We start from the raw sequence: 101,571 nt of genomic DNA, 5'->3' as shown, positions 1-101,571 counted from the left end.
GGTCCCACCCCTGCTGCCCAGCACACTGCGCTGGTTTTGGGGATGGCACCTGCCCTCGGGCTTCTCCATGGCTCCAGCTCCTTGCCAAACACTCTCTGATGTTTTTCCCTGGATTCATTGCTCTTTCCCCATCCCACACTCCCAGGTAGCCCAGCCTGACACAGGAAAGCCACTGGTCAAAAACCAGCCACTGTTTGCTGGGAAGGCCAGGCTCAGCCAGCTGGGGCTGAGAACTGGCCCCATTTCTCCCAGCTTAAATCTGAGGATCCAAGCAGGCTTTCAGGTGGTTCACAGTGCCTCTGCTTAGGCCTCCTGGTCACCCATGGTGGGACTGCTCCTTTTTCCTTACAGGGAAGTGACCACCTCATCTTCCCAGCCCACATCCCCTTTTTTATCTCTGCCACATTTGTCACTGCCCTGTAACCACCATGTCCTGCCTGGGCTTCCCATCCTGTCCCCAGCTCTGCCACCCCAGCCCTTGTTGTAAAAGCATTTTAGGCTCCATGTGCTCCCAGGTCTTCTGCAGGGATGTCACCGCTCCTTCCTCACCCCTCCGCCCACTCCAGGAGGAGACAGAGCAGCCAGCAGTCAGTTATAGCTTCTGGCAGGCTCCAGCTAATCCTCTTGGAAGAGTTTCACCAGCCTCCTCTCCCCAAACTCCTCAGGGGCTCTCTGGTTACTTCCCAAATACCTCCACGCACTGGGCTGCGCAGCCAAAGCCTCCAAGGCTGGGACACCAGTGTGAGGTTGTCAGGACAACACCAGCAGCCACCCAAGGCACAGGTGTCACGCTGCATCTCCAGTTCCATGATCTCATGCTGCATTTTCCAGGCAGTCCCTGCCTCTCTGAGCAGAGCTGCTCACTGTTTCCCCTCCGCTCCTGCTCTCTCATGCACAGCCCCGGGGCTCTCCGTGCTCGCCTGTTATTTCGAGCTGGTGTTGAGCACAGACTTGTTTCTTTGCAGATGCTCTTGGGAACAGGAAAAAAAAAAAAAAAAAAATAGCAGAAAAAGCCTAAGGCTTGGTGGATACCTCCCTGCACAGCCCCTCCTCTCCCAAGCAGATACTATTGCATCTGGACTGCGAGGAACAGAGGCGAGAGAGCCAGAGCTGCTGGGGACCAGCCAAGGCTCAGCTCTCCAGAGCACCAGTCCTCTCTGGGCTCTCAAAATAACATTGGGTAGGAGCAACTGGTTGGGTGGAGGCCACCCAGATGAGCAGAGCTGTAGGGCATTGCCTTCTGGGGTTCACCAGCAGCTCCCCATCCCTTTGCCACAGATCCTGCCCCGGTGATCCAAGCCACCAGGCATCCACCCCTCTGAATGAGCCCCCTGTTCTCGGGGTCATCACAGCAGAAACCTGATCTCCCCTGCCAGGCAGCAGCTCCCAGGGCCCGGGGCAGTGAGAATCTGCCTCTGCTCACCCCAAGTGCTGCGGGTATTTGATCAGTCCCAGTGTTTTGACATGGTTTGCAGTCGGGTACGCTCGTCCTCAGCCTGTGAACTCAGACGTGTCAGTCAGGCAGGCACATTCAGCCTCCACACCGCTGTCTAGGAGGTCTGCAGCTGACAAGATAACCTTTTCATGACCACCAGTTGCCACTTAGAGGAATGGAGAGGAGAATTTGGTCTGATCTCCAACAAGATAAGAAGCTGGTATTCACCTTTTTGCACCTGAAGAGCGTCCAACCCTTTTCTTGCCTTTCCGCCGTTTTATAAAGAGGGTTTTTGTGCCTTTTTCAAATAAATTTTCCATGCAGATGACCAGCAGTGGAATAAAAGACTTAGCAAATCCAAGTAACAGCTTTGGACAGCTGGTGTTACCTGGGATCTTGCTCACAGACCTACCAGAAAGCCAAGGCACTGGTCCTCATGTGCCCTATCATGTGTCCCAAAACGAGTGTTTTCTAATGATGGGTGACATTTAGTGCCCAGAAGAGTGTCAGTGTAGGTATCAAACATCTGGCAAGTTATTTCACTCTGGAAAGGCGACAGGAACAACCAAAGCTTTGGCATTTTTACACACACGAAAAAAGAAACGAAGCCAGAATTTGTCACCTTTCCTGTCCAGTTCCAGGAGAGGACCCTGCCTATGGGTTCCTTGGGATGTCAGAGAGATGACCCATGGGTGTGGGCACATGAGAAACTCTCCTGCAGGTTCTTCTCCCCTAGGAGATGCCCAGATCACACCAGAAAGCAGCCCCCAGACAGCCAGGGCAGCAGGAGGCTGCTGAGGTGGCCCTGACCTGGGTTTCCCACGTGGGTGTGTCCCCTCTGCACCAGGATCTTTGCTGGGTTTGGGGGCTCCTCCTGCCCACACCCAGCTGGCAGGAGCCAGCACACTGCTGACTGCAGCTCCATGCTGATTCAGCCCACCCAGAGTAAGGCATGGCTCCAACCCTTCACCTGGAGGTGGTTTTCCTAGACAGCAGGGTCACATCCTTCCAGGAAGGTTCCCTGCTTCGGCTCCTCTGTCTGTGGACACTACAAGACTCCAACAAATACCTAAAAACACCACCAAGACTCAAACACCCAGCTGCAAACCCAGCCAGCGTTGGCCAATGCCATTTTGATTTTCACTCCAAGCTCCTGAGCCCTCCATTCACAAAGAGCAAGTTAATTAACATAAAATCACTCAGAGCTGGCTGCCTATCACTATCATCTAATCAGTGTCCTCAACTGACAAGTAATCTCTGACTTGATCTCTCCTTGGCCACCGAGCAGTGCCTGAACAGAGGCAGCTTTGTTTGGAGTCACTGGAGACACAAAGGTCAGCTCCCAGCCCGCTCCTGGCATTGCCCTTGCCTTGGGGAGCAAGGTGGAACCTGTTCTCAGTCAGACCTGGCTCTTTTCTTCCTGCCTCTGACAAGAAGGTATCATCTGACCCAGGGACAGCAGAGAGTGGGCTCAGCCCCACAGGAGGGCACCCAGGGGGACAAACCAAGGGACAGCTGACAATCCACCTCACCTGCCGTGCAGGGACTCCACCACCTGCAGAAGATAAGGCCCAGCCAGTTCTGCTGTGGCAGCATCCATCCACACCCTGAAATAAGGAGCAGGAGGATATGAGATCCAGATGACAGGAGGACCCACATCTGCTGCTCCATGGCAAGATTGCAAACTGGGCTCATGTTCGGGCTGTGTCGAGCACAGGGCCAACTGGCAGAGGAACAGCTTTAAAACCATCAATTCTCCTGATTTTGCTGGGCAAAAATCCGCCCTCATCCATAATTCTGATCGTTTCCCAAAATGACATGCTCCATATAATAATTTTATACACATACCCACATCTGCATCAAGAGACTGTTATTACAGGGTGTCATTATGCTTTTGCATGATTTTAAAAGTAGGTAACCAGTCTGTATGACATGAGGGTTTTTATTTGGGGGAAGCAATTTAGCAAGTGTAAATTGGCAGTTGGGCTGAAGAAAAACCAGGCTGAGGCACCTGAGGATTTCTCAAACAGGAAATAGCTGTGGGTGGGGAAGATAAACCTTTTATCCTTAAAACATTATTTAAAGATGACATTTTAAGAAGTACCCAAGTGAGAGGACTTTTTGAGGCACTTTTAATAACCATTAAGGGGAACTTATTTGTAAGCTTGGTTGGTGTTAACCCAGCCATTGCCTAGAGCTGATTCTATAAATTGTGCTGGTTTCATGGGCCACAGCAGTTCCTGCCACCAGCCAAGTATTTCTCCAATTCCACCAAGCCTGGTGTTAAGAGAAACCTCAAGCCATAATTTCCCCAACTTGTCCACCACAAGACAAGTCCAACCCTTTTCCCTGCTGCTGTCTTGAAACAGAGCAAAACCCCAAACCAACCCAGGCAATCCAGGCTGCTCTTGGGCTGCTTTTTACAACTTGGAAAATAAAAATGACAAGTTTTCTTCTTGCAGTCACACCACTTTAGATTTTTTTTTTTTCCAGGTTGGACTTAGAAAACATTTTCTAACACAGGAGCTGCAGAGCAGGGACTGATGATGGGCAGGAAGGAGCACACCTTGTTTTGCACAACTCAGAAAATGAGCTGTGGATCCCCATTTGCTGGCATACTTATGGAACCTCTGTGTGTCTGGGAGCTGTGAGAAGAACAATTCCTCTTGGGAAACACCCACCCATACCTTTAGGGCAGTCCTACCATGGAGTTGCTCATGGTCCTACCATGAAGGGCTGGGGTTCATGGAGTGCTAGTCCAGGTGAGAGTTTGGTGAAGATCTCCAGCCAGCCCCTCTCTCACCTGGGGTGGGAGCCAGGGACAGCTGTCTCACCTTCCAGACCCACCAGCCTCTGTCTGCTGGCCACACAGGATTCTCCAAGGGCCAGTTTAGTCCCAGACCACAGAATATCATGAGGCCCCAGCACAGGATGCCCAGAGAGGCTGTGGATGCCCCAGCCCTGGAAGTCTTCAAGGCCAGGTTGGATAGAGCTTGGAGCAACCTGGGATAGTGGAAGGTGTCCCTGCCCATGGCAGGGGGCTGGAGCTGGATGGTCTTTGAAGCCCCTTCCAACCCACACTGTGATGGGGTCTATGATTCTGTGAATATTTGATATTGAAAACCCATTAATTTAACATTAACCCATTAAGCAAAAGCTTCTCACTACACCCTACCCAAGACTTGCTGCCCTTTGGAGACAACTCCAACCTTCCAACCCTTCCCTCTCCCAGCCAAGAGGACACAACCACGCAAGAAAGAAAACACCACGCTGGGTTTTTTTTCTTTAACAGAGATTTTTTTTTTTTTTTTTTGTCTTTCAGATTTCATCTCGGTGCGTGATTTCCCACCAGGACAGCCATCTCCAGACCCTGCTACATTCAGTGTCAGAGGGACAGCAGGCACCAGCCAGTGTTTCCAGCCTCACAGCCACCCGCACGGCTTTAGGGGCTGTCTCTTCCACCGTTTGTGAACAGCAGCACAAAAGGACACAACGCATGAAAACGAGAGTGGGGATGAGGTGAGGGCCAGCTGAAGGCTCGACCCCAAGGAGAACTTTCCCCAGGTTTTCCCACGGGGCTGGCAGGGATGGAGCCAAAGCAGGCAGGGCTGTCCCTGCTTCCCCTGAGGGGTGGGGACTTGGGCTGCAGCGTTTCCCAGTGCCAGCACACCAGCTCACACCGGCCTAGCACCCAAATTTGAGGATATTATGGGATGGGGTTGCTGGTGGAGGCCCTGCTGGGGAAGGACAAGTGACGTGGAGAAGCATGGCTGAGCCCTGATGGGGTGGGATGTCCACCAGCTCCAGCACGCCCACCCCACACCCACCTCCTGGGCACGTCCAGCAGTGGGGACAGGACCTGGCCACCACGCTGCCCCCATCAACCTGCTGGCAAAAAGCAGCTTTCTGGACCCAGCCCTGCTCTGTGTTTCAACTGCACCTCAAAACCAGTGGGGCAACCTGAGAACACCAAAAGTAACCAACCCCAAAACCCAAACCTATCGCCTGAAATGAACTGATGCTCCTTCCCTGCCACTGGGCTTTTGCAACCTAAACATAACGCTTATAAAAAGTAAAATTATTTCCTCTTATAACTTAAGTGCATTGAGTATTTCCTTAAATATGGTTCACACTGAAAATAAAGTTACTTTTGCTGTACAGTAAATTTCTGATAGACTTAGAAATAAACTTCTTTCTGTTGATACAATCTGGCAGGCGCGGCCGTGCAGCGCAGCACTCCCAGCCACACGGCTCTGCACGCACACACACACACACATCCACACACACAGCCCCATCCTCGGGGACAGGGACAATGTCAGGGGTTTCTAGCTTTCTATACTCGCATGGGAACATCTATCTTTAAAGTCCCTACGTTTAAGCAGCGGGCACTCAAACCGACTGAGGAACAGATGGGAAAAAACCAAACCCTGCAGCAGCCTTTTCCCCTCGTGTTTCCTTCCCCAGAGCGCTGTCAGCTTTTCAGATTCAAAGCCCAGCTGATGCTGCAGGCTTTCCCCACGAAGATCAGCAGTTTGCTCTTTCCAGAGCTGGGATGCAGCGCTGGGATGCTCCTACAGGAGAACCCCCCCTCCCCGTGCTGAACAGAGAAACCCGTGTCCCTGTTTGAAATTTGAAAACCCACCAGCCAGCTGCAAAAACCACTCCTGTCCCTAATCCTAGGCTCCTAAGAGAAACATGAAACTATGCAACCCATAACTTAACTCGCTCCTTGGGAATCCCAAGCTACAACATTATTTGACGGCATCCCGGCAGCGCCGCTCCCCTCCCTCCCTCCCGACCCTCCAGGCTGCGCTCAGGAGGTGAAGTAGGAGTTCTGCATGGAGTACAGGTGGTCGATGGGGTTTCCCACTCGTGCCTGAAGCGGCCCTGCATCTGCTGTGCCGAGGAAGCAGTCCCCCAGGTTGCTCAGTGAGGTATCGTCGCTGTCCAGGTCGTGGAAGAGGGGCTCAGCACCTTGGGAAGCAAGGAAAGGACACGAGAGGGTCAGAGCCTGACTGTGCCTGGTACCCCAGCTTTTGTAGTAATGCCTCAGGATGGTAGCTTTCATACTTTTCAAATCCTGTACATTATTAGTGCATGACTCTAAACTCCATATACAGCGTTAGTTAACTCTTTTCACAATTTGGTCAGACAAAATGATCCCTCTAGCCCTGAAACTCAATGATACCTTACTGCCTCAGGCCCTGAAAAGTATCAACAGAAGTGAATTATGGGGGAGCAAACTGGGGGTACATGACTTCATCACCTGAAGCTCTAATTGGAGGATTAACCCCTGATATGTAAATGGACCAAATTTATAATTGTCTGAAAAACTTGTGACCATTATCCATTTTGAGTACAGCCCCTTGGGAAGGCTTCATCTGCCTTTAATATACCTGAAGGCCCTTCATTAAATATATTCAGTCTTAACTTTTTCATGAATCCTTTTAACTTTGTTCTGTTTCTCAGTAACACGAGCTCTTTAGGGGTGAGGAGACCCCAGCACAACGCAGCATCCCTTGGAAGCAGAGGAGGCAGGGGGAGCATCCCCAGCCCTACCGTAGGGGTGCATGTGGTCTCCGGGCATCTGGGGCGGGGTGAGCCCTTGCCGGAAGGGGTCGGAGCCGTAGACACTCTGCTCCATGCCCAGCAGCTGCTGGGGCGGGGCCAGGGCCGTGTAAGGGTTCAGCATCCCCTCCAGCCCCGTGCTGCCCCCGCCGTTCGTCTGGGCTGCAAGAGAAGATCCAGATAGATAAGGCATTGCTGATGGGTTTGTTTTTTTTTTTTTTTTTTTTTGGGTGGATGAGCTCTGCTGGGAAGCCTGGAGAGGGCTGGGAAATGGGGAAACCCAAATGGTGAGGGGGGTACCTGAGCTCAGGCGCTGTGTGTTCTGCTGGTCCTGCTGCTGCTGCTGCTGCCTCCTGGCGAGCTTCTTCATCTGGGAGAGAAGAAAAAACAAAGAATGAAATCATCCCCTGGGCAAAGCCAGGAGGGAGGAGAGCCCCAGCAGTGGATGCTGGCAGCACTGGACCCACCTTTGCTCGCTGGTTCTGGAACCAGACCTGCACCACACGCACACTCAGCCCCGTCTCTGCCGCCAGCGTCTCCCGCACCTGGGACACAAGAGCGACAGCGGCGTCTCTCAGCCCACTCAGCGTGTCAGCAAGGGTCACATCAGCCAGCCCAAGCAGGGCTCAGCACCCAGGACATCCCCAGAGCTGAGGGATGGGCCCTGCTCCCCGTACCTTCCTGCAGGGCTTGGAGGAGACCTCGAAGGATGCCTTGAACGCCCTCCGCTGCTGCGTGGTCAGGATGGTGCGTGGCCTCTTGGGCCGTTTGTGATCCTTCCCGTCCTCAGAGCCCTTCCCCGAGGCCTGGCCCAGCTTGCAGATGCTGTCCTCATCATCACTTTTGCCTGAGGATGAAAAAAAAGCAGGTCCTGCTGCCCCATGACAGCTCAGAGAGCGGGGGAGAGCTACTGCCATTTGAAGTCTGTGACTGCTCAGCCAGCAGATGTGCTTTTGGGTTCTTCTATTCCCCAACTGAGCAGCTGCAATGTGAAACCCTGGGACAGCTGATTTTCCCTCCACCAGAGCCAGATCTCTGCCTGCTTCACAGTAATTTCCAGCCAGGCCACAGCTGGGGACACATCTGGACAGAGACACACATCCACGTGAGGGGCCAGCAGTTGTCAAGGACCATTGTGCCCCTGGGGCTGTCCCCCTGCCCAGCTGGGGACAGAGATTGGGTCCCAGTGCCCAGGCAGACCAGGCTGGGGGAGGTCAGGGTGATGGGTGAGCAGGGATGCCCAGAGAGGGCAACATGTTAGTCAAGAACCCCTCACTGATCTGCTCTACCATGGAGGGCAACTCCCTTCAGAGGACAGATTTTTATTCATTCACTGTGATGTGCTGCTCCACTGCATTGCCAGGAATGAGGAAAGACAGGAGCAGATCTCCAGGGTGAGGGGAGGCAAAGATCCCAGTGGAGCAGCAAGAATTACTGCAAGAATTACCAGTTACCTCTCCACACTACTGAGCTCTCTCCTGGGTACCAGCCAACACAGAGACCTTCCCTGTTAGCAGGTTGAGAGGGATGGGACAGGGAGAGCTTTTCATGCTGGCAGCCCCCAAAAACAGCCAGGGGCTGAGTCTGTCCCCCAGGAATCAGAGCTTGAGCTCCTTTCTTACTCATGGCACATGCATGGCATTCCCACAGCAGCAGGAAAGACAAACTGCTGCTTCCTTGCATGTCCCAGCCCCAGGGATGCCACACTGGAGGAGGTGTGAGAACCCCAGAGAGGGGATGGCCAAGCTGTGCAGCCTCTGATGGCTGCTGGGGCTGAGCAGTGGCTGCTGTCTCCTTCTCCTCCTGCTCTACCAAGCTGCTGAATGCTGGAGGAGTTTAATTTTGATGGAAAGGTAGAGATTTTGACAAATTGTGCGGGAAGGAATGTCAACTGGTGCCTGAACCCGGGCATGAGGTCAGCACCCCACTCCCCTCCAGCCCAGGAGGGCAGAGACACAGGCTCCTGGGCTCCATCAAGTCCACGATGCTCAAAACCCACTCCAAGGGGAAAACCCTCTCCTAGCAGCCTCTCCAAGCCCTCCCCCCGCCAACACCTGCTCCCCAAATCCCTCCCAGTGTCAAAGGGAAAGAAGGAAAAGTGAAGCCGGATTTGGCGGGGTATTACTTTTAATTAACTCTCCCTTTCAAGCCTTTCCCCACCGAGGAGGGGGGAGAAATTAATGAGTGTCTGGGGCTGCCCCTGACGTCACCTGGGAAGGATGGATATTGTGCGGCGTGCCCTCGCTCCGACCTGCCGGGCACACATCCCGCCGCCGGGGCCGGGACATTCCTCGCTCAGGAGGATTTAGGGAGAGCAGGAACGTTAGGACGCTTTTAATTGGAAAGCAGGGTCCTCTTTCAGAGGGGCTTGTTTACTCAGGCTGGGCGGGGGAGGCTCGGGGGAGGCAGTAATTGAAGCGAGGGTTTGGGAGATTACAGACAACATATGGCTCGCTTTTTATCTGCGCTTTCTCATAAAGTGGCCCTTGGTGTGCGGCGGCTGGGGGAGGGAGGGAGGGAGGGAGGGAGAGAGGGTGGGGGGCTTCAAAGCAGCCAGGGGGGACAGGGGAGAGGCTGGAGGAGCTCATCACACCCTGCTGGTGGAGGGCATCCGGGTGTGGTGGGGAGAGGGGACACCACCCTGCAGCGAGCATCCACAGGGGATGTGCACCTGGGCTGCTCATTGTCCCCAGAGCCATGCAGCATCCCCAGACAAACCTGGGAGGCACCAAAAGCAGACAGGGATGGCGGTGGGGCCGAGCCATGGGTCTGTGGGGAGATGCCATGGGCCAGGACCCCCCGGTCAGAGGCTGCCAGGCCAAGGCAGGGGCTTTGGGTTAGGTTTCTGATCAGCCAAGGGGTTGCCTTGCCCTTTTGACTCCCACGCTGGCCCTTCACATCCCTCAGGTCTCAGCTGGAGTTTCCACCAAAATAAGTCTTTCCCCTGGAGGTTTTTGCTAAGCTGAAGCTCTTGGTTTGGCTGGGGCTGCTGGCAGCAGGGCTGGACCACAGGCTGATGAGCCACTGGGGAGGAAAAGCTCCCCAGCCTTTCCCCAACTGCCCTTTTCCCCCACTAGGAACAAACCCAAACCATTGTGGCTGATTCGCTTTCTCTCCTGCATGACATCTCCTCATTGGTTCCTATTTTAACTGAAAAGGGTTTGTACATCCCAGAGGAAAAAATAGTAATTCTTCAATCAGTTAAGGACTTTCCCAGGGCTAAGGGAAGAGCCAGTGCCCTCCTGCCTCTCCAGCTCCTCCAGCACTGCACCATCACCCACCAGCTCCCCCCAGCCACCCCCTCTCATGGATTCACTCTGATTTTCAAACATCACCAGCATTAACTGCAAAAAGGACTTTTTTGTCCTGAGCAAGCAGGGTTGCAGAGCTCACACAGAACCCACAAAGGCAGTGCTGCAAGACTAGGTGGGATTTTGCTGCAGAGGAGCACAATATTAAAGAGAAATACAGGTTTTGGGCAATTTTTGCTCCATATCTATGAAAACCATTTATCCCATCCCTTCACAAATCTTCTCCCAGCTACAGCACTCCAGTGACAGAGAGCACCAGGCTTTGTCCTGTCCATGCTTCACACCTTAGCAACATACTCCTTATCTTGATTTCTACTTTTTTTCAAACCCAGGGCTTTGCTCCAGCAGGGAAAAGACTTGGCCTCCTCACTGTTGCTGGCAGAGCAGAGAATTTCAAAGGTAAATCCTCTCCCTCCACAAAGCAGAGTTTCCCCAGAAAGGGATTTTAAGGGGAACTGAGAGACTGGTGAGGAGCAGGGCTCTGTGGGGATGGTGTTATCAAGAGGATTTCAGTTAGTAGATCATCAGATCATTTCCACCCTCCCAGTCCCCAGTGCTGGGCTTTCTTACTAAATTTGTCTTCCTGGGAAACATTTGGGTTCAATTTGCACTGACTGTATTTGAATGCTGCTCTGATGCTCTGGGCAACCTCATCTCTGCCACCTCTCCTGCAGCCCCCATGGGCTCTGCAGTGTCCCAGCAGCGTCCCCATGATGGTTCTGGCCATCTGCTGGGGACACAAGGTTTGCAGACTCCCTGCTGCCAGCTCGTGCCTCAGCTTCCCCTGGTTATTAAAAGGGGTGACTACAGCAGAAGCAGCTCACTTCTTGTTCTCAGCCTTTCCAGGGTGCCAGGCAGGGACAGTGAGGCACAGGGAGGGACAAAGGTGGTTAGTGGCCAGCTGTCCGGGATGGTCCTCAGAGCATCCCTGCATCCCCTCACTGCTGAGTCCCTGCTCGAGCCCTCACCACCAGCACAGCCCAGCTGGAGCACCCAGCGCTGCTCTACAGAGCTCACCCCAAAGCTCACCCCAAAGCTCACCCCAGCCGCGCCTGGGAGCGGGGCCGGCCGGGGAATTCCCTTACCGGAATCCGACAGAGCCGGGCTCACCAAGCTCAGCAGCTCCCGCTCCTTCTCGTAGTCGCCCTTGCAGAGCAGCTGGCCCTCCTTGAGCACGAACTCGTCGCCCTTCTGCAGGCGCCGCTCGCAGACGCAGCAGCAGAAGCAGCGCAGGTGGTAGACGCTCTTCTGGGCGCGCATCACCAGCTCGCTGGGCGCCACGGCCTCCAGGCAGCCCGCACACTTCACTGCAAACAGCCTGCAGGGCAGAGAGCACGGCTGGCACGTCCAGGGGACAAGGGACACGGCCGCTGTGTCACCCCCGGGTGCGCTGAGGGGGTGGGGGCAACGCTGCGCCCAGGATGCTGCCACTGCTGCACTCAGCAATGGGGGCATGCTGCTTTGGGTGAACTTTGCAGTTTGGGGCTTACCAGGAATGTGGTCAAGTGAGGAAGACCCCATATGTTCCAGGTGATAAAAAAAAGGTATCAAGCTCAACAGCCCAGGTACCATCACCACCACAAGACAGCATCACTTCCACACGCCAACTCCACTTGTCACCTCCCTCCAGCTCATGCCTACACCCAAGGAGATGCTGAGACAGCAGTGGGATCAGGGAGCTCATCTGTGCCTCTCCACAATCACCTGCAGAAAGCATTCCCACCATCCCTCACCCACAAACCACCCCTATCCCCACTTGCAAACACGTCAGGAATGTCTAATACATCACAAAATTCTCCAAGGCAGCAAATCTGGGGTTAAGGCCGGTGCCAGACTGAAGACTTGATGTGTCAAAAGGAAAAGGAAAAGCTCAGCTTGTTCCTTGACATTGATGTGACAGAGTCTGAGGCATACCTAATTAAACTGCTCCCAGGTTTCAAGGCTCTGGCTTTACACTTAAAAGCCAATAATAATAACAACAGCAATAACACTTTGGGTTGGAACAGAGCTTTTCCCTCTCCCACTTCAAATGTCCTTACTGAGAATGATCAATGATTTACAGATGGGGGAAACTGAGGTGAGAAGAGCAGAAGTGGCAGCATCAGAGGACTTGGAGGCACCTGGAATTAACCTTAGGGCCAGATATCTTCAGTAAATGACCAACAGAGATGTTTGAAGGTAGCAAACCACACCCAGATATTTGAGTTCTTGGCTTGGACATCATACAGAAAAAAACCCACTGTTTACCCAGTCTTGTCTGAAATATCTGTGGGAACTGGACATTATTATTCCCCTGTCTTGGTGACTTTGGCCCCGAAAGAGAAGTCAAAAGTCAGCACACATCCTGCAGAGGTTACCTCCGAGCTTTCAATCCCTTTTTTTTTTTTTTTTCTGTTAAAAAATCCCACATAGGAAATGTGCTGAATCAGCCCCGTTCTGACAAGCAGAGGAGCAGATATATGCCAAACCCCCACGGGAAAACCATCAGAAAATGGGGATCTGTTGGAAAAGTGCCTGCTCCTCCCAGGTCTTCCCCAAACACTGTTGGCAATCACGAGGGTCTGGACTCTCCCCATGCCAGCCAGATCCTGGGCAGGCTCAGCAAAAGGTGGCATTCCCAAAGAAGCAGGAAAGGGGTGTTATAAAGCTATATTTTCACCACAGAAAGTGGGAAATCATCAAATAAAATGCAAAGGTTAGGGAGTTTATAATTCCCCATATTGCCATTAGGAGCTTTTATTTTTCTACATTCAGCTTTAATTCCCCAAGTTTACCTACAACTGCCAGTCCCCTAAGATGTATTTCCAACATCCCTATGACTGCCCTGGGAAGAGAGGGATGTGTATTCCCTTGAAAGGGTCATTTTTTTTCCTTGTTCCAGCTCACACATAACACTGGCTGGCGTTAATATTTCTGTAGTTGCTTCATCTTTAATTATGTCTCTTTTATGTCAAAGTGGGGGCTATCTGTATTCATCTGACAACACATTCTCATCCTGTTTAAATGATGTTTAAGCCCTACCTGTTGGGATTACCAACTGCTCTCAGTAATAAAATATTGATAAGGTATTCCACTGCTGCCATCTAATCTCCAGGAATAAATGTGCCCAAAATTTGTTTCCGAGGCACTTATTAGAGAGACACAAACCTTTGCCAACCAGGCACAGCAGCACCAGCCCAGCAGTGGATGTTTCCAAGCCCAAAGGGTGTAGGTGTGAGATTTAGATAACTGGCTGCCTGATGTCAGACACTTAAAGCCATTTTTAGGCTGCTGAATAAATGACTTTATTCCCAAAGCAGCTCCCACTGAGGGATGCTGTTCAGTCCAGGTGTCCCTCACTGCCCAGTGCAGGACTCCCCCATCCCTGGGCAACCTGAGCTGCAGGGAAATCTCCATAAAACCTCTTCCACAGTATGAAACCATAAAGAACTCCTTATAAACAATAAACTGAGACCTCAGGCACTAAAAGGTCACAGGCAGAGAAAACACGGATCTGCCACAGGTAGTAATGGAGAGAGAGCAAAGGGTCTTGTTGGTGACCCACCTCCCTTGAGACCAGACTGTGCCAGCTACTCTACAGGGACTGGGAAACAACATCTTGCACGGATAACCCCTCACACAGGAAACCCCACACGTGGGTAAACCCACTCAGGGATGCTGCCCTTTGGGATAACCCCACAAAGGTACAACCTGCACAGACATCCCAGCTGGAACTCCCCTGCTCAGCCTGAGATGGGGCTGAAGGAAAATTCTCCTTCTAGCTCTAGCAATTAATTTAACATTTTAGCCTGAGTGAGACACAGCAGCCTGGATCCAGAGAGGTTTTCCTCTATCTCTGGGACCTTCAGCTCCATGCCCAGCTCTCTCCTGCTTCACTTATGGCATCCTGGGCATGCTTTAGTTCTCAGAAGAGACCTCTTTCCCCCTCCAAAACCTGAGGTTCCAAAGCTGAGTCAGGCCTGGGTTTGTTTAGGCAGGTGAGAAGCTGGCCAGGGCACCAGACAGGGAGACATGGGGATGCTTGGTGGAGAACCAGACTGCCACCAGCAGCTCAGTAAACACCTCACTGAAGCACTGACAGCGAGTATTTGTAAATAAAACCAACACAACTTAGCAGGAGCTGGAACAAAAAGATAGTGATGTGTGCTATTTTCATAGCCTTTTGTGTCTGATCTTAAAAAATATTCTTGTTTCGATTAATTTGTTTTTTGGGGTTTTTTTTTTTAAAGTTTAGGTCTCTTTTTGAAATGACAACCTGCAGTTTTGGAGCAGAAAGGGGCTGACGGTGGCTTTCAGGAAAATCTTGAAGCAGAATATTTGGGTGCTTCTGGGGGCATTAGGCACATCCCTGAGGATGCAGCCCCACTTCTCCACGCCATTCCTCCTTCCCAACAAAGCATCCCAGACCTCCCTTTTGGCGTTTCCCGTCACCGAAACCTAAAAATACCGACGCAGGGCCGAAGGCAGCTCGGGGATGCTGCATGCCGTGTCCCTCCCGACGGCTGGGGTGCTGTTCCCCCCTCTCCCGGGAGGGGACAGGCTGCAGGAGCCCTGATTGACGGGCGCTTCCCGGCTGCTGTCTGTCTGTCTGCGTGCCCCGCATGCAAACGCGGCCCCGCCGAGCCCCCGGGGCAGCGCCGATATTAACTGGTGACGGACTAACCTCGAGCTGATTTGGGGAGGTGAGGAGCTCTGCTCCCCTCCCTGCCTGCAGTGGGGATGTGTGAGAGGGGCAGGGGCAGCCCCTGAGTGACCCTGCACTGGGATGATGCGTTTTCCAGCACCCCATGCTCTTCCTCATCATGGCTCAGCAGCCTGAGCAGAGCCTGACCAACCCATCAGGAGGTGCTGGGAGCCCCTCAAAGCCATCCCCAAATGATGAATCCCACCACAGCCATGACCCTGGCGTGGGGATGAGCCAAAGGCCACGAGTGCAAGCAATGAGCCACAGGGAGTGAGGACACAGGATTGAGTTGCCTTGGCACTTGGGTCATCTTCTCACTCACTGCACGAGGGGACATCAGCACTGGGTCCTTGGGAGGATGGCAGTGGAAAAATGCCACTTGCTGTCAACCCTGCACCCGTGGCTTGGGAACGAGCCACTGCCCTGCTGCTGCTGGGCTCACACCCCCGTCCCTGCTCCAGCCCCAAAGGAGGAGGCAGAGGGCATGGAGCATGGCCAGGCAGGGAGGGGGATGGTGACACTGGGGGTATCCCCCAGCTGCAGCCATGGGGCACCATGTGGATCCTCGGAGAGAGGTGCTGACACCACGGGAGCAGCTTGGAAAGGCTTGGAAAGTCCATCTCAGAGCCATGGAGAGCAGGCTGGGGATGGGAAGCACAACCCAGAGGGCACCTCCAAACCCACCCTGCGCCTCCAGGCTCCCAAGCTGATGGAGGAAAGCGCCAGCAGCCGCACTCACTTCCCTCCCTGTGCACCCCAAGCCTCAGGGAGCTCTCCAGTGGGACAGAGGAGGGATGTTTTCCCCGGGGCTCTTCTCCTGACCCTTCCCGGTCTCCCAGCTCCCTCCCCCCCGAGGCGGGCAAGTGTTCGCTTTACTGCCTGGCAACGGGGCCGGGGCTAAGCTTGCTAAAATATGAGTGTTTTTTGGCTGGAGTACCAGAAGGCTGCAGTCCTACAGAGAGAAAAAAATTGAGCACTCCATGCCATGGCTCCAGAAAGGGGGAGAATTAGGTTTCACACCGAGCAGGCTGGACCATGGCATTCTTTAGTTAATGCTTAACAAACGCCCAAACAAAAGCAGCCAACTTCACTGCATGTTTGTAAAATGTATTCTCAGCAGATTCAGGTTTATTGGAGAATTCGCTCGCTCTGCAGCAAGTGGCGTTTTCCTTTTTTTTTTTTTTTCTCCTCCTTTAATTTCCCTTCTCCTCCCTCCCCCCCCAGCTCAAGCCCTTCTCATTCCTGCTGCCTGAATGCGTCTTCCAACACTTTGAGGGGACATGGCAACCAGGCTGAAATGGGCTTATTTCACCCCAGGGGCTGACATGAGCTTGCCTCCACAGCCCTGGGGTGCAAGTTCTCCCCAGGGTTCAGCTGAGCTGCTGCTGCCAGCAGGGAACAGGGAGTCCAAAAAGCCAAGATTCGGCCTCTGGCAGATTCACCCCTGAGCGCTTGGCTCTCTCCGACAGGCCAGGAGAGCGAGGAAGGGAGGTGAAGCCTGAGACTCCTATTTTTGGCCTCTCTTCACCTCACACAGCTCTCTCAGGGTCCTAACCCAGTGGTTCTACCCCACCCAGCATCTCACTTTGCCATGAATTCTCGGAGAGTCCATCATGGCAGAGGATGCCACTAAGCACAGCTTGCTCTCGAAGGCTGAGGTGTGGAGGAGGGGGCAGCCCCAAACAGGGACCCAGAGGCTTTGAGGAGGTTAAATTATGGGGTCCATGCATGGGTATTCTGCAGGAGCATCCCTGAAGGATCTTCTGCTCTCATGCAAGTACCTGGGCAGGTCCCATGTCCCCCCTGACAGGACCTGGTCCCACAGAAGAGGACACCAGTGATGAGGGACACCATGGGGAGCTGGTGGCTGAGAGGAAAGTGGGGGCAGCAGAGGAGAGGGGGTTGATGCTGGGCTGTTCAACCCTCCTTCTGCTACATGGGAACCATCTGAGCTTTCCCAGGAAAGGGCACCTTCGCCCCTGACTCCTGGATGGGGTCCAGAAGTGGTCACTTAACACCTCCTGGACCCTCCAGAGACCACGGCGTGACACGCAGGGGCACTGCTACAATGATGGGGTTAAGTAAACAGACAAGCAAAGCCTTCCCAGCCAGCAGCCGCTGCCAAAACACACCAGCAGCCCTCAAGCCTTCCCTGCATCCAAGTAAAAGGTCGAGCAAGTGAGTATCTTCCAAGGCTGTTTTGTGTTTCTGCATTTCTGATCACAGACACACTACTAAGACTTTCACCAACAAGGTCCTACAGCAGCTGGCGGCTCTGTCTCCCCTCCAGGAGCCTGACAAAAATCCTCTGCTTGCTTGCAGGAGTGGCCAGAAAGTGATCTCCTGGGCAAGGCCAGAAGGCCAAGACTAAAATGCTGATTTTTTCCTCCCCATTTCCCTAAAGGCCAGCTCTTTTTGTGTCCCCCCACCCTCAATAACAGTGTGTAGCATCAGACAGGGGGTTGATCCCATCCCAGCACTGATGAAGCAGCAGGTTTTAGAGGAAAGGACACAGGTAGGAGGGGGAGAGGCACACACACCACCACATCCAAACCCAAATGCCATCCCAGTGAAGCCAACCCAAGGATCCATCCCACCCAGCAGCTCTGCATCCAAGCGATGCATCTCCCACCAAGCTGAATTCTGAGCAGCGACCCCCCCCATCCCCCCCATGCCCCCAAGAAAACAAGGATAATTGAAAAACCACAATATCACTAGTCAAATTTAATATTGAGAGTGAGTGAGCGGGAGCCAGAGGTCAGAATTAATTACACCCCACCATATTTCAGCACGCTGCCGCAGCTCCGTGTCCTTTCCTTGGGGAGCAGTGCTTCCACAGAGAGGTCGACAGACATTATTAGAAAGGACTGATTTAAACGTACCCCCAGGAGCTTTTCAGCTTGTCTCTTCAGAGCCTTTGTTTGTACTGAGATTAATGGAGAGGCAAATGATGGAAAAGCAAAGTCACCAGGAGCAAGAGGATGTGCCATTGCTGCCGCCACCACCCCGATTTGGCTGGCTTTGTGAGCGGGGCAGGAATGACCAGGAGAGAAGGAAATGCTGCTCATGTCATTCATTTTGTGGATAAAAATGTGAAGATCTTGAAAACTGTTCCTTTTTTTGTTTGTTTTCCAAGAAAAAGATATCCTGGCTAAAACCTCCTGCAGGCTGGCTTTCCTACCCCCTTGGGGATTTTACACACACGCTGGTTTTGACGTGCTGTACCACCATGGGGGAAGGAGCTATTTTCATTCTGCTCCAGATTAATGTACTCCCCTTGCAAGTCATTATATTTGTTTCTGATTTTTTTTAAATCTTCTGTGATGGCAATTAATACAGGCACAAACCAAAAGTAAGCCTTTCTATTTTCCATTTAAAAAAAACAAAACCAACGAACAAACCAAAAACAAAACCAAAGGAAAGGAAAGATAAAGCATTCAGATCAAAAAGAGAAATCTCATTCCTTGGGCACTTCCAATACTTCACTGGTTTGAACCCTGAACAACCTGATCCATACCCAAGTGAGCCCTGCTCCAAGCAGAAGAAGGATGGAGAAGATTTCCAGTCCTTTCCAGCTCCAACTCCTTTGTGACGCCATAAATTCACCTCCACCTCTTACCAACAGGTTCAAAAAGGGATCAGGCAAATCCAGGGGACTGAGTTCAACATCTGCCTGGACCCACAAATCCAACCTCATCTTCAGGACCCCCCAAATCCCTGACTGCCCAGGGCAGCGTGGGCTCCCCTGGCCTGGTGAGGCTTCCCTTGAGCATCACCCACCGAGGCCAGAGCGGGTGATGCTCTAGGAGCTGCTCTCCAGTCTCCTAGGCTACAATCAAGGCTTGCCTTTTCCTTTATTAAACAGAAAACCCACGTTCCCCCCAAGGACTCTGCGAGCATCCAGGGATGGGGCTGCAGGAGCCGCCGGTTCCCAGGCGCTTAAAATTCACGGGGTGTTTGCGCCGACGTGCCGACGCGGCAAATTCTCATTAGGAGGCGGCCAATATCCTGTGGAGCTTCCCGGTGCTCCGGTGGCCATAAAAATCGCTGGGCTGTATAAAAGCCAAACAGAGCAAAGCCAGTCGGACACAGGGAGCAGCTGCTTCGGAGCAGCTCGGCAAACACAGAGCGGCGGGAGCGCGCCCGGCGGGGAGATAGCGCTCTGCCGCCCGGGTTATTTCTTGCCTTATCTCTCATTTCCCTCAGCCTCACACAGGGTTTTGCATAAATATCACCTGCGTGTGTTGTTGGCATGGGGTTGAGGGGTTGTTTCTGGCTTTTTTTTTTTTTTCCCCCTCAGCAGCGTTCCCACAATGGGAAGCAGCTGTTGTGGCTGCTCCGGAGCGAAAGCTGCGCTCGCATCGAGGTATCTCAGAAGAGGCATCCTTCATACACAGCTCCGTGCACTAGAGAGCACTATAACATGTGTTTCCACGAAAGTTTGTGAGCTACTCGGCTGAACAGGCGTGCTGGAAATGCCAGAGGAATATGCTCTGGAATGAATGGAAATATTCATCTAAAAAACATTAAATTTAAGCCATCCTTTTTTCCCCCACCCCTCTCCTAGCTCTGCTGAGCTCCTGTAGCTGCTCTCTCCTGTTGTGTGCTCTCAGGATGGGGTTTTGGGAGTAACAAATGTTTGAGGTGTTTTCCAGCCTCGTAGCACTTGAGACAGGGATGAGATAACAGATGATGGTACACAGGGGGGATTTCATGCCGTCAGTGGTCTGGGGAGGCAGAGGCAGAGCCAGTCCAGCCATGGGCAGCGCTCATCCTCTGTGATCCCTGCTCTCAAATGACACCTCAGACATAGAAAACCAGAGCTCTGCCTTTTGTGGGCCTGAGCATCAGCTTCTGGGAGGTACAAACCATCCTAGAGGGGCTCAGTCTTACAATAAGAAGGGTAAAACCTCAGGAAAATTTGACTATTAAGAGTTCAAAATCTGCCTGAGCTTCTCTTGAGCTTTTTCCTCTTCAGTCTGAGGAAGTTCACATTTTTTAGCCAATGTTCTCTTGAAAATTCAGTATTACAGCAATGCAAATCCAAACAGCTTTTTGATTTCTGTGTAGTGAATGCATTCCCAGGTGATTCCAGAAGCCCCCAAAAAGGCTCTAACTGATTCCAGTAAATGACAAGAGGTCTCAGATCCTGACCCAGAGGGTTCAATATCCATCATAGGGGCAAGATGCTCAAAAGGCTCCAAAGTGGCCTAAAAATGCTCAGCACTGGAACTGGCCAAGAGCTTCCCCATAAAATAATTTTTCTTTGTTCTCCTTGCTCTATTTTATATATATGTGTGTGTATATATATATATACATGCAAACATAAGTGCATGAGGTATTTCTTCCTGAAAAATCTTAGCTTTACGCAGAGATTTTTAAATCCAGCCACGAGCCTAAGTTCAAGTCACACTGTGGGGCTGTGCCCAGGGATGCTGAGCCATCTGCCAAAGAGAGACTCGGGCGCTTTGCTCCATCCAGCCAAAGCCCTGGCTGGATGCCATCTCACCACTCCCTACCCAAAACCTTTTTCTAGAGCTTTCTGATCTAAAAACATATATTTTCTTATATATATATATATATATAATTTTTTTTTCCCCTTAACCATTTGGATTTTCACACCAAGGAACACTGAGGCACCGAAATGTCCTTCCAGGCAGGAACTATTGATGCTCTTTCCCACACACCCCTCACACCCCACAGCACCCACAACCCTCCCCAGTGCATCCTCATCACTGAGGCACCAGAAAAGGCTGAGCAAGGACGTGGCAGCAAAGAGCACAGACCCCTACAAGAGGAGACAAGGGTGCAGGGACACCCCTGTCCCCTGTGCCAGCACTGGGTTTATGCCACAGTCACTGCTGCAAGGGTACAGGGACAGTGCCCAGCTTGCCAGGCTACCTGAGACAGGTCCCAGTGCTGTCAAGGCAGCAGGATGAGCTTTTGATGAATTAGATGGCAAAAGCAAACATGCTTTCTCCAGGAAACAGGTTCCTGCCACTCGTCTGCTCAGGGTTATCTCAGCATCAGGGGCAGCAGCCCTTCCCGGCAGCCCCGGGCGGCCATGGAGGCAGGATATTACTTTGTTGCTTATTCATTTTATTGCTTCTCCTTTCTAAATATTTGCTTGGCAGGGAAAGGATTCCCTTTACACCGTATCTGTTTTTACAGGTCAATTGAATTTCTGGTGCTCTCAATCCCTCTTTCCCTCCAATTGCATTTGCAAAACAAATATTGATTGTACCAATTAGCTGCGAACCCCTCGCAGAAGATATCCCGACGCCTTCGTTTGGGAGAAGGCTCTCCCAGAAAGTGCCAGTGGGATCTGAGCTCCAAATTCCACCCACAGCAACCAGAAATGTGTCCAGGTAGGAGGTCAGATCTGACCAACTTGTGATTCTTGTCGAATCATATCGTTTAAATGAAAAAAAATTAAAGGTTTTGCCTCAAAACGTCTCCAGGGTTTGCCTGTGCAGCGCTGGGCTTTTCTGAGCTGCAGAAGGCACATCCAACCCAAGCACCTCGCCACACTTCATCACACTGATCTCACTGCTCCAGGTTTCATCTGTGACTTCCTCAAAGGTTTTGTAAAAATCCACAACTGCCACTGGGAGAAAGGAAAGACACCTCGGTGCATGAAACAGCGTTAAAACCTTGCTGGGTTTCACCCTGATGAAGTCTAAACAAATGTAAAGAGAACAAATGAGGTGACTGGTGCAAGGCACAGTGGGGATCCTTCACCCTTTGGTGACTGCCACCTTCTGGGACAGGGCACTGGCTGGGATGGTGATGCCAGCCCCAGTGTCACTCCAGCAGGAGCTGTGACACAGCCCCACAGCTCCCAACCCACCAGTGGCCACTTGCAAAGCGTTCAGAGCACACTGTTAAATGTGTCCTGCCTGTGTCAAAAGTCACAGCCCAAGGCAAAGGAGCAGGGGGTGCAGGAAGAGTGGCAAGGGGAGCTGATGGATGAGCCATGGAGATGGGACATGGATCAGCCAGCCTGTCTGCAGGAGAGGGGATCAGAGCAGGAGAGAAGCTGGGATGGAGGAATCCATCCCAGTGAGGATTCCCAGGCTGTTAGGGATGCCCAGCCTCCAAAAAGCCTCTTTTCCCAGGTCCCACCCTCAAAACAACGCCGCAAATCCCACAAATCAGGGAGAGTTCCATCCCTCTCCACATCCCCTGCAGCCCAGGGAAGGCAGATTGCCCAGCCAGTGTGCAGGACTGGCCAAGCACCAGGGAGAAGTGCTTTTTCCCCCAAAAAAACAGGGATACTTTTTTCTCCACATTTCTCTGAGTCACAGCTGGGTGAGTTCAGGTTCCCACTGCAGCACTGGGATAAAATGAGGCAAGAACACAGAGCAGTGTCCCCCATCAGAGCCAGACCAGGGTACAGATCCTGGTACCCATGGGGGGGTCAGGTCACTCCAGCAAGCTGGGCTAAGGCCAGGACAGAGCTGTGGATGTGTAAGGTGCTGACACACAAATATGAGCCAATCCATCTGATGACAGCATGCACACATCCAGCGTCCCGGGGTGGAGGGTGGGAAGCAGATGCCTGGTTAGAGAAAGGAGGGACCAGCCACAAACCACTCATGCTCCTCTGCAGCTTGGACTGCTTGTTTGGCTCTGTGTTTTGGGGCCAGGCCCTTCTCTCCAGTTTAAAGCCCAAAACTGAATTGAGCCCAAAATCTCACTGAGTCATCCTGGAGCTGGTTCTGCCACCATGCTGTTCCATCCCAACATGAAGCCAATGTTCCCCTTTGTGGCTACAAGGAACTCAGAGAGAGAGAGGAAGCAGCTCCCAGTGCTGCCAGCTCCCATCTGAAATGGGTGACAGTGGGTGCTGTAGGACCTGTGCTCACAGCTTGGAATTGGGTGAGAATCCCACCTTTTCACTCTTCCCCAGATAACACCTCCCATTTTAAATGGGAATGGGAGCTCTCAGGCTGGCAAGTCCCACAAGCTTGGAAACAGCAAAAAGCTTGGTATTCACCCTCAATCCACGTCAAACGACACAATGGGAAAACCAAGGTCAGGAGCAGTAATTTGTTTTGCCAGCCTGTCTCCTGGACACACAGAGCAGAGGCAGCCTGGATCCCCCTCCCTCGTGTGCCCCATTCCCCCTGGGTGGCATCCCTAAGAAGATGCCACCATGCCACCTCCCAGCCTTGCTGAACCCTCTAAAGGTCAGCACCGAAGGCATGTCCACCACATATGGTTATCAGTTCTCCGTGGGTCCATCCATCCCTCCACCACAGCTGGGTGAACAATTCACAGCGCATAAATTCATCTAGCAGATCTCAGCCCACGTGCTGTTTGCTAACAGTCTGTGGAGAGGCTATATTTTATCCCTTTGGGTTTCTTGGCCAGCATTCAAGCTCCTGACCCTGATTTATTCGCAATCGGTCAAGAGCCGCATTTCATCTCCATAGGCCACGTCTGCACAGAGCTATTCGGAGCACGTGGCTCCACGGCCCACAGCAGAGCCAGGACACCTCTGCACACGGCAGCCCCAGCTCTCTGCAGCACCTCCAAGAGGCGAGCAGGGGTTTTGTGTTCCAAAACAGGCGCTGCGGGGGCAATCCCTGCCTGCAGACCATGGAACGCACCGTGCCTCTCGCCATGAGAGCTCCAGATGCCGGCCCGGGCTGGCTCCCCGCCTGCCCTCAGCCCCTCTCCCCATCTCCTTGCCCACCTCTCTGCCTATTTATAGCCATGGAAGACCTTTGCACAGTGCCCGAGCAGCCAGAGGCTTGAGTGTATAGGCGGGATGGCAAATGCCACCCTTCCACTTTCCAAAATCCTTCCCCTTCTGCCTCCCAAGGGAGCACCCACGGAGAGTCGTGACCCTGCCTTTGGGACAAAACCTTGGGACCAGCTAGAAGGTGTCTCTCAGAGCTGCACCATCACCAGCCTGGCTGTGAGAGGTTTATAGAGCACCCTATGCTGGGTCTCAGCAAGTCCTTCCTAGGGGAACGATCTCACTCACACACGTGAGCATTCCTCTGTGAAACCAAACCAAGGTGATGGGAGAGGTACAGAGGAATCCACAGCATTCAGGGAAAAACAGTGAAGCACCAGGGTTAGTACTGTGAAGGATCAGGGTTAGCATCAGCCCTATCTGACATCTTCATTGGCAATTGCAATTAGGGACTAATTAGCATGTTAATAACACTCGTAGAAGATAATAAACTGGAGAGGATGGAAGGGAGCAAGGCAATCTGAAGGGGACCCCAGAGAGATTAAAAAAAAAAACAACAAAGGAAATTCAGCTTGGAAAAATTCAGCTTCTGCAGTTCAGGGAAAAAACATCCGGAGCAGATGCTGCAGGAGGAGGAGGAGGGAGGCGGGAGCAGGGAAGCAGAAAGAGGCTCGGTGTGGGAGCACAAGGGGAGGCAGCCCCCTGCTTCCCTGCGAGCCAGGGCAGCCTGCATGGCTTCACCAGGCAGTGGGAGAAGGAGCAGCACCTGATGCTGGCAGAGCATCCTGCTGGGGCGGGCTTTTCCTGCAGGAAAAAATAATATTCCCAGTAGAACCGCGGCAGACTTTGCCTGGAGCTGTTTCCCCTCACACACCTTGCAAGCCCCACTGCACAAACATCTCCCCTCCTGGCTCCCAGGTGGATTGGTCACACAGGGAAGGTGAGAGGTGGCAGAGCTGTCACCTTCCCCCGTGTGGGCAAGGCAGGGGGACCCATGCTATGAAAAGAGACCCCCACACCCCAGCTGGACATGGCAGCAATTCCTCTCCTCCCCTGCAGAGCCTCACAGTGCCTCCAGCTCTCAGTGCACAGCCTCTCTTGACCAGCATGATGTGCCAGATGCCCCTGCTGTCTGTCAGGCTGAAGCCCCCCTTGTTTCCTCCATCACAAACCCCCAGATCCACCAGTGAAAACTGCCCCATAACTGATGGGACATGGGATGCAGGGTGGACCCTGAGGGTGGGACACCTTGGTGATTCCAGTCCTGGCATCACTGCCAGCCTACACTTAACAGTGAAATGCATAGAACTGTTTTCTTGTTGAGAAAATCCTATAATTAAATTGTCCAAAGTGAGGTAACCAGAGTGCCTTTCTTACAGGGATCCTCGTGGACCTGCACCTCCTGGCACAAACCCTGTGGATGCAAAACCAGGCAGGATGCAAGCACTCCTAAGAAGGGGAGGATGGTGGGGTGGCAGCCTCTCTCACACTGCTCTGGGTGTCCCAGGAGACACACAGCAAACTGCATGAAGCACCCCTCCAGCAGCAATCCCAGCCTCTCCATCCTCCTGGCAGGAGGGACTTTGTCCATCCCCAGATGCAGAGAGTGAAGAGGAGAGCTCAGACAGTCTTGCCTGATCTCTGCACCAGTAGCTCCTTGTGCCAAACACAAAGCAGCAGCCAGCAGGACTGCAGGAAAACCCCCTTCATCCTGAGACACTCCTCTGCCTCTCAGCTGGAGCCCTACAGCACCAAACTCCCCAGCTGGGCATCCTTGGGAGTCCCTGTCTCCTCTCCCAGTGCCTGACAATCCAGGCAGGCTGACCAGGACCTGAGTCACTGTCACTTGTCCCCACCACAAGGAAGGTCACACCAGCCGTGTGTCACCCCGGATGTCTGAGCACTCCAGCCCTTCCCTGGAGCACTTGGAGGGTTTAAAAGCACAACCAGTTCAAAGGAAAGCCTGAATTCTAACCCACCAGGACCGGTGCTTCAGCATGCAAGAGCTCTGGGTTGTGCAGCTGCCCCACACTGGGAAGGGGCAAGAGTTTTATTGCCCAAAGGGGAACTCAAGTGGTTCCTGATGCTCGAGTGCTTGGAGGCAGGCAGGGAGGAGGGGAGAAGCTTTTCCATGATTTGTGGGCTGCTCTCAGGCTGTCCCTGCTGCCAGGTCTTGGGCAATTTGATGACTTTTGTTGCAAACTGGAAGAACAGGAGACATGTGTGAAGGAGGAAACTTGCATTCCTCTAGCCTAAGAAATCCCTTCTCACTTTCCCCCAAATCACACATACACCCAATCCCAGCCTCTCTGGGCTGGCTTGGACACCAGCTCCCCTCCCACACCCAGATGACCTACTCATCCAGAAATGGCCAGGGCCTGCGGCTGGGGCGTTATCCTCCTCTCCTTCCCTCCCCATGTCCTGCCTGCACAGCCCTGCTGACAGCCAGGGCAGCCAGGGGAACCCTTCACCTTCCCCTGCTGAGCCAATTAAGGGAAAACACCAGATAAAGAACAGCCTCTCCCAGCAGCACCAGTGCAAAGGGGTCCCCAAGCCCCCAAACTCACCCCAGCCCCTCCACAAGCTGCATGCCAAGCACCTCCACACCTCCTCCTCCTCCTCCAGAGATGTCTCCAGTGGCTTGCAAACATGGATGCTGTATTCCTCTGACCCTATTCCCAGAAAACAATCCACACCTGGCACTCTCTGCCCCTAGGAATGGTGATCCCCAAAGCCAGGCAGGGATGTGCCTCACAGCGGTGTGCGTGGTCTGTGCCTGGATTTCTACAGCATCTCCCCTCCTCAGGTGACTCCTGGGTCCCTGGGTCCCCTCTGTGGGATGCAGAGGTGGGAAAGGACTCACACAGAGCTGGATACAGAGGTGACATCACCACCTCAGGCCCTGTACAGGCAGGCAGAAAGCCAAAGCCAGCCTCAGTCCCTGTGAACCCTGCAGGGAAGGAAGGCACCAGGAGGAAAACCATCTGAGCACGGACACAGCCCAAACCAAAGCCACACAGAGCCCTTGGGTAGGGAACCAGCCGCTGACAGATCCTCCCTGCTCATTTCCAGAGGGTTTCCACTGAAGCTAATGCTGTCACCTGCTCAACACCTGCTGGGCTGATGCCTCCTGGGGTGGCCAATGTCAAGAGTGACCTGTGTGCTGCCAGCACGGAAAGGTCCCTCCAAACACCTCCTGAGAGGAAGAAAGGAAGGGACTGCTTCCACAACAGCCTTGTGACCATCACCAGGTAATTCCCACCTCTAACTACATACCACAGAACACAATTTTAATCACTGATTAAAAACCTGCCCCCAGTGGAAAACCCAGTCCCTCAGGGCCAGCCCTGGGGAGCTCCTCACTGGTGAAAAGGTGAAGCTGGGACCTCCCAGGAAAAGTGTGGGGAGAAGCCCAGCAGAGCTGGGTTAAGCAAGACCCTGCAATCTGGCCACGGGGCGTTCGCCTCTGCAATCTTGGCTTTGCAACGGGTTCACAGGTCCATTTAACAAAGTGAGACAGAAAATTGGACACCAACGCCTGCTCAGTGCAGGGAGAGCCACCCTGCTCCAAGCCCATCTCACAGGGGCCTCCTGGATTTCCTTTAAATGGAGAATGAAGACAAACCCCAAGCTCAGACCCAGACCAAACACAACCCCACACGTGCCCAAGAAGAAAGACCAGCAGTAGAAGTGGAGTGCAATCCTCACAGAGACTTCTCCATCCCCTTTTCCACACCCAGCTGAACACAGGGCTTCCCGCCTGGGGTGGGACTCTTCTGGGCAAGAGGAGAAAAAGCTCCGGGGTGGATCCTGCCATTTCCTATTCCAGGAAGGCCAGAACCCCTTTGAACTCTGTCCTTCTGCTGGAGAGAGTGAAATGCAAAAACACACACCCCACTGCTGATTTAGACTCACACCTTCCCCAGTGTAAAGCGCTGGCATCCTGAAAACATCACGGAGCCCTGCGTGTGCCAGGCAATTCCACAGCACAGGGACAAGTGGGGCGGGATCTGCTGCAGCAACACTAGCAGGCAGATGAAGATCAGCCACAAGATTTGCTCTTTCAAGCCCCAGTGCCTTGCCCCAGGCAGCCAGCAAGACTATTATTAGGACTCGAGGCAGCCTGGCCTCTGACTGCTCTCCCTGCTGCCCCATGGAAGGATGTGCAATTCCCACCACGGTACCCTCATTGCATAGATATTGGATTTGGGAAATACTTTTTTTTTTTTTTTTTTTTTGTGCTGCAGGCAAAACAGCTCCTTTCCCACACCTGCCCTTTCAAAGGAGAGCAGTTTAACACTGTTTGCAGAGCTAAAAAAAAAAAAAAAAACCCAAAAAACCCAACTAACTATTGGCATCCCTAAAGCTGGCCCAGCCCCATCCCTCTGGAGCAGGGAGAGCTGAGAAGAGCACAGCAGAGGAGGCAGTGAGCAAATGAAAGGCATTGCTGGAAGGGGGAGGCAGCAAACAGCCCCACACGCCAGCATCTCCCTGTGAAATAGCTCAGCAGCCCCATCCCTGAGCTGGGGAGCTGGCAAGGAGGGGCTGGGCTCCCCCCAAAAATCTGCAAACAGCTTCAGGACTGCTCATGGCAGGAGAGGAGAGACGGATTGTACACCAGGGCAGGTTGTGAAAGCGAGACAGGCAGCGCCTCCCTTGCTCTAGCAGTTAAATATCTTTGTGAAGCATCTCCCTGAGCTGGGGTGAGCCCAGCAGAAGCACAGGACCACCCAAGACACCCCCACAAAAGGCTGCAAGGCACCCCAGGCTGCTGCAGTGGGTGCTGGCACCCTTAGGCATCCTTGACCCAGCACCACCAGCCCCATCCCAGGCTGCTCCTCCAGCAACCTGCAGCTTTACAATGCACCTTTGGACCTAACAGGACCCCATTTTTCTCCCCAGTGTCACATGTGGAACAAACCCTCCCATAATCTCATTTTCCAGGTTGTAAACTCACTCATCAGTGGCTAAGGACACGTGGGGGCCTCCTCTCACCACGCTGCTCTGATGATCTCAAGGCCCTCGATGGGGAATCATGCCCAGTTTCTGCAAACTATGATCTAACCTAATTCCCTCCATCCCATTACTTCAGGATTTACAACACACAACCTCCCTTGAAATGGTTTCTGGTAAATTCTTTGAAAGCTCTTCTGGTCCTCACATCATCGTCAGGGTCAGCCAGGCATTAATGGCAAAGCATTTACACGCCAGGTAACTCCTTCCCCAGCAAGAGACTTTGCTTATGCTTTTTAAATTCAGGAAGCAATTAATAGTTGCCACAAAAGCAACCAGTGCTTGTCTTGGGTGAGGGCCATAAAGGCCTGACTTGCCCTGGGGAATTCTGATGCCTCCATCTCAGCAGGCACCTTCCACCAGCGTGGGGGTTGCAAAGGGAAATCCTTAACCATCAGATGGACACCTGATGCTGGGAAATCTTCATGCTCACCTGAAGAGCTGGGACTCCTGAGCCAGCTCAAGGTGACCATTTCAGGGAACAGCACTGCCAGAATCCAAGTCAAACAAACACAAGACCTGAGCATCCTCTGGCTTTTTTCCTCTCTAGGCAAGGGTGTCAATGAACTCCCTGACTTTGGGATGTGCAGCTTCAAAAGCCAAAAGGTCACAGATAATGCTGTGGATGAAGCTAGAATATCAGCAGAATCTGTGGATCTGACAGAAAGGTGGAAATCTTTGGTCCCTGGAGCTCAGCATCCTCTGCTCATACTCTGCTCACCCAGTCCCTGGAGTCCAAAAAAGTCTATTCACACCAAAAAAAACTGCTCCCCAGAGCCCAGCATTCTCTGATCACACTGAAAACCCAGTCCTTGGAGCCCAGCACCTTCCACCTACACCAAAAACCCTGCTCCCCAGATCCCAGCAGGCTCTACTTACACAGAAAAACCCCCAAACTCTGCTCCCCAGAGTCCAGCATGTTCCACTGACACCAAAAAAAACATCCCTCGAGCTCAGCATCCTCCACTCATGCTGAACAACTGCAACACCTGGAAAGCAGAGGCAGAGGAATCCACACCACAGTGCTTCCTCCCTCCTGGCCAGCACAGATGTCTCTCAGGAGAGAGGATCCACTCGCTGCCTCCCACTAAAAACATCAGTGGCTGTGGAGATCCCCAGGCTTTAGGAGACATCCCTTTCCATGCTGGCCCCCTCACAGCCATCAGAAAACAATGATTTCCAGGCTCACCCCTCTGCACTAGACTTCAACCAGCTGCAGACAGGCCCGTGCATATCCTCTTCCTAATCCTTCATGCACAATCCCTAGACAGTCCCTGGCTTTTATTATTTTCTGGCAGGAGAGAGCACCACGTTAACCCCCGTGTGCAGGCTGCAGCCTGAGCATCTCTCAGCACATCCCAGCTTGGGTCCAAATTATAAATGAAACGTTTGTGTAACAAGAGAACTGGTGAGGGCCAATTACCCATTAATATTTGAAACCTTTAATTCTTATTTAACAGCCTGTCCAAACAGTCCCTTCTAATTCCTTGATACAATGATGGGCCTAAAACATTTATTTATTGATAAAGACCATGGGAAGCCATTCCCATTGGGATGGATGTGCTTTCCTGTGGGGGGTTGGAAGCCATGGCACAGAGCAGGCAGCAGCATCACTGGTTATCCCTCATGGCACAGACCCTGCACTCCTCACCTCTGCCAGACCCTTCTCTACTCAGCAGCTCCCTCTGCTTCAGGGATACAAGATCAATTCCTTACTGGGACATGTTTTAAGGCAAGGGGAATGAGGGAATATTGTCTGTAAGCATCCTGGAATGCCCTGTCCTTGGCAGGATGCTGCAAAACTCTGAGAGAAGGGAGCTGCACTGCCCAAGCTCTGGCTGAGGGCAGTGGTTTGCAGGTGTGGAGACAGCGTGTTGGGGGCACACGAGATATGGGCAGGGTTTGCATCCCAGGAGCACATCCTGCACCTGAGATGGGGGCTGCAGCCTCTCCAAATGGGAGAAAACAGCCTGAGCTCCCAAGGTGCTGGAGGCTTTGCCCCAGAAGAGAGCAGAGCCTGGTGAGAGGCACACAAGCCAGCAAGGGCTGCAGCCTCAGCAGATGGGGTGAACAGCCCCCAGCTGCAAGCCTGAGCGCCTGAGGGGCCAGAGGCTGTGCCCCAGCAGGGAGCTGAGCCCAGGGGAGGCACAGGAGGCAGAAGGGCTGCAGGCAGGAGCTGCCCCTGCGGCCCCAAGCTCAGCTCTGACCTTGAAGCGCGGGCAGGCGGCTGCCGAGCCGGCTCGTATGACCCGTTACAAAACACGGCGGGCTCTGCTCACAGCTTACACACTGCAGGACAAATTTAACACCCCAGAGTGTTCCCAATCCCACTGCAAGAATTCCTGGCAGGGGCTCAGTAATCGCCCACTACTGTAAGTGGCCAAGTGCCACCACATTGGTTTGGCTCCAGGCACACACGGAAGAACTTGTTCCTTGCTTCTGGAGGGAGAGATGCTTCAGCTGATGGCAAGATGATGAAACCCCCAGGGGCAGGTGGGCCTTGGACCAGAGAGCAAAGGGAATGTGGAGAAGATGCTGCTCCCAAATGCTTTCACTACTTCAAGAAACTTGCACTGAAGCCAGCCTGACTGTGCAGCTCTCCCCATGGGAGATCCTTGGGGTGAATGATGAGAATATCACTCAGAAGAACAAGAATGAAGGCACCCTCAAAGGATGCCCAGTCCACAGAGTCCAATACCAGGGGGCTTCGTGGCCCAGCCATGAGGAAGAGAGGCTCCCCCAGAGATGGGAGAAGAGTGGATTTTTGGAGATGGGAGCGGGTGGATGCCGCTCCAAAGCAGCAGAGCTGGGGAAGGTGCAGGCCAGGCAGGCTGACAGGGCCTCTCCCAGCAGCAGATCTGGTCCCTCCTCCTCCTCTCCTTCCCTTTCCTTTCCCCTGGCCCCGCATTTCTGGAGCAGCCAGAGTCAGCTCTGCCGATGCTGCTGAAGGGCCCCGAGCCAGCTCCGGCTGTAACCTCAGGATGAAAACATCAGCTCAGAACACAGCAACGGCAAAAACAGACAGGCAGCCACGTGTGAGCACACCAGGGCTCCTTCACCAGGACAGCTCCCCCTCCAGCACTGAGGCTTGCACTAATGAGCAATCTGGACTCCTGATTCCAGGGGAAGAGGGGTTGGTGTTTCCTTCCAGCCCCTGGGAACACAAAACCTGCTGCTCCTATCCAGCCCACCCCTGTGCTGGCCAGGTGCTGCTGCTGAGGCAGGTGAGGATGCTCAGGTTGGGTGCCCCCAGAACTTGATGCTGAGAAAAGCCCAAGCTGGGAGCACCAGCGTGGAGGCGACGCAGCAGTGACAAGACGACAGAAAATGTCGTCGGGCCAGCAGCTATTTTTATCTGCAAGGACCAACACTTAATACTCTCCTATCTCCCACAAAATGTCACTTGAGCTCCAGCAGAAAGTTTACACCACTTGCAGACAAGGGTTGAAACCTGAGCATGTAATCCCTGCTCCAGTCAAAAGTTTTAGTGGGATTCGCAGCGTCTGGACAGGGGAAGCTGAGAAAAAAAACCAAAACTCTTCCCCTGAGAAATGATGGCTGAGGCAGCAGAGAGACCAGGTACTCCCCTGCAGAGTCACCTGCCACATCTGCAGGGCACAAGGCACCTTGTGGCCTCCTCATTAGCTCTACCAGGATTTAAATACCCTAAAAGGGGCTTCAGCAGAAGGGGGAACAGGGAAAGCAAACACCATAGCCCCAAGGGAGATGAAGGGCTGGGAGCAGTGGGGTGAGTCAGGCAGAGCCCACAGGGGGGTTTTGCAGAGGGTCCTCATCAAGGCATCACCCATCCTGGCAATTCCCCACTCTGCACCAAGCATCTCCAATCACTTCAGACACTCCTCCCTCTCCACTCCCACCTCCTTCCCTCTCACCCTCGAGGCCAGACCCCGAACTGCCTGGGGTGCAAGGAAAGGAGGCTTCCCTCACTTAATAAAGCCGAGGTAGAGCAATGCTGTTATTAACAGCAGCCTGCCCACGGCTGGAATATTGCAGCAGCAGTCCCAGGGGAGCACCCCAGCACTGCCCTGACAGCAGATGCAATAAGGCAGCCCCAGCACTGCCCTGTGATATTGCAGGGAGTGTGAACACCAGTGGATTCTCCCAGATCCCCCCTTGCATCACAAGCACAGTATTATGGATACCTGGTCAGGCATGGAATAGCTGAGATTTGGGACAGCACCCTCCAGAAGGCTCTTCTGAGAGGGGCAAAGAGCAGGGGTAAAAAGAGCTCCAGGCATGGTAAAACATGGTGCAGCACAGAGGTGCTCAGAAAATGAGGGTACCATGCTAAGGGCTTCCATGGAAACTCAAAGGAGGTGAATTTTTCCAGGGATAAAAGGCACAAGCCCGTATGTGTCTTGGAGCTGCCCCCAGCTGCCCCCAGGAGGGTTTTTTTTCACATCAGGCTGTCTGTTTTTTAAATTAAAAAGACAGGGCAAAGCATTCAGGATGGAGGTACAGGCAAGGAGGCAGTAGAGGATAGGGCTGGGTGAACCCTGCTGGGCTCTGCAGCCCCTGGAAATGCTGCAGGATGCTGAGGAAAGGGAGATGGCCATGACTTCCCAGAGGAACACACAGCATCTTGGAGGGATCAAATAATAGACATTGACAAGGAAAACCCACTCCACTAGCCCCAGAAATCTTCTCTAACAGCAAGGAGTGGGGTAAAAAACCCTGGGGAACAGACTGGAGAGGCAAAACTCACATTCCTGAGATGGCCAAGGAGTGATCACATCTATCTCCCTCCATCTCCAGCTCCTAAGGTCCATTTCTGAAGCATCACCAGCCAAGAAACTCTGGTTGATTGGACGTGGTTAAAGCGAAAAACGCACGCAGAAAACCTTATAGCTGAAACTTAAATGGTCTCCACAAACATCTTGCATATTTTCAAGGACACTAAGGAAATTCACATTTTTTCTCCCCCATATTTTAGACTTAAAAAAAAACGCCTCAAGGGGAAAAGTTATTTCGAACTACTTAGGAAACACAAAGGATAAAAAAGCCTGTAATTATTTCTCTGCCAAGGGCTTGTCAGTTTGAAAATCCCCGCTCTTGAACCACTAATCCTCATGGAAAAAAAAATGCAGCTTCGGCAAGACGCGTGGTTGGTCGACTTTTGCTGCACTTTTCTGGCACGAGGGAACTAAAGGGAAAGGCATTGATTTGGACATCATTTCATCAGCACCTTTCACCCACAATGTGCCTGACACACGTCCTTGGCTGATGAAGGAGAGCTGCAAAGCATCGCCCCAAAATGAGCTGCTCTGCCTGAGAATGGTGCTCTGCATCAGGCTGGGGAAGGGAGGATCACGGCTGATGCTTGGAGACAGAAGTGCCAAAACAGGCAAAAATAAATCAGTTCAAGGTGGGGGTATACTGACTTTTAAAGCCAAGGATTCAGGGAGTTCCTGGGATGTTTTGTTATGTGGTTGGAAATAGCATAAAGACATTATTGGCAGGGAAACTGCACTTCCTCTGGAGGGTGGGGATGGGCCATCCCAGCAGAGCTGGGATTTGGGCCTCTGGTTTAGCAGCCAAATTCATCACTTCACATCCTCCTGCCAGGATAAGGATGGGTGGCATCACCTCTGAACCTGGCTGGCCACAGAGACACACAACAGCTCCACGGAACTTGTGTCCCACACCCTGGCATCCCAACGACCCTCCCCAGCCTGGAGCATCTCCCACAGGAGCTGGGTGAGCCACCCACGTCCTGCTGCACGCCAGCACCACCTGAGTTTGGGGATGCACAGGGCACTTGGCACAGCAGGGATCAGAAAAACTTTGTCCCTAGAAGGAGTCAAATTCTGAAAGGAGACAACACCCAAAATCCTCCATCTTGTCCCATACCTATTACTATATTCTAAAAACCTCACATTTAAAACCCTTCACTGTGTGAAATCACACACTTCTATTTTAACTCCACACCCATGACTTTAACTCCATCACTCAAATCTGGAAGCCTTCTCCAAGGCTTCAGGTCAAAAGCAGTGTTCTCCTGGGGGTCAGTGCCAGAAAGCACAGAAAGCTCAAAATTTCCAGGTTTCTGGGATCCAACAGTCATGGGCAGCTTTCCCACTGCCAAGGATAAACATCTCTCCCAGAGCTACATTCACCACGCAGCGCCCTTCACTCATCTTCACCCATCTCTGATCTCTTCTTTCATTACTCTCTCCTAATCCATCTCCATAACAGCTCCTCCCATCAACGTGGGGTTTAAAGTCCTTGAGGTAATGCATGCAGGAAGCCTCTCCTCCTTTCTGGTTATCCCTCCTTCCCAGCCCCAGAGGTGAAACAAGCTCAGACTCAAGAGCCTGACCTCCAAGACTTTAAGCTTCATTAAACTTTTATGCCAGTCCACTGAGGTTGCTCTCTCAGCCTCTCATCATTATGGGTGCAGAGGGAAGGAGCAGCAGCCACCTGAGCAGGCATCAAGGAGTTTCAGGCACTTAATGATTTCCTAACCCAGCTCCCACATCCAAAGCACCCTTTAAAAGGATCTGCTCGATACCACTCCGAGCTGCTGGCCAGAGGAGATGCCAAGGCATCAATAATTCAGGATTTCAGTCTCTATCACCAACCCAGCACAGGTGAGACTCCAGACACAAAATTCTGGGCCATCCCAGCACTCCAGAGTCCACAAACACCCAAGCCAAGAGGATGGCTGGGTTCAAGAATGCTGTTCAGGTGAGCAACATCTTGCTCTGCCTGCAGCCAAAACCTGGAGTTCAGCATTTCCATGGGGCAATTCAACCTTGGCTTGGCTGAATCCTGTGTGAGCCTCTTCCTCCCCTTCAGCCCTTGCAGGAACCTACAGAACGTGGCTGGTAAGGGGAAAGGAGGCTGTCACCCCCTCCTCACCACCCAGCACAGGGCTGGGGTCCTACACACCTGACAACACAGCACAGCTGATATTCCCTCCTCTCCTGCTGACTCTCCAAGATCAGAAATGGAAAAGATGCCCAGAAAAGGTGCCCCAGAAGCATGTCAGAGGGCAGTTCCAGTCCAGGCTCAACACAGAAATTATCAGGCAGGAGTTTTGGGGTTGTTCCTCAAACACCCACCTCAACTAGCAGCACCCATTAATTTATTCATCTCAATCATCCCTGTGAAGGCCACTGCAAACATGTGACATTGCCCTCCTCCCATTTAGGTAAATTGCTGCAGGGGTTAATCACCCTTTTCATAGCCAAGATGCAGTTTTCCAGAATTAAAAGCTTAGCAGGGCCAGCGAATTCCAAGCAGAAATTCTGCCAACAAAAGCATCCCTATGATTTTATGATGGCAGTGTTTGGAGGCAAGAAATGACAACCCTGACTCTTTCAAATAAAAACAGCTGCTGCAGCTGAAAACTGCCTTCAGGTCCATTAACCTGTTTTTAGCTCCTTTCCAAATTTTTCCAGCCAAAAGCTTACCAGTAGCAAAGAGAAAATTCCCACCTTCCTCTTCCTGCTCAGCCACCTCGGGCGATGCTACGCAGCTAAAAATCAACTTACAGCATGGCCCCACTGGCCCCAGGCAGGAAGGAAGGAATCCTTGGACACACAGGCTCCAGGTCCATGCAAGGATCTCTGAAGCACAACATCAGAGGAGAGGATGCACCTCCCAAAGAGATGAATTGCATCCAAACAATGGATTCTCCAGGAATCGCCCTCGCCTCTTATGCTTTTAAGACCCCACTTTGCTCCCTTACAGTGCAGGGAACCTTGCCCCGAGGGATTTCAAGGGCTCCCCACCCCACTGAGATGGTGGTTGTCATTCCAGAGGAACAGGGGAGGGGGATTTTGCACGGTGGCAGCGGGGGCGGGGGACAATGGGCCGGGGAGCGATGGTCCCGTGAAAAGGGATTTGTTCCGCTGTCAAGGACGGCCTTAGGAAATGAAGCCACGAGGGAAGGAGAGGGGAAGGGAGCAGAGAGAGACAATGTAGGGACAGCAGTGACAGGGAGACAGCTGGGGAGGGTCAGTGCTGAGCCCTGATGGGCTCGCAAAGGCAAGGAGTGGCCGAGGAAGCGTCCTCCAGCATCCTCTGCCCTTCCAGGGGCTCGCCCCAAGGAAGAGCAAAACCTAAGATAAATCTTCAGGAAACTTAAGGAAACTTCAGGAAACTTAGTTCATTACTAATGGGCTTTTCCTGCCTGCAAATTAAAATAGGTCCCGTGCAGTGACCCCAAGATTAGCCCAGCTGATCAGAGCATGGTGCCAGTAACACCAAGGTTGTGGGTTTGATCCCTGCATGGGCCATTCACCTGAGCTGGACTTGATGATCCTACTGGGTCCCTCCCACCTCAGACAATCCTGTGAAATATTAGCATCCTGTCTCCATGCAGGGAGAACCACTTATCTGCAGCCATGGAGCCAGAAGGACCCTCGGACATCGCTGCCTGCTGGGATGTGCTGGGATACAGAGGAGAGGGGCTCTCCTACTGATCCATGCCTTCTCCTACCAATCTGCACCTTAATCGTGTCAATTTCTGCCTGGGAGGAGCTGCAGCACAAACTCTGGCTCGCCTTTGGTCAAAGGTAACCCAAGGTGGAAAACACAACGGCAAGTGGGACACAAAAATTAGGCAGATCTGGAGAGACACAGAAGATTGATATCCAGCATTCAAACTCACCCAGCAAGATGCTTTAAGCACTTATGATGATGAAAGAAGCATGTTTAAGCTAGATTTGTATTTCCAGTTCCAATTCATAGGTGATAGAGCCAACTCTCAGTTCTTTCTTTTTCATGCAGAAGACCTGACCCCAAAAAACAGGATCTTATTCATGGGCACTTGAAACACTCCACTGAAAACAGGTAGATGCATGCAAGTACAGTGCAACAAACAAACTATTTGCACTGGACATGACATGAATTCACCCCTGTACTGAGAAACTCACACGTCACCCTCCTGAAAGCTCCAACTTTAGTGGGAGAAACTCCCATTTTCAGCTGGCCAGGCGACATAATGTGCAATACCTGAAGGATCCCTGCCGAGCTGAAGAAAGTGGTCTTTTGTTAATAAGACCCCATTAAAATCCTAGATAAGCAAGAAGACAGAGTCATCAGACAGAAAACCCCCCAAATAAAGGGAACTGGGTGCCACCAGCCCAACAGTGTGCCCTGCACAGCCCCTGCACAGCACAGCTCAGCCCACCCCATGCCTTTTGCAAAAGCTCTGGCATCTGGCTGTCCGTAAATATTTGAGGTGGGAAGCCAGGAATTACAGAACCCCTCTCCTGGGCAACCAAGGTTTGACCATCTTAAAAAAAAAAAAAAATCCCACAACCCTACAAAAACAAACAGCAAACCTCAAACAGAGCTGCAATGAGATGCCTGCTGGTTTCGCAGAGACACGTAAGAAAACACGGGCGCATCCTTTGCCCCTGAGGGCCAACAGCCCCAGGAGAAGATAACTACAGACCAGCTGGATTCTTTCTGCCAGGAAGCAGGATTCCATCCAGGATAAAAGTATTCAGGAGCAAAACTATGGGTTGTCACAGGGTTCGCCATGACAGAGAGCGCTGTTAGCCTCCCTCACCTCTCCTCTTCTAAAATCTCAAACAAATACACAAAAATTCAAATTTCTCATGAAAGCACATTTATACTGAAAAAAAAATTTAAAAATAAAAAAATTCAGCTGGGTTGACCCCAGTTTTTTCCCCTAGTAAAATCAATATATTTTCTCCCTGCTTTAAACATCTTCCTCACTCCTGCTATGGAGGAGGTGCTTGATTGAATTGCAGGGAAAGGCACAGTCCTCCAGCCCAGGCCCCATCCCTGCTTCGTGTTTGCATCTGCAGAGAGCACGAGGCAGAGACAAGAGAGCACAAAGAGACAAAGAACATCTTGAGAAGAAAAATACCCGGGACAATTCTCATTCCCACCTCCCTCCACCTTGGCTACAGCCTCCTCTTCCTCAGACATGCCCCAGCACCGAGGGCTGAGTACCCCCTTGGCTGCACACCACGAGGTTCACCAGAAGTGGGGGAACTGTGAATCCAGATCCAAACTGCTGGGTTTTCCCCCTTCTCAGCCAGAAGCAGGACCTGCACCCCTGTGAGCAGGAGAACAGCCCTAGACCCCAAATTCCCTTTTCTCCTGCTCTAAGGCAGAGGGGGCTTTGGGGTCCATCCTTTCCACATCCTGGGGCGAGCGTGCAGCATCAGAATCAGAAACTGCTGTGGGTTTGGGCACGTTGCTGCCAGTGGGGATGGGGACAGCCAGCACAGATCAGTGTCCCCAGCAGCACATGCAGCCACCGGCAAATCCTGGGCAGCCGCCAGCACAGCTCACACCCAGCTCCGCCATCCGCTCCCCAGTCAGCTGGCTGTGGCCACGCCATCAGCTTCAGAGCCTGCTGGAGGGCTCCCTGAGGAAGCACCGAGCAAGAAACCAAACTGGGGGCTCCCTGAAATCCCCGGCTCTGCAAACCCCTCCCTGCGCCCGGCGGCCGCGAGCAGGTGAAGAACCGGCCAGGCGAGGGCTGGCGGGCTGGGGCAGGAGGGGACCCCAGCTGTCTCTCCAGCTGGTGGAGACAAAATTCTCATCAAAACGAAACAAATCCCTCTTTCTTCCCCGGACAGTTTCCTTTTGGTGCCTTTGTCACCGCTGCAAAAACCTGAAGCAATTCCCACGGCTTTAAGAGCCCCACCGGGGGCTGATCAGGGAGCACCAGCTCAAAGAGCGAGGAAAAAAAGGTTAAAAAATCATAGTATGTCCAAAATAAGATGGCAGAAACCACGAGGAGTCCCAAGGATGCTGATGGTACCTGCAGTGTCCAGGATCCCACTGCCAATGGGGTGACCCCAAAGCCACCCCTGTCCTCACCACGGAGGGAGAGGTGACAAGTCTATTCGACTGCCTCGCTCCCAATCTGCCAAACCTCACTCGCTCCCAGGCTTTCTATGCAACATTAATTGTAAGACAAACCTAATTAAGGGTGGAGAAAAGGGGCAAGATGCCAAATCTCTCCTTCACTCCCTTTGGAAAGGGGGAGCCCCACGAGTGAGAGGACAGGATTTGGTGGAGATGGAGGCAAGGGCCATTTTGCTTGCCTGGCATTTCCAGCACAGATCCCACAGTGGCCTCTGTAAAGTCCCTCTTGCTGCATCCCGCTGCTTCCCTGCCTTCCCACCCCCTGTCAGCACAGAAAGTTGACTTAATAACAAGAAAACCAAAAGAGGCATGCCTGGTCCCAGCCCAGCAGTACCAACCACAGCATCCCTGGTGGGGATGAGGCCAAATTTGGCTGCCCCATAGCCACACTCCTCCCAGCCCACAGGGAGTCAGCACTATTCCTCCAGGAGCTGTGGGTGAGGACAGAGAGGTGTTTGCTCCAGGAGATGAGGTGCTAGGTGGGGATGGAGAGCAGATGGGAAGCACTAAAGGGAAATACTGATTCATGGGAAAAGAGAGACCACCAAGAGGAATGTTGTGCCACAGAGCTGGTGTATACTCTGCTACCCCATCCAGACCAGCCTGTCTGCTCCCAGCTGGAGAAACCCAAGTCAGCACCATCCTCTCCACAAGATGCCCTACAAGAAGGAAAAAAGGCCTCCAGAGAACATGCTGCACTGCACCTGGACTGACCTATGGCTCTCTGTGGCTCTCAGATTTTCTGTGCTTTTTGTGGCTGATGGGAGAGAACTAACTTCTCCAAGCAAGAGAAGGCAAACCACCAGGACAAACCCCGCAGAACTCTCCAGCTGGTGGGACCAGGCCGTGCTGAAGTGTCCAGCACCCCCTCCATTCCATCCAGCTGGGATCGCTCCCCTCGCAGCCCTTCCGGGCCGGGGAAGCAGTGCCAGGCCTCGCAGCTAATTGCACAATTACATCCATTACCCACGTTCAGCAGGATAAACATCCACCATGCTCCAAAACCTCTTCCCCCTCTCTCCTCTACAGCAGCAGCTGCCAGAGGAGCCTCCAGCGGGCGAGAGGAGCCTACCCCGAGCCTGCAGCTCCATCATGGCCTGCAGGACCTTGCTGCCGAGGACTCAGACTCGTCCCCCATGTGAAGACGCTGGGAGTGATTTTAAAACCCAACACGAGTACTTCTGCACGTGCATGCACACCAGCAGGGCGGAAGGGTTTTTATTTCTTCCCTTTGCAACCGGACACGATGTCACATTTTAACCCACGAAGGAGGAGCTGGAAGCACCCGCACAGGCCCGTGACTCCCTCCGGCACACGGGATTCTGGAGGCAGAGCCCCGAGGAAGCTGGCAAGAGCACAGAGCCATCAAGCCGTGCGAAGACAGGGCGAGCGCCACACAACTGCCTGCCTCGGCCGGGGAGCCCGGCGCGGCTCGGGGGCCGCAGCCGCCCCTGCACTGCCGGCGCCCACATGCCAGGCCTGCTCCGAGATGTGCTGGCCATCTGCTCCTGCCAGCCGGGGCTGGGGCCGGGGCTCTGCGCCGTGGCTGGGGACGTGCCAAGCCGTCCCGCCGTCGCCACGCTCCCCAGCTGCGCCCCCCGTCATGACCGCACCGCTGTCAGCGCTGCCGGCCCCCAGAACCTGCAGTGGGCATCTTCCCGTGCCTCCTCACATCCCTGGCTCTGCTTGGCCCCTGCAAAAACACCACTAGGAAAGATTCCTGTCCTCGTGCAGATTTTAAGGCTCCAGAGCAGCCCTGCTCTTCCCATCGCTTCCAGCACTCCACCCTGTTTATGGCCAGCTTTGGTGCTGGCCCCTCAAATCCACCACCACAAAAACCCATCCCTCTGACCCCCACCACAGGGGCCCCAGAGCCAGGGCATGTCCCCAGGGCCACTTTGCAGTTGGGGAGCCGGCCAGGGCGAAGACTGAACCTTGTCATAGTTGAGACTTATCAGGTTTGGACAAGCGCCGGGGGCTGCCGCGGGATTCGGGATGTTCTGTAACAAACGTCCTCTGCTCCAAATAGATGCCGTCCCAGGGGCACAGGCCTGAGCTGTCCCTCCCCAGGAGCCGTCCCTGTCAGTGCTGGGGAAACTGCTCCAAGAGTGACCCCCATCTCCCCAAGTTCCCAGACAGCATCGCTATCTGAACCACCCGTGGGCCTTGAGCCGTGACACCCCAAAGAGATGCCGACCTGGCACCCTCGGCCTTTAATCCAGCCCTTTCCAAGTCCTCTCTCAAGTCCTTCCTCTTTGTGAAAGACAAAGAAATGTAAAACATGTGTTTTAACAAATTATTCCTCGATTTCTAGAGTCCAGCAAGTCAGACAAATCAGTCCGTAACACTTTCCATGGGTGTATTTATAACCGAGGGCATAGCTGCCGTCTCGCGCTCCCTCATTAACCCTCTGCGGCCTCGTCACAAACAGAGCTCAAACACAGAGCACAGAGATGTGTCGGAAAATTCTGCACCTACTCATCCCTGGGAAAGCACCCCAATGCTCACCATCTGGAAGAGAAATCCCTTCTCTCAGTTTAAAAAAAGAAAACCAACACAAACAAACCAAAACTGAAGACAACCGCAGAACACCGGTGCCGTGGCGGGCTGGATCCCGACTGCTTCCCCGACACCCCTGGCATTCCAGAGGCAGAGACCCAGCCCTCCCACCCAGAGAGGCCTCCGGAGCCGCTGCCACCGCGAGGATCGGCCGCTTTCCACCGCAAGGAGTGTCAGTCACTTGTGATAATTAACCAGCTCGAGATAATGAGCTCAGCCTGAGAGCGGCGGCGCTTCTTCAAATCCCTGCTAAAGGCACCGGCACCGCGGCCAAGGCAGGCACGGTGCTCCTGCACCCAGGAAAATGCTCAGTCCAAAGGCAGGATGGGCATTTGGGAAAATAAAGAAGGATTTTTGGTAAATAAAGAGTATCGTGTAAAGCTCGGCAGAGCTCAAAGGGAAAAGCTCTTTGGGACTCTGCTCTGCATCCTTGCCATCACCAGGTAAGGAGTCACACCATCGGCACAGCCGAGTCCTGCAGGGTGGATGAAAGGAGGAGGGACACAAACCTGCACCCCTGTGCTAGAATAATTACTATTAAATGCAAGGTGACAATGACAGGATGGCAAGAGGCAGGCAGGGGCAGGAGGGGAAGAGGCCAGCAGTGAGTTCGGGTTAAAACCATCCCACCTCGGGAAACCGCCCGTCGCAGAGCCTGAGCTTCCCGGCTCGGGAAAAAGCCACCAACTCAAACACAACCAGGAAACAACCAGGAAAAACGGTGCTATCACTGGACCCGAGGAAAAAATTGTGACATTTTTTTTCCGGCAATCATCCTTGTCCATCCCAACAGTGAGATAGATGGGCACAGCAAGAAGCCAACTGCGGCACCGATTTCTTTCGCGGCCAACAGACATCAGAGGAGGGTTTCAGGTTGGAGCCACTTCAAGAGCTCGCATGCTGCAGTCAAGAGTAAAATCCACATGTGCTGCAAGCTGGAAAGGCATTTCTGGGTGACCATCACCCCAATTTCCCCTTGATGGCCCAAACAAAAATACCGACAAAGCAGAAAACGAGAATTCAATAATCTTGGAAATGTATGGGAACCAGTAGCCAAATTTCTACAGACAAACAAGCAGGGCACCCAATCTCAACAAATTTTTTTTGCCTAGGAAAACCCACCCTGTGGCACAGCTCTCTCCTTTCCACTCTCACAGCAGCTAATTCTTCCGCTCTTTCGTAAACATTTGAAAACAAGGTCACGCGCACAAATTCTGCTTTCAATTTGCCTTGTATCCATAGTGATTAAACTCAGACCCACAATATGGGATTTAAAAGAGGAAAAAAAACAAAACCAAAAAAACCCGAAAATACCCAAAACCCCAACTTTAAGAAGGCCTGGAGCCGGGCTAGACCTCGGCACGCTCACGATCTCGCCAGGGATGAGAGCATCACCGATCACTGTTTTCTGCTACAAAAAAGGGAATTAAATTGCAGGGCTTCGACAGCCGTGCTATCGCCATAGCGAGGGATCCAGCCCCCCACCTACACCCTCCTCGAGAAACAACCGGCCCAGAGGCAACAAAAATTTAACGGCTCCAAAACTCGGCCAGGCAGCGGGGTCCGGAAAGGACAGCAAGAGCAGGATGAGCCAGGAAAAAACGAAAGCAGCTGCAGGGGAGGAAAGACTCAACAGCCTTCTCCCCATTCCCACTGGAATGGTTTTTCTTTTAAAAAAAGAAAAATAATTTTCTCATCATCTTTCCCCCCAGCCCCACACTTCCAAAAGGGAAAGGGTCAGGGATGGGAGATTTACACCCAAATTTCTTCACCATCACAGACCCGGATGCAGGAAAAGCCTCTGCATGACAGAGGCTGAATTCATTCTGAGTTCAGCAGGGCCTTCCCTGGCTCCTTCCGAGTGCCTCAGTTTCCCCAACGACCGGGGGACAGCAATACCATTTTCCTGCCTGTGAGGATATCAGGATAACAGCCTCGTCCAGCACCAGGTCAGGGAGGATATAACTTTCCTCCTGCAGATGCTCCGTAGGAAAATAAAGCAGGAAGAAAATGCTTGGCCCCATCCCTGCGCAGACCTGGGGTTACCGTGGGTCTCCCAGGCTCCCAACAAAACATCCTCAATTCCCAGGGCACAACCTGAGCACAACGGAACAGCTCTAAAAAGGGAAGAGAGAGCCGGGGTGCAACGAGACCGCGGGGCAGAAGCACAACTCGCCGTGCAGCACAGCAAGGGCTGACACCTCCTGGGACACCGGGCAGCGGGACCGGGAGCGGCGGCGGGACACCAGCCCCCCGCACAAGCTTTTGCAGGGCACCGGGGCGTCGTGGGAGGTGAGGACAGGGCGAGCGGGGCTCCCCGAGGGGCAAGCGACACTTACTTCTCATAGTCCAGCTTGCAGTAGAGCTTCTTGTCGCGGTAGAAGCAGGTGGTCTGCAGGGGCTCCTTGCAGGACGCGCACTGGACGCACTGCTCGTGCCACAGGCTGTCGTTCAGGCGCAGCAAGAACCGGTCCAAAATCACTCGCTGACACCCTTCGCACACCGACTTGGGGGTCGCGGCTCTGCCTGCGGGGAAAGAGCCGGGGGCTGGCGTGGGCGGAGGGTAAGGCGGCCGGGGACGCGGGCCGGGCGAGGGACGGACGGACGGACGGACGGACGGAGGGTCCCGCGGTTCTCGCTTCCCCCGCACAGGCTCGTGGGTCGCGGGGGGACGGGGCTATGCGGGGGGCTGCTGCGGAATCCAGGAGGGCCCTGTGCCTTAGGGCAGCCCCGGGGGTGGCACATCGCCCCCAATTTCGTTCCTCTTGGAAAGGCGGCAGCGGAGCCGCGGCTCAGAGAGAGGGCGAGCGCTTGAAACCGATATTAAAACGAAGATAAAAAGAAGAAGTGGATTATTTATTGCTCGATACGAAGGAGAGCCCTTCGTTACAAGGGGGGGTTAGGGGGACACGCAATTCAATGCAATCGCGGAACGAAGCGGCAGCAGCGAAGGCGGGCGCCGGGGGCACACCCCGGGCGGAGGCAGCGGCGCGGCGCCGGGCAGGAGCGAGCCGGGAAAAGCTGTCCCCGGGCCTCCCGAACCCCCCGTGCCCATCCACCCCGGCCCTGCCCCGCCCTATGGGGTCCCCAGCAGGGCAAGCGGGGTGCCCGGACTTACCCAGCAAGGAGGAGAAGGGGGTCGCGGGGTCCAGGGCGCTCTGCAAACTCTCCTCCATCTTCAGCCCGTCCAGCATGGTGGAGAGCCGGGCCGGGCGAGGGGCCGCGCCGCCCGCCTGCCAACACAGCCTGGACACAGCGCGCTCAGCCCGGCCGCCCCCGGCCGGGGCTTCCCCGCCCGGCTCCCCGCCCGCTCCCGGCGCCGCGTTCCCTCCTCCCTCCCAACGGGAGAACCCCTCGGGCCCCCCGTTCCGGCTGCGCAGCCGCTGCCCCGGCCGGGCTCGTAGCAGCCCCCCAGCCCCCCAGCCCCGACGTGGGGAGGCCACCGGAGCCGGGCTCCCCGCGGCCGCGGACGGGAGGATGCGGGACGGGAGGATGCGGGGCTGCCGTCGGCGGGGCTCGGCCGCTTACCTGGGGCGGCCCGGGCGGTGCCTCCCTGCGAGGAGCCGGCGGGAGAGGCGTCCGCAGCCACGGCTCCTGGGGGGTTTTGCGGCGGCTCCTGCCTCCCCGGCTGTGTCGCACCCCGCACTTCCCCGCCGCCGGCGCTGCCCGGGCTGCGGAGCGAGCTGCGGCTCCCTGGACGGCTCCCGAGAGGAGCGCACCAACCTGCGAGGAAGCGCCCGTCCGACTGCTGCCAAAGCACATTTCCTGGAGCTGATACCTCCCTGCCCGACCCCCACCCCCTGCCCTCCCCTCTCCACCCCACTCGAAATAAGTTTCCTCCCCGCTCTCCTGCCTGGCTGCAGGCACCGGCCCCGCCACGCCTCGAGGGGCCGGCGGCCCTTCCCGGCTCCGGGGTGCACGGCTCGGCCTGGCCGCCCCAGCTCCGCTCCGCTCCCTGGCTTTTTTCCCTTCTTTTCTTAGAAAGCCAAAAAGAAGGAGAAAAAAAAAAAAAAAAAGGTAGAGGGTGGTGCCCCACCACAGCGTCTCTCCCTGTAATGAAACCGGCTGGAAATCAAGTCCCCCTTCCAGGAGAAGCCGCCCAGGCCGGCAGTTTTTGGGGAAAGCCGGTCCCCTGCCCGGGTCCCCGGCGGGGATGCGCATCGCCCCGGGCGCCTCGCTCCCGCTGCTCCGGAGCGTTTAAGGAAAATGAGTGCTGGGAGGAGGAAAACAAAAAAGAAATAACAACAACAACAACAACAAAAAATCCCAACACCAATGCCGGAGAGCTGCCCCGGAGGGCTCAACGCCAGCGATCCCTGGCTCCGAGCGGGCTCGGTCCGCTCCGGGCGCCGGTTCCGCGGGGCCGCAGGGGGAAGCGGAGCTCCGGCTCCGCCAAACCGCATCGCTTTCGGGGAGGGGAAACCCGCGGAGGAGCGATCCCGCCCGGCCGGGAAAGATGAAACTTGCAGCCTTTCCGCAGCCGTCCTGCCCGGCTCTCCCTCCCCTCCTGCTTGGGAGGTTTCGCTGTTTTTCGGGGGATTTCCCGGCCCCGCAGGTCGGATCGGTCCGCAGCGGTGCTGGGGCCGCGTACCTGCCGCTGCCGGAGCAGCCCGGACGGGGATCCGCGGCTTCCCCGGCACGGAGCAGGGCTGGGACCGCGGCTCCGAGCTGCGAGGGACCCGCTGTAGGATCGCGGAGGACGGGAGGCTTTTAGGGGCCTCACCTCCTGTGCTCACCGCTGACCTTGGCACCAGGGGCAGATGCGCTCCCAGCCTCTCTGTGGGGCATCCTCGTCACCAAGCGCTCCCCACACCCAGATGACGTGGGTGATGCAGGGACCGAGGTCGTGTCCTCTGGGAATTCGTAGGAAGGAGAGAGGCCACAGGTTAGCCCGGGCAGCTCACCGCCCTGCCAAAATCCCAGGGGAGAGGGAATCTCGGCCCTGGGGCAGCCCTGGTGTGTCCCAGTACAACTCCACCGGGATTTCGGGCATGAAAGCCTTGGTGCTATCACACGGGGCAGCGAGAAACAGCTCTGACCACTCACATCCAGGAAGGCTGGGCTGCAGGGAGGCACCGGGCTCGGACACCTTTGTCTTTGGCTCTGCCGACTGTCTCCGAGCAGCTACAGCCAAGTGTCTGAGCAGCCAGAGCCGCTGGAGCCACCTTGCCAAGCCACCAGCCCAGCAAGGACAGCAGCGTGACCAGGGGCTCCAAGCACTGCATGCTGCTCTTCCTGCCCGTGCAAACCATCCCAGCCTCCCCACCCTGTCCATCCCACCCACAGGGCTGTGCGGGGCAGATTTTCCTCACACAGCCAGGGAGTGGCAGCCCCGTGGGGTGGGAATACCATCCACTAGCACTGCTAAAAGCCGTGTCCCTGTGCAGGGCACTTGGCTGGCAGACTCAGACTGCCCACCAGGTTTGCTCTGCCCAGATGTAGGAGCAGTTGGGAAGGAAGTCATTCCTTCCTGGATGTTGCCACCCTATGGTTTTCCTCCTCCTCCTCTTCTCCATAGGAGGAGGGTCTGGAGACTCTCACCTTGTGGCTCTCGTGTACAGTTCCCAGCTTGGTCTATGAAGATCAGGTTTGGGGGCTGAGGCAAGTGTGTAACACCAGGGAGGCTGCAGCAGGGTGTTGCTGCTCGTGGTTTACACATCCACCAGCTCCCACACAGGTCAGAGCTACTGGAGCACACCTGGCCTCATGCAAAGGGTGATTTTACGAGATGAAGCAGTAAAATATGCAAGAAATACACTCCAAACCCCTTCTCTCCCAAAGCACACCTTCAACACGAGGGGAGTATTTCAGGCAGCTCACTACAGCCTCTGAGGACCTTTATAAGCTCACTCAGAGCTGAACTAGGGGCAGAGGCCCACATCATCAGCAGCCAAAGAGAATTAAACCAGAGGAAAAGCAGGTCTTGCCTTTCTCCTTCTAGCTGTAGGGTCTGCAGGCAGCCAGGTGTTGCAGAAAGTGGGTGGTGCTGGAGAACTGCATTAAACAGGAGCTGCCAAGCGAATTAACGAGGCCACAACATTGGCAGAGGGGCTGCACATCCTCCCCAGCCGTCTCCCCGCTGGGGCTGCCCAGCTGTCATGGTTTGTGCAGGTCCCCACTGCTGGAAGGGGATCAGCAGCACTCAGCTCCCAGGTAGCCACAGCCACAGCAACTGCCCTGGCTCCAGACATCCTCCAGCATCACCTTAACTCTGCCCAGCCAAGCAGAGGCAGAAACACTCAGGAGCAGGCAGGGCTGGCCCCAGAGAGACCAAGGAAGAAGATGGCCATGAGCCACCTCCCTTGGGACAGGAGTCACTGGGCCAGTGTCATCCAGGTGCCTCAAATGCCCAAAGCCAGCCTGGCACAGAAGAAAAAGCCTTGCCCAGCACCAGAGACATCTGTGGACAGCACTCAGCCCTGCAAGGACACACCTCCCTCTCCTTCTGCCACCCTCAGAGCCCTTCAGAGGCATCAGCAGCCTGGCACAGAGGCAAGCCAGAGACCAGCCCACAGCCACCATGCTCTCAGATAGCCCTGGGGTGTAAAAATCCTCTCCTTTTACCACTGAAATCCCCCCGACCAAGCCTGTCTCAGGTAGAGTTGGTTGCACAGAGGGTGCAACAGAGGGACACAGAGGGGAGGAGCAGAGGAGTCAGGCAGCAAGGAGAATATCTCAGGGAAGCTCAGGTGGGATGGTGAAGGCAGTCCAGAGCCCAGTCCAGACAAGAGGTCCTTGAGAAAAGGTCAATGTTGGTGGCACTCAGTTGGATTCACTCTGTTGGTGTCTGAGGGTGATGTCAGGTCTGCAGGATGTGTCCCTGAATCACTCAATCCACCAGGGAACCCAGACTCAAACTGAACATAAACCAGCTCAAACTTTCATAGTTAATTTCTTTTTTATTCTCAGTCCAGAAGTGCTGTTGTTGGACTCAGTGGAAACTGAAGCAGCTGCTACAGAACCCAAAACTCCACTGTTTTTGGAAGCCCCCTCCACCGAGCACTGCAGAGGGAGCAGCTCAGAATTAAGAAATGCTTTGACACATTTGGCCTGTACACCAGAACAAAGCTTGTCCGTGGTGAGGGACAAGTGCTGCTAACTTGGGAAGCTCATGAGATGTGATGCATGGTGGCAAAGAGAAAATGGCCTTGAAGCAGCTATTTATTAATCCCAGAGCAAAGGAAAAATTGTCTGAGCTTAATCTGAGGCTCTGAGGGGCTCCATGGGGTAACCAATGACTGCATGAAGTTTTCTTTGGCTTATCAATGATTGTGATTTCTACTGTTTTATGAAAATGGGGTTTTTCCAGGGTTGAAGATGGGGGAAGCTCCAGCCATGCCGAGCTGCTCTTGTTCTGCAGCAACTCCCAGAAGGATAACCACACCAGGGAGTTATTGCCAGCTGCTGTGGGGTTTGTTCCTCAGCGTGTCCAAAGACTCACTCCTACACTTTGCAAGGCTTGGGGGAAGCACAGCTCGTGGACAACACCCCTGTGGAGAGGTCTACACCATGAATGAGGAATCCAAGGGTTGGGACCAAATCCAGGAGATTGCATCAACCCTCAGTGACTGCAGATAGAGCTGGGTTGCTCCATGACTTGTTTCCTCTGCAGAGGACATGGGTTTGCCAGTGACACTTTCAGATGAGCAAGTGGTGTTTTATTCACAGAGGCCACATGGAGAGTCATGGTCTCTCTGCCCTGCCAGACACAGGGTGGGGGAGTTTTTGGTGGGCTGAGTGTTAAGTTTTTCCAAAAACCCAGTAGTCATCTGGAGAAACAGGACAAAGCCCTGCTCAAACTGCAGCCTGCAGACCTTGTGGCACAGAATCCAGAGATTACCCTTCCAAGTTAAGAATGAGGGTGTCCAGCAGCCACCTTGAGATTTCCTGGCCCATTTTGGTTACCACATCCTAGCACTTCCAACATCAAAATACCACAGGCAGCAGTCTGGATTTGTTTGAGGTCAGCATCAATCAGAAAAGAACCCCAACCCTGTCAGCTGGGGAGCAGTTCTTAGAAGTTTACATCTCTTAGATGGGAAGCCTGAGCAGCCCAGGCTGGAGGTGCATCTCACCATCAGTGTGGTGTGGTACCACCCCGTGCAGCATCCCAAATTCCAGCAACAGTTTCACAATGAGCAAGTTGTGTATTTTCTGTATTTGAACACTTTTAATGGAAAATTACCTTTCCAATTAAGAATAGCTTCTTAGTCAGTGTTTTTCACATTTTTTTGAAATTCTCCCAGGGTTTTTCTCATGAGGAAAAGAAAAAATTAAAGCGTTTTTGTAACATTGGGGTTTTCCCTCTTTTTTTTTTTTTTTTTCCCACTCTTTTAAATTTTCCTTTTCCTTCTCTCAGCGAAATACTGGAAAATGAATCATGTCCCAGTGTGGGAGCTTCAACAAAACGTTTCATTTTTATCCTCCTTCCTTTTCTGTTGTCAGCCCTCCTCTCCCTCGACCTTCCCCGAGCCGGCAGCGTCGCAATCTGTCAGGCGGACAGACAAAGCTGCATCTCACCCCACTGTCTGCTGAGAGGGTCAGGAGGGGCAGATCACTTAACACTACACCTGTTTTATGAATAATAATGCAGACAGTTTCCCTGGGTTCCTGGGAGGACATTTTCCCACCAGGATAAGCGCTGCATATTGAACAAATTAATGTCTTTAACTCGTTTGACTCTGGTTAGCTCGGCTGCAATGGGGAGCTCCAGCTGTGCTGTTGGAGCAGGGGAAGGACCAGGCAGGCCTTTGAGGATACATTTTTAGAGTGTCTTGTTCTTTCCTTCCCTGCAAGTTTCACTCGTGGAAGTGTGATGTTAAAAATCTGGGGCTCGTGAACCTGTTTCCGGAGCAAAATTATGGAGGGAAACAAAAATAAAAAGAACAGGATGCATGAAGCATCAGGAAAATGGAAAGTTATCCATGAGCACACAAGGTCTGTGTCACTCCAAAATATTCCACCTGGACCACAATAAAACACTTTAGTTCTTTTGTCAGTGGCTACAATAGCTCATAAAAGGAAAACAAAAAAACCAAAACAAAACAACCAGCCCCTCACACATTAAAAACTTACTTTTAATATTACTTTAAGACTTCAAAGAATTCAAAGAGTCCAAGAGTTTCTTTTTAAGATGAAAGGTTTTGATTCACAGCAGCAAGTTCCTCTAGGTCTTTCCTCAGAAGAAGCAAGAAGAAGCAATACCCATCTTCTCTCAGCCAGAGGACTGCATCCATCAGCACAAGCAGCAATATCCCAGGTGACATTCCTGCCCTGATTTGGGCTGCCCAAGAGTGTCAGGAGGGACCCTCAGCCCCATCCCAAGCTGGACCCCTGACCACAGCAAAAGAGGACACTGCTCTGCCAGCTCCAATCAGTGCCTCACTCGCATCATTTTATTTCTGTTGACTTTTATTGAGAATGAAAAAATAATTTAAAGCAATTATCTGTACAGGGGGGGCAGGGGGATGGTTAGCTGGGTGGAGGATCTGTGACCCCTCCTCAGACAGGCCAGGGAGGGTTCCAGGGGTGATTTACAGCTGTACAATCCCAGCCAGGAGGAGCAGAGGGCCAAGAACATCTCTGGAGCTCTCACAGGCTCCGAGCAGAGGGGCAGGAGCTGTGCAGGGGCACAGGGGGCCAAGGGTCTGGCCAGACAGACCCTCAGGTGACCTGCAGGGGTGTCTCCAGCATCTCCATGAGGAAGGTGTCGATGGGGGTGTCTCCAATCAGCTTGAAGAAGAAGAGGTGCTCCAGGCACTTCAGCCCGATGGACCGCAGCGCCGGCAGGCGCAGCAGGAGTTTGGCAAACCTGGGAAAAACCAGAGTCAGAGGCACCAGGGAGCCACTGGCTGCCCTCTCCCACCTATTTCCAAGCCTGCACAAGCCCAAATTCTACATCCCAAAAAAAAAAAAAAAAAAAAAAAAAAAAAGGAGGGAAAGGAAGGGAAAGGAAAGGAAAGGAGAGGAAAGGAAAGGAAAGGAGAGGAGAGGAGAGGAGAGGAGAGGAGAGGAGAGGAGAGGAGAGGAGAGGAGAGGAGAGGAGAGGAGAGGAGAGGAGAGGAGAGGAGAGGAGAGGAGAGGAGAGGAGAGGAGAGGAGAGGAGAGGAGAGGAGAGGAGAGGAGAGGAGAGGAGAGGAGAGGAGAGGAGAGGAGAGGAGAGGAGAGGAGAGGAGAGGAGAGGAGAGGAGAGGAGAGGAGAGGAGAGGAGAGGAGAGGAGAGGAGAGGAGAGGAGAGGAGAGGAGAGGAGAGGAGAGGAGAGGAGAGGAGAGGAGAGGAGAGGAGAGGAGAGGAGAGGAGAGGAGAGGAGAGGAGAGGAGAGGAGAGGAGAGGAGAGGAAAGGAAAGGAAAGGAAAGGAAAGGAAAGGAAAGGAAAGGAAAGGAAAGGAAAGGAAAGGAAAGGAAAGGAAAGGAAAGGAAAGGAAAGGAAAGGAAAGGAAAGGAAAGGAAAGGAAAGGAAAGGAAAGGAAAGGAAAGGAAAGGAAAGGAAAGGAAAGGAAAGGAAAGGAAAGGAAAGGAAAGGAAAGGAAAGGAAAGGAAAGGAAAGGAAAGGAAAGGAAAGGAAAGGAAAGGAAAGGAAAGGAAAGGAAAGGAAAGGAAAGGAAAGGAAAGGAAAGGAAAGGAAAGGAAAGGAAAGGAAAGGAAAGGAAAGGAAAGGAAAGGAGGAAAAAGAAATTATACATCCCGATTCTCCCTCCAAGATTTGACCATCTTAACACCTTACAAGACTTACATCTCCACAGTACTGTTTAAATCTGTCCTCCCAAAATCCCCAGGCTCCGAGGGGGTGTGCAGCCCCTCGGCCCCCTTTTGGAGGCACAGCTGGAAGGGGGTGCAGGGGGTCCCTGTTGCCCTGCCCTCTGTCTGTGGTGACAGCCAGAGCCAAAGCCAGCAGAAGAAAGTGTGGGCAGTGGTGGGGACCGACCCAGCTGCCGGCGCTTCGAGAGCTCGGCCAGCAGAGGGTAGGATTGGATTGGAAAGCAACAAAAATCCCAACTCCAGGGCACCCCAAAGGCTCAGAGAGGCAGCTCTGACTCAGTCTGTGCCCAGTCTCCTCTCCCCAGGGGGGCATGGCTCTGCTTGGCCCCTGCTGGGGCACTCACCGCCCGGGCTGCTCGGGGTATTTCTGCTTGGTGTAGGCTTCCAGCGTGGCATAGACCTTCTCCCGCAGCGACTCCACTTCCGAGGGGCTGGACAAACCCTTGGCATCTGGGCAAGGGAGAGCACACAGGTGGATAGGAGAGGACTCACACCCTCTTTAATCCTGTGTTCAGAGACTGGGACAAATCTTGGACTACTGGGAGGCGTCCCTGCCCATTGCTGGGGGGTTGGAGTGATGTGATCCTCGAGGAACCTTCCAACCCAAAGCACGAAATCTGTCTGCAGCCCTGATGCTCACTGTCACAGTGACCTGCTGTGGCCCAGACAGACCATTTGCCACCTGGGACTGTCCCCAGCCTGGGACTTACCTGGGTTAAACAGGACAATGGCTCGCAGGCACCCCAGCTCCGACTTATCCATCTGCATGTCTTTCATTTTGGACACCAGCTCTGTCAAAACCCTGCATGTGGGGGACAGGGGTGAGCAGACAACCAGAGACCAGTGTCTCTACTCACCCTCAATCCCTCTCTGCAGGAAGAGGGGTATCTTTGAGGCACAGCCATGCCCCACACTGCAGTTCTACAAGTGCATCAGCAACATCCAGGGACCTGAGCATCAAGTTTGCTCCTGTTCTCAATTTGTTCAGCGTGCAGCACTCACAGTTTGCACTCACTCAAGGAAAACCACATGGGTTTTCTCCACTTTTTTGCTGTGTAGTGCAAAACATGGGCACTGTCCTTACACGTGCCTGGTGTGTACAGAGTGGTGAGGCAGTGTCCTGCCAGGCAGGGAGCAGGCCAAGGACAATATGTGTGCAGTTGTCACACAAGCAAGTTGGGGCTTGAGGCTTTGCCATCTAAAGCTCTTGGTGAGCAGTATTAGGCCTAGATACAGCAAATTTTCAATAGAGGAGCATTCCTCCCCCTACACCCAACTACAAATCCCTTCCCACTGCGCTTTCACCCCATTCTCATTTTTTAAGGCAGTCAAGCATCCCCTTGCCCATTCCAAGCTACTTCTGCCCCAAACCACAAAAGGTTAAGTTATGTTTCCCATTCAGAAGGGCAGAGCCAGCCTGGCCACCCCTTTGGGGGGATGACAGGAACAGGGCAGGTACCTGTCGAAGATGGAGCCCACGCCAGCGCTGTGGGCGCTGCTGCGGTGCACGTGCAAGCCCGTGGCCAGCAGGATCCCGTCCTGGACCGACACAGAGCGATGGGAGAAGGAGGCAATGAGCAGCTCATTCCAGCCTGCAAGCACAGGAGAGCACGGCACGTGAGGCAGCAGCCCCACGTGGAGCAGCAGAGCTGGTTTCTCCCTGCTGGCGTTGGACTAAACTCAGAGGAGAGTTGGCACCCCCAGGTACCAGCTGCAGCCCTTGACAGCACTGCAAGGGGTGGGCTATCCCTTGGAAATATTGGGAAAATGCTCTCAGGTTCATGGTGTGATTCTTGGGGTTGTTCTAGGCAGGGCCAGGAGTTGGAATTTGATGATTCTTGAAGGTTTCTTCCAACTCGTGATATTCTATAATTCTATGACTCTGACCAGCAGCAAGGACAAAGCAGATATTGACTCAAAGGGAAAAAAAACTAAAATTACAAAAAAAGAAAGGGGGGAAATATGCTGGGCTTTCTTCCTAAAAACCATATTCCTAGCAACTGCAATCCCTTTGCAAACAGCAGATTCTATTGCCTCACCCACAACCTCTGCCAGCCTCTCCTTGTGTCTCAGAGCAGGAGATGCAGGGATGGACTGGCTCAGGACTGCACATGCAGCATCCAGCCTGGCTGGCTGTCCCAGGGAAGGGCCAGGGGCAGCAGGGACAGCCAGGTGCCAGCTGGGGGACACTACCTGCCCGGAGGAGGATGACTTGGTCTTCCAGAGTCAGGTCAGAGAAGTGGGGGATGCGCTTGGCCCACTCCACGAGTGTGAAAAGCTGCTTGTCAGCAGCGTGGCAGATGTTGGTGACAGGGTCGTTTGTCTGGCAAAGAGGGGTAGGAAAAGGGAAAGAGCAGAGGAAAAAGAGGAGAATTCATCAATGAAAAAACTTTGATAGTCACAATCATAATCAATGCTGCACGTGGTGTTGGGTTAATGATGCTCAGGGCCACAAGTACAGCACTCAAACTGCCCAAAATCTCAGCTGGGTGTTGCTGGGAGGAGCAGGCATTTGTTACCATTGTCCCCTCTGCAGCCAGCCAAGCCAGCCTGCAGTGGGTACCTACAACAGAGGCTAGACAAGATTAAGAGAATAAAAAGGAGTATTTATTACAGGCCTTCATTAGGCACATCTTGGGCAGGCAAAAGCCTCTGAGAGGGGCTGAACCCAAGAAGGATGATGGTCAGGAGTTTTTAATTATTATTATAATACATATATATATATGTTTGGTCCATTTACATATCAGGGATTAATCTTCCAATTACAGCTTCAGGTAATGAAGTCATATATCCCCAGTTTGCTCTCCCCTAATTCACTTTATTTTATACTTTTTGGGGCCCGAGGCTGTAGGGTGTCCTTGAGTTTCTTCATTGTTTTGTCTGAATAAAATGTGAAGACAGTAGCTAACACTCTATATGGAGTTTTAGAGTTGTACACTAAAGCAGTACAGGATTTGAAAAATATCAAAGTTAAATCCTAAGGCATCAAGCTGGTTGCTAGACTTTTCTGTTTGCTTATTGCCCTTTGCAAAGCAAGTCCCTCGTGGCTGGCTGCAGTCCTGCTCCCCAGGGCACATCTGAAAGCCAGGGAGCAGCCCCTGAACAGGCACGGGCAGTTTAATCCAAACAGAAAAACCACAGCAGTGTTCTTGCAGACAGAAATGTTCATGGCCATGCACGTGTGGAAGCCAGCACAGGGCTCAGACTCTCCAGCATCTATTTCCCTATCTACTCATTGAAACTAAAGGAGACTTGGGAAAAAAAAAAGTTTGGAAAACAACATATAGGCTGTTTTTTAGTTGTCATGCAGAGTAGCTTCAACAGAAAGACTGTTGGTGATTTTTAGGTGGTGTGCAGCAGAATCTTCCTGTTGTTCTGCTGAAATGGCAGCTCAAAGCCCCTCATCTCTGGCTGCAGGTGGTGCCAGTGGCCCTTACCGAGCTCTCTGTGCCCACATCACTGTAGGGCTCCGTTTTGGGCTCCACTGCCAGCTCAGCTTCCAGGATCCTCTCCACGGGCATGTCCTCACTGCCACTGCTGGTGGACTCAGCCTCGTTGTCACTGCGCTCCCTGCTCCTCTGCCTCTCCTCCTGCACAGCTGTGGGACACAAGCACAGCTCTCTGCACCCACACCTGCCCACAGGTGGGAGGAGAAACACCCCCCAGCAGGGGGAGAACAGAACAGCATTGTTAACATTGTTTTTAATAAAAAAATATTTCAGATGCGCAGCCATTCAAGCGGCTGCTCCCACACCAGCAGCCTCCAAATTCGACAAAAGGTTGTGGTTTCCAAAGTGTGAAGCTCCAGAAGAGAGGGAGGAGGAGCTGGTTCCTGCAGGTGGCAGCCTGGACTCGGCTGTCACCAGGGGCTGGAGGAGGCAGGAGGGACCCAGCACTCACACACAGGATTTCTGTGCTCTCAGCTGCTTCCATCAGCCCCAGCACACTTTCAACAATCCCACAGCAGCCAGAGCATCCAGCAGCAGGGCTAGACAGCCCCAAACCCCCAGCTGGATTCACACATGCTGCTTGTCTCACTCCTGAGCAAAATCCCACCCAGTCTGGCGTCACCTCTCCCTCTTCCACCTCTCCTCCTCATCCTCCCCACTAGAAAGTTCCTTCTAGATCAGTACCCAAACCCCTTCCCTCCCTTCTCCCCTCTCTGTTTTCCAAAATAGCTACTGACTGAAGGCACAGAATCATTACATTCTCTCCAAAGCTCAGTTATTAGCTCCCAGGGCTGCTGTGTGTAAGATTGGTCAGTGTAGGACCTGTGTATCTTGTGTACAACAGAAGTCCTGGGCACACTTTTTTTTTTTGAGAAATCCCAAAGGGAAATATGACAATCCTGCATTAAAAAAAAAAAGGTGACCAGCAGACATAATATTTTTAATATAATTCTAAATAAATATAATATTGCTATATTAAATACAATATAATACATTGAAGTATTATTATTATTATTATTACTATTACTATTATTATTACTATTATTATTAGATATTATTAGATATTATATTGTTTAGTTCACTGCTGGGGAGAAATGGCAGCACCCAAGGAGATGGATCAGTGGGGCATCCAGCCTAGCTCTTGTGAGGGATGGCAACACAGGACACAGGTATATGCCAGCCAGGTGGGAGGAATATCTGTCCTCTTTAGAGTAAGGGACAGGAAAAAACCATGCAAGTGTTTCTGAAGTCACCAAAATCTTACTGGAAGAAGGAACGTGGCAAGGAAATACCTTGGCTCATCACTCAGCCCCTGAACTCAAGCTGCACTCTGTCCCCAGTTTCTCTAGCTCCCAAAAAACCCCTGTGATTGCTGCAGCCAAACCAGGATCCTGGGGTTTAAATTTTCACTCTCTGCAAAAGGAAGTTGCTTTAACACCCTGGTCCTCTGAACCACTTTGCACCTGGCTGGAAGAGGGAGCTGTGCCTGGGATTAAGTCTTTGATTCCAGCCTGATTGGATTTTGCAGCCCCCTGCTGCCCTGGGAGCTCGAGGCAGCACAGCTTTGGTGATGCTGCAGGACAAGAATTAGGTGGTGACAAATAAAGTCAGCAAATCAAGAACTGAAAAAGGAAGCTGCTCTTGACAAAGGAGGCAAGAAGGCTGCAGGACCCCTCACTGCTGGGTGCTGCTCCCAGCAGAGCTTTACAGGCTTCCAAGGGGTCCAAGCTATTAAGAGTCACTAATTAGAAGCAAGATTGGGTCAAAATCAGTTAAAAGCTTCAATGCTCACCAGTGTGTGTGTTTAGGTGAGAAGAAAAATACAGTGTAGGAGCTTCCCCATCAGTCTCTTCCCTTATCAGCCCCTCTCCTTATTAGGAAAAAATTCTCCACAGAAGGGGTTGTCAAACATGGGAACAGGCTGCTCAGGGATGTGGCTGAGTCACCATCCCAGAGGTCTTTAAAGTTCAGGTAGATGTGGCACTTAGGGACAGGGTTTAGTGGTGGAATCTGCATTGCTGGGCCAATGGTTTTTCTTGATCCAAAAAGCCTTTTCCAACCTAAACTATGATTCTCATTTTCTTTACATAACGAGCTCCACAGTGCCCTGACACTCCTGGTGTGGGGTTTTGTCACCAAGAGCCTGACACATCCTAAAGAATGAAGGAAAATTTCTCCAAAGCCATTGCTCCCAGCAGCCCCAGCCCTACCTTCCCTCTTCATCCCCATGGCCAGGGTTTAATGTGGAATCTGCATTGCTGGGCCAATGGTTTTACTTGATCCAAAAAGCCTTTTCCAACCTAAACTATGATCCTCATTTTCTTTACATAACGAGCTCCACAGTGCCCTGACGCTCCCAGTGTGGGGTTTGTCACCAAGAGCCTGACACATCCTAAAGAATGAAGGAAAATTTCTCCAAAGCCATTGCTCCCAGCAGCCCCAGCCTTACCTTCCCTTTCATCCCCATGGCCAGGGTTTAATGTGGAATCTGCATTGCTGGGCCAATGGCTCCATTGATCCAAAAAGCCTTTTCCAACCTAAACAATGATCCTCATTTTCTTTACATAAGGAGCTCCACAGTGCCCTGACGCTCCTGGTGTGGGGTTTTGTCACCAAGAGCCTGACTCATCCTAAAGAATGAAGGAAAATTTCTCCAAAGCCATTGCTCCCAGCAGCCCCAGCCCTACCTTCCCTCTTCATGCCCATGGCCAGGCACTTCTGATAGCGGCAGTACTGGCAGCGGTTGCGTTGGCGCTTGTCGATGAGGCAGTCCTTGTTATCCCGGCAGGTGTAGATCAGATCCTTCCTGATTGTCCTCTTGAAGAAGCCTTTGCAGCCCTCACAGCTGTACACCCCATAGTGCTTCCCTGGGGGGGAAAGGCAGTGGGTGGGCAGGCAGGTGTTTGCCCTTCCTTCCAGCGTGGAGGAGCTCCAACCAAAGCCAAAGGTGAAAACCTGCAGGGTGTCACCTCAGCAGCACAGTGACCAGCAGCCAAACCACAGGAGCACTGCTTTCCTGGGATAAGGAAGGGCTGCATCCCAGTGGGGTGATCTTGGATCTTGGCTGCAGAACAGCCACAGGCAGTGGGGTGCACTGATATGAGGAGGGTTTGCAAGGCTCATGGGGTCAGAGAGAAAACCCAGGCACAGCCAGAACGCAGCTAGCACAAAGCACAGGTAAATGGGAACACTGAGATTTTGTCAGATTTACCTTTGGTGAACAGGGACAGAAGGTAAAATGAGATTATACACACAAGGGAAAGAGGACATTTAGGTTTGCTCACTTTTGGGCACTAATCTGCAATACAGACAGCCAGGCTCAGCCCTGATCTTGCAATGCCAGCATGGCCCCAGCGAGCCCCCAAGCCTTGCTTCAGAGCACCAGGAGAGTTCTCACTGCACAAAGCCCTCCCCAAGGAAGAATCCCTACCTGAGGACCTGTCCCCACAGATGGCACAGATGTGTTTGGCTAGGGATCCTGGACTTGTGGATGGATAATTCATGTTCCCCATCCCTGGGAGACCCGGCAAGGGCTTGACATCCTCCGAGCTGCTGACGTTGTTCAGGACATTGAGCTGCAGAAGCCACAATACAGGTTAGAGGGGAGAGACTCACATCTCAATGAAACTACCCCAAAATGGAGCTGACCCTTCCCTTGCTGTTCCTGCTGGCCTTGTCCCACAGGTTTATCCTCAGCAAGTCCACGGGGCTGCCGTGGGCAAGCAGGCATCCTCTGCTGAATGCAGCAGGAGGGGTTTGAGCAGGCACTAAAGCAGATACTGCCTCATGTTCTAACCAAAGCCAGGACTAAGCAGAGCTGGAAAAGGGCAGGCTGAAAGCTCAGCTGCTCAGTTACAGCCTCCAAGCCATGAGGCTGGTGGGATCCTGCCTGCTTCATTAGAGGATGCTGATCGCTGCCTGCTGGCAGCCACCAGCACTAACAGCTTAGCAAAGAAGAGTTTTGCAGCCAGGTGATTTGTTACAGTCCAACCCGCACTGCTGCATGGCTAGGGAAGCTGTAATAATGTTTAAAAAAAAAATTAAATTAGTGGGTTATCTTCCCTGACTCATGATATCTGCATGTACACATGAAAACGTGGTCATCTGGGGACTCTCTGGGACTTTGGTTCCCAAACACTACCACAGGTGGCAGATTTGGGGTTACCAGAATATTTAAAAAAAATTATAAAAAAAAAAAAAAAGAGGTTGAGCATCTAAAAATCGGTGGCTGTGAGATGCAGGCAGACAATGCAGAGCCCCCAGCTGAGATCCCCAGGAGCTGCTCGTGGCTGCTGAAGTTAAAGGTTACAAACCCACATCGATTAGAGACCAAAGCCTGATGTTACCCAGGGCTTCATTTTATTGCTGTTTGCTTTGGAGCCACGGGCAGGGCAGGGAGGATTAAGCACATCTTGTCAAAATCTGTCTGGGCAGACTAATGTCTCTCCCAGCTTTCCATCAAATCACCTTTCCCACTGTCGTGGGTTGAGGGCTGGGGATGGTTGTTCCATCCCTGAGTTTGTTTGGAACAGTCATGCCAGCTCATCAGCTCAAATTCTTCTTCCCAGAAAGAAGGCAGAAGCAGGGATAGAAAACAAAGGTTTGGATGAAGACCCAGCTCGAGCCTTCATTCCAATCTCTGTAACATTTAAAACAGTAGATTTCATGCATGTTGCTGAAAGTTCTCCATTTGCTCCAAGAAACTGCACATTTCCCACAAAAAAAGTGGTAATTTCCACAGCAAAGAACAAGGGTCCATCCCACTGGAATTTTTGGACCTGTCATCAGAAAAATAAAAAGGCAAAGCCTGTTCTTAGCTTCCCTCACTGCTGTCCCTTCATTTTCAAAGCTTCAAAGGTTTTAATAATATGGAAAATAAAATTTATCTAGCAAAAATCAGGAGACAAGTTGCTTTGCTCCATTAGAAAATATAAGTGTATTGGGAAAAATTGCCCAGAGGAACAGAGGTTTGATCTCCCCAGCAGAGACTCAAAGCAGGCACTGGCAACTCTAAAGCCTTATGCTTCAAATTCCAGGCCAAGAAAATGGGAAATAAACCCCTTCCTCCCCACAAATCCCCATCATCTTGGCAAAATGCTGAGCCAGGAGGAACTTTCTGTGGTTGTCACTCAGAACTCAGGTGCCACCTTTTCTTCCTCCCTGTCTGCACTTTGAAACAATAAAAGGGAGAGAGATGCACGGGAGGGGGACACACAGGGCAGTTTTAGCCATCATTGTCCTTAGAGCTTGACTCCTGCAGGTTAAGTGCAATCATGTATGATATCTGGGACAACTGCTTGAACCCAAATCCATTAGCTGGCTCCCTGCTGAATCCCCAGGGCCCAGCTGTCTCCTTGCATTAGAGGCAACACAAATGGAACCCTCTCCTCGGATCTGGGAACCTGGCACGGCGCCCAGGCTGGGGAAACCACTTCCCAGAGCATCCCCAATCCCAAAGGAAAGGCTTCCAACCTGCCAATACTGCCACAATTTCCTGTCCAGCCATCCTGCCCTTGATGTCACGGGCACAAATTCCATCAGATCCATGAGGAACAGCTGGGTGGTGCACGGGGAAGAGGAATGCTCCAGCATTCCCACTGCTGACAGCAGGAGCCCACACAGGAATTGAGGATGCTGGGGAAAGGTAAGCCAAACCTCCTTCTCTTTCAGAGCTCTGCAGGCACCTCCTCACACCATCCTCTCCCAGCCTTGCAGGTGCTAGGAAGAGCTTCAGGCATTCCAAGGAGTAGCAGCAGGGAATGGGGCAGAGTGGGATCATCTCCTTGCTTTTCCCTCAGCAGGAGCCACGAGACTTCTGAGCACTTGCTATCTTTGGGTCCCACTAATAAAACACAAAGTCTTGCTTATGAGAGGTAGAATTTTCACTTATATCTGGATGCCCAGAACATTCCATGCCACACTGCCACCAGAAATGCAGGAGGTGGTGCCAGGCTTTAGGAGCAGCACATCTCCATCCCACAGAGCCACCCTGGGAGGCTCCCAGCCCCATCCATGGCTCAGGAGGTGCCAGCCCTAACACCTGGGTCTGGAAGGGAAACCTCAGCACCCAGGTGAGCACAGGCAGTAAGGATGGGAGTGCTTCACCTCGCTTCAGGCCAAGTTTATACACAACACAGTAGGTGGCTGGCATTTAGCATTAACATTTGTCTCTCCCTAGAAAGTCTGTCTGCTTTCCAGATAATGAAACGAAGCAGATATGCTTCTGCAGGAGGAAGGGCAATGTTTCACGTGCTGCAGCCCCTGGCTATCCTGTCTGTTTCCATGTACAGCAGAGCTGGACTGCACCCACAGTGAGAACAAAGCTGGAAATTAGCTCTGTTCCCTTATCCTGTAGGGAATTTGAAAACTGCTGTGGTCTCTGTGATTTATGCAGATTCAGTGGGTAGAAAATGTTCTTTGCAACTTGTCTTGGATGGCACTGCAGGATGTGGCCAGAAATGTGTATTCTGTCCCCATCTGTTGAGCCGGGTGGGGCAGTGACCCTGATCTCCTGGCACATATTATCTGCTAATGGGCCAGCTTTAAACCAGCTGGGCAATCATCTTTATCTTTCCCACAGCCCATCCTCCCTCCAGGAAGATATCATCTGCTGCTGGCCCATTCAGTCCCACTGCATGGCTGATAAAATTCCATCATCCCACTGGGAGATGCTCCAGCCAGGGGAGCAGCCAAGCCTTTCCTACCCAGATAAAAACTGACATTTTGGACACCAAGGGACCTTCTTTCCACTGCATTCCAGAGGAAAGCCAGACCTTTCCACATCATCCCTGCACCTTCAGAGGAAACTGCACCTTCTCCAGGAGCACTGCTCCAGCTGAACCACATCTGCCCCTGCAGGAGGATGCAGCCACCATTGAATGGGACTGTGCCAACACCCTGACTGACTGACGGGTGTCAGCTTGGATTCTGACTCTGGCAGGGTTTTGGGATTGTTCTTTGTAATACTGTATTTCTATTTTAATTTTCCTAGTAAAGAACTGTTATTCAAAATTCAAAAATCTTTTCCTGAGAGCCCCTTAATTTCAAAATTATAATAATTTGGAGGGAGGGGGTTTACATTCTCCATTTCAAGAGAAGCTCCTGCCTTTATTGGCAGACACCTGTCCTTCAAACCAGGACACACCTGAGCCCCCTGAGTGGCCAAACTCCCCACCAACCAACCAACCAACCCCCTCTCTCAACATCTGTGGCTTTACCCATCCCCAGCGAAGGAACCGCGCTCATCCCCACCTGTGGGCTGCCGTGGGCCACGAAATTGACGCCGGGAGCGGAGGACAGGGCGACGGGGTGGGAGCCCAGGGAGGAGGCGATGACCCTGTAGGGCGAGCCCAGGGCGCTCACGGGCGAGCTCAGGGCGCTCATGGGCGACGGCAGCGCCCGCGCGGCGCCCGCGGCCGGCTCCAGGTACCCGTGGGGTCCCTCCACGGGATTCCCCGAGGGAAGGCCCGAGGACAGGCTCACCGACGTGGAGCTGGCGTGCACGGGGGAGTCTGCAGGGAGAAGCAGAGAGGTGATGCTCACTCGCAGGGCGCCACAGCCGCGGTCGCCAAACGCCAGCCGCAAAACCGACCGCAAAACCGACCGGCAAATTGTGCTGTAAAGGGTGTTGGAGGCAGTGAATTGGGGTTTTTAAAATTTTTAGATCTCTCTATTATATTTATTATATTTTTATATTATATTATATTATATTTAGATCTCCCGATTATAGGGATTGAGTTAAAGCTTTTGGATGGATTGAAATATATTAAGTTACTTACGCATAAGGTAGAGGTGTAAGTTTAAGTTTTAGGATAAGTAAGTAAGTCAGTAAGTTTTAGTATGAGCTTTAATGCTTTTAATAAGTAAAAATTTTAGATATTAAAGTAGAAGTACGAGTTTTAGTGACGGTTGAAAAACCTGCTAATGTTGTTAGGAGAGGTTTTAAGACTATAGTTGCAGACAGTGCTTAGACATAATATAGTAAGAGTATTATTTACATTTTTTAAATGGAACAAAGTAAGTTGCACGCGTGGTTTATACGTAACTTAATGTGTTAAGAAACTAAAATTTTAAAAAGTTAAGGAGTGGTGGTTCGAGTTTACATCTTAGCTTGTTAAAAAAATCTTATAAGAATATGTATTGGGGAGAGTTAGTGCTTTTCTGCTTTTCCTGCCATTGCTTTTCTTTTTGCTTTTGCTCACCATCATCAGTCAACACCCAAAAAGAAGATAGGAGCTGCTGCAGCAACATCAGCTTCCCTGGACCTTTGACAAGAGCAGCTTCTAGTTCTGTTTGAGACTTTATACCAAAACTTAGCATAAACTTTGATGTCTGTAACTGTGCCTTTTGAAACTAAAGTGCTTCTACAATAAATAACCTTTTAGCAACTGTTAGCTGTTTCGCTCATTTTAAAAAATAACCCAACAAAGTTAGTGCCAAGAGCACTGCAGGTCGTAACCTCACAAGGGGAAAAAAACAAAATGTTGGTTATAGTACAGGAAAAGGAGTAACATCCAGCAACAAAACTTATTGGGAAGGTAATGCTTAATAACAAAATATTCCTTCTCTGCTCCAGTGCCTCAGCAGACTTGGGGGAAGGCACCACTGCCTGCCTGCCTCAGGCTGGTTTGCTCTGAACTCTTCCCTGAGGTTTCATTTACTTTTTTCCAAAAAAAAAAAATATCTAGAGACAGCACACTTCTGAAACCCTGAAATCCTCACCAGCCAGCCTGGCAACTCTGAATGTTCCACATGTTTTATGAAGCACCTCTGCTGCTTGAGATGGCTCTGTCCTTGTGCTCCCATGGTTTAATTTCCCCCCTTCCCACCCACGTGTGTCTCCACTGTTCCATTCCATGTGCTCACTCCCAAAGCTGGATGCCAGCATCTTCCACAGGAGCTGGAGCAACAGGAACGGCTCGTGAAGTTTCAGGATGAGGCAGCCACAAAACGATTTGTCCTTTTTATTTTTCCTCATTTGTACAAATCAGAGCAGAGGCTTTGGCCACACAGATGTGCCAGGGCACAGCTAGAGGGACAGAGGGTTTCCTCCACATCACCAAGCTGAGCCCCATGAGATCAGTCTGCCCCTGAACCCTGCTGGGGAAGAAGTGTAGAAAAGCAAAATAACCCTGACCATTGCCACTTCAGGGCAGACTCTAAGGCTGGACAGCTCAACCAAAGACTAAAAATTGTCTTCTGCAAGACCAGTCACAAATATTCAGAGTGTATCTAGGCACCAAATGCCCACTAGTCCCAATGGGTTGTGTATCTGGGTGCATTTTAAGGATTTACATGACCTTTCCTCCCTCCCTTAAAATTTTCCAGCCCTAGTTAGCATTGGCTGTCATTAACATTTCTGTGAACCATTATTTCTCTGTTGGTTTCTCAACACAGGAGACCATTCCCTGGAGTAGCAAGGCAAAGATGTTGTGTGGGAAGGTCACACAGCTGGTTTTTCATGGCTGGCACTGAGGATACATCCTCCCCTTGCATTTGCAAGTAAGGCAGCGCTTTGGTGTTTTGTTTCTTTGTGGCTTTCCCCCCCCCACCCCTCCTTTTAACATTATTGCAAAGTTATTTACGTGACAGTGTTTGTTATTCTACCTGAAGTAACAATCAAGTCTGATTCAAAGGGAAGATGCACAATAAAGACGGGAAAAGGTCAGCTTGCTGAATAACATTAAAGACATTTGTCAGAGTCAAGGAGGACTCGATCCGCCGTTATCAACCCACTTCAGACTTAATTCTGCAGAGGGAGGGGGAGAAAAGGTCTTTGTCAATTCTTGCTCTGGCTTTTTGGATCAATTCTCCCGGTGGGAGAGCGATGTGCAGCAGGAGGAGGCTCAGTGACAACAGCAGAAGCCTGGGAGGCAGCGAGGCGGTCTGGAGGCAGGGCCAGGGCTCCTGCCTGCTGCCACAGAGTCCCCACGTCCCCCTGCCACATCAGGGACACACACAGCCTGCTTTCTGCCAGCAGACTGCAAAATCCCGACCTGGGAATGGATTCCAAGCACTCAAGTCCTTCATCCCAGGGACAGAGTGCCTTTAGCAGAAGATGTGCTGTTTGCCTTACCTGAGCAAGCACTCAGCTCACACAGGCACCTCAGATGTTTCTTGGGGCTTAAAAGGGCCATCCTGACCATTATCAGCTTCAGAGAAAAGCAAATGCATTTTTCATCACCTGTGGTGCCATAACTCACACCAGTCCTCCTCAGCATCTGTAGCACAGACCTAGAAAGAATTTGCTTTTATGCCTCTTTAAATAACTAGGTAAACAACATTGCCTTTGAGGATTCCTCAGCTTGGAAAATAAGTCATTGCAGGAGATATTGTGCAAAGATCTATCACACCAGGACAGCTGAGCAGAAGAATGATTCTTCATCCTTTTCCATTAACACAGAAAAGGGCATATTTTGAAAGTATCATGCAGAAGAGTTAAACCAATAAGAAAAGACACCCAGGAGAGTTAACTGTTTGCTTTTATGCCAGACCTTACAGAAATGCTGTCACTGCTAAGTTTCTCCATTAGAGAGGCTCCAGGCTTCACATTTTCATGTGAAAGCTTCCAGACTTTCACACAAGGAGGCTGCTGGCCCCACTGTGGGCTTGTGCCCCTGCCAAGGGACAAACATTTCGGGGCTGTGCCCAGGGGGGTCCCCTAGAGCCCAGGATGGGATCAAAGGTCAAATCCAGGAGACCTAGAGGGTTTGAACCTCTGCTATCCCAGCAATGAAATACTGAAGTGTGAATGCACTGAGTGTTTGCTGGTGGAGATGGATGGATAAATGAAAACACCCACTGGAGAGCACAGAGGTGTAAAGCCAGGCTTTGCCAGGGCCTGGTGACACAAACCAGAGTTAACAGGCTTGTTCCTACAGTGCCTGCCCACACTGTCCTGCCAAGGCTCTGACAAACCCTTGGTCAAATCCTGCAGTGTTAACTTTCCACTTACCAAATGACAACTTTATCCATCTGTTACAAATTGGAATAAAGCATCCATTTAGAAAAGCACAACAACTACCACAAAAAGCCCACAAACAACAAAAAAAAAGAAACAAATTTTGACTTCCAGCCCCTTTCTGGGATAAATCTGCTAATCCATTCCCCAGGGGAGCAGAAATGCATTCTCCAGCACCTGGGGAAAATCCTCCTCTCAGATTCTCATTTTCAGGCAGAGTGCACCAAGAGGGATATAAGAAATGACTGCTAGCAGACTAGCAGCTTGTGAGAGGAACAATTTTCATGGCTGAAAGGTGTGCAGGAAGAGCCATGCCAAAGCATCCTTGACCCTGGGGTTAATTATTCACTCAGCTGAATACACTCAAAAGTGTTTCACTTCTAAGAAGCCAGGGAGGTTTTGGACGGTGCAAACAGCCATGTCATGAAAGAAAATAGTTAATTAATTAATTAATAATTAAATTCTATTATTTGTAAGAAGATACTGATGGTCTGCGTCCCACACCTCCCAGCAGAACCCAGAAAGGGCTCATGGGGATGGAATGGCTTTACTGCAGGTATTTTCTCCCATGCTCTGGGGCACAGAGGAGCTGTCCTCTCCTCCTGGAGGGGAGCTGCTCTGCAGCAGGGTGGGCTGGGGAGACAGGACTCAGTCCTGCCCGGCCGCCCCCGCAGCAGCGCCGGCACAGGTGACATTTGCACGGGGCTGCAGCGTGTCCATCGGCTAATGCGAGGTGACAGCAGGGCTGGGGACGCCCTGAGGAGCACAGGAGCCACCCTGGCCGTGTCCCCACGCCAGCTGGGGAGGGACAGCTGGGACCTGCACCCAGCACCAGCGCTCGCTGCTGCTTTTCACCACCCCGCTTCATCGCTGGCTGGTTTCTCATCCACAAGCGGGGCTGTTCGTCTTCCTGTCTGTCTTCTTCCTTGTTTCCCTTCCCCACATTAATGCATGGACAGGTAGTTCCTGTCCAAGCTCAGGGAAGCTCAGTTTTGTGTTTATTTCTCTCCTGGAGGAAGAGAGGACAGCAGGATGGTGCGGATTTTCTCTCCGTTGCAAACACGCACTGCCCAGAGAACCCTCCATCGACCCCCCACAAGCTGCCTTGAACACAAACACACGCTCCAGCCTTCTCTTTGAAGGATGCAAAGCTTGAGAAGAAAGAACTAGCCCCGGGCGCTTCACTGTTTCAAAGCAGCTCTGCAAACCAGGGCAGTTTGTGGCAGGGAGGTGCAAACACACAGATACAGTGTCCATGCTGTTGCTTCAGCATTCAGAATAACAGCCAATGCCAGCATGGCATCCCTGCTGACATTAGGAAAAATAATTTAAAAAGACCCTAAGAAATATACATTTTGAAAACATTGCCCTTGAGGACACAACAACAGCATCACCTTTACCCACCAGCTACTGAAGCACACAAAGCTTTGATACTCGACTTCTGTGTGTGACCATCACTTTAGCAAAATCCTAATCCAGGGATAGGAAACTTGCACGAATAGCCCCATAAATCAGGAGCAGAAGAGCACCACCCACACCACAGCAGATGTGCAGGTGTCCAACAGATGCTCCTGCAGAGCACAAAAGCTCCAGGTGCACCACACCAATGCTCAGCTAACACTGATGGTCTGGGCTAACACAGAGAAACTGAACCAATGGGAGCTTGGTAAAGGCACTTTGGATGCACCTCTGTGCTCCAAGCACTCCACAGGTACAGCTGAGGAAGGCATGGAAACAAAGATTTCTCTGTTGCAAGAGTGCACAAGCAACCCCAAACACCTTGGTGGAGGCAGTGGGAAGAGAAGGAACCAGGATGCAACCAACAAAACTGTCTCAGTTTTCACACAAATCATGGCAGCAAACATCAGCTTCAGCAGTCACACCTGAGTAGAAAGAAGAATCAAAATGCAGAGACCAGAAACATCCAAGCACTACACACACTGTCTGTTTAACTACCACAGGTTGCAAGTTTGGTTTTTTGGCAAATGTTCCTTCAGCTCTAACACCCAGCAAAGCCTTGAAATATGCACATTCAACACCAGAGTCTCAACTAAGGCCTAAAACAATCCTGGAAGATCCCTGGCAAGTCTAGAGATGATGATGCTCTCAACATTCACAGTTTCCTTTTTAATATCAGAGAGAATCAAAAGCTGGGAGTCATCAAATAATGAAAAACACTCGTACTCTGGAGGCTTCAGAGGGAAGATTCATTTCTTTGGCACAAACACTGAAAGGTGTGAGCTGCCTTGCCTGACACATGACTTTGCAGATCCTTCATCCTCTGCAGGTCAGAAAGCACTGAGAAGTGGGGAGAGAGGCAGAGAAGGGCTGATTTCAGGAGAGGAGCACGAGTGTGCGTGGGAGGTGCAGCCTGGCAAACAGCTCGTCCTTGGGGACGACCTTGGAAGGGAAATACCTGGGAGAAACACTCCTGAACCTGGCTGCAGTTATGTAGCAGGATACCCACAGTAACTGGAATCAAGCAAAGTCTTGCTGCTATGGCTGCAAAAGTTGTTTTTGTTCAATACACAGGAGAGGAACCAAAAATCGCTTCCCTTTCTGGGGATATTTTTAACTGCCCAAGCAGATTCCCACAGACAGTACAAACAGAAAGGTTAGTGGGTTTGCCTTGCTTTTAAGGTCCAGTAACCTCTGTGTTTCCATCTTCCTGCTCAGCTCCAAGGCAATAAATAATTCAGCCTTCCCTGACTGCTAAAAACAAGGAGAAAAACTTTCAGGAGCTGTGGTGGCACATATGGGAGCAGGGGTTTCTCCAACAGGGCAGCAGAAAGTTTCCCTCAGCTCTCCAGGTGGTGGGAAGAGCTGCTTCCTCTCTTCTCTGGTAATGCCCCTGTGCCTGCCTTGCAAACAGGGGCCATCCAGAACCTGGCCACAAGGAGCTGTGTGTCATGTCCAAATGTCCTTGGACATACTGAGCTATTGACCCAACGTCCAATTTCAGCCAAATCAGGCCAAGACCTCAAAGCAGCATCTGCTGCTGAGTCTGCACCAGAGAATGACTCCTTTAGCAACTATACATCAAGTGATTAAAAAAAAAAAAACCACAAATCTGCAAGCCAAATTTACTCAACAAGGTATCACATCTCCCTGGTGACCACAGTAACACAAAAGAGTTGGATAAAGCTCCTCATCTCCAAAATAAAAAAGGGAAAAAGTTGTCGAATTTGAGACCTGAAGAATCCCATCCATGATTGTTTGATCAGATTTCCCACTTGGCCAGCAGGTACCAGGAAAAAGCATGCACAAATTCCTACAGTTGTCTTTGAACTTGTGGAGAGGCTACAGGTCCCCAGGAGAATGGATCCCACTGGGAGGACCTGAGGCTGCCCCAGGCAGCTGAAGGCAAGTGTCTCCTGCTTTAAAAGAAAAACTTTTACAACATTTAAATTTCGGTTGCCTGCTCACTGGGTTTTCTCCCACCTTTGCTGGGTCAAAGGGCTCTTTTCCATCCTCACATCCACAGTTACAGGAATGGACACAGCAAGCCAAAAAGGGGGAAAAAAACCATCCTGCAGATCACAAAACTTCAGAGGGTGCCAGGCAGGCAGGCAGGCAGGCAGCAGAGCCACTCCAGGCACAATCTGGGTTTTCCTCTCCCTATCCCCCAAACGACCTGGCCTAACCCTGCTTTGCTGGGAGAGCTGACAAGATTGCAGCCGGAGGTGGCGTGGCCACAGGCCAAGTTACATGAGTACTAATAAAAGAGACTTTGTGGAGGAGCCAAGTTAGTTCTTGTCCCCAACCAACTGTGCCAGAGAGTGCTCAGAGAGAGAGGACAGCCAGCACAGCATCTTTCCTTGCCCTGGGAGCTGGGCTTTGGGTGAAATGCATCCTTCTGGAGAATAAAAACACAGTTTTAAGCCCTTTCTTTGCTCCTTAGTGCACATCTCCTGCTTTGGGTGTCTGAGGGTGCCTCATCTGAATGTTTTCCCTGCTATCCCACAAATCCATCTGTGACACCTTGGAGTCTGATTGTCCTTATCTCATCACAAATCATGTGCTTAAGACCACGTTGTGGATGTGCTCTCAGACAAAGTTGGTGGTGCTATTCAGGTGTTTTACACACACCATCAAAAACATTATTATTTATTATTTCTAACCTGAATGCAGATAAAACAAAGGTAAAGCAGGTGTAACAGCTACCTGAAAGCAAAGAAAAAGACAAGTGGATGTCTTTTATTTGTTGGGGTTTTTTGCCATTATGCTGAAATGGAAGCCCAGAATTTCAGAGCTAAAGGAAATCTGAATGCAAGAAGATCTAGACTGGCTGAACAGCAGGAACCTGCACCACCTTAACTTTGCCCTCCAGCATCAGAGTGCACTGAATGCTGCAAGCTGACAGCTGAGCATGGACACTGCCTTGGCACCCTGGTGTTCCCCAGGAAGAGTTTCATGGCTTTTTCATGGGGGAGCAGCAAACACCATCAATACATCATGGGCTGATGGGGATGCAGGCTGCCTGCACAGGCTTTGTGCTGAGGAGCCTGGCAGGGGAGATCCCTTCCACCAGCTCTCCTCCTCCAAAGCCTGGCTGCCCTCTCACACAGCCCTAAACTGCCTGACCAAAGCTGCCCAGAAATCCCCCAGCCAGCCAAGGAGAGGGAGCTGCCACATCACCACACTTCTCCAGGGACATGGAAGCTCTCTGCCTTTGAGGGGAGAGTGGGTGGGAGTGCTAAACTCCATCCAGGACAGAGGGGCTGTTCCAAAGCATCCCAAACAAAACTTGGCCAATGCTTTTGCATCTCTGTCAGGTATTCCTATACAGAAAACAACTTTAATACTAAGCTGGAAGAAGGTTAAAACACCAGTTGAATACTTTAAATGGAAGTTAAACTCCCAATATCCTTTCACCTTTATTGGTGGAACAGAAATCCCTCTGCTCCTATTACCAATTTCCTCTCCTAGAAATCTCCCAAAGGCTCTGCTGAGCACTGTGACCCTTGTCCCTACAGGGATCTCTGCCTGGCTCCTGTGAAGATCAGCTTGAATGTCACTTTTCTTTTGGTTCACTGCAAATTCGTAATAGAAATAAATTAAATTAAACACAAATAGCACTTTCATTGTTTCATTCTTATTGCAGCAATAGGAGAGAGTTCAGCCTGTGCTTGCTGAGTCCTTAAAAACACCAGTGAGCAATAGATTCTCCCAACGAGTCATCCCCTTCCTGCAGAAACAGCCTAAAAAGGTATTTTGGAAAGCTGAGCTCTTGTGAAACTTGAGGATAACTTGATGCAATACCATGAATGACTTTTCTGGAGTTGGAGAATTACCAGAGGTGAGCATCTGGTGAAAAAAAAAATAATAAAATATACACATAGTGGGAACATCCCATGTCTGCACGAACTGCTTCTCCAGCAGAGAAATAACAGGCTGATGTACAGCCTGGGGCCTCCAGAGCAAATCCTGGAGGCATTTTACCCACCTTGAAGGGCTGGGAACAACTCAAAGAGTTTCCCAGAGGTACTAAGACTTTGCACATGCAGCACTTTCAGTTCCATCAGTACTTTTGTCAGCAGCCCATGGGTGGGTGCCCCCAGCCCTTGGCACTCTGACCTAGAGCTCCTCAACACATTCCCCTTGCACATCCCCCGTGTCAGGGTGGGGAATGACTTCAGATCATAAAAATATGGTGATAAAGTCCATTTCCCAAGAGTGGATCCTGGGCACAGGGGTGTCACAGCCCCAGCCCTTCGTGTCTCCCTGGGCAGCCTCTCTTGGCTAATCTGACACAGATTATGGTGGGATCTGAGTCACAAGGGCAGCACCTACCCCCACAAGGCAAGGAAGTCATTTTCTCCGGGAGTGTTTTATCTTTGAAAACTAATTTTTCCCCTCCAACACCTTAATAAGAATTAAATTGGAATGATGTTACTTGGTTTGATGCTGTTCTTACAACGAAGAGATTCAAGCCACCGCACACAGACACAAGCATGCATCTCCCAAATGATCCCCTAAACTTCAAAGCAGAGCGGTTTCAGGCAGCCCGGTTTGGCCGTGCAGGAGCTCACAGCACATAAAACCACAGGCACACAAGCTAGGTTAAAAAATTCCCTCCACCAGCCCCTCCACCCAACCCAGAAGGCACAGCCTGCAAACGCAAGTAAAACACTTACTGCCAAAGCCCGCAGGAAACTTAATGAAGTGAGGATAATTCCCATACATGTTTAATCTTCAGTTCATCGCTCGCCTTTCCCAACACAACTGCCCGCTCCCAACTTCAGAGGCGCCCGGAGCGCGGCGCATCCCGCGGGGCTCGGGGCATGGCTCTGCAGCACCGGGGGCTCTCGGGGGGTGCCGGGGCAGCCTCCTCCTGCCGGGGGCTCATCCTCGCCTCAGGCTGGTAGCCATGCCGGGGTTCCGTGCCTCAGAGCCCGCTGGCCCCGCTCCCTGCCGGTCCCCGGCGCTGCCGAGCATAATCGCCCGGCTGAGACAGCGCTCAGCGCGCGGTATGGATCGGGAATTGGGAGGAGGGGGAGAGCTTCAGTTGTTTAGGGGAGGAGCATCCTGGGCAAGGAGGGGAGGGCTCGGCTTTTCCACCAGTGAAGACTCGGCTGGGTGTCTAACACAGCGGGCCATGTGCAGGGATTCTCCGGAGCAGCGCTCGCCCGGAGGAGTTCGCATCCCCACCGCATCCACACCCGCATCCACACCCGCATCCACACCCGCATCCCGCACCGCATCCACACCGCATCCACACCGCATCCACACCGCATCCACACCCGCATCCACACCGCATCCCGCACCGCATCCACACCGTATCCACACCGCATCCGCACCGCATCCACACCGCATCCACACCCGCATCCACACCGCATCCACACCGCATCCACACCCGCATCCACACCGCATCCACACCCGCATCCACACCGCATCCACACCGCATCCACACCCGCATCCCGCACCGCATCCACACCGCATCCACACCCGCATCCACACCCGCATCCACACCGCATCCACACCGCATCCACACCGCATCCACACCCGCATCCCGCACCGCATCCACACCGCATCCACACCGCATCCACACCGCATCCACACCCGCATCCCGCACCACATCCCGCACTGCATCCAGCACCGCATCCACACCGCATCCACACCCGCATCCACACCGCATCCACACCCGCATCCACACCGCATCCACACCCGCATCCCGCACCACATCCCGCACTGCATCCAGCACCGCATCCACACCGCATCCACACCCGCATCCCGCACCGCATCCACACCGCATCCACACCGCATCCACACCGCATCCACACCGCATCCACACCCGCATCCACACCGCATCCACACCTGCATCCACACCCGCATCCACACCGCATCCACACCCGCATCCACACCGCATCCACACCGCATCCACACCCGCATCCACACCGCATCCACACCGCATCCCGCACCGCATCCACACCGCATCCACACCGCATCCACACCCGCATCCACACCGCATCCACACCCGCATCCACACCCGCATCCACACCGCATCCACACCGCATCCACACCGCATCCACACAGCATCCACACCGCATCCACACAGCATCCCGCAGCACATCCCGCACTGCATCCCACACCGCATCCACACCACATCCCGCACCGCATCCACACCCGCATCCACACCGCATCCACACCGCATCCACACCGCATCCACACCGCATCCACACCGCATCCACACCGCATCCACACCGCATCCACACCCGCATCCACACCCACATCCACACCCGCATCCACACCCACATCCACACCGCATCCACACCCGCATCCACACCCACATCCACACCCGCATCCACACCGCATCCACACCGCATCCACACCCGCATCCACACCGCATCCCGCACCGCATCCACACCCGCATCCACACCGCATCCCGCACCTCACCGTGCCTCAGCTGTCACCCCCAGTGTAAGAGCCTAAAATGAGGGATGCGGAGCTCTTTGAAATGCTGTTTATTGTATCCAAATGATGCAACAATTCACGGGTCGTGGGTGACAAGAGCCGACAGCCTGACAGCCCCAGCTGTGGGTTCGTCGGAAAGCTGCTTCCAGTTCTGGTTACAATGCATTACATGCTTTTCATTACAGAGCATCTCAAAACGGGACAACCAATCAATACCTTTTTTATTACTTATAGCCTATCAATACCTTTACTATTACTTATAGACTATCATAACTACTAACATTATAATATTCATGTTACGATTTTCCAATCACAAAAAGTTATTCTGTTACAGTATAAGCTTGAAGTTGTTTTTCGGTTTTTTTTTGTAGTGGAAAATTCTGAGGTCTTTTGTCTACTTGCAACGCGACATTTTTGTTTTCTGTGAAAATCTTTTTGCTTGGTAAAAACATCTTTTGTTGGAGGTGGATTTATCCTTTGCTCTAAGTCATAAAAGCCCCTTCCAACTTCTTAGTTACTCAGTAAAACTCATTCAGCAATTCTTTTCTTTTACATCAAAACTTGCTATCATTTCTGTTCCTTCTTCAGATTCTACATTCAAAAATCTTCCTGTACATACATATCTGTGAGACCTTCCTGTCAACTCCTTATCCTTCCCAACACCCTGGAAATGCAAGGCTGAGGAGGATCAGGACCTTGCAGCTCAGCTCTCATCCCCAGCCCCACCCAAAGGAGCGGGGCTTATTTCAAAATACAAACAAACCACATCAAAAGTATCACGAAGCAGTTGCTGGAGCTGAGGTGGGGCACAGGACAGACACAATCCCTGCTGTACACAGTGTATGACAGTGAAGTTCTGCAGGAAATGTGTAGGAATCAGCAGAAGCAAGTTGCCAGGCTGGGGCAGAGCCACATGCAGCCCCCTCCAGTGACTGTGCTCCGAATCAGGAGCAGCCCCAGTTCCCTGACTGGCAATCCCCCAGCCAGGCTCTTGCAGTTCTGGGATGGATACAGCACAGCCCCCTGTTTCTGCTGTCTGATCTGGGAAGCCTCAAACAAAGGCACCTCAAAGGAATGGAGGAGTTTTGCTGGAGGAGAAGGTGGCTGGAAGGAGCAGAGAAAGGGGGCTCGGGGCTGGCAAGGGGCTTTGCCTTCCCTTGGGACCAAGGGGAGCACGGCAGGCAAGCAGAAAGACAAAAAGAGGGAAGAGCACATTAGGATGTTGGGCATCCTACCACGGCCTTCTGGCACTTGGCTCCCTCCAGGTCCCCCCAGGACCCATTCTGGCCTTTGGCACAAAGTGCTCTGGAAGGGGAAGGAGTGGAATCTGCCAGCCCAGAGCTGTTCAGAGCACCCAGCAGCAGCTCAGGCAGATGCTGACTGAGGTGCAGTCAGCCCTGAGGTATTGCATCTGCAGGAGAAGGAAAGGTTACTCTTGTTAGCTCTGTTTCTTCCTTTGCTCTCAGACACTGCCATATCCATTTATCTCTAGCTAGAGTTTACGCTAGAAAGGGTTTTTCCTCTCCATTTTATTAATAACTCTTAAATTCTTTTTAAAAGGTGATTTTATTTCCTCCAATTTCTGCTCTGCATCTCTCTGTGAGGACTTGGTAATGTGCAGTATTGGGAGGGCACCATGACATGGATGCACTTTTTGGGCAGCAGGTACATCAGATCAGCTCCAGGACTTTGAGTGTTCCTGGGAATGGGAACCCAACATTTGGGAGTCCAGAACAAATGGATAAGCTGCTTGCTGTCAGGAGCAAGGAGGTTTGCAGGCAGTAGTATCAGCATTCTGTACAGCCCATTAACTGTGGCCTAGGTTTACACACACCTTCTTTTTTCCTCACAGTTTAAAAAAAAAAAAAAAAAAAGAAAACAAGAGATCAGTATTCACAGTAGGTTCTACTGAGGCAAAAAACCTCTCCAAGCAACTGCAGTATCACAGGGGGAATACAAACAACAGAGATCACTCTTGTATTTTCTATCTGGCCACCTTTCACATCTCATTTGTTTTATTGCACAAACATTAATGGCACTGCAGAACTGTTTTTAGAGGAGGAGCTGAGCACCAATACTTACACATCCCTCTCACTGGCCACAGGTTTTGAGCTCTGGGCAAGGGAGACCAAAGGGTTTGGTGAGCAGCACGAGAGCACAGCACAACACTGTGTGTGTGTCCTGCCCCTCTCCTGCTCAGCCCAGCTTGTGTCCTGCCCTGCCACCTCCCCAGCATACAAGGCCATCCCCAGTGAGTGTCCTCGGCTCAGGACAGTCCTTCAAGTGTTCCCATCCAGGTGCAGGAGATGTAGGCACAGCTCCTGTTTCAGAGGAGGCTGCCCCACACTCCACCCTGTCTAACCAAGTGGTGACAATCCCAGCAGCCACAAGGAGTTCTAACCTGTCTGCAAAGTTTGCCTTGACACTGGCTGTGCCTCCAGTGCTGTCCTTTAGCAGCCACACTGGGGATCCCTGTTAGGAACAGGAGGCAAAAGCCAGGCAGGAGGCAGGGATACCTCAATGCCCTGCAGAGAGAAACCCAGGGCACTGCTGAGCAAGAGGCTGCAAGGAGATTGTTTCCATCTCCTGATAGAAAATTGGATTTCTCAGCAGGGCAAGTTGTTTTTTTTGGTTTTTTTTTCCTATGTCACAAGACTGAAAGAACCATTTTTCAATCAAAAAAAGCCTAGCAAACAATCTGCTTTCAAGAGAAGTGATTTTTCACACACACAAATACACAGACTCGATACGATCCAAAACTTCCACACAAGTGAGGGACTTTGTGCAGCCCCACACACACCCAGAGGGACGTTTCTCTGCCATGGGAAGGCTCTGCCATGCAGAGATGCAGTGTGGCCTTGTACCCCTGGTGCCCCCCAGCAATCAGAGCTGAGGTCTGGAGACAAACCCACTCCTGCACAGCGACTTTGCTCCCACCTGCTTGAGTCACACACATCCCTGCCACGCCAGCCTGGCTTGTCCCTTGCCCTCAGGCTGCCCAGGAGGGTCTGTGCCCTTGCCAAGCTGCCTGCTCAGGGCAGCCCTGGCAGCTCTGGGAACGGGGAGGTGTGAGCACTGAAGCAGCTTTGTGTCCTAAGCACCGGCCGTGCCGAGGTTTAGCAGCACCAGTAATTCTGACCCACCACGCGGCATCTCAGCGGCTCTAATCCCACCCTAATGAAGTTTTAGTAGGGAATTATTTTTATTGATCTGCCCAGAGCAAAGAGCCTGATTTTAGACCGGCTCTGTCAGCACCCCCTTTCCTCACAGCTCTTTTCTTTCTTTGGGAGAGGAAAGAAGACAAAACAGCTCTGAGCTCCTTAAAAAGGTTGGCAGTCCCAAGCAGTAAGTGGATTACTTTATTGATTTTTAGCAGATCTGGGTTAGTGAGTGCTTAGCACTGCAGAACACATGCACACACAGAGCAACTTCAAGGAAACCCCTCCAGGCCCTTTCCTCAGGCAAATCAAGTGGCAGGCAATTAATTTAGGAGACCACCATGGATTTTGGAGCGTGGAGAAGTTCCAGTCCCTGCTCCCAGGTCAGTCTGTGACAGACTGACTCTAGCAGCCAGCCCAGCCTCTCCTAAGCAGCACTGCAGGACCTTACAGAGGCAGCCCCTCAGCACAAATCCCAGTTCAGAGCATTAAATGCTTTTTATTCCCCTGCCCATCCTCGTTGTTGTGTAAAAGGAGAAGACACCATGACTGCCACTGTTAATTTAGGAAGGAAATCCATTGCCATGCTGCACCCAGATGGGATTCAGTGCTGCCAGGGGGGGATCCAGCAGCCACACCTGGGGCATCAGTCAGGGCAGGACTCCTGACAAAGCAGAACTGTTCAAGATGTTAACGTTGTGTTGGGATCCCCAGCTCACTCACTCACCTCCCAGTTAACTTTCCAAGGCCACTGTACTGCAGAGAGCATTTCTGCAGTGTGCTGGAATAGCATCTCAAAGAACTCCTCCACCAGTGCTACTCCACCAAGCCTTTCAGGATGCTGGTCTGAAGCCTGACTGCATAAAGGCTTAAAGGGGAATAATTTTATCCCAGTCTTCACCAGAACCAGGAAAACTGGAAAGTAAATATGGTCCCTTTTCCTTGAACTAGGAGAACCCCAAATACGTCCAAGAATTCCATCAAGCCCCACCTCATCTTTGTTTGAAGGCAAAGGCAGTCTATGTGTATCCTGATAGACATGACCAAACAAAAAGGTTTTCCAGGGAAAACCCCTTCCCATGGGGTGCTGGTGTTAGAGCTGGGCATCCCTTCACATGGCTAATGAGGTGCAATAAGGGCTGAGTGCCCCAGGAGCTAAAATGCCCATTCTCCTCCTGCTGGCCTCTGAGGGTGGCACAGACACCAGGTGACCTGCACAGGCCAAACAGGCAGCCAGTGCCAGAGCAGGGACTTGAAACTGGATTTCTCCAGGCCAACAGGTGGATTGAACCAGCTCATCCATCTGTTGCACTGGTCCATGGCAATGGCATGGGACAGGCAAAAGTCACCAAAAGCAAGTTCCCTCCCTGGAGATGGAGAGGAAGGGAAATTCTGCATCAGCCCTTCCCCTTCCAGGCTGCCTTGGTGCTAGTCCCTGACTCTGAGCTGCATGGGACCAGCTCCTGATGTTCCAGGAGAAGACACAGACCTCTTCTCTTCTCTTCTCTTCTCTTCTCTTCTCTTCTCTTCTCTTCTCTTCTCTTCTCTTCTCTTCTCTTCTCTTCTCTTCTCTTCTCTTCTCTTCTCTTCTCTTCTCTTCTCTTCTCTTCTCTTCTCTTCTCTTCTCTTCTCTTCTCTTCTCTTCTCTTCTCTTCTCTTCTCTTCATCCATGGAGACCATCCTTTCCTCTACCCCTATGTCATTAGTGGAACTCTGGGAAATACCAGAAATTTTGTTCTTCCTCCATCTGGGTGCACCTCAGAGAGTGTTTTTCCCAAGGGAAGAGGAGCACACTAAATACAGGCAGCATTCAGAACAGCTGTCAAAACAGAGGAGAACCCCTGGAAGCTGCAGGGACAGTGGGGATGTGCCAGCCCTGCCCTGCTGACCACGGACCTGGGACAGGCAAAAGTCACCAAAAGCAAGTTGCCTGCCTGGAGATGGAGAGGGAGCTGCTGCATCATCCCTTCCCCATCCATCCCTGCCCTTCCCCATGTCCAGCAATAACCACAGACACCAGGCTAATGAAATTAGCCCCAGAGCCCCACCGGGCTAATGCAATTACAGACGGCAGCGCATTCAAACAGCAGCACCACAGACACACCTGCAGCAGCACAGCCTGCCCTCTCCTTCTCCCCAGGCTTTCCCCCTGTCTCCCTGAGCCCCACAGCTCCCCAGGGTGAGTCCCATCCCCAGTGGCAGGCTGCTCCAGGGAGGGCACTGCCTACCTTGCAGAAAGCACCGTCCCATGCAGCCAGGCGCAGCCTCTGGGGGCAGATTTAAACAAGGCTGTTTAAACCTCGGGAGACCTGCAATTACCAGCACCCTAATGAGGCCCTCAACACTAATCAGCGGTGTCACTGAATCCTCTTAGCCCTGCCTAAGCATCTCCAGCAGCTTTGCTGGTTGCAGAGCCCAGCTGCCCAATCCTGCAGGGAATTACCTCCTCAGACAGGCACCGGTGGTGGCACTTAGGTATTTTGACACAGATGAAGGTAAAGCACTCCCAGGCATTTGTGCAAGGTGACAGACATACCTGTCAAGGCTCCTGGGCCAAGCCCACACTGGAGATGCTCTGGAGTTGATGCCTTAGGATTTTAGCTTTTATGTTTTTCAGATCCTCTACTGCTTTAATGTATGACTCAAAAACTCCATAGCCTGTCAGCTGCTGCTCTCCAATTGTATTCAGACAAAAAAATTCTTCCCTAGGCCTGAAACTCAAGGACACCTTATTGTCTCAGGCCCTGAGAGATGTAAACAACAGTGAAATGGGGGGGAAATCTTGGAGTGAATTACTTCATTACCTGAAGCTGTAATTGGAGGATCAACCCCAATATATAAATGGACCAAACTTACAGTTGCATGAAAAACTTCTGGCCATTGGGTGTAGCTCTTATTGGAGGCTTTTGACTACCCAAGGTATGCCTATTGAAGGCCTTCAATAAATCCCTGCTTTTATTCTCTTAATTTTGTCCAGCCCCTATTCTAGGTGGCCACCCAAGCCATCAGAGCGAACAAACACTGCCAAACCAGCAGAGACATTTTCACACTAACGCCCCCTGAGACCCAAAGGGCAGATTTACACCTGTCAGCCGTGCCCATGGAGCCCAGCTCAGGCTCTGGGATGCTCCAGGAGAGTTTGGAATCCTGAGTGAGGCTGGCAGGTGACCCTGCTGTGCTCCTGCACTGGCAGAGCGGCATCCGCTCCGAGCCAGCGCTTCCCTGCCCCAACAATGCACTTTTGAGCATCGTGCAGGCAGCAAAAACAACAGGTCCACTATAAGGCCGAGATATCCTGAGGCAGAAAATCCATTTGGAGCCCAGCTAGAGAGAGTCGAGTCAATTAGACACTTTCTGGGGCGTCAAGCTGCCAACAATCCCGGCCTTTGTGCCAGTGAAGAATCACTGCCTATGTGCTTCCCAGAGACTCCCCCTCGCCGGAGCAGAAAGGTCAGCAGCAGCAGCGTCATGGAAAAGCATGCAGCAAAGTGTTCCTGGGGAGGTGGATCCAAAAAAGTGGCCATTTGGATCCTCTGGAGAATAAAAGTGTCGATTGCTTTGGGTTGGGCTTGGGAGGGAATTTGCATCTCCATGATGCAGGTTTGTGCTGCAACAAAGAGGTTTGGCCATGCATTATGTCCTTGGGTCAAGAGAGTGGCCACTCAGAGTTTGGGAGTTGTCCTGGTTTGGAGGACAGGTGTCTGCCAATAAAGGCAGAAGCTTCTCTTTGAAATGGAGAATATAAACCCTCTGCCTCCAAGTTATTATAATTTTGAAATTAATGGGCTCTCAGGCAAAGATATGGGAATTAGGAATAACAGTTCTTTACTAGGAAAATTCAAATAGAAATACAGAATTACAAAGAACAATCCCAAACCCTGCCAGAGTCAGAATCCAAGCTGACACCCGTCAGTCAGTCAGGGTGTTGGCACAGTCCCATTCAATGGTGGCTGCATCCTCCTGCAGGGGCAGATGTGGTTCAGCTGGAGCAGTGCTCCTGGAGAAGGTGCAGTTTCCTCTGAAGGTGCAGGGATGATGTGGAAAGGTCTGGCTTTCCTCTGGAATGCAGTGGAAAGAAGGTCCCTTGGTGTCCAAAATGTCAGTTTTTATCTGGGTAGGAAAGGCTTGGCTGCTCCCCTGGCTGGAGCATCTCCCAGTGGGATGATGGAATTTTATCAGCCATGCAGTGGGACTGAATGGGCCAGCAGCAGATGATATCTTCCTGGAGGGAGGATGGGCTGTGGGAAAGATAAAGATGATTGCCCAGCTGGTTTAAAGCTGGCCCATTAGCAGATAATATGTGCCAGGAGATCAGGGTCACTGCCCCACCCGGCTCAGCAGATGGTTACAGAATACACATTTCTGGTCACATCCTGTATGGCAACTCAAGACAGAGTGGAAGTTCAGAGTTTGGGAGTTCAGAGTCTGGGAGTCCAGAACTCCCTGCCTGCTTTCAGACAGGTCACTCCACCTTTTTACCTCCCCTGGAAAAGAGATCAGAGAGACAAAAACGGAATCACAGTATCTGAGCTGGGAGAGTCCCCCATCCCTCACACTTCAAGGTAATCACCTTATTTCTCTTGTCCATGTTACAAAACAGCAAACTGTGCTGTAAAAGCAGGATTCCAGGTTGGATGAGCACTGAATGAAGTGAGGAATTCCATGTGCAAGTGCTGAAATCGCTCAGAACCAAAAGCAGATGTCTGACAAAATGGCCTTTTGTCCAGAAGAGATTTTTTGGGAAAAGAACATTCAGCTCTTAAGTTTGCCTTGACAGGACATTTGGTGTTCAGCAAGGGATATTCCAAGGACAGGTGAAGAAAGGTTCACTTGATACCTCCTTGATACCACCCTGCAAGCAAATTTTCCACTCAGAGCACCTAGGAACACACAGGTTGTCATTTAAACACAAGCCCATCCTTAACTCTGCTGTTCACATGATGTGAAACTGAGATTTCTGCAAAATGCCTGGAAACAGGTTATCTTCCTTCAAAAAAAAAAAAAAAAGAGTGCTCAGAGAAATTTTGCAAGACACAGCCCATGTGATTTCCCAGTTTTTCCACAACAACCATTTTTCAGATGAAACATCCCAACAGAAGATGTTCCTTGTCCAGGTTAACCCTCTGTTATCGCTTCTAGGGGCAAGTACTTAAAAAAAATTTTAAAAGGCAACCCTCAGTCACAAATAAATATTGATTTAGTGGCTTCTTTGACTACCTAGAAACAAACTAAGTGAAACTTGATCCCCACACCTATCTCTACATCTGGAAAACTTTCAACTCTTTTTTTTCTCTCCTGCTCCATTCTTCATTCTCTTTTTGCTGGGAATTCTGGATTTCTGCTGGCAGGAGGCTGAGCTGGGTGACACACGAGGCACCTGCTGGACCTGGCATGGCTCAGCAGAGGCTGGGGAAGGTCTTGTCACAGCAGTGCCCTGCTCAGGGCCACCAGGTCCCCCAGCTGCATCCTCCTGGCAGGTGGCACTGCCTGCTGTGCAGCTGGGGGGCTTTGCTTGCTGCTCTCATGCTGTGCATGCCCACGTTGATGCTTTTACATTTCCTCCTGCCTCAGCAAGTGCAAAACTCCTGAGACAAGCTGTCAATCTCCATCATGTCCAAATGGTCTATTTATACCAGCCAGGCAAACGTGGCTGTCCTGCAGTTCATGGTAACAGGGCTTATTTCTGCTTGGAGTAGCTCCTTCCTCAGGGGAGGAAGGCTGGAGGCATCCAAGAGGAACAGCTTCACACCAAGGGCTGAGGCACAGCCGTGGGTCCCCAGGGTGCCTGCCACAGCAGCCAGACCCCAAAAGCCCAGAAGGCTGATATCTATCATAAAACATCTAATCCCAGGTCCCTCTGTGTCCTGCCATGGCAGAGGGGAGCTCAGCAGGCACCTTTAGATTTCTGATTCGTGTTCTCTCCAAGAAATACCACAGCTTCAAGTTCACACAGCGTTTTTTGCACTGAGCTCTGTCTGGATCAGGTGTGAGCATCTGAGTGCACACTGTCACATGAATGCCACAGTGAGGGCTCCAGCTTTCTCTGAATCACTCCTGTCTCTCCTTCCATGTCTCCAGCAGAGCCTGCTCTCTGGCAGCCAGATCTGATAAAGCCTGTCTTATCAAATTGGCTCCATTACAATAACTTGGAAAGATCTGAGGAAGGAGAGGGCAATCCTGCCAGACTAGCACTGTGGGTCAGATGGCCACAGAGCTTTAGATCTGGACCAAGGGCCCAAAAGTCACATCCACCAAATCACCAAGCTCCAGTCAGCACTTCTCAGCCAGCTGCCCTTGGAGTTTAGTCCTTGCTCCAGTCAGTGAGGCATTTTCTGCCAGCCACAGTGGGAAGCTGCCCCTCTCACAGGATGCCAGGAGCTCCTCAGGAACCAGACCTGGATCCCACCTCCACTTCACTTCTGCAGGTGCCATTGGCACATTAACCCCTTTCACAGTAGATTTTTTCCTGTCCATTGGGCCCCTGAGAGCAGGGAAGGAAATCAAACACCACTAAAACCCAGGTGTGTTCTCAAGAAGCAGGGAGAGGCAGGTTTCTCTCACAGCAGCTGGATGAAATGAAGGACAACCCCAGCAATGAGGCACAGAATGATGTATTTAAGATGGGCAAACCCAAAGAATTCCTCCATAAACTGGCAGTAAAAAAAAAAAAAGGAGAAGGGGGATATAAAGACCTCAGCCCTCACTGTCTCTGCCTCCACTGGTGGCTCAAACCCCTGCACTCTCAGTAGTTTGTGTCTGTCCTCTAAGCCATGCAGACATTTCCATTTCACAGAAAAGCAACAGGTTCATTTTGAGGTCATCTCTTTGCAGGTACCACCAATTTCAGCAGGCTCTGCCAGCCCAGTGTGTTTGAGATGCAGAGCACCAAGCCTCCTCTTTGCCCTGCCCACACAGACACACAACTCTCCTTCCCCCAGGACTCACCTTCCAGTGGCAGCCAAAGGGAGACAAACACAACATGAAACTCAGCCAAGATGTTCTCCCATGGGAAAGGTTCCTCTCAGTGCTTTTCTTCACCTCTTGTTCATCTGAGGGGTGAGGAAGGATCCAGCTACAGTGAGCATCCCTTTCCTCATCTATGCCCTCCACTGCCTCTCATGTTCTCCTCTCAAAAGCCACGTGCTCCCCTGCACCAGATGGAAAATCCACTGGTATTTAAAGCCATGGGAGCATGACAAAATTCCCCATGCCCCCAAAAAAAGGAACAGCCCTGGATCAAGGAAGGGACAGAGCACACCACACACGACAGCCCAGCAGCAAGGAGCAAGCATGTGAAGAATTTGCAGGGATGTGGAATGACATTTGCTGTCAAATATCTGCTCTCTGCCCCTCAACCCCTTCTCAGCAGGAAGAGAGGGAGAGAAAAGAGCACCAGCCACACATTTTGGCCCTGTCCTTTCGAGTCTCTGAGCAGAAGGAGCAGCCTCCACACAGCAGAGGCAGAGAGATGACCTGGGATGATGTGGGCATACTCAAGAACTGGCACTGCACTGATGTGCACTGACTTAAGTCAGCTTATTAAAGCAAGCCCTGAAGATCAGCTTCTCCACAGAGCTGGCTCCTCTGCCAGCCAGCCATACCCCAGCTGTAAAATCTGGAGCCCTTTTCAGCCCTTAAGTTCTCCAGACCAGCAGCACACCCTGGCAGGTTGATAAATTAACCAGTGCAAGTGCACAATCCCAGGCTCTGTCTGTCCTGATGGTTGCAAGGACTGGCACTTCCCATCAGAGAGTTCCCAAGCACAGTCTGGGAGCCAGCACAGGCCAAGGGATGTTCCCACTGGGAACTCTGGACATTCCAGAGCCAAGCCATATCCACACAAATTATTCTCCACGGCTCATTTAAGTAATGAGGCTTTCAAATCACACCTATCTACTAAATCTTGCAGCCCTGGCACCTAAAATCCAGGGCAGCAAGGAGCCAACACTTCAAGCACACCTTAAACTGTGCAAGGTACACCCCTCAGTGGCCCAAGTATTTCCCTGAGTCCCCCCAGACATCTCTGCTTTCCAGAAAGCAAAGACCCCACAAGCAGAGCAGGAAACACTCAACCTCCAGCCCAGGATGACCCAGCAGCAAGGGAAGAGGAGCATTGATGAACCCATGGTTAGGTGAAATGGAAGAGCTGGAGGAATCCAGGGCCTCAGCTGACTCCAAGAGACACACCTCTCTGACAAACAAAACATTTGGAATGGCCAAGAGCAGCCCTGGTGCCTTTTCCTGGATGGAAACCAAGCAATCTGTGTGGCCTGGCTCCCAGGACCCCAAGCAGTTTTGGGACTCAAAAGCAGAATTTCAGTCAGTGTTCTCCACCTCTCCCACTCCTCTTAGGAATTTGCACCTTTCTGTGCACTCCCATCACCTTCAGGAAAGAATCTCCCAGAGCCTCCCCCATCACCTGCAGCCCTCCTTGGAGGAGAGCCTTGCTTGTGTCTCTGATGGGCACCTTGCACTGGCACTGCCTGGGAGCAGCCACATTCCTGGCCTTTGCAACAAGTCAGCAGTAAGAAAAAGGTCATTTACATCCTCACCATCTGTGTGGCAGTGAATGGGTGCCAGGGAGCAGCCAGGCAAAGGCCAGACGTGCTCTGCAGGGATGTCTGTGCAGATATCATTACAGATTTGGGGGCAGCCTGTCCTGGCCCCACAAGGGTATCAGTGGTGGGAGATGCTGAGCAGCTCAGGGTGGAGGCTGCTGGATACATCCATCATTTTTCAGGATGGATGGACCTTCGGCCTGGCTCTGAGTGCTTTTTTCACCCAGGACACACATCTCTGACCCACCCCAAATCCAAATCCAACATAAAAAATCCACAGAGCCGGGTTTAAAGCCCTGGAGAGGAAGGCAGGGAGGATGCTCGACGTGAGATGTGAAGTGAGCACTCCCTGCCAAGCCACTGGAGCCACCTGGCCCGTGCCCTGCTGAGCAGGCACAGCCACCCTGGGGCTGGGGTGGCCCTGTGCGTGCAGCTGCTGAGGGAGGCTCCCCAGCCAGCCCTCTCCAGGGCTGAGGCTCTGCACGACATCCTGTCAGGGGCAGGGAGCATCAGCCAGCACCATAACGGGGCTGAGCTCTCCCAGCTCCCCCTCCCAGCAGTGCTCAGACCTGGGTGGGGTGTGATGTGGGGTTGAGTTCAACCAGAGTGGGACTCAAGTGCAGATGGAGGCATCTGTGTTGCCCAGGTGGTGATTTGCCACAAATGCACCCTCTTCTCCATCAGCACCGCGTTTCACCCCCCAGAGCATTATCCAGGGGGAATATTCACGTTTCAGGGTCACTCTTGGCTTCTCTGGTCACACATCCTTAAGAAAACCCACCCCAGAGCACGTGTCAGGCCTGTGATCTGCCACCCCCCAAACACAACCCCAAAATGAGAACCCTCCCTGAGCCCTGCTGTCCCCTCCTCGCCCTGTGTATGCCTTTAACAGTCTGCTGGATTACCCATTGCAACTAAAATAACAAAGCTACAAAAGAAGAGGGCGAACAGACGCCACATTCTGCAGCAATTAGGGCCGGAGAGGGGAGCAGGGAATGAATGGACAATGGGGAGGGCAGGGACCTGGCAGCCCGGGTCCCACAGCCTGGGCACCCACTGTCCTCAGGAGGAGGGTCCGAGCCAGGGAGCAGCGAGCTGGACGTGAGGAGGGCAGGGAGATGAAAAGGGTCATTTAAACAAGCAGGGGCAGCCCCCACAGGGCCTCCCTGCCCGCTTGGCTCCACCACAGAGTGTCCAGGGAAGAGCAGCTCCCCTCCTCCCCCCTCCCCAAAGCCTTTCAGGTGGCGGGGGGACGCTGGCAAGCTGTGGTGGGCTCTGCTTAGAAAGGAAGGAATCCATTAATCTCTCTGGTAATTACTGCCACATATGGATTTGCACAATTACACTTCGTTAATTGGTTATTACAGGCAAGCCAGACTGATTGGGCAGAACGGCTGAGCTTTAACCCCTTCGCTGCCCCCCACCCAGGGACGGCCAAATTTGAGGCAGCTTTCTCCCAAAACAGGGGAGTTCTCCTGTAATCCTGCCGGCTCCTAGGCAAAGGACCAGCAAGCACAGCTCTCAGCACCCAGACCAGACATCTCTGCTCCCATGGCCTTCCTTTCCACTGGCAATCCCAAAGAAACCTCCAAACAGCCCAACTCCCCAGGCAGCTTCATGTGCTCTGGGTTTGCAGCAGACACACCAAGTGCTCCCCAGGGTGCTGAGGGATGGCAGGCTCAGATTTGTTTGTTTTCAGAGGGAGGCTGAGGCTCCTTGTGCACTCCGGCTCTGTGCCCTCAAGCCCAGCAGGGCTGGTGCCAGCGACTGGAGAATCCACCCCTGGGTCTGTCTCAGGCTCTGAACTCAGCTTCTCCTGCAGGATTTGCAGGGCAATGCTTTTCTTCCTCCAAGCACTGAAAACAGAGGCTTTATTCTAGCAACCAATACACACATAGCCAGAGTCATATAAGCTATAACAAAAAAGTGCAGGTAAAGCCCTTGTAAAAGCCTGGCCTCCCCACAATGCAGCCATCACCTCTGCCACCCCTCACAGCTGGGGAATGGACCATCCAAAACCTGGCCCCAAAATGTGCTCTTCAGGATCCAGCAGTTTCTGGCCAATAGGCAGGCCAAGGTGAGAGCAGTTTCTGCCGGAGCTGTATCAAAGGCTTCCCATTAAAAAACCTGTAGCAGGAAAGGAACTAAGAGCTTTGCAGAATCCCCACAAGGCAGAAGGGCTCATTGATGAGAGAGCTGTGCTCAGCAGCCACCAACATCAAGGACAGCAGGCATTGGCATCCTGGTCCTTCAGAGCTGCTGCACTGCCCCTTGGACACAAAAAAACCTGCTCCAGACAGCTCCTGCCTCTCCCAAGGGCACAGGATATTGCTCAGCCCAGGCAAGGGCTCACAGAGCCAGGCATCACACCAGGCACATGGTGAAGCCTTTCAGCTCAGCTTCTGAACCACCCCAGCGAAAGCAAGATCACAGCAAGAGCAGGGAAATCTAATTCCAAACCAGCCTCATCCTGTGGGTAAAAAAGTCCTTGGGACTTCAGCTGAAACAGAAAATATCTGCAACAAACACATTCCCACCCTTTCCTCCACTGCTGTCACTGCAGTGATGCCTGCTACAGGTCCTGGCCTAGGTGTAACCTTCTCATTAGCTAATTAGAGTCCTTTTAATGTTCCATCTGCACTGCCAGGAGTAGCCGAGCAAGAAAAGCCTCCCTGGAGGTCACTGGAGTTACATGCAAATTGCAGCAGGAGGTGTCCCTGTTGTTCCAGTCACCTGTGATTTCCCAGCTCCCCGTTTCCACACAGCCACTGCTTTCTGATGCAGAAGGCAGCTCCAGGCTGGCTGTCTGGAGGGGACCACGGCACAGGCAGCATCTCCCAGCTCCCTGCCCGTGGTTTTGGGTGTGCGTGAGGCAGGGAAAGGCAGGGCAGCCCAGGAAAGGTTGCAGACCTCTCCCCTAAACCAGCTGCCTCTGCAGCATTCAGAATGAATATTCAGAGCTGTCAGTGGGAAGATGGGGCAGAACCTGCAACTGAGCTTAAAAAGGTCAGCTGGGAAAAGCCAGGATGGGAAGGATGCTCCCTTAACTGACAGATGCAGGGTGGAAGGGGCCAGCCTGCGAGGACCTGCAGCCGGTTTGGGCAGCACACTGCTCCATCCCTGGGCTCCGGTGACAAATCCTCTGTGGATCACTTCCAGACAAGAGTCTGGGGTCTAAACCTGGAACTGAGACTGGGGCTGAGCACCAAGCAGGGATCTTGTGCAGCCTTCCTTCATCTGGAGTAGAACAACAGTTTTTTAGAGCTCAGAGACAAGAAGATAATTTTCTCTCTGTCCTTTACTTACACACCTGCCCAGCACAGGTTGATCCCCAGAGTTCACAACTGCTGCAAAGGTTACTTTGCATCTGACTGGATCAGGTCCAGTGTTGTGCCACTGATATATAGGAATCAGGCAAATAGTGTCCCTGCTGAAGCTAATTAAACCTGATATGGATACATCAATATCATATCAATATGTTATGTGACATAATAAAGTAGCAGGAGAGGTATCTGATTTATATTTCATGTGACTTGGAAATATATAAAGGCAAGTAAATATATTCCTTTTGGTCAGAATATTGATACACACACGTTGCAAAAAAGCCCATATGCAGCAGAGGTGGTGAAACACATTGAATCAGGTCAAAACCCAAACCAGATTCAAAGGGATCTGAAGTTAATTAGGCCATTAAGACTGTTTTTCAGTGGAATTCTGTCTCTCTCTCTGTACATACACACACATATTTAATATATTTGACAAAATCAATGTTGATCTAGGGAGAGGTTCAGTTTTTAGTGAACCATCACTTTGTTAAAGGTATTATTCTCATGGAAAACTCTTGACTAGCTCTACGAGTACCTGCCACCTGATCTTTTTTAACCTTTATGAGCTGATGGCCAGAACTCCTTTAGTATAAGCCATCAATAAACACAGACTGAAAACTTTTCCACTACTACAGGAGGAAAACACAGAGAAGAAACACAGAGGAACAAAAGCTCAGCTTGCCCACCCTCCTGCCCCAAATCAGAGAGACCTTCAAGGACAGAGCTGCCACCTCCTTGCCGAGCCCATCTGTCCCATCACACCTCCACCATTCCTGTTAAACAGCTTTTCCCAGCACCTGAACTCTCCTGCAGTGGTAGGAGAGTTTCTTTCCAAAACCTGCACCCCAGTTCAAGGATGCCAAGGCTCTGTTCAGCTGGCACTGGTGGCCAGAGGAGCAGAAGGCTGGGCACACCCCACAGCTCTTGGCAGTGCTCCCTGTGGTGTCCCAGCCTCCCAGCCCAAGCTGAGCCCGGCTCAGGGCAGCACTTACAGAAGTGAGGGAAGGATCCTGTCTCCAGGGAATGAGGAGCCTGCGTGCCCGGCTGCATTTCCAACCTGTGTCCTGGCTCTTCAGCAGACCCAACCATGAAGGGAGGCTTGGCATCAGCTCTGGGCTGATGGAGAAAGAAAGGAGTATTTACACATTACAGAGCAGCATCTTCACAATCTGTCCCGAGTTACAAATTTACCTCCCAGACCTTGACCGGGGCTGGGGTTTCCTGTGTTTGCTCTTTGGGCTCTGTCTCTTTGGAAAGTGGGAGATGTTGCAATGCCAGGGGGAGGGCTGGGGAGGGCTGGGCTGCCTGGGAAGGGCCCTGCCACGCCAAGCAGTCTGTCCACAGCAGCTCTGCTGACAAAGTGTCTCTGGAAGAGACTGCTCTTCTCATCCCAGCTCCTAAAGGAACAAAACCGAGCCAACAGCTGCCATCCACATGGTCTGAGCATCTGCCAGTCCTGCTTTCCTCCTTCTCCCTGCCAGGTGACTGGTTTTTCTCACCTGCACCAGCTCTAACTGGTAACAAGCATCAGGAGGGTGGCAGTGTCAGCCACATCACCACTGGATTCCTGTGCTGGAGACCACATAGCTGGTCCAAAACCATAGCTGGTGTACCCTCACCAAAGGGCAGGTGTGAAAGGTGTGAAGGCAGCAGTGTTCTGTACACATTCCTGGGCAGTGTCCCCAGCTCCTGCAGGTGACCTGGCCAGACCCTTGTCTCCAGGAGGTTTCAGAAAACAACCAGCCTGCGCTGTGACCGGTTTTTCTGGTGCTGGAGTTGGAGCCCCTGGCTTTGTTCTTATCTCTGTTACATTCCCTAGCCATGCATAGACATCTTCGTGTTTGGATTCTGCCAGTGCTGATGGAGAAGAGCTACAGGCAAACAACATTCCTCTGCCCTGTCTGAACTGATAATCTTGGTATCTCATCTCTGCTCTCCCCTTGGGGCTGTGTCAACACCGCAGGATTGCTCTGCCTCCACTGCCCCATCCTGCACACTGTGTGCTGCCCAGCCCAGCCCAGCTCCACCAAGAATTCCTCTGGGGTGCCAGTCAGACCTCTGAGGGGTTTTTAACCATCTCCCCCTGCTAGATTTCTCCGTGCTTACAGCATCAAAACACGCGGGTCCCAAAGCAGAGTGGTCTCAGGACGTTGCCTCCAGAGACCCTGAGGATGTGCATGGCTGGGATCAGCAGCCAGAGCACTGCCAGAGCCAAGCTGGGCCACCAAGCTGGGCCACACAGCCCCTTCCACATCAGTGCCAAGTGCCAGGACATCTCCTGCAGGAGAAGCAGCCACAGGGAGTCCAGGCACGCAGAGGTGCCAAATCTCTGCCTTGCTTTTGCTGGTGTTTTCAGGAAGTTCTTAACCTGAAACTGCAACAAATTCCTCAAATTCAAGTTCTCATGGAGCTGAAACCCTGCAGGGCAGTCTGGATTGAAGCCAGGGGGTGAGAAAACAGACTCCTCTTTAGGAGCTGTAGAAATCCAGCGTGCTCCATCAGCCACAAGCATTGCCCCTCTTGTGTCCTTGCTGTGGGTAAGATGGACCCAAACCCGTTCTTTTCTTTCTTTATTTTTGTTTTTACCCAGGAAGGGCTGCCCAGCAGTCAGATCATGACTCAGGGACTCCAGATCCCCTCGAACCTGCCAGTGGCCTTTCAGATCCACTCAGGCTTGCCCACAAACAGTGAGATTTTCTGAGCCCTGAGCACTGGTGCTCAGATCCCTCTTGCCATCCCTTCCCTTTCTCAGACCTAGCACATCACAGCAGCTGCCAGAGCGTGGAGCTACCCCAGAAATGAATCTCCAGTGTGACATGGCTTTAATTACACGACAGGAGCCATAAGAAAAGCTGCAAAACTCTCAAAATCTTAAACCTCCACTTGAGGCACTTTGGCTGTGAGCAGAAGTAGCAGGACATGAACTCTCCAAGCACACAGAAGAGCTGATTCAGTGTCCTGTTGATTCAGTGCAGCCAAACAAACTAATGATGGACAGGACTGGGGGTTTTCGTTTTGCAGTGATACCAAAGGAATTATTTCAGCCCCATGGTGACAATACCCACCAGCTTCCTTATTATATTTCATTGATCTTGCCCTAAATACATGTGGCTGGAGGAAATGATGCATAAATTACTAACAAGTTAATTTCTTGCTCTGACACAGACTCACAACAGCCCTTTGAAGGGGAACCAGGAAAGACAATGTGTGAAAGGATGAAGGCAATGAGACAAGCTTGGATGTAATAATCCCATGTGAATGATTATTGCTGCAACTAATGTAATCTAATAATGAAGAATTTACACCAGATGTCCCCCAGAATATGCCAGGCAGACTCAGGATTCAGCAGTGGATCCATTTCTAAGGAAACCTTGTTAGGAGGGGAAAAAAATGCTGTTGTCTGTTCATCAGATGAGAGGTTATAGACCTTTATAGTTAGAGTTGTAACAAAAGCCTGCCTTGCAAAGCTTCTATTCAGCAGATCTGTTTGTCCATTTGTTTTCAGGTGAAATTTAAGAGGTTGGGTTTGGCCTAGAAGCTTCTAACAGCCTAGGAGCAGTCTGATTCAGGGCTGGCACCAGCATCTCCCCTGTTTCTCCTTGGAACTCAGAGGGAGCTTCTGGGCCATCAGTATCCAGGACAGACAGATAAAGAATGGAGAATCACCTCTTTTTATTTATGTTGAACTTGAATCCCTTCACTTCTTTCAAGTACATCCTTAAGAGAGTCTTGGACATCCCTGTCAGCTACCAACTGGGCACTGATTTCCATGGCATGTCTGGCAATCAGCCAAACCAGAGACCCAACATCCCTATGACCTCTTCATTCAAAAACCCCTCTGAGCTAGGAGGAAAAGCAGGCAGAAACCACACTTTTTACTCTCCCTCCTTGCCTTTGTTGCTTATTCATCACTTCTTTGAAGGTATTTTGTACAGGCATTCCAAACACCTCTTCCAGCTGCACTTTGGGCTTTGAATTGCTGCTCATAATTCCTCTTCAGTAACCACTGTTATTTAAGTAGCTCTGTGGGATGAGGGGGGAAGGGGAGCTTTAGCAAGACCCAGATCCACTAAAACACAAACCACCACATTCAACTTGAAAGATTTGCTTAAGCCCCATTAACTTAATTGGGACTTAACATCTTGTCCATTGGTTGCTCTAGCAGAAGACCCAGAGATGTCTGCACTGTGTCTGTCCAAATTGCATCCCCTGTGTTCTCCTGTGACCCTCCTGTGCCAGGTAGCTGGCAGTGGAGGCTGCTGGTCTGCTGAGATCTCTTTCTGTGACCAGAGCCTCCGTCCTAGCAGGCACACAGCTGCTCCAAAGGACTCTGCAAACAATGACACAGACACAGCTGCACTTAGGACTTGCAAACCCTGATTTTTGCCAGTTGGTGTGTCAGGCACCACCATGCCTAGGAAGGACTTGCAAACAGGAGCAAAGATCAGGTCTAATTTTAGCAAGCCCTTAGGCTGGGTGTCCCCTGGCTGGGCTTGCTTTGATGAAACACAATCCTGGGATGAAAGAAAGCAAAAACCCAGCTGGCACCTGCTGGGAGGGCGGGGAGAGAGAATCTGGCAGACAGGAGGTTCCTACAGAGATTGCCAGCACTACTACACATCTGATTTGCTTTTTTGGGCAGTGTGGTGGATCCAAAGGTGATAAACATTTGGCTTGGCTGGCCAGATGAGATGTGCATCAGGCACTGCCCTCTCTCTCCTCTCTCACTGGCATCTCTGCACCTCTCAAGGCAGCTCCTCCTGCTGTGCTTCATTCACATCTCCAGCCCTTGAGTTTCAGCAGGGATTGAGGCTCTGCTGGAGTGGAACACATCAGTGGGAATAGCTGCTCCCTTGGGCTGCTGGCTACCAGACATCTGGGCAGCCAATTTCACATCTCAGTTTGCAGCACAGCACAAGGCTTGTTGTTAGAGGGTGTCTTTGAACCCCAGGAAATTTGGTTATCTGTAGTATTTTTAGCTTTATTTACAGCTCAGTGCCAAGGAAAGACAAATGTTTAACCAAACTGGCCATGACTTTGTTCTCCAAATACTTTCAGTGAGGAAGAGTGACTGTGAAGTGAGAAAAACCTTGTTGCTGTCTGAGCAACAAAAGAGGTTAGTAAAGATTGTTGACTACCCTTTCTCTAGCTCTGGAGTCATGAAGAAAGTGCTACAGCCCAGCTGTGCTCTTTAACCAAAGAGCATTTTGTGTTCTTTTCGCACTATTTTTTTCTGTAAACACCCAGTGGTTTCACTGTGATAACCCTGGTGAGCTTCCCAAACCCATTCCTTGCCCCCACTCTCTCTTCCCAGACAGGTGAATAAAGAACGGAGAATCACTTCTTTTTATTGATTTTGAACTTGAATCCCTTCAAGTACATCCTTGAAAGAGGGTTCCATCCCTGTCCTGGACATCCCTGTATAGCACCTGGTTGCACCCAGTGCCCACCAGCTGGGTTTTATGGAGGTGGTGTGCCCTGCAGGGCACGGATGTGGGATGGAGGGGCAGAATGCTGAGGACATTTCTGTGTCTGCTCTCTGTCACAGGGCTTTGCCTGCACAGGAAACCACTCTAGGAAAACATGCAGACCTTCGTGGAAGCTACAGCAATTAGGTTAATTAAGGGCTGGGGCAGGCCCATATGTTTTCTGATCTGTTGTTTTTTAGGTCCCCTGTTGCACCTGTTCCCACAGCATCCAAATACCCTGCAGGCTTAGGTTTTCCCACTGGAGACACGGGAACAGAAGGATGGCTGTTCCAGATCACAGCAAAGGCCTTTTGGCCTCCCATCAAGCAGCAGAAGGTACAGGTACAGGATCTGGTACAGGTCCTCTGCTCTCCTGGGAAGGTCCCAGAGCTCTCCTCTAAGGACTTCTTCATCATTCTGTCACCCTCCCTGAGGTGCTTACAAAACAAGCAGATGTGGCACTTTGGGATGTGGTTTAGTGGGAGCTGGCACCCACAGCCCTGGTGTGGCTTGGAACATCCTTTGGGACACGGGGTGCCACTGCAGTGGGAGCCACCCCCTGTCAGAGAGTGTCTGTTTCCTGCCAGAGAGCCCCTGCTCATTGCACCCCCTTCCACCTGCAGGACAAGCCAGCCTGAGACAGGGGTTTGTATAGACAGCCCCTCAGGGCTCTTCAAATCCTATTTCCTAGGAACCTCTGACAAGTTCTTTCCTCAGGTGTAAGCTCAAGGAGAAATCTGCTCCTCAGAGTTAATTTTGCTCATTGAAAAATCTGGGGGAGCCCATGTTCCTGTGACTCCTCAGATGATTCATCCTTGCACAGTGCATTTCTCTAAGGCAGAATCACTTTCTGGAGCTTCATGGAAGCAGAGTGCCTGCTGTTTGCAACCATCTCCATTCCCCCTGCTCATGCAGGAACATCAGTAGAGTGCTTTTAGAGTCTGTGAGGTCTCCATCACCCATTTCTGCCACAAAAAGGCTGACCTGCAAGACTTTCTCCCACTTAGGAGGCAGGGAATTGTGTCATGAGGATTCACTCACCATTTAATGGGCTGAGAAAATGTGCCCTGCAAAGAAACAGGAAGCAAAAGTGACAAAACAAAAGCTTTGACTGATCATGGTGAGTGTATGTGTGTGTGTTTGTGTGTTATTAGCTTTGTCTGGCAGCATTTGAAACACTTTTGTCAGTGACTAAAGGAACCTCTGAATTTAATTTCAGAAGTGGACAAATAGCAGACTGGAGAAAATGGGGATCTGTGTCTGATTTCTTTTCAGTGGTTATGTGACTTCCACAAGCCCCACACTTGTAAGCAGTTGCAGTTACTTTACAAGATGCTTTGTAGGTCTGGTAAGTTTTCAAGATGCAGATTTTAAACTCAGTTTTAGCAAAGGCATGGGTTAGGAGACAGAATAGAAGAACCTCTGCTGCATCTGTTTTTTTCCAGGGTTGCACTGATCAAAAGTGATCTGCTGTGAAGTAACAGAGATCTTCTTCACCCAGCAGCTCCTGGCTTACCTGCAGAGCTTTCCTGTGCTGCCTTCAGCAGAAATACAGCCAGGACTGCAGAGGGTCCTCTCTCTGTGTCCTAGGACAGGACTGTCCAGGACAGCCCCCACTGTCTTTCTGCTCAAACTGCATCATTTCCCTGGGATGTTGTGGCTGTTCCTGCAATGACAGCATTCCACCATGTCTGATTTTCATGTTATCTGGGTTGTTTGCACTGACAAGAGATGAGGTAAAGTGGGGACATTGCCTCTTCATGCACTGTGGGTTGTGCTGCATTTTCCCCTTGCTTTGGGCCAGGCTGAGCTTGATTTCCCAAGATCCTGAAGTGAACACATCCTGCCTGATTGCAGCCCCTCCTTTGCAGAAATCATCCTATGGGATAAGCCCTGAACAAAGTGCTTCCTATCCCCCCTTTAACCCTTTCCCTTCCACCCAAGTGCTCCATAGCCCAAGGCCTGCTCCAGAAGGCACAAATTCACTGTGATTCCCTCATCCTGCCCACTCAGAGGCTGTCAAAAGCCAAAAATGACAGCACAGGAGTGCCAGCAGCGAGCAAGTCACCTGCAATTTCACACCTGCTATCGCTGCTTTGTGGCAGCTGGCGAGGCGAGAAGCTGATGAAGGTCCCACTTGGCCCAGGCTGAAAGTCAAAGCAAATGTTGGGCTTTTCAGGGAATGTCCTTCCCTGAAGTAGGAAGGCAGGTAGAAAAACCTGCTGGCAGCTGCCTGGGGGCATCTGTGCTTTCTGCACGCTGTCCTGCTCTTGGCAGCAGCTTTCCTGAGCTGCAAAAAGCACTGGCCATCATCAGCTGTGGAAACACTTTCTGGGCTGCAGATTTATTTCTGTGGAGCCACAGCTGAGCTGTGCTGGCCAGGTCTGCATCCCTTCTAAGTGAGGATTAACAGTGCCAGGTGAGTAGCAGAAACCATCCAGCAGGTTTTGAGCCCACTGCTCCAACCTAACCTGCAATTTTGATAGTTTCTTCTTACAGGTGTAGGAAGAGAGGCCATAAACCAGGCAGGGGAGCTCCATGGGATAACTGTGCAAGTGCTGGGACAGGCTGGGCTCTGGTACCTGCTTTCCTGGCCAGTACCAACAGGAGCCTGTCCTGCCTGTGGCTGGGCAAGCCCAGGCTGTATTTCTCATTGGATGTGAGTTTTGGCACCCAGGGAGCAGCAAACCTGTGGATTTCTCTGTCCCTGGCATGCTCATCACAATTTGCTCCTCTAGGTCTGTGGACTGCAGACCTGTTGTGGTTTAGGGTAAATCTGGGAGAAAATTTTTGAATAGGGTGTTTTCTAGGATATAGATTTAAGCAGTTCCTCTCCCAGCTGGTTTGGGGGAAATATTTCCTCAGAGAGAAGTGGAAAAAAATTGTTTACTTAATAGACAAAGCACGTCCAGCACAAAAATGAATAATACTAAATAGCAAAACCTCTTGCTGTTTTGAAGAGATGATAAATTTATAAGAGTTTTTTTCATGGGTTGCAGCTTGCTTTACTGAGTTTGTTTTCAGTCCCTCTGGCACTGGGAAATGCCACGGCCCAGGCCAGGCCCCAGTGGGTCATGGGTGTGAGCTTTTGGTGCTTTTCTGGGTTTTTAGTTTAGAACAGGTTTGAATAATTTTAAGGGAAAAAAAAATCCAACCAAACCAAACCAAAAAAAAGAAAAAAAAAAAAAAGAAAAAAAAAAGAAAAAAAACCCAACAAACCAAACCAACCAAAAAAACACAAATTAAAAAAAAAAAAAAAAAAAAAGAAAGAAAAAAAAAACCACAGTCCAGGAAGCTTTTCTGCCTTACTTAGAAATTAACTAAGAGCAAAGGAGAGCTTTTTCCTGTTGTCTACTGCAGACAACACAGTTTGTGTGTAGGATGTGGGGGAGCAAGTGTAGTTTTTGACAACAAATTTAACAAATTTTGTACTTTTTTTCTTCTCCTTTATTTCTGGAATCAGTTTTAAAGTTGCAGAACTTAAATATTTAATATTAACAGAACAGATGACTGGGGATACAAGCATTATAAAGTCAAGACAAGACCCCTCACCCAACACCCAGCACCAGCCAGAGCAGAGCAGGAAAGCCAAGCCAAGGGAAAGGAGCCAGCCCCTTGCAAGAACCAGAGGAATCCACACAGCAGCACGAGTCAGGACAGAAACCAGACCCAGAGAGGCCTAAGAATGCTGCATTGCACAGACACTGTGCTTTGCAGTCTGGCCTCCTGGCCCTAATATCCTGTGACAGCTCCCAGAGCAGGTTGGATCACGGCACCGAGTCCTGCGGGAGCTGCTGCTCAGAGCTCTGCCAGGGCTCACACAGCACGCAAGGAGCTGCAGGGATGTGCAGCCTCCAGAGGCTGGAGCAGTGGCTTATCCTCACCAGAGAAATGCTGGGTCCAGCCCAGCCCTAAAAAAACTGGAGTTTTGGAAGGCAACTTCAGCCAGGCCCTGGTAAATGACTGCTTGCTTGGTGGCTTGTTGCTTATGAAAACAGGAGGCACAAAAGCAATCTGTGTCTTACACTGCCCTAATCACCCAGCCCAAATCAAACAGTGCCAGCCTGAGACTCTGCAGAAGTGGAAAAGCTGAAGGCACCCCTGGTAGCTGGGCTCATCAGGAGTGTGTTAAGTGACAGCACAAAGTCCATCCCCTTGGCAAGCAGCAGACACACGGAGCTGAAAGGACGTGCGTGCCTCCCAGCTAATGTCACCTTCACAGCTTCCACAGGTCACAGCACACCCACACCAAAACAAGATGCCAGGCAGGGCACAGAGCATTCTGAACAATGCCACGGGCCCGGGGAGAGATGAGGAATTTGAGAGAAGAGGAACAACAGGAAATAGGGAAAGTCCCTCCAGCAAAGATCCTGTGGCCCATCACAGCACTGCTCGGGGAGGAATGACACAATGGAGTGACTAAAGGGCTGCCTGGCAGCCAGCATTCCCATGGCCATTGTTGCCAGCACGGGAACTACACAGATAGCAAACAAGAGCTGTGTTCCCAGGCACTGGCAGAGACACAACCACTACAAATAAAATGACTTCCTGAAGCTCCTCAAGGCCTGGATGCACCATGCCATCATAACTGGTAAATCATATCCTGAGGCAGGAAAATCTGTGCTAGGAGGGGAAAAAGAATCAAGCAACTTGGATGGGTTCTTGCCTGTGTCCTGGACTAACATTAATTATGAGGATAGATGTAACTTGAGAGTCACTGCAAGGAAGGAGAGTCTTTGTCTGACCTAGGGGATATATGGGACAAGTAGAGGATGAATCCCACCCAAATGTGATCTCACTAGAAGAATGTTGCCTCTAGAAGTCACTAGGCTTGGAGAAAAGAGGAGGGATAATTTTATAGTCTCCTTTCTGGCAATAAAGCCCCTGTAAGATCCCATGGAAAGCTGCTAGAAGACCAGCTCTGGTCAGGAAAGGAGAAGCTGGAGTGCCCTGGGCAGCAGGGTGGGAGCCATGCTGGATAAGCAGCTCTCTCCAGAGATGCTACACACAGGCCATGCATGTAGAGGACATCAACAAGGGCAGGCCAGGGGATCCATGTGGTGCTTTAGCTCTCAGCACAGCTCCTGCAGGGATTCAGAGCAGGGGCGTTCCGGGCTAATCCCTGCGTCCCCTCAGGGAACCTGGGGATTACTGCTCTACATCTGCTCACAGGGCTGGGCCCCACCTTGCCCAGGCAGTGGAAGTGCTGACAGCCACTCTCAGCTCTTTAATCGGTTTGGGACAAACATTGGCTCTGTCCCCTGGGGTGCAGCACATCTCCAGTGACTCCCTCACTCACACATGATGGCTTCTCTTGAGCCTTGGCTGGGGCAGGAATGCAGAGTTTGTCAGCAAGGGCAGCAGCTTCAGAGCTACAGTGCAGCTCCTGGTTATCTCAGGATATCTCAGGATATCAGTCTGGCCACAGCTGGTCCCTCCCCAGCTGCAGCCCAGGCCAGGCTGGGATGGAGGTGCCTAGGCTGCAGTCAGAGCTGTGCTTGCAACTCTAGATTTGTGCTAACTCCTTCAGCTCCCCAGCAGAAGGGGCTGCAAAATCCTGGATGGGCTCAGGGGTTTGTGCTGTTGCTTGTGCACCAAGATCAGCTGTTTGCTTCTCTTCCTACTGGGACACACTGATCCTCCCTCCTCCCTTTCAGACCTGGGGATGCTGGTCTGGGATCGGCTCTGCCCGTGCCAGTCCCAGGCAGTCAGCCCCATCTGCTGGCTGCTCTGGCCTCGGCTGCTACGGAAAGACGGGAAGCTCCAAGGGAAATTTAGCTTGGATGTTAGGAAAACGTTTTTTATTGAGTGATAAAACAGT

General features: G+C 51.9%; 2 protein-coding genes across 5 annotated transcripts; both read right to left on the bottom strand.

Moving 5' to 3' along the window:
- Positions 1-3,550: 3,550 nt before the first annotated feature.
- On the bottom strand, positions 3,551-46,839 carry LMX1A (LIM homeobox transcription factor 1 alpha). Of its 2 annotated transcripts, none has more exons than XM_056497062.1 (10): positions 46,750-46,839; positions 45,687-45,881; positions 45,277-45,404; positions 44,498-44,684; positions 11,400-11,632; positions 7,681-7,850; positions 7,471-7,548; positions 7,304-7,373; positions 6,995-7,165; positions 3,551-6,409 (listed from the first exon to the last, which is right to left on the bottom strand). In XM_056497062.1, exons 3-10 carry the CDS (start codon positions 45,350-45,352, stop codon positions 6,249-6,251), a joined length of 1,146 nt encoding a protein of 381 aa, XP_056353037.1. In that variant the 5' UTR covers positions 45,353-45,404; positions 45,687-45,881; positions 46,750-46,839; the 3' UTR covers positions 3,551-6,248. The 2 variants fall into 2 exon arrangements, with proteins under 2 accessions (XP_056353037.1, XP_056353036.1); XM_056497061.1 differs by lacking the exon at positions 46,750-46,839 and adding an exon at positions 46,195-46,644.
- A 4,692-nt stretch (positions 46,840-51,531) lies between these two features.
- On the bottom strand, positions 51,532-91,507 carry RXRG (retinoid X receptor gamma). 3 transcript variants are annotated; one of them, XM_056497063.1, is made up of 10 exons: positions 91,275-91,507; positions 63,618-63,877; positions 59,797-59,941; positions 59,054-59,233; positions 56,355-56,515; positions 55,111-55,240; positions 54,377-54,509; positions 53,628-53,719; positions 53,262-53,367; positions 51,532-51,969 (listed from the first exon to the last, which is right to left on the bottom strand). In XM_056497063.1, exons 1-10 carry the CDS (start codon positions 91,369-91,371, stop codon positions 51,822-51,824), a joined length of 1,452 nt encoding a protein of 483 aa, XP_056353038.1. In that variant the 5' UTR covers positions 91,372-91,507; the 3' UTR covers positions 51,532-51,821. The 3 variants fall into 3 exon arrangements, with proteins under 3 accessions (XP_056353038.1, XP_056353039.1, XP_056353040.1); XM_056497064.1 differs by lacking the exon at positions 91,275-91,507 and adding an exon at positions 73,464-73,771; XM_056497065.1 differs by lacking the exon at positions 63,618-63,877.
- Between the last annotated feature and the right edge of the window lie 10,064 nt (positions 91,508-101,571).

The sequence above is a fragment of the Oenanthe melanoleuca genome, chromosome 8 (assembly GCF_029582105.1).
Source record: "Oenanthe melanoleuca isolate GR-GAL-2019-014 chromosome 8, OMel1.0, whole genome shotgun sequence".
In the NCBI taxonomy this organism is placed as follows: Eukaryota; Metazoa; Chordata; class Aves; order Passeriformes; family Muscicapidae; genus Oenanthe; species Oenanthe melanoleuca.
This window is presented reverse-complemented; position numbering and strand designations above follow the sequence as displayed.

Excerpts from the sequence above, each read along its gene's own strand:
- LMX1A (XM_056497061.1), bottom strand. The coding sequence starts at position 46,319 with ATGCGCATCCCCGCCGGGGACCCGGGCAGGGGACCGGCTTTCCCCAAA. Across the intron at positions 7,549-7,680 it reads CCTCCAAGCCCTGCAGGAAG|GTGCGGGAGACGCTGGCGGC; the intron begins GTACGGGGAGCA and ends CTTGTGTCCCAG. Across the intron at positions 7,374-7,470 it reads TCCAGAACCAGCGAGCAAAG|ATGAAGAAGCTCGCCAGGAG; the intron begins GTGGGTCCAGTG and ends CTTCTCTCCCAG.
- RXRG (XM_056497063.1), bottom strand. The coding sequence starts at position 91,371 with ATGGTTGGGTCTGCTGAAGAGCCAGGACACAGGTTGGAAATGCAGCCG. Across the intron at positions 54,510-55,110 it reads AGTCATCCTCCTCCGGGCAG|GCTGGAATGAGCTGCTCATT; the intron begins GTAGTGTCCCCC and ends CTGTGCTTGCAG. Across the intron at positions 53,720-54,376 it reads GTGGGCTCCATCTTCGACAG|GGTTTTGACAGAGCTGGTGT; the intron begins GTACCTGCCCTG and ends CCCCACATGCAG.